The 135,408-nt window shown below is 57.7% G+C and overlaps 5 protein-coding genes and 1 long non-coding RNA gene across 7 annotated transcripts in view; 3 read left to right on the top strand and 3 right to left on the bottom strand.

The window, feature by feature from the left end:
- Positions 1-6,084: 6,084 nt before the first annotated feature.
- On the bottom strand, positions 6,085-7,091 carry LOC123373892. Its single transcript, XR_006580929.1, has 3 exons — positions 6,870-7,091; positions 6,713-6,782; positions 6,085-6,316 (listed from the first exon to the last, which is right to left on the bottom strand). It is a non-coding gene; the product is annotated as an uncharacterized LOC123373892 (long non-coding RNA).
- A 450-nt stretch (positions 7,092-7,541) lies between these two features.
- On the top strand, positions 7,542-14,171 carry LOC123373875 (folate receptor alpha-like). The gene is made up of 5 exons (XM_045023089.1): positions 7,542-7,690; positions 8,983-9,124; positions 9,952-10,140; positions 10,874-11,009; positions 12,992-14,171. Exons 1-5 carry the CDS (start codon positions 7,557-7,559, stop codon positions 13,264-13,266), a joined length of 876 nt encoding a protein of 291 aa, XP_044879024.1. The 5' UTR covers positions 7,542-7,556; the 3' UTR covers positions 13,267-14,171.
- Positions 14,172-21,672: 7,501 nt separating this feature from the next.
- Positions 21,673-32,588, bottom strand: LOC123373881 (folate receptor alpha-like). 2 transcript variants are annotated; one of them, XM_045023125.1, is made up of 5 exons: positions 32,379-32,400; positions 31,069-31,210; positions 27,553-27,741; positions 26,613-26,748; positions 21,673-23,796 (listed from the first exon to the last, which is right to left on the bottom strand). In XM_045023125.1, the coding sequence occupies exons 2-5, from the start codon at positions 31,204-31,206 to the stop codon at positions 23,522-23,524; spliced, it is 738 nt and encodes a 245-aa protein (XP_044879060.1). In that variant the 5' UTR covers positions 31,207-31,210; positions 32,379-32,400; the 3' UTR covers positions 21,673-23,521. The 2 variants fall into 2 exon arrangements, with proteins under 2 accessions (XP_044879060.1, XP_044879053.1); XM_045023118.1 differs by lacking the exon at positions 32,379-32,400 and adding an exon at positions 32,452-32,588 and having other exon boundaries at positions 21,680-23,796.
- Positions 32,589-35,486: 2,898 nt separating this feature from the next.
- LOC123373880 (folate receptor alpha-like) lies at positions 35,487-43,434 on the top strand. The gene is made up of 5 exons (XM_045023104.1): positions 35,487-35,576; positions 37,273-37,414; positions 39,707-39,895; positions 40,709-40,844; positions 43,021-43,434. Exons 2-5 carry the CDS (start codon positions 37,277-37,279, stop codon positions 43,296-43,298), a joined length of 741 nt encoding a protein of 246 aa, XP_044879039.1. The 5' UTR covers positions 35,487-35,576; positions 37,273-37,276; the 3' UTR covers positions 43,299-43,434.
- An 11,345-nt stretch (positions 43,435-54,779) lies between these two features.
- INPPL1 (inositol polyphosphate phosphatase like 1) lies at positions 54,780-125,471 on the top strand. Its single transcript, XM_045023077.1, has 29 exons — positions 54,780-55,726; positions 78,154-78,217; positions 86,739-86,889; positions 88,730-88,829; positions 90,440-90,580; positions 91,071-91,161; positions 92,182-92,271; positions 93,113-93,211; positions 95,565-95,715; positions 96,116-96,222; positions 97,571-97,673; positions 98,840-99,036; positions 101,566-101,683; positions 103,261-103,357; positions 104,575-104,713; positions 104,950-105,049; positions 105,312-105,400; positions 105,605-105,686; positions 106,763-106,852; positions 110,487-110,600; positions 110,957-111,045; positions 111,455-111,542; positions 115,158-115,313; positions 116,595-116,679; positions 117,407-117,556; positions 117,900-118,659; positions 119,089-119,222; positions 120,883-120,995; positions 121,030-125,471. Exons 1-28 carry the CDS (start codon positions 55,548-55,550, stop codon positions 120,974-120,976), a joined length of 3,858 nt encoding a protein of 1,285 aa, XP_044879012.1. The 5' UTR covers positions 54,780-55,547; the 3' UTR covers positions 120,977-120,995; positions 121,030-125,471.
- Positions 125,472-130,316: 4,845 nt separating this feature from the next.
- Positions 130,317-135,408, bottom strand: part of PHOX2A (paired like homeobox 2A) — a 14,208-nt gene continuing 9,116 nt past the window's right edge. The window contains exon 3 of the mRNA XM_045023065.1: positions 130,317-134,773. Within this exon, the coding sequence (XP_044879000.1) occupies positions 134,342-134,773 (432 nt within the window). The 3' untranslated portion in view covers positions 130,317-134,341. The remainder of the gene's footprint in view (positions 134,774-135,408) is intronic.

The raw sequence follows: 135,408 nt of genomic DNA, 5'->3' as shown, positions 1-135,408 counted from the left end.
CTGCTCTGAGCAGGGGGTGGGACTAGATACCCCCTGAGGTCCCGTCCAACCCTGAGATTCTGTGATGATATGATCTGGTGCTCAGCTGCATCAACAAGGGATTCCGTGGAGCCCTGTAGAAGCAGCAAAGAATCCTGTGGCACCTTATAGACTAACAGACATTTTGCAGCATGAGCTTTCGTGGGTGAATACCCACTTCTAGCCCTGGGTATTTTCAAGGTGTATTCGTCATCTCCCCAGAGGCGGCGATAGGGCAGCAATTGGCCAGTGAAAGAGTTACCCAAAGTATTAAAATGCCGTTAATTTCCTTTTGTTCATTAGCCAGCCCCAGCGTAATGTTACGGCTGTCATAAAAAAAAGCCAGAACACTCCGCCGCAGGCCCGCAGCCAAAGCCATTGTGCAATAAATCCCATCAACGTCCTGGGGAGTTCTGACACAGCAATCAGGGGACATTGTAAAAATTGGTCATGGCTGGAATCTGGTGTCTTGTTTGCAGAAGGCGTGGACTGTGTTGAGACCTGGTGTGCTCAGCTGCAAGTGAGCCAGGTGCACCCATGGAGGCATGGTCTCGTGAGCTTGGCAAGGAGCTGTATGCCCTCCCTCCCGGGCGGGTGGTGGAGATCAGTCAGTTAATAAAGTGCTTTTGACAATCCGGGCTAATTATGAATAAATGTCTTGGCTCCTTTGGACAGAAACAGGCCCATTGCTGTCCTTTCAGACTCGGGCAGCCCTTCTGGATTTGCAAGGTTAGGAAGGCACGATGCCTAAGGGGATGGTGTCTTGTCCAGAATGCTCTTTACTCCTCTGAGATGATTGTGGGGTTTGAACGTCCCCCAGTGGACATCTGGGATGAGGCAGGATGGTGCAGTGGTTAGGGCCCCTGTCTCTGGCCTGACACAGCCCTGCTAACTCCTGGGGGATCCCAGGGTATTAGAAAAAGAGCCTGAGACATGAGGCCTGGTGTAAGAGACCCGGTCTGAGGCCCGAGGTTTGAACTAAAGTAGTGGTAAAGCCCGGCTGCTATGAAGCAAAGGTAGTAAGAGTTAGGCTGTGCATAGAGGTCAGGCCCGGTTATAAAACATGCCTGCTTGCAAGTTCACAGAACCTGGCAAGAACAGGCTGGTAGTGCAAAAACACAAACATTCCTGAGAAGTGGCAGGCACAGACCACTTGTGATGCTCTGTACCTCAGGGGAACACCCAGCACCCCCACATTCAGCCTTATAATATGATTGTGTGGTATCCAATGCAGTTTGTCATGTCGGATGTCTTTGGAAGGCTCGTGATGCACTGAGCATGGTTGTTATAGTGATGTTATAGGTTGTAATTTCATGTATATAGTTATGAGGCTGAAAATGTGTTTTCATGGCTTATAACAAGCCCAGGCAAAACTCTCCAGGAGCAGAGGGGCAGTTCACACCTCATCAGGGCATGTATGGGACAAACCCAGCCCAGCCTCTTAGGAACAAAGGACACTGGCCTAGGCAGCACCAAAGGATCTGTTGGACTCTCGAGTGAGTCACCCCCCTTCCTTTGGTCAGTTTGGGACTGTGATGAGGTAATGCTCACCTGACTCTGAAGGGGAGGAGGAGCAAAGCCAAGAGGGAAGAAAGAACATGATAAAAGGGAGAGACGTTTGCCAGGCTCTTCCTCTCTCTTCCACCTCCATCTACAGACACCACCACCAAGTGACTGAAGTGCTGATCAAAGGGGAGAGCCTGGCTGAAGGGCAACCAGCGAGCCTGGGGTGAGAAGCATCTAAGTTTGTAAGGGCACTGAAAGTGTTAAGATCAGCTTAGAATGTGTTTTGCTTTTATTTCATTTGACCAAATCTGACTTGTTGTGCTCTGACTTGTAATCGCTTAAAATCTATCTTTTGTAGTTAGTAAATTTGTTTGTTTATTCTACCTGAAGCAGTGTGTTTGGTTTGAAGCGTGTCAGGGACTCCCCTTGGGATAACAAGCCTGGTATATCAATTTCTTTGTTAAATTGACAATAAGCTTGCAGTGTCCAGCAGGCATAACTGGACACTGCAAGACGGGGGTTCCTAGGGTTGTGTCTGGGACTGGAGATACTGGCTAGTGTCATTCGGTTGCACAATCCAAGCAGCGGCTCACTCATGTAGCTGGGAGCAGCTCACATGCCAGAGGCTGTGCGTGAACAGCCCGGGAGTGGGGTTCTCACAGCAGTGCAGGGTAAGGCTGGCTCCCAGAGTCGAGGATTGGAGCAACCTAGCAGATCACCCATCCTGATAACACCAGGGGAGCGTCATACCACTTACGCAAACACATTCCAGAAAAGAACACCCCAATACCAAGTATGGTACAAACACACTCCCCAAAGATAACAGGAACATGCTGACCCTCTTAAAGATAAGGTCAGGATGACAGGGAGATGGATAGAAATGTTTTTATTGAACCAACATGTACAAGGTGATGGGTGGTAACTAACCACATCAGAGAGGCAACACATAACTTGTTTGTACTGAGGTATAAAGAGGTCTCAGAGGGGGTGTCTTTGGCCTGGGGGGAACGGAAAATCCCACCATTCACTGGGCTGGTCCATTGTAACGGGCATACATGGCTCAGGGGTTCTGTAGAATCAATGGGATTCTAGGACCATGCGTCATCGATAATAAACCTGGCCGGGTGCCTTTGCTACTGAAACGGACCTGTGGTTTTACAGGGCCGTTTGGTCGAGGTGTGCCGCGTCGGCTGTCTGCGCAGAGCTGGGGCAGCACACTGAGACACACTGTGACTGACTACAGCCCGGGCATAGAGGTTTCCCACGACCCAGTCATTTCGTGACACAATTTCACAGTCACTCCCAGTTCAGAAGCGACACAGCCAGAGCCCCCAAATCATCACCAGCTGTGCCCCTGAGGGGTGGCTTACGCCTCTTCCATTCTTTTCTGGCACCCATGTGACTCCTCGCTGTGCCAGCTGTGGTAGTGCCTGACTTTTTTGACAGGGGAGGCACAAATCACAAAATACCGACCCCCCCGCACCCCAGTGTATAATGTAATAGCTACTTAGAAGGAAGAAGCAGCAGGCAGACCTGGAAGCAGGAGCTGCCACCGCTGCCCAAGTTGGCATGAGTGGCAGAGCATGAGGTGGCCCTGGGGTGTTGGCATCGACTCCTTGTGCCCATGCATGGGGCCCTTTGAGGAGCTGCAAGCCCCATCCCTGCCTGCTGCACACTCCATGCAGCCCAGGCTTAACTGCTGCAATCCTGCTGTGGCCTCACCAAGCTGTGGTTACCACAGCAATGCCTTGATAAAGTGACTCCTGGGTGTGGTGAACTGCAACTACATGAGGCACTGTCCGCTATACCGAGATTTGAGCCTCACGCAGCCCCGCATGCTTTGAATTTTGGGGGTTGGCGTTTGGCTACTGCAGAGAGTGAGCTGTGACATTTAACTCCACCCCCAATTTACCCTTAAATCTCTAGATATTTATCAAGTCAATAAAAACAAACATGCAAAATGGATGTTGTGGCTTTTGGGAACTCTTGGATGGACTGCACCTCACTTGCTGGGTCTGACGAGCCGCCCTTGCCAGACATCCAGGGTGCTGCCCTTGAGAAGATCAGCAATACTGCTAGCTGGAAGCCAGTGGCATAAAGCCCAGCGGCCAGGGAACATTAAGAAAAATAAAATGGAATAAAAAGCAACGATGGTCCCCTTATTGATTTGAACTGGGACCGTATAGAACATGGTTGCAACCAAGGCCCTGTAGTGGCACCAAATCTTGTATAAAGGGGGTCAAATGAGGTGTCTAAGACAAGGTTATGGTTTGCTGGTTATAATTATACTGTCTATATGTGTGTATCAACTTTGTAGTTGGAGTTATGAATATTGGCTCTATACTGTCTGTATTTCAAACTTATGCTGTGCTTCTGGGAAACATCCCAGACAAGTTGGTGTCAGCTCTGCCTAGCCTGCTTGATGGTCCATTAAGGACCATCAGCTACACAACTGACCCATGGAGAGAAGGCAGACACGCCTTGTAACTCAGCAAAGTATGCAGGGACTTGCCCATGTGACTCCAGACTCCATTTTGCTGTAATTTTCCACAGTGAGAACAAAGAGGTTCTTACACCTGGAAGAGACTATAAAAGGCTGATGCCTCATCTCCATCTTGTCTTCAATCCTGCTTCTTACCTCTGGAGGGACTTTGCTACGAACTGAAGCTCTGAACAAAGGACTGAATGACCCATCCCAGCAGGGGATGTTCCAGAGACTTGATTTGAACCTACAAGCCTGAACCAAGACTTTGCCATCACTGTATGTAATTGATTCCATTTAACCAAGTCTAGTTCTCATTTCTATCTTTTTCCTTTTATGAATAAACCTTTAGATTTTAGATCCTAAAGGATTGGCAACAGCGTGATTTGTGGGTAAGATCTGATTTGTATATTGACCTGGGTCTGGGGCTTGGTCCTTTGGGATCAGGAGAACCTTTTTTCTTTTACTGGGGTATTGGTTTTCATAACCATTTGTCCCCATGATGAGTGGCACTGGTGATGATACTGGGAAACTGGAGTGTCTAAGGGAATTGCTTGTGTGACTTGTGCTTAGCCAGTGGGGTGAGACCAAAGTCCTCTTTGTCTGGCTGGTTTGGTTTGCCTTAGAGGTGAAAAACCCCCAGCCTTGGGCTGTAACTGCCCTGAATTGGCACTCTCAGTTGGGTCCTGCCAGAACCAGCTTCGTTACAATGACACACCAAAAAGTGTAGCAGAGAGGTGGACTTTACTGGGAGGAGAAAAACAGGACGAGCTGTATTCCCTAGAGACCACACAACCCGCTTAGCCATGGGGCAGCTTGTCCTCTGATTATCCCTATATATGGACACGTGGCTTTTAGCAAGTCCCTTGTCTTTGTAATCAGCCGCAGTGATCCAGATCCCACAGAGATTACCCTGAAGTTCACACAAGTGAATTGCTCCTGTCACTTTATCAGGTACTTTTGCTTGTGTGGTAACATCTCTGGAGTGAAGATAACCAGAACCGCTTGTGCTTCGATGGTGTTTTTTTCACCCAGAGCTCAAAGGTGAGCAGGCCAGCTTGCCGGTCAGTCATTCCGGGGCTCTAACCACTAGCCCACTGTGCCTGACGTATTCCCCATTATACGGCTACAGCGCATCCAAGGGGTTCAAAGTGGTGTCCACAGAGTAGGGTGACCAAATGTCCCAATTTTATAGGGACAGTCCTGATTTGGGGGTCTTTTTCTTATATAGGCTCCTATTACCCCCCCAATCCCGATTTTTCACACTTGCTGGTCACCCTACCACAGAGTTGCTTGGAGCGTTGCAGCATGGCCTAGTGCACAGGGGATTGGCTTGGCCTGGTGGGTTCACATCCCAGCTCTGGCAGGTGACAGTGTGCGAGTCGTACTATGCTAAACACTCCTCACAGCAAGCCTCTCTGAGCTGCACTGGGGCATCCCAGGTCAATGCAAACACAGGCTAGGTAGAGTCCTCAGGTGAGTGGGTTAGTTACTGAAAGATTAGAAGGAAGAGGCCTGAGCAAGAAGTTCTATGACTCCTTTATCTCACGAGAGATACAGCTCAAAGGAAAAGTGCCCAGGAGGTTGGACTATAATCATTGGCCAAGGGTTGATCAGACATCTGACCTTTGAAATGAAGAGCTGGATCGTCTTCTTCCATGGCACTAAGCTGCTCTCCGGGCAAACACACTGAGCTCTTTGTTACTAACTCCGGAGGTAATGAGCACTGATTAAAACTAGTATCAGAGGGGTAGCCGTGTTTCACCCACGAAAGCTCATGCTGCAAAACGTCTGTTAGTCTATAAGGTGCCACAGGATTCTTTGCTGCTTGATTAAAACTAAGCCTTGTTAACCACAGCAGCCGAGTTGCTCAAAAGCGTTCAGACCTGGGGCCTTTGTATTAACTCCAGAGGTGTAGCTGCTCTGCTAACCAGTTGCTTGAAGCTACTGAGAAGAACTTTTCTGGTTTGGCCTTTCTGTAAGGTACGTTCCCCTGACGTTTTAATGTGTTTTTCTGTTGTGATCAAGGCTGGCTGGTGTCTTATGTCTAGAGTTTAGGTGTAAATGTAATTAGCTTTGACAATGCTTTATAAAGCTGCTCTAGGGAGGGGGCCCTTAATCTGTAGTTTATAGGCTAGTACCTGGAGATGGAGGAAATCACTTAATGCAGAAAAATGGGAGGCTGACAAATATTTTTATTGGTTTTTTTTTAAAAGGAGGGACGGCAATTTACGCGTTGCTCTCAGGTCTTGTATCTGCTGCCTTCAAAGGGCGTTAGAAACGAGCTCAGGGGATGCAGAAGCCAGTAACCTAAAATGAAAAGAAATAATTTTTACTCTTTCCCTTTAAATTCCCCCCCTGAACTGGCTTTTGTGAGTGTCACATGCTCTTCTGGCTTGTGATCCTCACATCATAACATTGTGCTAGTGTGTAACTGACCAGTCTGGTTTCCCTGTCCCAGCTGAGTGGAAGGTAACAGTAACCAGACAGTGCAAGGTGTAAGGTAGTGACTTAGTTTCCCTCCCCAGCCCAGTTAAAGGGTTACTAAAATAACTTCTTGATAGTTAGAGCTGGCTAAGAGAAAAGCCCCAGGAATGACTCAAGACAGGAAAACCTGCCTCACACAGAGAGACTCCAGGAGCTAGATCTGTTTGGTTTAATTAAGTGAATGCTAAGGTGTGACTTGATCGGTTCCTAAGTACTTACACGAGGAACAGAAATTTAATAGTAGAGGGCTCTTCGGTCTAGCAGAGGAAGGTCTACCACAATCCAATGGCTGGGGAAGAGGAAGAAGATAAATTCAGACTGGAAATAAAGTGTAAATTTACAACAGGGAGGGTAACTAACCATTGCAACAACTTACCAAAGGTCATGGTGGATTCTCCATCACTGGCAACTTCTAAACCCAGACTGGCTGTTTTTTCTGAACAATCTGTTCTCGTTCGAGCAGGAATTCATTCAGGGCAGGTCTCTGGCTTGTGCTACACAGCAGGTCAGACTAGGGGATCAGGAGCGGCTGATTTATAAATTCTACTTCTCCCCCTGTGTCAGCTTGAGGGATTCCAGCCTCTCCTGCATTCAGAGAGCACTGAGATGAGTTCAGCAGGGTCCCCATCGGTGAAAGGGGTGATGCCACAGGAAGAGGTGATAGGGCCTGGTGCTGGTGCCTGATTTCTCTCCCCACCCAAAGGTAGAGGGTGTGTTGAAGCTGTGTCCGGGTTATAGGCAGGACTGTGAATTTGTACATGGTAACAGTCTGCAGTACATGGAGTCTGTGCGAAGACCTGCCTGTGGGAGAGCTGACGGTCAGTGTCTGTGCTTAACCTTTTCCCCATTCCACAGCTTTGGGGGGAGACTCGCCCCTACCTCACAGAGCTGTACAGCTGACCATGCTAATGTTCAGAAAGAGATTTGACTGGCTCTGATACTAGCTAACAGCCGGCCAGGAATCCACTGGCCCACTGCTCAGCCACATGAATCTCTGGGCGAGGGTCAGATGATGCAACCAGAAGCAAGTGTCTGGTGCTGTAATGCAGAGGGAATGGAATGAATGCACCCACAGGTGGGTGTTGGGTGGAGAGGAGCTCACAGCGAGGGTGGAAACCAGCAACTCTTGAGGCGAGACTGTGGGCGCTCAGCTCAGAGCGTCAAGGAGACTTTCAAGACCAAGGAGAAGTCAAAAGGGTGGGTGCATCGCTTGTGTCTCACTGAGATGCCTGGGATATAAAAGCTGCCAGAAGGTGGCTTCGTGGTCTCCCTCTCTTGGGTCTTAATAGAGCACCAGGCTGTAGCACAGGGGTGGGGAACCTTTTTTCTATCAGAGGCCACTGACCCACAGAAAAAAAATCAATCACAGGCCACACACAGCCCCACGGGGAGGGGGGGAGGCGGAGGCTCAGGGCTTCCCCTAGGCTCTGGGGTGGGGCCAGAAATGAGGGGTTCAGGGTGTGGGAGGGGGCTCCAGGCTGTGGCACGTTGTTGGGGTGCAGGAGGGGGTGAGGGCTCTGACTGGGGGTTTGGACTCTGGGTGGGGCTGAGGATGAGGGGTTTGGAGTGCGGGAGTGGACTCAGGGCTGGGGGAGGGGGTTTGGGGTGCGGGCTCTGGGAGGAAGTTAGAGTGTAGGAGGGGGTTTGGAATCCGGGAGGGAATTAGGGTGTGGGAGGGGGATCAGGGCTGGGGCAGGAGGTTGGGGTGCAGGCTCTGGGAGGGAGTTAGGGTGTGGGAGGGGCTCTGACCTGTGGCAGGGGTTGGGGTGCTGGGTGTGGGGTCTGGGCGGGAGTTAGGGTGTGGGAGGGGCTCTGACCTATGGCAGGGGTTGGGGTGCTGGGTGTGGGGTCTGGGAGGGAGTTAGGGTGTGGGAGGGGCTCTGACCTGTGGCAGGGGTTGGGGTGCTGGGTGTGGGGTCTGGGCGGGAGTTAGGGTGTGGGAGGGGGCTCTGACCTGTGGCGGGGAGTTCGGGGTGCAGGTTCTGGCCAGGTGGTGCTTACCTCAGGCGGCTCCTGGTCGGTGGTGCAGCAGGACTAAGGCAGGCTCCTTGGATCAGTGCTGCTTCCAGAAGTGGCCGGCGTCTGTGGCCCTTAGGCAGAGGGGCCAGGGGCTCTGCACAATGCCGCTGCCCCCGCAGGTCCCATTGACCGCGGAGCCGGCACAGGGGGCGGGGGCACCGCGCAGAGCTACCCTGATCGCCCCAGCGCCATGGGGCCGCAGGGACATGCCGGTCGCTTCCGGGAGCTGCATGGAGCTGACTGGACTTTTAACGGCCTGGCAACCCCAGCTCCCCTCCTGCAGTGGGGCGGGCCGGCCACTCGTGGTGTGGAGAGTTGCCATAGCTTCCCCACCCCTGCTATAGCACCTTAACACTGATGCTGTTACATGGGGAGCTGTCGGCATAGCGTGCACTCAATGAGGGGAGCAAAGTCACATCGGGGCAGCTGCTCTAACGTGTCTTCTCTTCCACCCCTCGCTCTGGTTGCAGGGAGATGGCAGCGCGGTGGGCCATGCTGGGGCTCTTGGCTGCCTGCGTGGCCAGTGCTGCGAAGGAATCTGTGCTCAACATGTGCATGGACGCCAAGCACCACAAAACCAAGCCAGGCCCGGAGGAGGTGCTGCATGGCCAGGTAAGGCAGCACTGGCCTAGTGACACATGTCAGGCTGATGTCACACCACTCGGGGCGCTGGGTGACGAATAACGGAGTCACCTGGACCTGTCGTCCCTTCCAGTGCAGGCTTGTTCCTTTCCACTAGGGACTGGTGCCTCGGCAGAGGGTGCCTGGAGGAGCCAAAGGTGCTGGAGGGAAGGTTTTTGCGACACACCAAGACTGTTTTCATGGGGCCTGGCTCTGTGGCCCTTTCCCATAGGCCTAGCCTCGTGAGGCGACTCCTGGATGGGCTGCAGGATCTGTCACTTGCTGACACTGTCCTACTGGGGGTGCCCCCCCCCCCCCCCGCTCCTCCAAACCTTGTAGGGTGACCAGACAGGAGACAGCAAGTGTGAAAAATTGGGACAGGGGGTGGAGGGTAACAGGAGCCTATATAAGAAAAAGACCCAAAAATCGGGACTGTCTCTATAAAATCGGGACATCTGATCACCCTAAAACCTTGTAGCGTTGGACCCGGCAAAACCAGCCCACACAAAGCAGGCAACAGAGGGCCACTTTGTCCTTCTGATCCCGCAGAGTGAGCAGCATGAGCAGATCCACCTGTCATGCTCCCCATGGCCTGGGCGTGGCCCCTCCATTCACTAGTCTTGTGAAGTCCTTTGAGAGCCTCAAAGAGAAGGGCAAAATGCTATCGCCACCGCCAGGTCATGGGCCTGGCCTCGGCAGGAGCAGTCCCACGAGGCACCACTCGAGGCCGGTGACGCTGCTGCATCCACAGCATCCTGTCTGCCCCCCGGGCGAGCTGCTGAAATCCCCTGCGTACCCGTCTCTCGCTGTGTTCGCAGTGTGTCCTGTGGAAAGACAACGCCTGCTGCACGGCCAACACCAGCACGGAGGCTCACCAGGACCAGTCCTACCTGTACAACTTCAACTGGAACCACTGCGGGGTGATGCCAGAGAAGTGCAAGCAGCACTTCATCCAGGACACGTGTCTGTACGAGTGCTCGCCCAACCTGGGGCCCTGGATCGACCAGGTCAGGGGGCGTTGGGGCTGGGCACTGGGGGAGGGGAGAAGGCTGGCTTGGTGCATGTGCTCACGGCTCCCTCTAGTGGCGGGTAACAGCTGACTGCATAGAGTCTCGCGCTCCTTCAGCTCAAGCAGTAGCGGCGTGTGCTTACAGTGCTGAAGGTCCGGGTTCAACTCCCCCTGACAATTAGTGACCCTGTATCCAGCTGGGGCCCACTGCATGTGCGCAGGACAATCTCCTCCACAGGCTCCTGGGGGCAGGTGGCTGCAATGAAGAAAACCTCCCTTGTGTTTTATGTACCTCCCGGGTCGCACCAGCACGGTTGTGACCCAGCACTCCAACAGGCTGCCTCTGTCCCGGCACGACAGGGCTCGTACTGGGTGCATACGGGGGAGGCAGTCTTAGAGCTTGCATTGATTTGGCTTCTTCCAACCCCCTGGCTGGGAGCAGAGGAGCTCTCCTGGACACCGAGCTGGAGTGGGCTGCATGGGACGCCTGATGGGCTGTGGATGCTGCTGCTCAGGTGTGCGGGGAGGCTGCTGTGAGGCTGTCTTCCCCCGGGGACTGGGCCTGGTTCTGCTGGGACCAGCATTGGCTCTGTTCCAGTGCAATGCCATTCCGTGGAGCTAGATCACAGGGTGAAGAAGAGCATGGAGGTAACCCCTGCTCCCTGGGGCGGCTTGGGGGTGACTGTGGCCCAGAGCTGCCCCTTGATGCTCACAGCTCTGTGTCCCACCAGGCGGATACCAGCTGGCGCCGGGAGAGGATCCTCAACGTGCCGCTGTGCAAGGAGGACTGCGAGCTGTGGTGGGAGGACTGCCAGGACGCTGTCACCTGCAAAGAGAACTGGCACAAGGGCTGGAACTGGACCTCAGGTCAGTGAGCTGCTGAGAGAAAACCCACCGCACTCCGCGCACCTAGGGTTGCCAGGCATCCGGTTTTCATCCGAAAAGGGCCCTGGCAGCTCCAGTTAGCACCGCCGACCGGGCCGTTAAAAGTCCTCACTACCTGCCCCTGTTCCAGGCGGCTCCCGGAAGCAGCCGTCAGGTCCCTGTGGCCCCTAGGGACATGGGCTGTCCACACCCTGAGTGCCGGCTCCGCAGCTCCCATTGGCCAGGAACTGAGACCAATGGGAGCTGTGGGGGCGGCACCTGCAGACGCGAGGGCAGCGCGCGGAGCCTCCCTGGCTGCCCATGAGCCTAGGGGCTGCAGGGACCTGGTGGCCACTTCCTGGGAGTTGTGGTAAGCGCCACCTCCCATACCCAGCACCCGTTGCGTGGATAAAAAGCCGGCTAATGGGCAGGTCTCGCAATGGGGAATCATTGCTGAGTGGGTGTGTTCCCAGTGGGGTCTCGCAGGGACTGGTTCTTGGCCCTACGCTACTAAACATTTTTATTAATGTCCCGGAAGAAATGAAATTGTCCCGGATAAAGTTTGCAGATGACTGAAAAATTGGGGGAGTGGTAAATACTGAAGAGGACACGTCCCTGATACAGAGCGATTAAACTGGGCCCAAGCAATGGATGTGTGTTTTAATACAGCAAAATGTACACACCTAGGCCCAAGGAATGTAGGCCGAATTCCCTCAGTGGGGGACTCCATCCTGGGAAGCAGTGAGCAGGAAAAAGATTGGGAACGGTGCGGCAGGGAGGCAGACAGACAGACATGGATAATCAGCTGAAGAGGAGCTCCCAGTGCGATACTGTGGACAAAAGGACTAACGTGATCCTGGGATGCTTAAACAGGGGAATCTCGGGTAGGAGCGGAGAGGTGATTTCACCTCTGGGTTTGGCACTGATCGCCGCTGGAATCCTGGGTCCAGCTGTGGTGCCCACAATTCCAGAAGGAAGTTGATTGGAAAGAGGTCCAAGAAGAGCCATGAGATTGATGAACGGATTAGAAAACCTGCCTTGTAGGGATAGATTCAAGGAGCTCAATCTGTTTAGCTCAACAGAGAGAAGGTTAGGGGGTAACTTGATTCCAGTCTAGAAGTGTCTACGTGGGGAACAGATATTTAGTAACAGGCTTGTCTGCCTAGCAGAGAAAGGTCTAACAGTCCAATGGCTGGAAGTTGAAGCTAGACACATTCAGGCTGACAATAAGGTGACATTTTTAATGGTAAAAGTAATTAACCACTGGAACAATTTACCGAGGGACATGAATCATAGAATATCAGGGTTGGAAGGGACCTCAGGAGGTATCTAGTCCAACCCCCTGCTCAAAGCAGGACCAATCCCCAGACAGATTTCACCCCACTTCCCTAGATGGCCCCCTCAAGGATTGAATTTACAACCCTGGGTTTAACAGGCCAATGCGCAAACCACTGAACTATCCCTCCCGCCTTTCATGAGGGAGTCTCCATCACTGGCAATTTTTAAATCAAACTTGGCTGTTTGTTTGTTCTGAAAGCTCCGCTCTAGGGATTATTTGGGGGCAGGTCTCTGGCAGGAGGTCAGACTCATTGATCACAGTGGTTGGGTCTGGACTCGGAACCAGTGAAGGTTGTGTTAGCAGAACTCCCTAGGAGAAGGATCAAGGTGCACTGGTGCAGCTCTGGGAGGAAGCCAGCCCCAGCTCCAGCACTTCTAGGTGTCTCATTCTTACTAGCACTAAACCGTCCATCTTTCTTGCTCAGACAAAAGCAAGTCCCTCCAGCCGAGGGGGGTGAAAACCCAGGCAGCCCCTCTAGGATAAATCCAGGCAGTGAGTGATGTGGCTACAAGGACTGTTTCTCCCACTTGCCAGCTCAGCCAGTAGCCGGGGACCAGCGGATGCCTAGCAGCCAGAGATGGGGGAGGCTGGCTAGCAGGAGTCCAGCCACAGCTTGCTCACTGCTGCCCTCTCTCTCCCTCTCCAGGGACCAACCGGTGCCCCCGTGGCTTCATGTGCCAACCGTTCAAATACGTCTTCCCCCGGCCGGCGGACCTGTGCGAGAAGATCTGGTCCAACTCGTACAAATACACCACGGAGCACCGGGGCGGCGGGCGCTGCATCCAGATGTGGTTCGACCCTGCCAACGGGAACCCCAACGTGGCCGTGGCCAAGTACTATGCCCAGAACGGGAGAGACGCCTCTCCTGCGCCGCAGGCTGTCCTGCTGCTGCTGCTGGCTGCTCTCCTGTCCTTGCTCTGAGCATCTGGAAGCTGCTAGTCCTTGGGTCTTGAAATAGCAGGGCTTGGTGGCTGGCTGAAAGCACCCTAGCTATGGCCTCTGACTCTGGCAGCTCCACTGGCTTATACAGGAAATATTTCTTCTCTAGGCATGGGGTGTGTTCACCCTGTGGCCCTGCCTTGGGCTCTGGCCGGCAGATGATTCAAGATTCCATCCAGCTGCTTCTAACCTGGACAAGACTCAATAGAACCAGATTATCCCCATCCTCTCCTGCCCTTGAACGTCACTCACTCCATGGTTTTATTGTCTCAGTGTTCTCCTGCCACGCTCCTCTCTTCCAGCGGGCTCTGCGGGGAGATCCCTCCACGGACCATGTCCCTGGGGACTGAGCTCTGTAACATGCTGTGACTCATTGGCTGGGTGCACTTCTTCTGTTGGGTAGCAGAGCCAGGCAGGTCCCCTCTGATGATGGTGCCCGCAGTCATCTGCAGGGCTGGCTTTAGGCCGATTCGCCCGATTCCCGTGAATCAGGCCCCGCACCTACCAGGGCCCTGCAGCATCTGGAAGAGGGGCCCTGCAAGGTAAGGAAGGACCCTCCGCTGAAGTGCCGCCGGAAACAGCGGCAACCGATTGAGCTGCCGCTGAAGATAGTGGCAGCAATTCAGCAGCAGCTCAATCTTCGGCGGCAGCTCAATTCGGCGGCATTACAGTGGCATTTTGGCGGCAGCTCTTTCTAATCAGGGCCCCGCACGTCCTAAAGCCGGCTCTGGTCATCTGGGTGCTTGTGCCCCTCAGCCCTCCATTGCCAGGATTGGCCACTGTCTTTGCACTTGAATGTGCAGAGCGGGAGAAACCCCAAAGGGAAGACGGCAGCTATCTGGGGCTGGGCGGGGGAGAGGAGGATGCAGGGGAAAGGCGGTGGGACGCCTTGGGGGATGAAAATTGCGAAGAGAACAAGGCTTTTGGACCCTCTCATCCAGCCTTGCTCTGTCTCCTTCCCTGCCATCCTGCGCCCCCTGGAAATACAGGTGTCTCCTCCCCTGGCTTGCAGCCTGCCCTGGTGTCTCCGCTTCAGCCCATGAGACCCTCCTCTCTGTAGCTCTGGGGGGGAGGGGCCCCATATGCGCACCGAGGCATCCCCACCCCTACCCTTGCATCCCTTGCTGCTGGTTCTGCCGTGTGATTGGGTCTCTCCCTCCTGTGCCGCTGCTCCAATTCCTCTTCTGTCTGAGCTTCCCCATCCCGAGCCTAGCTCCCCGAGGGGTCTCGGTTCCCGGCCCCTGCCCTGGCAGAAGACTAACTGGAAGTGCTGCCCAGCATGGCCGCAGGCAGTGCCTGGCCGGAGCCAGAGTCTCTGCACCCCATGGTGACTGATTGGGCTCTGACCGGGGTAGCTGTGTTGCTATGACTAATGCTCCCATCGCTAACACCAAGAGTTCCTACAGCCCGTAGAACCGGAGCAATGCTTGGGAACGCCGTCCTGCCCCCTGCTGGCCACCACGGGCCAGCCAGACTCCCCAGGGACCACCATGGGGAGTTGCTGGAAATCTGAGCCCCTCTAGCTTGCGTCTGTGACTCTGGAGAAATAAACTCTCCTAGCCCTGCTCTCTGTGCTCGTCTCCTCCTTGACACACAGACACGTGCTGCTGCTTGCTTCCCAGGGCTGCAGACACAGCTGGGCCCAGCCAGAGGTACCAGCTGGCTTGGAGTTAGGCCCCTCCGTCTAAACTGAGCGAGAGTGAGCTGCTGGGCCAGTGTGGAGTTGGCAGGGTCCACATAAGGAGGTGTTAGTACCATTATACAAGGCACTGGTGAGACCTCATCTGGAATCCTGTGTGCAGTTCTGGTCTCCCGTGTTTAAGAAGGATGAATTCAAACTGGAACAGGTACAGAGACGGGCTACTAGGATGATCCGAGGAATGGAAAACCTGTCTTCCAAAAAAACTGCTGAACTTGAATTAATATGCAAACTCGACACAATTAACTGTGGCCTAAACAGAGACTGGGAATGGTTGGGTCATTACACTAATTGAATCTATTTCCCTATGTTAAGTTCTCCTCACACCTTCTATGGGCCATCTTAATTATCACTTCAAAAAGTTTTTTTCCTCCTGCTGACGATAGCTCATCTCAATTGATTAGACTCTTCCTGTTGGTATGCATACTTCCACCTTTTCATGTTCTCTGTATGTATAAATTTCTCCTGTCTGTGTGTTCCATTCTATGCATCCGAAGAAGTGAGCTGCAGCTCATGAAAGCTCATGCTAAAATAAATTTGTTAGTCTTTAAGGTGCCACAAATACTCCTTTTTGCGGATACAGACTAACACGGCTGCTACTCTGAAACCTGTCTTATGAAAGGAGACTCAAAGAGCTTGGCTTATTTAGCCTAATGAAAAGAAGGCTGAGGGGAGCTATGATTGCTCTCTATAAATATATCAGAGGGATAAATACCAGGGATGGAGAGGAATTATTTAAGCTCAGTACCAATGTGGACACAAGAACAAATGGATATAAACTGACCATCAGGAAGTTTAGACTTGAAATTAGATGAAGGTTTCTAACCATTAGAGGAGTAAAGTTCTGGAACAGCCTTCCAAGGGGACCAGTGGGGGCAAAAGACATATCTGGCTTTAAGACTAAGCTTGATACATTTATGGAGGGGATGGTATAATGGGATAGCCTAATGTTGGCAATTAATTTGGCAATTGATCTTTGATTATCAGCAGGTAAGTATGCCCAGTGGTCTGTCATGGGATGTTAGATGGGTTGGGATCTGAGTTACTACAGAGAATTCTTTCCTGGGTGTCTGGCTGGTGAGTCTTGCCCACATGCTCAGGGTTTAGCTGATCACCATATTTGGGGTCAGGAAGGAATTTTCCTCCAGGGCAGATTGGCAGAGGCCCTGGAGGTTTTTCGCCTTCCTCTGCAGCATGGGGCATGAGTCAGTTGCTGGAGGATTCTCTGCACCTTGAGGTCTTCAAACCACAATTTGAGACTTCAATAGCTCAGACATAGGTTAGGGGTTTGTTACAGGAGTGGGTGGGTGAGATTCTGTGGCCTGCATTGTGCAGGAGGTCAGACTAGATGATCATAATGGTCCCTTCTGACCTTAAATTCTATGAGTCTATGATTCTAACAGTGTCCAGGGGATCCTCTGGAAACCAGCCTCTCTCTGCTTTGGCTTTAGATGAGTGTCTGGTTAATGCCAACTCCTCCAGGATTCTCTCCAGTCTAGGGGAAGAAATAAACTCTGCCCTCTCCCCTGTGCACGCACAACTGTCCTGGAACATGCCTGCGCAATGCTAAACCCACAAACTAGCCAAGGGCAAGTAACATCCCCCGCCCCGTACCCCTGAGCCAATGTAAACACAAACCGAGCTGGGTAAAGGAAGCACCTGCCGCCTCTGGTGACACGTTCTAATCCCATGGAATAAAGTAGGTCATAGATTCAAATCCATAAGGGTCACGTGTGATCATCCAGACTCACCTCCTGTGCAGCCCAGGCCGGATACCTGCCCCCCGGTAATCCCTAGAGAAGATATTTTAGAAGAACAGCCAGTCTGGATTTTAAAATTGCCAGTGACGGAGAATGCACCACGCCCCTTGGGAAATGGATCCAATGGTTAAATACTCTCCCCGTTTAAAACCATGTAGCTTCTCTCCAATCAGGCCTTGTCTGCTGGGACGGGCACGGTCCACCACAGCTGTTGCACAGTAGCTCCTGGGTGCACACTCCATTCCAGAATCACCACTCCGCTCCCCAGGTGGAGTCATTATTCTGGAGTGAAGTCGCTCTATGTCAGTGCAGTGCCAACCAAGGGAGTCGTTCTGGAATAGCCATGTGAGCTTTCTCCTGTTACTCAGGAACTGTGCCTGGGGCAGTTCTGAGCTTGAGCTAAGCTTGGGCCGGGCTGCAGTCCTGTGCGTTGAGCTGGCTGGAGGACAACAATCCAGTTTTGCAACAACTGCCAAGCTTCTGCACGGAGACCGCCTGGCAACGAAACCAAAACCTGGAACCCGTCGGGGTGAAATGGCGTTTGTACCCAAATGGCTCTTGTCTGGTCAAGCAGCTGAGGGGGTTGAGTGGGACAGATGTGAACCCCAAAATCCTTCCTGGTGCAAACTCTGTCAGAACAGGACCACCAGCAAACTGCCTTGGGTTTGACAAAACTGCCCAGTATGACATCATTCCACATTGGCAAAGGTCCCAACCAGATCTCCCTGCATTCGGGGGTGTCTAGCTGTAGTGGGGGTTACCTGTGTTTAAAGAGGTGGGGGCCAGTCCCATGCGGACGACCTCACTTTTAGGAGCTACTGCTCTCTGGCCTCCGCTAATCTGGAAGGAGACGTTCAGGAAGACCAAGTTGCAGCTGAATGGGGAATGGCTGGGGACAAAGAACGCTGCTTCCTTCGGTTAGAATAACGAGAGCACTGGCTGATGGGACCGGGGAAGCAGAGAAAGAACTTAGCTGAAGCGTGATGGGATGGGGAAGTGCTGGCAACAAGGAATGCAAGGTCTATGTGAGCTCCCAGCCACCGTCTGGCAGCATGCACTGAAGCTAGTGTCTACAGCTGGTACAACGCTGGTTGTACGGGCTCCAGGCTGCTGTATTGGACTCCCTGTGCTTCCAAGCCAATGGGCTCCTGCTGGTGTCCAGACACTAACTCTAGTTCTGGCCTCTTGGGCACATTCCTGGGGTCCAGACTCCCTAGCTCTTTCCCCCTTCTTGGGATGTCAAACCCTGTGGGAGACGTGCTACAGCTCCCCAATAGCTTGTGCCCAGGCCCCCAGAGCGCTACCCATGTTGGCACCCTGGTGTGCAGTCAAACTTTTTGGGGACTGCATGAGAATTGCAGCAGGGAGCCGGGGGTTGTGGTATATAGAGGTACCAATGACATAGGGGAAGGTAGGAGAGAGGTCCTGGAGGCCAAATTTAGGCCACTAGGTCAGAGATTAAAGTCCAGGATCTCCATGGGAGCATTCTCTGAAATGCTTCCAGTTCCACGCACAGGGCCAGTTAGGCAGAGCTGCATGGTCTCGGTGTGTGGCTGAGGATAGTGGCGGGAGGAAGGTTTGTTAGGAAGCGGGAAACCTTTGGGGAAAGGGGGAACCTACACAGGAAGGATGGGCTCCACCCAAACCAAAATGGGACCAGATTGCTGGCATGAGAAATGAAAAAGGCTGTAGAGTTTTTAAAGAAAGAGCTGGGGAGAGCCAACAGTACGGAGGAGCATGGTGTGGACAGAGATGTCCCTTCTGGGAAGATCTATTGAAGGAGACTCAGTCTCTCTCTAGTAGAGAAGAGAGGCTAGAAGCTGGTAAAGTACACGTAGGAAGAGAAACAGTCACAGGGAAAAGAGTCCCAGTCAGTTACATCCCACATGGCCAGCCAGCTAAAGGGTGACCAGTTCTGTAAGTGCAGGTGTACAAACGCTAGCAGTGTCACTACGCGGATGGGAGAAGGCGAGTGCCTGGTTTTAAATGAGGATATAACAGGAGTCAGGCAGGCTGGAGAGGCTCACGACCGTGGCTGTCACAAACCAGGGCACCGACCCCCAAGTGGCTGTGAGTTCTGTACTTAGATTTCACCAACCGAACAGAACAGCCTTCACATGGAGTCCCAGATAGTCCCTCTGGGCGTTCCAGTCTGTCTTGCAGATCTCAATAGCACAGCTTGGCCAGTATAAGCCACGTCCGCACTAGGGGTACGTCTACGCTGCCGTCAGGAGGTGTGACTGCGTGTACACATACCCGAGCTAGCCTGGATCTAGCTTAGTACGTGCCCAGGCCACTCAAGCAGGTACCCAGGCCCTGGGCGGGCAGCTTCAGTGCCAGTGTTACTGCTGTGCTGGGAGCTGGCCAGATCAAAGCTGGCTGGGGGGGGAGTCACGTCTCTGAGTGCCGGGTAGCCCCACCCTAGCAGTGCAGCGGGCCAGCCCGCCCACACCAGCAATGCACGCCCACGCATGGCTTGAAGCGCAGGGTGCGCTGCCCCAGCCTCTCCCTGGCGCGGACCGAGGGCTGAGTGCAGGTCTCCTGCCCGGCCCTGCAGGGCACCACCCTGGCCTCCTGGAGACAGTGTCGCTCGGTGGCAAGGGGATGTGAGGCCACCTAAGGACCTTGGCTACCCCCTGCCCCTAGCGAGAGGGCGCTTGCCCAGGGTGGCTGGATGTCAGCTCCCGAACACCACCGGCCTGTCAGCCACTCAAGCGCGCTCCTCTGGGCTAGGCCAGCCCTGGCTTCGCCTTGCAGGTTAACACCGGGTGCACCCCAGGCCCCGAGTCCCTTTGGATCGTTCCCCTGTGATAGCCACTCCCTGGCGCCTCACAGAAATCCCACCTCTCCTGCCCCCCAAGGAGCAGTGCACCCCCCCGTTATCACCGCGCCTGTAAACCGCACAGCACCTGTCAGCAAACAAAGGAAGGTTTGTTTAAGAAAATAGAGAGATTCTACTGGAAACGAGCGAGCGCCCTGGAAACAAATGGTTCCCAGACACAACAAAATCCTGAAACACGAACCTGGGCCTACACTTACCGATAGTTCCCCTGCCTGGCTAATACAGTAGGTTTCTCTCTCACTGTTCAGTCTGTTGTGGAGCCGGCTGGCTTCACAGGAGCCAGGATCCCATTTTTCATGAGAACACCCCCACCCCTCAAGAGGTCTGCATCCTTAGTGAAAGGATCGGGACCATCCCCCGTGTTATAGTGGGACAGCCTTTGGGCTCTGTTCATAGGCAGGAAGATCCCCTGTCTGTTGTAATGTCCCATTTTCACCTCTAAGTGGTGCCAAAGCTTTGCAATGGTCTCTGAGGGTTTCCAGGATGGAGCCCTGGCATTACATCCCCGGCTACCCAGGGTGAGGTCACCCTGCTCGCTGCAGAAGCCAGTCAGCTCCGGTAGCTGGAGACAAGTCCTCACAAAAGTTGCACAGGGCAGGGAGAGGGGAGGTTGATTTGCACAATATGCCAAGGCCCCCTGGGGTGAGTGAAGGCAGCCAGGCTGGGGGCAGGATGCCAGGCCCAGAGGGGTAGGGTGAGGGCAGCGGAACATAGAGGAAGAGCCTGGCATGTGGCTTGTGCTGAGCAGAGGGGTCAGTGGGCAGGAGCCAACCTTGGCCTTGCTAGAGGCTCAGCTGATCCCATCTAACTCAGGGGAGAGAGTGTCAACCATAACAACATAATTGGTATATCTCTAATCTCCTAGAACTGGAAGGGACCTTGAAAGGTCATTGAGTCCAGCCCCCTGCCTTCACTAGCAGGGCCAACTTTTGCCCCATATCCCTAAGTGGCCTCCTCAAGGATTGAACTCACAACCCTGGGTTTTGCAGGCCAATGCTCAAACCACTGAGCTATCCCCCACCCCCAGGAGTAATTCCTGTCTGAGTGACAGCACAGCTCACAGGAAACCAGCCCATCGGGATTTAAAACAGCATCAGGGCTGCAGAATCCACCATGCACCTTGGAAAGTGATGTCACGGGTTAATTATTCTCACCGCTGAACACTGACACCTTTATTCCAGTTGGATTTTGTCCAGTAGTGGGAACACCCAGGGCTCTCCCTCCAGCCTGAACCTAGACAGAGCTCAGACCCAAAACAGCAGGGGGAGATTGGTGGGGGCAGGAGAGGACAACAGGGCTACACACTTGCCTGCCAGTGTCTGTTTTTTCATAGATCTGAGACGCTCTTGTGCTTGTCCACCCAGGGAGCTAGTTGGCAGGGCTGCTCCCGAACAGCTGTGGGGACAAGGCCTGAGAGCACAGGCCCTGTGCAGAGCCCATGGGCGGCTTGTTGGAACTGGCACAGGGGCAGAGTTGGACAAAGGGGCACTAAGGACAGAGTAGGGCCTAGGGAATGGGACCCCATAGGCCAGCTGCCCAAGCAGGGGCATTAGACAGGGAGCCTGCAGCCCGGGCCCACGCCTAAGCAGCCAGAATCCAAAGCAACACCTGGAGGCAGGGGGCTTAGAAGCACCTGGGCCTGCAGGGTTGGGTCCAGTACCAGAGCCTGGTGACTGGCCACAGGGGACCCCACCCAGCGCTTGAACAGCTGCAGACAGGAGCATTGCTGGGCCTGGCACCATTCCACACACCAGCTCCCGGGAGCCTCCCCAGAGCTTTGTGCTCCTCCCACTGAGCAGCTCCCCATCTCCCCGTTATGTCTCTTCCCTCCCCCGTGCCAGCGCTAGCCTAGGCCCACTAATTCCAGACCCAGGTTCCCTGTAGCCAGCCCCTGCGCATTGCCCAGTTCAGCTGAAAGCATGGAACACCACTGCCATGTCCACACTACTGCCCTATGCAATAAGTGCACCGCTCCTAAGCGCTGTAGTCATGCCAACCATAGCCCCTGGCATAGACAGCGCTAGTCAACATAGCCACTGCCCCTGGGCGAGGGGGATTAGTGAAGCCGAGGGGAGATGCTCTCCCAGCTGTGGGGTAGCAGCTTCCCGAAAGCCCCCCAGCTGCACTGTGCAGGGGGAGGAGTGCCACACGGCTACAGGGGAAGACAAGCCTGGAGATCATTCTTCAAGAGTGAGGAAAGCTGAAGGGCAGTAGCTCATACCAGGCTTGCGGCCAGTATGGGACTGGGCCCTGCATCTTCCCGCAGAGGGTCCCCCACTGTGGGCTATGCAGCCTGGGTGCAAGACTGGGCAGAACATCAGCCACCATGAGGTTTTGCCAAGCTCTGTCTAGACACAGCATCTGTTGGAAAGGGTGGGGGTGTGAAGGTCTCTAATCAGAAACTCTGCTGCCCCCCACAGCTCCTTAGCAAAGAACCAGCCCTTCTGACCATGCCGTTCAATGAACAGCAGAACATGCAGTGCCTCCCCTGGGCAAGGTCTGAGCTGGTCGATTGCACATCCTTAGTCACTGCATGGGACTCTGAACACAGCTCAGCTGGCAGTCAGGGACCAGACCTCTTCCTTACCAATGCCCAGGTTATGGGTGTAGCATTGCACCTGCCTGCTGTGGCAGGAGAGCGGTGGGTGGGGATGCAAGGGAGGGGAGCCAGGTGGAGTGAGTTCCTAGCACCAGGCAGGAGAGGATGGTGCAGCTGTCTCCATTGCCCAGACCCTGCTCTGGGGTCAAACAACTCAGAGCCCCACATGGGGGGCTAGCAGAGGCTGGAGCCAGGCCCACATGCAGCAATCACACTCTACCCCCAGCCACTGGACGAAGGTACCCACCTGCCAGGCAACCTGAGGAGCCTCTGGCTGGGCCCACCTCTAGCTCTGCAGCCCTGGGCACCGAGCAGAAGGACGTGTCCATCAAGGAGGAGACAAGCACAGAGCAGGGCTGGGACAGTTTATTTTGCCAGATTCTCTCACAAGCTGGGAGGTCTCAGTTCCCGACAGTTCCCACCCGCAGCTCAGGGGCACAAGGGCAGGACAGCGAGCCCAGGCTCTGCTCTGGTGCTAGGGGCTGGCCCTGGTCACTGGGTCTGCAGCCAGCGCTGGGAGCACCGTGTGCAGCCCCAGCTAGTCCTGGAGCAGGTTAGAGGCCAGGCAGAGCAGGAGTCCAGCTCCAGGCAAGAGCTAGAGCTGGGAGCATCCTGCCAAGCCAGGCAGCGCTTCCTATTGACCACATGGTGAGAGCCCCGCTGGGAAACCAGAGCCAGGCAGGACAGAGGGGGTGGGGGAGCTCTGACAGCAGGGGAGTTGAGGGGGGGGGTCTTCCTCCCATGCATCTGCTCCAACTAGGCAGCAGAACCCTGCAGCTAGGAGCATAAGGGTGGTGGTGGCTGCACATGGGCTCACCCTTAAAGGGCAGGGTGTAGTTTGGGGGTGGGGGGTGCACTGGAGCCCCATGTGAGTGTCCAGTCTGCTGAAGCAGAGACACCAGGGCAGGCTGCAAGCCAAGGCAGGGGACTCCTGAATTTCCAGGGTGCGCAGGGATCAGACAAGGATGCTAGGTAGCTGAGGGCACCATAATTAGAGGGGACCTGCCCTGGAACCTGACAGAATAAATACACCCAGCCAGGGAGTTGCTGCATGTTACAGAGCTCAGATCCCCAGGACATGGAGGGATCTCCCCCAGAGCCTGCTGGGAGAGAGGAGCCTGGCAGGAGAACAGACAATAAGATCAGAGGGACAATGACAGGGGAAGGGAGGGACTAATCTGGTTCTATCGTGTCTTGTCAGGGTTAGCAGTAGCCAGACAGAATCCTCAATCTGCTGGCCAGAGCCCAAAACAGGGCTGCAGGGCAAACACACCCTGTGCCCCGAGTGGAAATATTTCCTGTATAAGCCAGTGGAGCTGCCAGAGGCTTCTGGATGCTCAGAACAGGGCCAGGAGAGCAGCCGGCAGCAGCAGCAGGACAGCCCGTGGCGCAGGAGAGGCATCTCTCCCGTTCTGGGCGTAGTACTTGGCCACGGCCACGTTGGGGTTCCCTTTGGCAGGGTCGAACCACATCTGGATGCAGCGCCCACTGCCCCAGTGCTCTGTGGTGTATTTGTAGGAGTTGGACCAGATCTTCTCGCACAGGTCCGCCGGCCGGGGGAAGACGTATTTGAATGGTTGGCACGTGAAGCCACGGGGGCACCAGTTGGTCCCTGGAGAGGAGAGAGAGAGGGCAGCAGTGAGCAAGCTGTGGCTGGACTCCCACTAGCCAGCCTCCCCCATCTCTGGCTGCTAGGCATCCGCCAGTCCCCGGCTATGGGCTGAGCTGGCAACGGCCCAGCTGGCTTGTGGGAGAGAAAGTCCTTCCCTGTGAGGTGAAGTTCAAGGGCTTGTAGCCACGTCACTCACCTGCTGGCTTGATCCCTGGCTGGCGCCCTGATGGGCTGGCCAGACAGATGGAGGCTAGTAAGAATGAGGAACCTACCCCAGCCGGGCTCCCCTGGGCTAGTCCCCCCCCCCCCCCCCCGGTCCCCAATTCTGCCAATGGGCATTAATCCTTCCCAGCCCTCCAGCACCCCAGGCTCTGTAGCTTATTTATCCTCAGGAACCTCTGAGGTAGGGCAGTGCTCTTCTCCCCGGTACACAAGTGGGAAACAGACTGAATTGAGGTCACACAGTGACTATGGAAGAGCAGTGCTAGCCAATACAGGATCTTAACACTTTGCAAAACTGCCTTCAGTCTTGGCACTAGCTAATTGAGAACTTGTCAAAGGCAAAACTATATCCAGTCTAGGTCCCAGTACAGCTAGCATCATGGGCCACTGGGCTAGAACACAGTATGCAAGAGACATCGAGCCAAGGAAGAGTTACAACCTGGTGGGTTGGGTCTTAGCCACATGTGGGGAATTTAGTAACTTGTAAAGCCACACGGGAAGTGTAGGTAGTTTAAAAAATAAAAAAATCAGTGGCTCAACCTTTTGACAGCGATACAGTTGTCTAGAGAGAGTCTGATTTGCCTCATGTACCTTCAAGTTTCACTTCAGTTACTTGCTTACCAAGTCAGACAAATACACAAGTGTCACAGCACATGTAAAATTGCTGACTCATTTGTACCATACAATTATAAAATAAATCATTGGAATACGAGTAGACTACACTGAAATGCAAGTTCAATAGACCAATATAAACAAGGCATGGTCTGAAGTTTCAGTTTCTACCAGCTTCACTAGGGCTTTTTATGTAGCCTGTTGTAAAACTAGACAGGCTGATGTGCCCCTGGGGGTGCACAGAGGTGGTCTTGGGGTACATGTACCCCTGTTTGAGAATCACTGGTTTAACTCCACACACTCTGCCAAGGCGGACATGTTGCATAAAAACCAAGAAAAGTGACATTCCTGCCCACTCCTGCAAAGCCAGATTGTATTGCACCGGGGTCTTTAGAAGGAACCACTAGGGTGACCTAGTCTGACCCCCTGCCAAGGTGCAGGATTGGTTGTGACCAGGTATTTGGCTCGGTTTGCTTATTTGGCCTCCTGAACATTGAGAGCCGAGAGTGTTGTCAGACAGTGGCCACCCTCTACAGTCAATAGCAGGGAACTGAAGCAGATCTCAAGTAACAGGCTCTAAGCACTGGGCCACCCTTCCTCTGGGCAGGATCTGCCACCGCTCCAGCCTAGGCTCTGAGCCCCATTCACTCCTCTGCCCACTGAAGGTACATGGGCATTCACAGCACGGAGCTGAGTCCAGGGCTCCTGCCAGCTCCTTTGGCACATCACGGGGAGCCCCATTTTACCCTCTCCAGCTCTGCCCCTGGGACTGGGCTGCTGTGGCCGCCTCCAGGACCCAGACCCACTTTGGAGGCTGGGGATACTGGTGAGCAGCGATGGGCTGTGATGCAGTGGGACTGTTCTTAATGTTTCCTCTGAATACTGTGTGGGGGGCCTCAGTTTCTGACCAACCCTCTGTCTCTGTGGCAACTAATGGCCTGGGCCTCCCCCCCCCCCCCACGAGAGGATGGCTAAAGGTGAACAGAGATCAGGTGACCTCCTGGCCCAGGAAAGAGACAGAGGCCAGAGAGGAGGGGCTGGAGGGGGTTTCAGTTTGGGGCTGGCTGGGGACGGAAAGTGAGGGCAGACGGGGTTGTCTGCCTCGCTGGGCCCCAGAATGGACCCAGCTGAGGGATCCCGTTCTCCGTACCTACAAGCTCTGGTTTAGACCATGTTCCTGTCATCTAATAAACCTCTGTTTTACTGGTGGGCTGAGAGTCACGTCTGACTGCAAAGTGGGGGTGCAGGACCCGGTGGCTTCCCCAGGACCCCGCCTGGGCAGACTCGCTGTGGGAAGCGCACGGAGGGGCAGAGGATGCTGAATGCTCCAAGGTCAGACTCAGGAGGGGTGAAGCCGTGTGAGCTTCTTGCCCTGGAAACAGTCTGTGCCAAGGGAGAGGAGGCTCCCCCGAGTCCTAACTGGCTTTGTGGGGAGCAGCTCCAAAGCATTGCCCAGGGACTCTGACACAGGCATTGCCACAACTCTGTAGAGGGGCACCACACGCCCACTTGCCTTGGAGGGAGGAAGACCCCAGAGCCACACAGCCACCTGCTGGGCAGTTCTGCTCACCCAAGAGGCAGGTTTCCTGGCCTCTGCTCCAGCATGGGCACCATCGCCACAGCTGAAGATGCCCCAGGTTCACTGGACACTATGTTCAGGCCAGGGGACGACCCACTCCCCCAGCCTGACCCAAACCAGAGAACAGAGGAGACTACAGGCCCCAGCCCCTCACTCCCAGGGTGCTCCTCTCATGAGCCCCCACCCAGGGTCTGTAGCTAGTCAGAGGGCTGCTGCCATCAAGGGGCAGGGAGAGGTGGGAGCCCCTCCTCCAGCTCCTGGGCCGCCAAACCAGCCCTGAACCTGTACAGCGAGGTCTGGCCCCTCCCCATTTCTCCCCCGCCCCGCCCCCAGGCTGCAGCAGCCTGGCTCCACCCTGCAGCACAGAGTGGGGTGGTGGGTTTGATCTCAGCAGCTCCCTGACCTGAGGTCCAGTTCCAGCCCTTGTGCCAGTTCTCTTTGCAGGTGACAGCGTCCTTGCAGGCCTCCCACCACAGCTCGCAGTCCTCCTTGCACAGCGGCACATTGATGATCCTCTCCCGGCGCCAGCTGTTATCCGCCTGGTGGGACACAGGGCTGTGAGCATCAGGGGGCAGCTCTGCCCTCCCCCCCCCCAGGGGCAATGTTACCCCAGCAAGCAGGGGTAAGATATGCTCTCTCCCCTCCACCCCAATCCAGCACCACTGAATGGAGCCAATGCAAGTCCCAGCAGAACCAGGTCCAGTCCCCAGGGGAAGGGACAGCCTCACAGCAGCCTCCCCACACACCTGAGCAGCAGCATCCACAGCCCAACAGGCGTCCCATGCAGCTCACCCAGGCGATAGGCAGGCCAGCTCGGTGTCCAGGGAAGAGATCCTGGATTTATTGCAGAGCCCTGCTCAGGAGCAGCATCTTAGCTGTTTCCTCCACAGCTAACACCCTGCATGAACCCACCTCACCCCAGGACAGAGGTAGCATCAGTCCCACCGAGACACCAGGGAGCATTGCGCAGAGCTCAGCAATGGTCTAGGGCTCCAGAGAGCCTGGCACAGCGGGGTGGGGGATGGCAGGACCCCAGGGGCACTGCCTGGGGAGGGAGGATAAAGGAGCCGTTCTTCAGTGCAGCCTCCGGATGCTTTGTGGGGATTGTCCTGCCCACATGCAATGGGCCCTGGCTGGATACAGGGACACCAGCTGCCAGTGGAGAATTGAACCTGGGGCCTTTGGCACAGAAAGCACAAGCCCTGACTGCACAAGCTGAAGGAGCAACTCTGTGTGGTGCTTGAGAGTGAACTGTTAGGACCTGCCCCTAGAGGGAGCCGTGAGCCCATGCACCAAGCCAGCCTTCTCCCCCACCCCAGTGCCCAGCCCCAACGCCCCCTGACCTGGTCGATCCAGGGCCCCAGGTTGGGCGAGCACTCGTACAGACACGTGTCCTGGATGAAGTGCCGCTTGCACATCTCTGGCATCACCCCGCAGTGGTTCCAGTTGAAGTTGTACAGGTAGGACTGGTCCTGGTGAGCCCCCATGCTGGTCTCGGCCGTGCAGCAGGCGTTGTCTTTCCACAGGGCGCACTGCGAACACAGCGAGAGACGGGTACGCAGGGGATTTCAGCAGCTTGCCCGGGGGGCAGAGAGGATGCTGTGGATGCAGCAGCATCCCCAGCCTCTAGTGGTGCCTCGTGGGACTGCTCTGGTATCAGCACTGGTAGGGCCATGGCTAAGGACCAGGGATTGAAGGGCAGAGATGCTTTTTTGCCAAGTGCTGGGAGATCTTTAAACTACTAAATGCTGTGAAGTGGGGAAGCTACAGACTAGGGGCAGGAGGTGCAGCCACCGAGCTGATAAATAAGGTTTGATTAGGCCCTCCAGATGTAACCCCCCCCCCAACCCCAATTGTGATCTCCTCTGTGGGGTGCTGGGTAAGTGGGGAATGGGGAAGAAGGTGCAAAGAGACAACAGACTGAATTTGTCCAAATGAAAGCGCCTCCTAGTGACAAGGCACCACTTCAACATGAGCCTCCAGTTGAGAAACATGGGACTAGAAATCTGAACTCAAGTTAGTTCATTGGGAACACGTGTAACCAGTGAGTCAAGTGAGGGGATGGGCGATACTGGCCCAGCACTCCTTTTGGTCTAGGACAAAAAGGCAGCCCACACAATGACTTTGGGAGGAAGATCAGACTCACTGCTGGTTGGGGGGTGGAGGGGAGGGAGGAGGCAGGACATGGCTGTCTGCCCCACCTTCTTGGGCAGTCTGCTGGGTCACCTTCCTCATCCCGATCCCAGGAGATCTTACCAGCCTGGGCTAGACAGCAAGACCCACCTGACATCACCACCTTCACTGGCTCCAGCTCACTCCTGAGCACCAAAGGGGATGAGAGACTTGGGTTCCTGCCATCACCTGCTTCCACTTCCCACTACATCATCTCTCCCACCCCCACCCCCCACCGCCTCCTGTTTAATAAGAGTCTGGCTTTTCCCACCAAGCCTGTATCCTGCAGCACTGCTGGGAGCCTGGGACCAGAAGGCAGCACCTGGTTCCAATGCAGATTTGCCAGGTTTGGGAGCAGCTGATCAGACCATGTGCTGGGGCTGTTTCTCCAGCAGTGAGGGTGCAGAGAGGCTAGGCAGCACCAGACACAGAAGCTGCATAGCCCATCTTCTCTGCCCTTTTTTCTGCCCCTGTATGTGTTGGTCTGGTTTTGTCTTCTAGGAAGTGGGCTCAGACTTAAGAGTGCCAGATCATTTCTATTAACGCCTCTTTTCCCTCAAAAGACTTGCCACCATCTCCTAGCTGCCAGACAGCTGCGTGGAGGCGGGGGAAGAAGAGGTGGTAAAGGAAAAGTACAGGAAAGGACTCCATGTTTACCTCAGGCAGCTCCCAAAAGTGACCAGCACACTCTGGCAGCAGCGCCTAGGCGGGGGTCCCAGGGGTCTCTGCACAGTGCTACATGCAGGTACTGCCCTGCAGCTCCCATTGGCTGCAGTTCCCAGCCAATGGGAGCTGTGGAGTCAGCACTCAGGCAGGGGCAGCGTGTGGAGACCCCCTCCCAGGGGGCGCAGGGACAGAACGGCGGCTTCCAGGAGCGGCATGCAGCAAGGCTGGGCAGGAAGCCAGCCTTCACTCCACTGCCCTGCCGGGACATTTGCCCCCGCACTGTCGGCAGGCCAGCCTTCAACAAACTCTACAGCGAATGTGAACGGGAACAAGGAATGGTGTCAGAGTTACAGCCTGACTCAATATTGTGTTTCAAATGAGGGTTGCCACCCGTCCAGTTTGCACTCAGACCTTGGCTTGTTTAGCCTAAGCTAAAGAAGGTTGAGGGGGGATACGATTGCTCTTTATAAATATATCAGAGGGATTAATATTAGGGAGGGAGAGGAATTATTTAAGCTTAGTAACAATGTGGACACAAGAACAAATGGATATAAACTGGACACTAGAAAGTTTAGACTTGGAATTAGACAAAGGTTTCTAACCATTAGAGGAGTGAAGTTCTGGAACAGCCTTCCAAGGGGAGTAGTGGGGGCAAAAGACATATCTGGCTTTAAGACTAAACTTGATAAATTTATGGAGGGGATGGTATGATGGGATAGCCTAATTTTGGCAATTAATCTTTGATTATCAGCAGGTAAGTATGCCCAGTGGTCTGTGATGGGATGTTAGATGGGTTGGGATCTGAGTTATTACAGAGAATTCTTTCCTGGGTGCTGGCTGGTGAGTCTTGCCCACATGCTCAGGGTTTAACTGATCACCATATTTGGGGTCGGGAAGGAATTTTCCTCCAGGGCAGATTGGCAGAGGCCCTGGAGGTTTTTCGCCTTCCTCTGCAGCATGGGGCACGGGTCACTTGCTGGAGGATTCTCTGCAGCTTGAGGTCTTCAAACCGCAATTTGGGGACTTCAATAACTCAGACATAGGTTAGGGGTTTGTTACAGGAGTGGGTGGGTGAGATTCTGTGTCCTGCATTGTGCAGGAGGTCAGACTAGATGATCATAATGGTCCCTTCTGACCTTAAAGTCTATGAGTCCAGGTTTCAGCTTGTGTCAAATGGCACCTGGACAAGCCCTGATGTCTGTTTTCTTTGATTGGCAGAGATCGGGGAGAGCAGAGAAGGGGCAGGGCCTCAGTTACCAGATGTTAGAAGTGTGGCAACCCTCTTTCAAATGCTCCAGCTGTCTTCTCACCCCCCCCCCCACCCATCTTTAATAAAGAGAGATGGATATTTGTAATGGTGGCAGTCGCCATGGTCCTAAGCAGGCTTAGGTGTTTGTACTCAGAACCCCAACCCACATTTAAACAGTGACAGTGTCAGGTTAACACCTTTGATACTTGGGCCTGTATATGATGGAAATCACTTCAAGTCAGGGGGTGCTGCAGAACCAGCCCTGCACCCCCAGTCCCAGCACCTCTGTTAACACCTGATACTTGGGCCAGTTTATTCTAGTGAAATTAACCGGGACATATCCAAGTCCACCCACAGAATCAGTGGCAGAGCTAGGACAGCAGCACAGGAGTCCTGGCTCCCTGCCTCAGGCCAAGCCCTTCCCTAGGGCACCAGCAAGGGACAGGCCTCTTTTCGGACGGACGAAGTAGCCCAATTTGCATGGCTTGCTTCGCTGCTGCCAGACAGCTGGGTCTCCCTTGCCAGCCCAAGGACATTGGCACCACAACCCTGCCTGCCTCAGCCTCCTAGGGCTGCGAGAGAAACTGCAGTTCTTGGTGCATTGCAAACACCTCCAGCTCCCTGCACTGCAGTCCTCCACGGCCCCAGAGAACCTGGTGTAAGGAACAGGCCTGCACTGGAAGGGACGGCAGGCCCGGGTGACTCAGTTACTCCTCACCCAAAGCTCCAAGGGGTCAGGGATGGGACTGACATGTGTCAGACAAGAGCGTACCTGGCCATGCAGCGCCCCCTCCGGGCCTGGCTTGGTTTTGTGGTGCTTGGCGTCCATGCACATGTTGAGCACAGATTCCTTCGCAGCAGTGGCCACGGAGGCAGCCAACAGCCCCAGCACAGCCCACCGTGCTGCCATCTCCCTGCAGCCAGAGCCAGGGAGGTGTGGAAGAAAAGACAAGACATGTTAGTGCAACTGCCCAGATGCGGCCTGGCTGCCTTCATTAGGCTGAGGCATAGCACTGAGCACACAAAGAGGATCCCCAGGCAAGAGCATCTCTGCTGGTCTGCTACCAAGACTGGTGCTCTGCAAAGACCCATGAGAGAGAAAGACCAGCCACAAAAACCTCCTGATCTGCAGGAGCTTTTACCCACAAAAAACATCCCACCTAGGCAGCCTGGGGCAGGCACTTCCCCAAACCCTGACCCCAGGGTGACGGCTTTGCCTTGCAAGGGGCTCTGAGCAGAGCTCCCAATGTCTTGCCTCAAGGTGTTCTGGTTTCCACCCTAGCTATGAGCTCCCCTCCACCCTACAGCCACCCATGGGTGCATACATGCCACACCCTTTATATTACGCAATGATTCAGAGCCAGACACTGGTACCTCATCTGAGCTTTATGCAGAGAGTCAGCAATGACCACTAAGCTTGACCCTGGCTAGGGAACAACCCTAACCCCACCAGCAGGCTTCTGTGCCGGAAGCCTAGCATGAGGAGAGACCCATTAGGTTGTATTTTTTCCTCCTTTTGTTAGTTCTGTGGTCCTCCAACAGGGAGTTTGAGGAGACTAGGTCACAGCCCCACAGCTAGCCCTGTCTGGTTACCTCCAGTCAGCTGGGGCAGGGTGGTCAGACTGGCCAGTTATACACTAGGCACAACCTTGGGCTGCCTGGATCACAGGCTGCAAGAGCAGACTCACAGCCCACCAACACCTGGTCTCAGGAGACTGACAATCAGAGTCATTCCTGTTCATTTCAAGTCACTGGACTTGCCACCCCCTGATATGGGGCTTTTCCAGGCATTAGAAATTGGAAGCTAGTACAAGGCCCTGGGACTATTTGATTATCAAATATCCTTCTTCATCCCCTCTTGTTAAATCTCTTCTCCCCACCTTGGGCCAAGGGGTTTCCTCCACCTTCTAGGTATTAGCCTAGAAACACAGATACAAGGTTCCACTGCTGCAGTTTTTATAGACACAGATCCCCCCTGAAGCACTACCTGTGTGCCCAGCCCAGGAACAAGGCAGACATGGGTCACAGCCTAGTGTCAGAAAGCAAGTCACACCCCTCTAGAAGCAAACAGCAGTTACAAACCTAATCACATTGACACCTGGACACCAGCCAGCCCATATCACAACAGAAAAACAGAACCTACCCCTACCCCTACCTTGCTGTAAAAAGGGCCCTTCAGCACTGCTTCAAGCAAGTGCTCAGCACAGCAGCCAGGCTTCTGGAGTCAGCTTTAATAGTCAAGTCCTTTAACCACAGGTGTCAACCCCTCCACACAACCGGGTTAATGAGGCTTAATTGTAACCAGTGCTCGTTACCTGTAAATTAGCAGTTTTTCTAACAGTCAAAGAGCTCTGTGTGTTTGCTGCAGGGCAGCTTAGTCCCATGTTAAGAAGACAATCAAGGATTTCATCTCAAAGGTCAGATGTCTGACCAAGCCCTGGACAAGGATTAGAACAGGGATAGGCAACCTATGGCACGTGTGCCGAAGGCAGCACGCGAGCTGATTTTCAGTGGCACTCACACTGCCCAGGTCCTGGACACCGGTCCGGGGGGCTCTGCATTTTAATTTTATTTTAAATGAAGCTTCTTAAATATTTAAAAAAACCTTATTTACTTTACATACAACAGTAGTTTAGTTATATATTATAGGCGTATAGAAAGAGACCGTGTAAAAACGTTAAAATGTATTACTGGCACGTGAAACCTTACATTAGAGTGAATACATGAAGACTCGGCACACCACTTCTGAAAGGTTGCCGACCTCTGGATTAGAACATCAGTCCCAGCAGCTGGGCAGTCTTTGTCATAGACTGTTTTTCTTTGCTCTGTAAATTGTGCCAGATAAAGGAGCCATAGAATGCCAAGATTCAGCTGTTTAGTCAGCCGGGGCCTCTATTCTAGCTTGTGTCTGCCATGACCTGGTCAGCCCCAGAGGAGACCAGAGGGCCTTGCTCTGGAGAGGTGCGGGGCTTTGAAGTCCATGAGAGTTGCCGCTGCTCAGCACCGGTCACGTTCATTCCCCACATTTGTAGCCCCTGTGGCTGCAGGTAACTCCTGTTTTGCTGCCGCCTTTCCCGCAGGGGCAGCTCCAAAGAGCCTGTGGCTGATGTCTAGGCTAGGTGACAAGGAGGCACAAGCTCCCACTGAAAGAACAATGCTCGTGTAGGCCAGGCCCATCGGTCGTGTTTCAAGGGGGGTGGTCTTGGGAAGGATGGGAATCAAGATAGGTGGGCCTGGATCCTCAGAGGGACTTAGGCATTGCAACACCTAACCTGTAGGTGCCTGGAAAGTCCCTGCTATCCACACGCCCTGTGTTAGACGTCCAGGCCAGGGGTTCTCACAACACATTTTTAAGTGGCCTCAGAATGCGGCCACCAGCTCTTGCTGGGGCCACTCTGACAATTTGTCCTAAAATACTGAATTAACTGTAGGAAAAACTCACACCAGCTGCCTTTTCCTCCAGATTTGTGTCTCCACAGGGGGGCAGGGCCCGACCCCTCTTGGCGGCCCCCGGACAGGGGCTGCTGCTTCCCCCCCCCCCCAATCACAGCACAAAAAGCCCCTGATCAGTCATGAGCCACGGCGGATTAACGCATGGGTCAATGGGGCCCGTGCCCAGGGGCCCCGGCCAATGTGGGGGCCCACGCAGGAGTGGTGGCATTCTGACTCCATCCTCCGCTCCTCCTGTCGTCGTCCCCCACTCGCCTCTCGGCCCTGCTTCTCCTCTTCCCCTTCACGCCCCAGCCGCAGTCAGGCTGGAAGACACGGCTGTGGTGGGGGAGTGTATCCCCCTGTCCTCCCCCATGCAGAGATAGGGGCATCGCCCCCAAAATGCCACCGAAATGCAGTGGCATTTCAGCAGATGCTCGACCGCCGCCACGGTCCTTCGTCTGGTGCCCGCCTGATGAACAGGTTGGGGACCACTGCTCTAAGTGGTCTCGGTGCCGCTAGACGGGACAGCGCCCCACACCCAGGAGGTGTGTGGGTGACACCTGGACTGCAGGGAGAGGGCAAGACTTCTAAGCATGAGCAAGGCACCCCCGGGTGCTCAGCTTGGGTTAGCCCTAAGGGACGTACAGAGCTGGCTTATTACAGACACTTCTAGTTCTTTTTGGGACTTAAGGCTGTAACTCGCTGGTGTGTCTCTGTTACCTGCTTCAACCTGGTAACTAACTCGCTCATTTCCTTTTGCTAGTTAATACATCTCCGTTGTAAGATTGGCTAGAAGCGCTGTCTTTGGGGTTAGATCTAGGGTGCCACTGACCTGGGGTAAAGGACTGGGCCTTTGGGACGGGAGTAAGCTGAAGATTAGTGTGATTTGTGGTGTGAGGGACCATCTACCACCAAGGCAGGCTCGTCTGGGTGGCAAGCGGAGACGGATTAAAATGTATTGGAGCCCTGGGCACAAAGAACATTTGGGCCCCTCACATCCTGCCCCCCCGCCATGGGGCCCCGCCCCCTGCCCCTCTCCTTCCCCCAAGGCTCCACCCCCTGGCCTGGCCAGAAGCCGGGCTGCAGTAAGAGCTGCTGTGGGGAGCCCTGGACCCTCCACCTGCCCCAGGGGGTGCACCCTGTGGGGCAGGGATACAGGCCGGGGGCTGCTCTCAGGCACCCTGGCCCCCCTGCCCAGGACAGGCGGAGGGCCCGCGGGAAGGGGGAGAGACTTGGGCCAGCTCTGCATGGGGGGGGGGGCGTAGGGAGAGAGGGCTCGGGCCAGTTCCCTGGGGGGGAAAGGAGAGGGGGCTCGGGCCAGATCTGTGGGGGGGGGGAAGGAGAGGGGGCTCGGTCCAGCTGTACAAGGGGCTCGGGCGAGCAGCTCCCCATCTCTGCATGGGGGAGGATGGGGGGATACACTCCCCCACCACAGCCGTGTCTTCCAGCCTGACTGTGGCCGGGGCATCAAGGGGAAGACGAGGAGCAGGGCTGACAGGCGTGGGGGGGACGACAGGAGGAGCGGGGGATGGAGTCAGAATGCCACCACTCCTGCGTGGGCCCCCACGTTGGCCAGGGCTCCTGGGTACTGGCCCCATTAACCCATGCATTAATCCGCCGTGGCTCATGACTGATCAGGGGCAAACACACAGAGCTCTTTGGCTGTTACGAAAACTGCTAATGTACAGGTACCGAGCACTGATTACAATTAAGCCTCATTAACCCGGTTGTGTGGAGGGGTTGACACCTGTGGTTAAAGGACTTGACTATTAAAGCTGACTCCAGAAGCCTGGCTGCTGTGGTGAGCACTTGCTTGAAGCAGCAGTAAAGGGTCCTTTTTAGAGTAAGGTAGGGGCAGGTTGTGTTTTTCTGTTGTGATATGGGCTGGCTGGTGTCCAGGTGTCAATGTGATTAGGTTTGTAACTGCTGTTTGTTTCTAGAGGGGTGTGACCCATGTCTGCCTTGTACCTGGGCTGGGTGCACAGGTAGGGTTGTGGGGGGGATCTGCTTCTATAAAAACTGCAGCAGTGGAACCTTGTATCTGTGTTTCTAGGATAATACCTAGAAGGTGGAGGAACCCCCTTGCTCCAAGGTGGGGAGAAGAGATTTAACAAGAGGGAATGAGGGAGGAGGTTTGATAATCAAATAGAAATTGGAAGCTAGCACCAGGCCTCTTACTAAGGCCTGGAAAAGCCCCATGTCAGGGGTGGCAAGTCCAGTGACCTAAAATGAACAGGAATGACTGTGTCAGTCTCCTGAGACCAGGTGTTGGTGGGCTGTGAGTCTGCTCTTGTAGCCTGTGATCCAGGCAGCCCAAGGTTGTGGTGTTGTGTATCTGGCCACCCTGCCCCAGCTAACTGGAGGTAACCAGACAGCTGTGACCTAGCCTCCTCAGACTCCCTATTGGAAGAACCCAGAACTAACAAGGGGGACAGAGATAAGACCTCACAGGGAGTCTAATCTCATGCTGTGGTTCCAGCATGGAAGCCTGCTGGTGGGGTTAGTGGCGCTGGCTGGCCAGGGTCAAGCTCAGTGGTCATGGCTGACTCTCTGGCTAAGCCTCAGATGAGGGAACCAGTAGACACTGTCTGGTTCTGTACCCTTGGCTAATACCAAGGGTGTAGCATGAATGCACCCGTGGGTGGCTGTAGGGGAGCTTGTAGCTAGGGTAGAAACCAGCACACCCTGAGGCAAGACACTGGGAGCTCTGCTCAGAGCTCCTTGTAAGACAAAGCAGCCACCCTGGGGTGGGGGTTTGGGGAAGTAGCTGCCTAGGTGGGATGTTTAGAGGCTAAAAGCTGCTGTAGAGCAGGAGGCTTTGCGGTCGGTCTCTGGCGCTCTCTCATGCAGGGGTGGCAAGTTTGTATAAATTATGGTGGTGCCCACAATGCCCAGAGTCTGCCCCTGCCTGAGGCTCTGGGAGGGAGTTTGGGTGGGGGGAGGAGGTCTGGGGTGCAGGCCCTGGGCTGGGGATTGGGATGCAGGCTCAGGGGGGGTGCTTACCTGTGGCTCCTAGGCAGGGTGGGCCAAGGGGCCTCCATGTGGGGCTACCCCAGGCACTGCCCCTGCAGCTTCCGATTGGCTGCAGCTTGGGGTGGGAGCTGTGGGTGTAGACCCAGACCCCCGCCCAGAGGCCCACAGCCATGGAGCAGAGCAGCTTTCTGCCTGCTCATGCCCCACTGCACTGCCAGTGGTGGGTGGGGGGCTGTATTAAATTGCCCAGGGGACATGTGGGGGAAATGCCTGGGGGTGGAGGCAGGGCCAATGGAGAGACCCAGCCTCAGACGTCGCTGAACCTGCTGCCCCTGTGCCTAGGTGGGATGTTGGGCAGGCAAAAGCTGCCAGCAGAGCAGGAGGCTTTGTGGTCTCTCTCCTGGGTCTCTGCAGAGCACCAGGCTCAGCAGCAGGCCGGCACGGCTGCTCTTGCCTGGGGAGCCCCTCTTGTGCGCATAGCTCCGAGCGCACAGGCATGGCCATAAAGGCGGCCAGACCTGGGCAGCTGCACTAACATGTCTTCTCGTCTACCCCCTGGCCCTGGCTGCAGGGAGATGGCAGCGCAGTGGGCCGTGCTGGGGCTGTTGGCTGCCTGCGTGGCCACTGCTGCGAAGGAATCTGTGCTCAACATGTGCATGGACGCCAAGCACCACAAAACCAAGCCAGGCCCGGAGGGGGCGCTGCATGGCCAGGTACGCTCTTGTCTGACACATGTCAGTCCCATCCCCGACCCCTTGGAGCTTCGGGTGAGGAGTAACTGAGTCACCTGGGCCTGCCGTCCCTTCCAGTGCAGGCCTGTTCCTTACACAGGTTCTCTGGGGCCGTGGAGGACTGCAGTGCAGGGAGCTGGAGGTGTTTGCAACACACCAAGAACTGCAGTTTCTCTCTCAGCTCTAGGAGGCTGAAGCAGGTTGGGTCATGGCACCAACATCCTTGGGCTGGCAAGGGAGACCCAGCTCTCTGGCCAGGACTGGCTCTAAGCACCAGCAAACCAAGCACGTGCGTGGGGGTGGCACAATTTCAGGGGCAGCGTTGTTGGGGGTTTTTGGGGCAGCAAAAACTCTAGAGCCGGCCCTGTCTCTGGCAGCAGCGAAGCAAGCCATGCAAATCAGGCTACTTCGTCCTTCCAAAAAGAGGTCTGTCCCTTGCTGGTGCCCTAGGGAAGGGCTCGGACTGATGCAGAGAGCCGGGGAGCCAGGACTCCTGTGCTGCCATCCAGCTCTGCCACTGATTCTGTGGGTGGACTTGGATACGTCCCTGTTACTTCACAAGAATAAACTGGCCCAAGTATCTGGTGTTAACACAGGTGCTGGAACTAGGGGTGCAGGGCTGGTTCTGCAGCACCCCCTGGCTTGAAGTGGTTTCCATCATACATGGGGTTTACAGTTTGGTTCAATGGCTCTCGGCACCCCCACTACACAAACTGTTCCAGCCCCCCTGGGTGTTAACATGGCCCTGTCACTGAATAACCATTTAAAATGTGGTTTGGGGTTCTCAGGACAAAGACCTCAGCTTGCTTAGGACCATGGTGACAGCCACCATTACAAAGATCTTTAGCGGGTTCCCACCTTCCTAATGGCTGGTAACTGCACCCCTGAGGCCCTGCCCCTTCTCTGCTCTCCCCCTGCCAAGTTTAAAAAAAAACAAACCCACAGATGTCAGGGCTTGTCCGGGTGCCATTTAACACACAAGCCGAAGCCCAGATTGTCTAGGTGAAAACTGGACAGGTGGCAACAGTGTCTCTCCCCTGCTGTCTGGCGGATAGGAAATGGCAGTAACCATCCTCTGAGAGAAGAGGGGTTAATCGAAGTGATCTGACTTAACAGCTCCAGATCACACTTCCTAGAAGACAAAACCAGACCAATCCATGCAGGGGCAGAGAAGATCTGTATCTGGTGCTGACTCTGAAGCTGCCTATCCTCTGCAACCTCACTGCCGGAGAGACCGGCCCGGCATGTGGTCTGATCAGCTGTTCCAAAACCCAGCAAATCTGCATCCCCGCCAGGTGCTGCCTTTCTGCTCCCAGGCTCCCGGCAGTGCTGCAGGATATAGGCTTGGGGGGGAAGCCAGACTTTCCTTGAACAGGAGGCAAAGGGAGGGAGAGAGGAAAGCAGACTGAAGGTTGAGGAGGAAAGTGGAGGGGCAGGGTGACAGCAGGAACCAAAGTCAGGAGTGAGCTGGAGCCAGTGAAGGTGGTGACGTCAGGTGGGTCTTGCTGCCTAGCCCAGGCTGGTAAGAAGATCTTCTGGGATTGGGACAAGGAAGGTGACCCAGCAGATTGCAGGAGAAGGTGGGGGCGGCAGCTATGTCCTTCCTTTCCTCCCCCTCTCCCAGACAGCAGTCAGTCCAATCTTCCTCCCAAAGTCCTTGCATGCTTGGGCTTCTGTGGGGGGGGGGGGGTGTGGAGTGGGTTTTTTAAACCCCACCCACCCAAAAAAAGGGCTGTCGGGGCAGACCAGACCATCCTGTTCACTGGCTACACATGTTACCAACAATCCAATCTAGTTCAGCTTTCTAGTTCCACATCTCTCAACTGGAGGCTCATGTTGAAGTGGTGCCTTGTCACTAGGAGGCACTTTCATTTGGACAAATTCAGTCTGTCTCCTCTTTGCACCCTCTTCCCCATTCCCCACTTAACCAGCACCCCACAGAGGAGATCACAATTGGGGTTGGGGGGGGGGGTACATCTAGAGGGCCTAATCAAACCTCATTTATCAGCTCGGTGGCTGCCCCTCCTGCCCCCAGTCTGTAGCTTCCCCACTTCACAGCATTTAGTAGTTTAAAGATCTCCCAGCACTTGGCAAAAAAGTATCTCTGCCCTTCAATCCCTGGTCCTTAGCCATGGCCCCACCAGTGCTGATACCAGAGCAGTCCCACGAGGCACCACTAGAGTCCGGTGATGCTGCTGCATCCACAGCATCCTGTCTGCCCCCCGGGCGAGCTGCTGAAATCCCCTGCGTACCCGTCTCTCGCTGTGTTCGCAGTGCGCCCTGTGGAAAGACAACGCCTGCTGCACGGCCGAGACCAGCACGGGGGCTCACCAGGACCAGTCCTACCTGTACAACTTCAACTGGAACCACTGCGGGGTGATGCCAGAGATGTGCAAGCGGCACTTCATCCAGGACACGTGTCTGTACGAGTGCTCGCCCAACCTGGGGCCTTGGATCGACCAGGTCAGGGGGTGTTGGGGCTGGGCACTGGGGGTGGGGAGAAGGCTGGCTTGGTGCATGGGCTCACGGCTCCCTCTAGTGGCAGGTCCTAACAGTTCACTCTCAAGCACCACACAGAGTTGCTCCTTCAGCTTGCGCAGTCAGGGCTTGGGCTTTCTGTGCCAAAGGCCCCAGGTTCAATTCTCCACTGGCAGCTGGTGTCCCTGTATCCAGCCAGGGCCCATTGCATGTGGGCAGGACAATCCGCACAAAGCATCCTGAGGCTGCACTGAAGAATGACTCCTTTATCTTCCCTCCCCAGGCAGTGCCCCTGGGGTCCTGCCATCCCCCTGCTGTCAAGGGCTCCAGAGAGCCTGGCACCAATGCTGAGCTCTGCCGAATGCCCCCAGCTTGGCTGGTCTCTCGGTGGGACTGATGCTGCCTCTGTCCTGGGGGGAGGGGGGTTCATGCAGGGTATTTGCTGTGGAGGCAACAGCTAAGATTGCACATGCTGCTCCTGAGCAGGGCTCTGCAATAAATCCAGGATCTCTTCCCTGGACACCGAGCTGGCCTGCCCATCACCTGGGTGGGCTGCATGGGACGCCTGGTGGGCTGTGGATGCTGCTGTTCAGGTTTGCAGGGAGGCTGCTGTGAGACTGTCCCTTCCCCTGGGGACTGGGCCTGCTTCTGCTGGGACTCACATTGGCTCCATTCAGTGGTGCTGGATTGCGGGGTAGGGGAGCATATCTCTGACCCCTGCTCAGTGGGGAGGCTGATGTTCCCCGTGGGAGGAGCACAGAGCTGCCCCCTGATGCTCACAGCCCTGTGTCCCACCAGGCGGATACCAGCTGGCGCCGGGAGAGGATCATCAACGTGCCGCTGTGCAAGGAGGACTGCGAGCTGTGGTGGGAGGCCTGCAAGGACGCCGTCACCTGCAAAGAGAACTGGCACAAGGGCTGGAACTGGACCTCAGGTCAGGGAGCTGCTGAGAGCAAACCCTCCACCCCACTCTGTGCTGCAGGGTGGAGCCAGGCTGCTGCAGCCTGGGGGCGGGGGGGGAATGGGGAGGGGCCAGACCTCGCTGTACAGGTTCAGGGCTGGTTTGGTGGCCCAGGAGCTGGAGGAGGGGCTCCCACCTCTCCCTGCCCCTTGATGGCAGCAGCCCTCTGACTAGCTACAGACCCTGGGTGGGGGCTCATGAGAGGAGCACCCTGGGAGTGAGGGGCTGGGGCCTGTAGTCTCCTCTGTTCTCTGCACTGTCCCTGGTTTGGGTCAGGCTGGGGGAGTGGGTCGTCCCCTGGCCTGAACATAGTGTCCAGTGAACCTGGGGCATCTTCAGCTGTGGCGATGGTGCCCATGCTGGAGCAGAGGCCAGGAAACCTGCTCACCCAGGGGGCAGAACTGCCCAGCAGGTGGCTGTGTGGCTCTGGGGTCTTCCTCCCTCCAAGGCAAGTGGGCGTGTGGTGCCCCTCTGCTCACCAGTATCCCCTGCCTCCAAAGTGGGTCCAGGTCCTGGAGGCAGCCACAGCAGCACAGTCCCAGGGGCAGAGCTGGAGAGGGTAAAATGGGGCTCCCCGTGATGTGCAGAAGGAGCTGGCAGCAGCCCTGGACTCAGCTCCGTGCCGTGAATGCCCATGTACCTTCAGTGGGCAGAGGAATGAATGGGGCTCAGAGCCTAGGCTGGAGCAGTGGCAGATCCTGCCCAGAGGAAGAGTGGCCCAGTGCTTAGAGCCTGTGACCTGAGATCTGCTTCAGTTCCCTGCTATTGACTGTAGAGGGTGGCCACTGTCTGACAACACTCTCGGCTCTCAATGTTCTGGAGGCCAAATAAGCAAACCGAGCCAAATACCTGGTCACAACCAATCCTGCACCTTGGCAGGGGGTCAGACTAGGTCACCCTAGTGGTTCCTTCTAAAGACCCCAGTGCAATACAATCTGGCTTTGCAGGAGTAGGTAGGAATGTCACTTTTCTTGTTTTTATGCAACATGTCCACTTTGGCAGAAGGTGTGTGGAGTTAAACCAGTGGTTCTCAAACAGGGGTATATGCCCCCCTGGGGGCACGCAGAGGTCTTCTGGGAGTACATCAACTCCTCTAGTATTTGTCTAGTTTTACAACAAATGGCATAAAAAGCCCTAGTGAAGTTGGTATAAACTAAAACTTCAGACCATGACTTATTTATACTGGTCTATTGTACTTGCATTTCAGTGCATAGTCTACATTCCAATCGAGTTTTTATGGTTGTATGGTAAAAATGAGTCAGCAGTTTGTACATGTGCTGTGACACTTGTGTATTTGTCTGACTTGGTAAGCAAGTAACTGAAGTGAAACTTGAAGGTACATGAGGCAAATCAGACTCCCCAGACAACTGTATCCCTGTCAAAAGGTTGAGAGCCACTGATTTTTTATTTTTTTTTTGAACTACCTACACTTCCCGTGTGGCTTTACAAGTTACTAAACTCCCCACATGTGGCTAAGACCCAACCCACCAGGTTGTAACTCTTCCTTGGCTTGACATCTCTCTTGCATACTGTGTTCTAGCCCAGTGGCCCATGACACTAGCTGTACTGGGACCTAGACTGGATATAGTTTTGCCTTTGACAAGTTCTCAATTAGCTAGTGCCAAGGCTGAAGGCAGTTTTGCAAAGTGTTAAGATCCTGTATTGGCTAGCACTGCTCTTCCATAGATGCACTGTGTGACCTCAATTCAGTCTGTGCCTCAGTTTCCCACTTGTGTACCGGGGAGAAGAGCACTGCCCTACCTCAGTTTCCTGAGGATAAATAAGCTACAGACCCTGGGGTGCTGGAGGGCTGGGAAGGATTAATGCCCATTGGCAGAATTGGGGATGGGGCGGGGGGGGGGGGGACTAGCCCAGGGGAGCCCAGCTGGGGTAGGTTCCTCATTCTTACTAGCCTCCATCTGTCTGTCCAGCCCGTCAGGGATCAAACCAGCAGGTGACTGATGTGGCTACAAGCCCTTGAACTTCACCTCACAGGGAAGGACTGTCTCTCCCACAAGCCAGCTGGGCCGTTGCCAGCTCAGCCCATAGCCGGGGACTGGCGGATGCCTAGCAGCCAGAGATGGGGGAGGCTGGCTGGAGGGAGTCCAGCCACAGCTTGCTCACTGCTGCCCTCTCTCTCCCTCTCCAGGGACCAACCGGTGCCCCCGTGGCTTCACATGCCAACCATTCAAATACGTCTTCCCCCGGCCGGCGGACCTGTGCGAGAAGATCTGGTCCAACTCGTACAAATACACCACGGAGCACTGGGGCAGCGGGCGCTGCATCCAGATGTGGTTCGACCCTGCCAAAGGGAACCCCAACGTGGCTGTGGCCAAGTACTACGCCCAGAACGGGAGAGACGCCTCTCCTGTGCCGCGGGCTGTCCTGCTGCTGCTGCTGCCGGCTGCTCTCCTGGCCCTGTTCTGAGCATCCAGAAGCCTCTGGCAGCTCCACTGGCTTATACAGGGAATATTTCCGCTCGGGGCACAGGGTGTGTTTGCCCTGTTTTGGGCTCTGGCCAGCAGATTCAGGATTCTGTCTGGCTACTGCTAACCCTGACAAGACACGATAGAACCAGATTAGTCCCACAACTCCCCTCCCCTGTGACTGTCCCTCTGATCTTATTGTCTGTTCTCCTGCCACACTCTCTCCCAGCAGGCTCTGGGGGAGATCCCTCCATGTCCCTGGGGATCTGAGCTCTGTAACATGCAGTGACTCCCTGGCTGGGTGTATTTATTCTGTCAGGTTCCTGGGCAGGTCCCCTCTAATTATGGTGCCCTCAGCTACCTAGCTTCCTTGTCTGAACCCTGGAAATACAGGGGTCCCCTCCCCTGGCTCGCAGCCTGCCCTGGTGTCTCTACTTCAGCAGATTGGACACTCACAGGGGGCTCCAGTGCACCCCCCACCCCCAAACTACACCCTGCCCTTTAAGGGTGAGCCCATGTGCAGCCACCACCACCCTTAAGCTCCTAGCTGCAGGGTTCTGCTGCCTAGTTGGAGCAGATGCATGGGGAGGGAGGACCCCCCTCAACTCCCCTGCTGTCAGAGCTCCCCCACCCCCTCTGTCCTGCCTGGCTCTGGTTTCCCAGGGGGGCTCTCACCATGTGGTCAATGGGAAGCGCTGCCTGGCTTGGCAGGATGCTCCCAGCTCTAGCTCTTGCCTGGAGCTGGACTCCTGCTCTGCCTGGTGGTGACTGCCTGGCCTCTAACCTGCTCCAGGACTAGCTGTGGCTGCACACGGTGCTCCCAGCGCTGGCTGCTGACCCAGTGACCAGGGCCAGCCCCTAGCACCAGAGCAGAGCCTGGGCTTGCTGTCCTGCCCTTGTGCCCCTGAGCTGCGGGTGGGAACTGTCGGGAACTGAGACCTCCCAGCTTGTGAGAATCTGGCAAAATAAACTGTCCCAGCCCTGCTCTGTGCTTGTCTCCTCCTTGATAGACACGTCCTTCTGCTCAGGGCTGCAAAGCTAGAAGTGGGCCCAGCCTGGGGCTCTCAGGTTGTCTGTGACCCAAACTGAGGTGGGAGCTGGGCCTGGACCCTCTGCTCAAACAGTGGCTGGGGGGTAGAGTAGGATCCCTGCACATGGGCCTGGCTCCAGTCTCTGCAAGCCCCCCTGTGGGGCTCTGAATGCTTTGACTGCAGGGGGCGCTGCAGAGCAGGGTCTGGCCACTGCAGGCAGCTGCAGCAGCCTCTCCTGCCTGGTGCTAGGAACTCGCTCATCTGGCCGATGTCGTGCACCCAGGCTGTGGCGCCGGCAGGGGCACCCTCTGTGGGGCCCAGTCCGATGCTCACTGCAATACTAGTATGAACTACTGCCTCCAGGTGTTGCTCTGGGTTCTGGCTGCTCAGGTGTGGGCCTGGGCTGCAGGCTCCCTGTCTCATGCCCCTTCTTGGGCAGCTGGCCTCTGGGGTCCTATTCCCTAGGCCCTACTCTGTCCTTAGTGCCCCTTCTTCCAACTCTGCCCCGTGCCAGTTCCAACAAGCCGCCCGTGGGCTCTGCACAGGGCCTATGCTCTCAGGCTTTGTCCCCACAGCTGTTCGGGAGCAGCCCTGCCCACTGGCTCCCTGGGTGGACAAGGCCCGAGAAAGCCCAAGAGAGTCTCGATCTCTGAGAAGACACTAGAATGCAAGCGTGTAGCCCTGTCATGTACTCCTGCCCCCACTGATCTTCCCCCACTGGTTTGAGTTTCAGCTCAGCCTGCAGTCAGGCTGGATGGAGACTCCTGGGTGTTCCTGCTGCTTGACAAAGTCGGACTGGAATTAAGGGGTCAGTGTTTAAGGGTGAGAGTAATTAACCCTCAGAAACAATTTCTTAAGTGCAGGGTGGATTCTCCATTCCTGGTGCTGTTTTAAATCCTGCTGGGCTGGTTTCCTGTGAGCTCTGTTCTTGCTCAGACCGGAATTACTCTGGGATGTGCTCTGGCCAGCATTAGCCGGGAGTCAGATGAGCTGGTCACAGTGGGCTTCTATTGATCCACTAGCAAGGCTGAGGTTGGCTCCTTCCTGCTGACCCTCTGCTCAGCATAAGCAACATGCCAGGCTCTCCCTATATGTTCCTCTGGGCCTGGCATCCTGCCCCCAGCCCAGCTGCTATCACTCACCCCAGGGGCCTTTGATTTGAACAATACACTAGCTCCCCACCCTGTGCAACTTGCACAGGGACCCGTCTCTAGCTACTGGAGCTGACTGGCTTCCCCAGTGAGCAGGGCCAGGTGGGGATGGGTGTGGGGCGGGCATCCCTTGCTCCAGCTCTCTTCATTCCAAAGCTCCTTTCCTGCCTCCTCCCCATCTCTGGCCCAGCCCTGCGTGAGCTGGGTAAAGGGACCAGGTCCCACCCCACCGCTGAGGCCCCTGACTCGTCACCAGCCCGCTGACCCTGAGCAGACCCTTGGGTGCTGCCCAGGCTCTCATCTGAGGCCAAGAGATGGCACTTTGTCCACGTGCATCCATCAGCCATGAACCCAGAGCATCCCGCAGGCAGTAGCCATGGTGAGTCATGCAAGAGGCTCGTGGGCTGGGCCAGTCATCCCAGAGGAATGGGGCCCTCAGTGACTGGGGGGGTGGGGTGGTGAGCATGCCCTGCATTCTGGGCTGTGCCCTTCTCAGGCTCCTTAGGCCATGCAGCAGGAGGAGCTTGGATCAGTCCCGAGAGGATGTGCTCAGTGAGAAGACCCGAGAAACAGCCTGCACCATCCATGCAATGGGACCTGCAGGCTGAGACACCAAAAATCCACTCCTGTTCTTAAAGGTAAATTTTATTAAGAACAAAAAGGAAGAAAAAACATCTGGAACTTAGGCTTTTGCCAGATTTTTAAAGAGCAATTCCAAAAATTAAGTACCGAGAATAGCTTTCTTGGGGTGCAGTTTAAAGGTTACAAGCAAACAAAAGCACCTGGGGGTTAGCACAGAGGAGGTTCACAAGCCAAAATAAACCTGATTGCATCTATTTAAATGTTCCCTGTCCCAGTGAGTCCTTCTAGGTGTGGAAGATGAATTTTCATACCTGGTTCAAGCCTTACACAGCATTGCTGCTCCCTGTCACCGTCTCTGGAGAACCACAGACAAAGGGAAAGTTTCTTTCCCAATTTTAAAAAGTTCTACCTTCCCATTGGCTCTTTTGGTCAGGAGCCCACTCCTTTTCTTCATCTGGGGGACTTTTTAACCCTTTACAGGTAAAGCAAGCAGAGAACAGTTACCATGAGGGATTTTACAGCTGCTGGCTGGCTGGGTGTCCAGGGAGCTACTCCCCCCCCCCCATCATTTATCACACATGCCTTGTTGGGTATCAGGAGAAAGATTACAATCTGCTGAAAGTCATCTCTCTATCCATATATGTGTATCCCTAATGCATATGAAGTTATGAGAATTGTGTCATATGTTTGTTACAAAAACATGCTGTAAGTTGGGGGAATCAGCTGGATATTAGCTTCCCCAGAGGCAACAAGAAGCCTGGTATATATTAATTTCTTTGTTAAATTGACAGACTCATATAAGCTTTCAGCATCCAGCAGGCATAAAGACACTGCAAGACAGAGGTTCCCAGGGTTGTGTCTGGGACTGGAGATATTGGCTAGTGTCATACAGTTGCACAATCCAAGAAGCAGTTTACATGCCAGAGGCTGTGCGTGAACAGCCCAGGATTGGGGTTCTCACAGCAGAGCAGGGTAAGGCTGGTTCCCAGAGTCGAGGATTGGAGTGACCTAGCAGATCACCGGTCCAGAGAACACCAGGGGAACGTCACAATCGCTGCACCGTGCGGTGGTGTCTCATTGTTCCCTTGCGCTCCCTGCCGATCTCTCTGGGGCACTTCTTGTCTTATCCTTAGACTGTCACCTCTTTGGCCAGAGACCCCCAGCGCCTGGCAGAGTGGGGGCCTGGTCCGTGGCTGGGGTTTGGAGCTGCTGCAGGAATACAACTAGCATTAAAATAGCTGTGAAGGGGTGGAGCGATATTGTGCCTCTCAGACAAGGGAGAAGCTCATACATTTTAGTCTGTTTGTTGACAAACTGGAGCCAGTCTTATTCTTATAGACTGATAGGTTTATGGTCACCAGGAACCACTGTGATTAGCCACTCTGATCTCCTGCATCACGCAGGCCAGAGAACCTCACCTAGTGATTTCTGCCTCATCCCCGTAACTTGTGGTTGAGATGCTCTGTTTTATCCGGGCCATTCACGCCCTGCCCATCAGCACGGCCTCTGGGAGCCCTACAGCACCTATCAAGCTCCAATACCAGGCTCTCTTGCTTGCCCTGCCCGGGGGTGCTGCATTGTTTTTCTACAGCTCCGTGTCAAGAACCAGCCTCTCCTGTGGTGTTGAGTCAAACAGCCCCCGGCAGTCTAAGGCCTGGTCTCCACTCTACAGTTAGGGCGACAGCGGTAGGTTGCTTGGGGGTGTGAAAAAACCACCCCCCTGGCCGATGGAGCTCTGCCGACCTCACGCGAGGGCTAGGCACAGCTGGGGGAATGGAGGAACGCGCAGTCGAGGGCGGGAGTGTTCCTACAGTGCTGGGAAAACCCGTCCGTGGGGGTGGGCTGCGGCTCCGCTACAGGGCTCTCCTGGCACAGATACGGCGATCTAGCTACGCCCCGTACTGCAGCCACACCCTACGTCTGCCACACGACCACAGCTCCCTTCCTCACCCCGATCTGTGATCTCGCCAAACGACGACGGCGGGCTGTTACACGAAGCCGGCTGCCATAAAAGCTCATGTCCTGGCGCTAGTGACACTCCTGGGGCAGCACCGTCAGCTCAGAGAGGAGCAACACACGGAAACGGGGCTGGAGAGTGTGATCGAGGGGACCTCAGAAGCGCTAACCAGTGACCCGCGGGCACCGAGGAAGGCTGAAGAGCACTGGCCTGACGTTGTGGATCTCGCCCTCTTCGTCAGCTGCTCCACGTCAGGTAGCAGGACAAGATCAGAAATAAGGTGATTCGAAACAAGCTCTGCAACCTCCTCCCTTGGCGCTGGGGGGGTTTCGGCAGCTCTCTTGCTATGGACAGGCTGGAAGACAGGCGGATGCTTTACAGGTAAGATCATGATGATATGAAAATGAAGAATAAGGGGCTCACAGAACACTCCCGCAAGGTATAGAATGTCCCTGGGATTCTGAAATCAAAGTCTTCACGGAAACATTTCTCTTTCTTCTGAGCTTGCTGGTGTGTAGGGTCACTCTGGACAGGTACCCACTAGTTTATTATTGTAGGGTCTTGTGGAAGTTTGGGGGCTTCGCTCAGTGGTTTGTTATGGTAGGGTTGATCGGGGCCTGTGCCCTCTAGTTTGTTTTTGTACGGCCGGGCAGGGGCTGCATAGAATCATAGAATTGTAGGACCCGAGGGGATCTCAAGAGATCGTCCGGTCCAGTCCTCGGTACTCATGGCAGGGGGCTGGTTTGTTATCATAGAGTCACGCTAGGGCTGGGCACGCTGGTTGTTACTGTTGCCGGCACAAAGGCCCGAGGCGACAGCAACAGTGGTTCGTTGCCCAGAGTGCCTCGCTCCAATAGACACACCAGGGTGGAGAAGCAAAAAAAAAGGTTTATTTGAGATCTCAAAGCGATGCTTGGAGACACAGACACGTCTCAGATCAAGCACACTCCATACAAGCAGCTTTCTTTCTTTATACATGATTTTAGCTAAGCATCTCTATTACCCCCCACTGCCCAGCTCCCCCTTCCCCCGCCCCCCTTCTCCCTCCCTTTTAGTTCCCATACAGCAAATACATTATAACGTAGCAATTACTCTAAACAGGTTAAATCATACTTGGCAGAAAATACATCATCTCGTTAGTAACTTTTTCCCGACCGGTTATTTTGTTTCACTCCCTTCAGCCAGGTGCAAGCAGGCTGTATAATTGCCTCCTGGTACTGATAACTAGTTGCCACACATTCCATTCTTTCCATCTAGCCTGTGGGGTTAATTAAAGTCTAAACATGGAAGCGGTTCGGACAAGCAGAGGCCTGATACAGGGAGCCTTCATTGGCACTGTCATTTTCCACCCTTCTGTTAACACTGGGCCATGCCTGGTGCCACCAACATTACTGTATAGTCAGTCTGGTCCTGTGCACGCTAGTTTGTTTTTGTAGGGTTGCTCTTGATATGCACTGGGCCGCACATACTGGTGTGTTCTTGTGGGGTCACTCTGGGCGAAGTATTGTGGGCTTTCCTGGAATGAGCACTGGGCTGTGATGACACAGCGGTTCCTTGTTCTTTGTAAACAACTCCCACCTCAGACCGACAAACTCAGTGCACCACACACCCGTCTTGCAGGGTATATATCCAGGAAGAGTAACATGCAAGGTATCTAGAGAAAGCTCCTGACTCATCAAGGCTCACGATCAATGTGAGATGTATGGCCGGGTAATAGCGAAGGAAGAATGTGTTGATACCGACCGTGTGCTTTATGGACGTGGAGAAGTTCATCACCAGGCGATAGTGTGTCTCTGTGATGGCCCATTCCAGCTGCAGGGAGTCATGCTCCTGCCCCGGTTAGCCGGGGATGTAATGCCAGGGCTCCGTTGTCCAGCCTGGCTCCATCCCGAGATTATCAATGGAAACTCTCAAAGAAAACTGCAAACCTTCGGCACCACTTGGAGGTGAAAATGGAACATTACAAGAGACAGGGGATCTTCCTGCCTATGAACAGAGCCCAAAGGCTGTTCCACTATAACACGGGGGGTGGTCCCGATCCTTTCACTAAGGATGCAGACCTCTTGGGGGGTGGGGGTGTTCTCATGAAAAATGGGATCCTGGCTGCTGTGAAGCCAGCCGGCTCCACAACAGAGTGAACAGTGAGGGAGAAACCTACTGTATTAGCCAGGCAGGGGAACTATCGGTAAGTGTAGGCCCAGGTTCGTGTTTCAGGATTTTGTTGTGTCTGGGAACCATTTGTTTCCAGGGCGCTCGCTCGTTTCCAGTAGAATCTCTCTATTTTCTTAAACAAACCTTCCTTTGTTTGCTGACAGGTGCTGTGCGGTTTACGTGGGTGATAACGGGGGGGTGCACTGCTCCTTGGGGGGCAGGAGAGGTGGGATTTCTGTGAGGCGCCAGGGAGTGGCTATCACAGGGGAACGATCCAAAGGGACTCGGGGCCTGGGGTGCACCCGGTGTTAACCTGCAAGGCGAAGCCAGGGCTGGCCTAGCCCAGAGGAGCGCGCTTGAGTGGCTGACAGGCCGGTGGTGTTCGGGAGCTGATACCCAGCCACCCTGGGCAAGCGGCTTCTCGCTAGGGGCAGGGGGTAGTCAGGTGACACTCAGTCCTGGGTGCCCCAAGAACCGTCCCGGCTCTATGCACTGGTTTGTTATTGTAGGGTCGCTCTGGGGAGGCCCCCACCCGTTTGTTATTGGAGCTTCCATTCCTCCCTCTGCCTCCTGGGAGCGCCTCTCTCCGGCAAGCTCTCGCACACGTTCCCAAGCCACGGCTCACGCCCGCCAGGCCCCTGCCCCGCTTGGCCCCAGGGAGGCGGAAAGCTCAGAGGAAGTCGCAGTGACCCTACTTCCTTTTCCCGCGAGGAGATCTGCAGTGCTGCAGCTGCCTTAGGCTGGAGCTGGCGTCTAAAATCCTCTGTGCAGCTCCCCCATCCGAGCGGGGATTCGCTCGAGTGCTCCCTGCAGCTGCGGCTTGTGAAATTCTGCCTTCCTCTTTCTCCCCGGCCTTCATTTACATGCTGCAAGGCTGGGTGCAGGCTGCTGTCCCTGGGGACGAGGCTCGAGGACATGAAGAGATACAAGCCAGCGCCCTTAGGTGGCCTCACATCCCTTCGCCACCGAGCGACACTGTCTCCAGTAGGCCAGGGTGGTGCCCTGCAGGGCCGGGCAGGAGACCTGCACTCAGCCCTCGGTCCGCACCAGGGAGAGGCTGGGGCAGTGCACCCTGCGCTTCAAGCCATGCGTGGGCGTGCATTGCTGGTGTGGGCGGGCTGGCCTGCTGCCCTGCTAGGGTAGGGCTACCCGGCACTCAGAGACATGACTGCAGCACGTGGAGACTCCCTCCCACCCCCAGCCAGCGTTGATCTGGCCAGCTCCCAGCACAGCAGTAACACTGGCACTGAAGCTGCCCGCCCAGGGCCTGGGTACCTGCTTGAGTGGCCTGGGCACGTACTAAGCTAGATCCACGCTAGCTCGGGTACGTGTACACGCAGTCACACCTCCTGACGGCAACGTAGACGTACCCCTAGTGCGGACGCGGCTTATACTGGCCAAGCGAATGGGGATAAAGCTTCGTCAGCCCTCCCCAACCCCCCCCCTACAAAACAATCTATACAAGCAAAAGTGCAGCTTTGCCAGTATAAGTGTGTCTACACTAGGGATCAGGTCAGGGACCAAACCCCTGCCCCACACAGCTACGTGTACAGTGTAGACCTGGCCTCATTCACTGCTACTGTAATCGGGTGTAATTGCATTAACTCCACTGGGGTTCCAGCCCCTTCTCCCCATTCCTGGAAGAGGGGCCGCATGGAGGGGCGGGGACTCATCAATCAGCTGTGACACTCTCCTGCTGATTGGGAGGCAGCATGGGTGGGGGAGGCCCCTCCAGGGCTCTTCAGTTGGGGAGGGGAGGTCATCGGAGATCCAAGAGGTACAGAACCCCTGGGGAGCTGATTCCCACTTCCATGCACCCTGCTGAGCTGGGGTGGCTTCCCTTCTCCCTCCCTGGGGTGAAGTTCTTTGCAGCAGGGGACGGGAAGGTTTTATGCCTCACGTGCAAGTCCACGTTCTTACTGTGGGACAAAATGCAGCCCCCGCCCCTGGTTTGTATTGCAACAGGATTAAAGGGGCGGGTCTGTTTGTCGCTATAGAGCAGTGATAGGTAAGTGGTTTGCTCGCACTCTGGCCGATCTCCACAAGGTGCTGGGTTTGAATCCTGCCTCCAAGGCGATTCCCTAGCAGGAAGTGGCATGCCAGTGGGTGGCACCCTCCCTCCCAGCCAGTCCCAAAGCAATACCCCAATGCGATGCTTGAGGACGCCGTGCTGCTAGCAAAGTCTGGCCATTTAGGTGAGAGGCCAGTCCAAGGGCCTTGCCCACTTGTGGATTTTGTTATTAGCACCCGCCCTTCTGAAAGGCTGAGGACGGTCGTTCCCGGGAACGCTTTCCGTACTGAGCCTGAGCTCCCCTGCTGCTTCGCACAAAAGATACCACAATTAATGTGCTCTCTCCACTAAATTCCAACTCGGGCAATTACATTGTCACCCTAAATTCTTCTTGTAGTTTCAACTGGTGTTCGTCTTCACTTCCTGTCTTAAATGGTTGTGTGATGATCCTGTATTTTTTTAAACAAAGGGCAGGATCCCATGCACACTTCCCCACCCCTGAATCCCCCAGGAATCCTGGATTCCTCCAGGAATTAAACAACAATCTTGGAATATGTCCAACCAAAATTGGCAACCCGACCCCCAGGCTGCTCTGTCTTCTCTCTCTCCTAAGCTCCTGTGAGCCGTGACTGGCTTTATGTGTGCTGACCAGTCAAACTGATCAAACTTTTTCACTCTAACCATTTTTTTTCAAGAAAAATAATTGTTTTCTCCACGTGGAAACTTTGCCATGAAATGTTTGATTTTGAGAACTTTTTTGTGTAGGGTTTGTTTTTTGTTGGGAAAAAAACACCTTTTTTGTTTGTTCATTTTGGGTAAAACTGAAAGATTTCAGCCACCGGAGCAAAAATTTTCAGTAAACCCACAAATGTTTGCCCAGCTAGCCAATTTTTTTTTTAAATTCGTTTTCCGTTTTTTGGCTTTTCAGTAAAATCCTGAGGAATTTGGAAAGAAGAATTTCAGGGAACACAATTTCTAAAATTTCATCGACATTTTTCATGGGAGGAAATAAACCATTTCCTGCCAAGTTCTCTGCTACAGTGGCGAGCACGTTGTCAGCATTAAACAAATATGAAGTAAGATTATTTATTTAGCAGCATCTTGTGCCTCTAACCAAGATCAGGGCCCCATTGTGCTAGCAGTGTATTGTACAAACATGTAGTGCAAGACGGTTCCTATGATGAAGAGTTTGCAGTCTAACTAAACAAGCCAGAACTATTATCTTCCTTTTATAGAGGAGAAATCAAAGCACAGAGCTTAAGTGATTTGCCCAAAGTCCTGCAAGCAGTGGCTGGTGGGTGATAAGCAGGGATCCTAGAAATCTGTTTGCTACGGAAAAACCCAGAGTTTGAGTTTTTACAGAGAATTTTTAGTTTTTCCATTTTGTGAAAAGATAAACACATATTGAGTAGAATCCCATTTATCTGAGCCTCCAGTATCCGGCTCTCTGTATTAACAGAACCACTAGCTGCAATGGTCCAAGCCCCAGCCCTGGCGCTGTCAGCCCCGGGCAGCTGGTGGTTCCGTTAATACGGAGAGCTGGATAATGGAGGCTCAGATAAATGGGGTTCTACTAAGTTCAGCATTTTGTTTTAATCATGGAAAAACGTGGATTTTTATGGTCTTTTTTAATCACGGAAAACTAGGATCCCTGGTGATAAGCTGCAGCTGCAATCCACCCCAGAGGTGGCAGCTGCATATAGAACCTTTTAAATGGGATCCCTCCTGATGGAAGGTGCTACAAGAGAGACAAGGCAGGGGAAGTAATATCTGTTATTGGTGAGAGAGACCAGCTTTGGGGCTTACAGAGAGCTCCTAGATCTGTGCTAAAACATAAAGTATCATGGGGTAGCCGTGTTAATCTGTATCCACAAAAACAACACGGAGTCCGGTGGCACCTTAAAGACTAACAGATTTATTTGGACATAAGCTTTCGTGGGTAAAAACCCCACTTCTTCCGATGCATGGATTGAAAACTGCAGATACAGACATAACTATACTGGCACATGAAGAGAAGGGAGTTACCTTACAAGTGGAGAACTAGTGTTGACAAGCCCAATTCGGTCAGGGTGGATGTGGTCCACTCCCAATAATTGATGAGGAGGTGTCAATACCAAGAGAGGGAAAATTGGTTTTTTAGTGAGCCAGCCTCTCCCAGTCCCTATTCAAGCCAAAATTAATGGTGTTAAGTTTGCAATTAAATGGTGGCTCTGCGGTTTCTCTTGGAGTCTGTTTATATATTTATGCCTGTATCAGTCACTTTTCACTCCGTGCAGTTGAAGAAGTGGGGTTTTTACCCATGAAAGCTTATGCCCAAATAGAGCTATAAAGCTGGTGATTATCCCTTAAGCCATTTGTATAACCCCCCCCCCCCAGTAAAAGAACCGAAGACCCAGGCACTGTCCCTTTAAGAGCAGCCACCAGTTGTCATGCAAGGCTGCATGAGGAAGTTTATTCATTACTTATTATGCCACTAGCTACATTTTTCCGCCTGGGTGGTTCTGTTTGCCCGCTCCGTCCGCAGGCATGCTCCGAAGGGCAGAGCGGGACTGCATTTCGCAGGAAGAGAGCGCGCTGCTCTGAGCCAGCCCTGCCTGCAGGAGCTGCCCAGGGAAGGTGAGCCGCGCCTGCGGAGCCGGGACTTGCCATGGCCCAGCCTGCAAAGGGGGAAGCGACAGACACTTAGCAGCGAGGGGGCGTGAACGGCCGCCGCAGCCAGGGAAACTTTGCAGCGCGGAGGAGCAGCAGCAAAACCCCGGCGCGAGCCCGCTGCGGCTCCCTCCCTTCTCCTTTTTTGGGAAGGAAGAAAAAACCGCGCGGCTGTTTGCTCAGGAGCAACTCCCCCCCCCCCCCCCCCGTGGCTTCTGCCCGCAGCCCTGAATGTCCCATTGTCCCGGGCGCTCGGCCCCCCCTCGGTGATGTTGGAAAACCCTCGCCCTTTGCTCCGCACAGTCGCTGGCGCGCGGGTGCAGGGGGCTTCCTGGAGGCAGAGGGAGCCCGTGCGCAGCCCCCGCTCCGGCTCCTCGCAACTTCTGCTCCTTTTGTTCTGCAGGAGGAAACTTTCTCCCCCGCGTGGGGCGGCGGCGGCGGGGCGAGACCCCTCGGCCCGGGCTCCCCCAGCGGCGTCCCGGGGGCCCCGGACAACGCCCGCGATGCGCCCGGCCCCGCGGCGCGCCTGGAAGGAAGCGGCGGCTCCCTGCCCGGGGGCATGTTAGCCCCGAGCCCGGCCGGGCTGCGGGCGCTGCGCGAGCTCCGACTCGGGGGCGCCGGGGCGAGCTGAACTTTTGCTCCGTTGGGTTTGGTGTGTTGCCTCCTTTGGCCAGCGGAGCGCGGGGCCCCCCGGGCTGAGCCGGCCCCGGGGAGGGGCATGGCGTGCGGCGGGGGCAGCGGCGCCAGCCCGGGGCCCGCCAGCCCGGCACCGCTCTGGTACCACCGGGACCTGAGCCGAGCGGCGGCGGAGGAGCTGCTGGCCAGAGCCGGCCGAGACGGCAGCTTCTTGGTGCGGGACAGCGAGAGCGTCTCGGGCGCCTACGCCCTCTGCGTGCTGTGAGTCCTCCGCCCGGGCGCCACGGGGATGGGCGCGGGGGGGAGACCCCCCCTGGCCTGTGCCGGAGACAAGCGGGGCAGGGGACGGGGCGAGGCGGCCTGTCCCGGCTGCGGGTGCCCCTGCCCCGGGCTGTACGTGCAGCGTAAGGACCGGCGCCGGGCCCTGACTTCCCTCTCCGGCCCGGCTGAGCCGAGGGCGCTGCGGTTCCCCCGATCATAGAGGAGGGGAGGCAGGATGCAGAGCTGGAGTAAGCCCCCTACCCCCAGGGAGGTTCCTGTCCCTTCTGGCGCACAAATAAATGCTCCCCCGGTCTCCTGGCTTGGGGGTGAGGAGGGGGGCGGGCGGTTAGATCTTCTACGGTCACCAGATCCTGCAGTGTGCTCTGCCAATGCCCCGTTGCTCCGCCCCCGCCATGGATCAGAGCCCCTGTGTGCTAGGCGCTGTACACAGCAGACAGCCCCAGAGAGCTGAGAAAGTTAGAGGCTATAAGTGTATGTATGTGTGTCTACCTACATCCCTACATAGAGCTGCTTGTGTAATGGACACCAGCGTCCAAGCATGGCTGTTGGACCCCAGACCTACAGATCAGGCGGTCCAGTTGCACATCCCTCTTGGGCAGTGGGAGTCGGTATAATTGTGACTGTAATGCCTAGAGCCAGCCCCAGCCAAGACGAGGGCCCCAAGGTGCTGCCCGAGACAGGCCCTGCCTCGAAGGATTTACTAGGGACAACGGGGGGCAGAAAGACGGGGCGGGGGGAAGCTGACGCACAGAGCAGCAGTGTGGTTCGCCCCAGGTCAGGCTGGGAGGCTGTTGCACACTTGGGATTTGAATCCAGCTCTCCCGAGTCCCTGAAGGTTTTGCTTGGCGGGTTCTCTGGCTCCAGTGACGGGAGTGACAGAAAACCCGAAAATAAGGTGAAATAAACCCAGGGCTGGGCATTGGGGGCCTTACGTTCTACTCTTGACTCTGCTACCGATTTGCTGTGGCGGTTGGGCACGTCCCTTAACCTCTGTGTGTCTCAGGCCAGGTCTACACTTAATAATTAGATAACCTCGCTATGGTGCTGTGCAGTGGAGTTAGAGCAACCAAAGCCCCAGTGTAGACGCAGCTAGGATGAGGGAAGAATTCTTCCACTGAGCTACTTACCACCTCCCGGCGGGATGGAGTGGCGACATGGATGGAAAAACCTTTCTGTTGATGTAGGAAGCTTCTGTGCTCCCGTGTCAGAACTGGACCACTGCAGGGTAAAGTGAGGGGGTGATCCTGCCTCCCAGCGGGGCAGGGCTGGGTTTTTGGGTAAAGTGCTAGCCACAGGTCTCCTTTCTTGACTGGCGTTGCAGGTAGGACGCAAGGTATCTGCAGCGGAAAGAGATGAGAAGGCAGGTTCCTTCTTTGCTTGTGCTGTGAATCCGACAGCACTTGGGGCTGGTCCCCGGCAGAGTCAGCCGTTCCCTGTCCTCCAACCTGTCCCACAGCAGGATGGGGGAGAAAAATCTGATCCCGGAATTGAAACCCCCCAGACATGGGCAGGGAGCTCGGGACTTAACCAGAAGAGGCAGCTTAGGTGGGCCAGGAGTTGAGATGACCTTTGATTTTGAAATTGACTCGATTCTGTGGGGATGGTGTCCCGGGCCAGGAAAGTGACCCCATGGGGTGGCTGGGCGAGGGTGCCGATTTGCCTTACTGCTGCATTCTCCACTTGGAAAGGCTCCCCATGGTGCTGGAGGGCCATTCAGGAGCCTGCTGCAGCCTCCATACCCCATAAGGCATCAGTGCCCCCCCTCCTTTCCCTCCTGCCCCTGGCAGGCCCGAATCGCAGACTCTCCTAGCTTGTGCCTTAAAACCACCAGGCCTATTTGCCCCCTAGAGGTGCCGAGTCCCTGTGTCTCCCATTCACTTTTATAATAGGTGCTTAGCACCTCCCCGGTGCCTTACAAGCCAGGGCAGGTCCAGTGCTTCCTGTGGTAGGGCTCTGCTCCAGAGGGACTGGTATGTTTCCTGTGGCAAACCGGGTTAGCTCCTGCTTTTGGGGAGCATGATGGGGAGGCATTTTCCCGTCGTTAACCCCCCCAGCCAGCCCCCTTTCCAGTTGCTGGACACTCGACTTAACTCACAGCAGCCGGGGCTCGAGGCTCGACTGGAGCCTGTATAAGGTCAGCGCCAATGCCAGGCACCTTCCAATGTTGAAGGAGGTGGGTTCCGGACTGCGACGTTCAGATCGGAGCTTCGGACGAGTTTACATGGCTGGTGTAGGTCCAGCCCTTTACTCTCTAACAAATCTCTGGCCAACTGGGACCCTCCCTTGCACAGAATTTCATAATCAGCTGTCTGCAATTTAAATCCACCTGCTTCCAAAGCCCAGAGTCCTGCCACTTTTGCTAACGGAGAATCCCCATAAATTAGCAGTATTGGGCCTATGACACACAGTGGAGGAGTTTGAATTCCATCCAATAGAGGGCAGTGCTCCGTGTCCACACTTGGCAGCTCATTACAGTAGCAACAGGGGCAAGCCACAAAACTCAGAGTGGCATCTGGACTTCCTCAGACTTGTTTGGATCCTGGCCGATCGCTGCCTCATGCTGCAGTGGCATGAAAATTCCTCGTCCTTTCACCGAGCAGGTCTCAACGCTGGGCTCAGTGCAACGTCTGCTGGGGGCGGTTTGTCCTGTTTCACTCTAGAAAGGTCCCGTTGTTGTGCCCTGACATTCCTTTCCCTGCAAATCTGCAAATTCGATGAAGTGATGTCCCGGCTCCTTGTATCGGTGCCTGGGAAAGGATGCGTGGTTGCCCCACCGACATGAACCGTGCCACGGGGCTAGAACTTGGTGCTTCCCAACGTACTAGATCAGTCAGCTACAGGAGGGCAGCATCCGGCAGCCGAGAGGCCTGAGCTGCTCTGTGACCTTGAGGAATTCGCTTCCTGTCTCTGCACCCAGTGGGTGGTAGGTGTTGTTAAGAACCTGCCTGCACTGGGTGTTTGAAGCAGGCCAGTCTTGGGCAGCGGGCACTGGTAACCCATCGTTAGGGCAGGGTGAGGAAACCAGAAGTACCAGCGCTCGTTAACCATTGCTGCAATCCAGTCGGCCCACGCCGGAGGCTGTCAGTCCGTCCCTTTGTGGTGTGTGTCCTTAGTGGGCGGGGGGTGGGAGGGCCGACCAGACCGGCTGGAGTGCGGTGTTGATCCGAGAGACGCGAGGGGGTCTCGTTTTGTGGCGGCTCCTTGCAGGCTGCGCTGTCCCATGGAGACCCTGGGGGCTGGTGCCAGGTGATCAATCGTGTGTCCGCGCAGGTTATAGGAGCTGCACAGGACGCTGGCGCATCTCGCTGCCCCCTGGCACCAAATGAAAGGGCAACTAAAATGATTAGGGGTTTGGATTAGGTCCCATATGAGGAGAGAGTAAAGAGGCTAGGACTCTTCAGCTTGGAAAAGAGGAGACTAAGGGGGGATATGATAGAGGTATATAAAATCATGAGTGATGTGGAGAAAGTGGATAAGGAAAAGTTATTTACTTATTCCCATAATACAAGAACTAGTATGAAATTAATGGTCAGCAGGTTTAAAACAAATAAAAGGAAGTTTTTCTTCACACAGCGCATAGTCAACTTGTGGAACTCCATGCCTGAGGAGGCTGTGAAGGCTAGGACTATAACAGGGTTTCAGAGAGAACTGGATAAATTCATGGAGGTTAAGTCCATTAATGGCTATTAGCCAGGATGGGTAAGGAATGGTGTCCCTGGCCTCTGTTCGTCAGAGGGTGGAGATGGATGGCAGGAGAGAGATCACTTGATCATTGCCTGTTAGGTTCACTCCCTCTGGGGCACCTGGCATTGGCCACTGTCGGTAGACAGATACTAGGCTAGATGGACCTTTGGTCTGACCCGGTACGGCCGTTCTTATGGTGGTTTTTCAGAGGCCTCCTCCAAGCAGTGACCAGCCCGTCCAAACTTGCTGGCACACAGAATGGCCACTGGCCGAGGCAGAGGCAATGAGACATCCGATAGGGAAGATGCCCAGTGAGGCTGTTGCCAGGTTCCCTACGGATGCCCACGTCTGGGCTGAATGGCAGGCAGTGAGCTGGCGCTGTGGGAGGTGCGTGTCTGCGGTTGGGTGTGGGGCATGGGGCACAGCAGCACCGCTGTTCTCTGGCCTGGTGGCCTGCCCGGGGACGGCATCCCTCGGCATCAGCCCCTTGTGCCAGTGACCCGGCGTGGGGGCAGGCCAGCCCTGCAGTGTCCGTATTCCCATGGCCGAGGTGCTCTGACTCCTGCCCTGCCGAGGGTGGGGGAGGGGAATTAACCTCCTCCTGCCCAGTTCGTTCATTGGGATTAAGGGCCAGAGCTGAACTCCGATGAGGAGAAGCTGGCGATTCAGGGCTTTCCTGGCTTACATCTGTGCCCTCCTCCCCGCACTTGCAGCGACTGCCTCTGCCAATCCCTTCTCTGATACGGCTCTGCCAAGGGGACAGTCATCTTGCAGCTTCCCAGCAGGGCCGTAGGCAACATGCTAACTGTGTCATAGACCCTCTACTGCTACTGGCTAATGGGGATTCTCCTTTAGCTCAAGTGGCAGGGCCTGGGCTTCTTGGAGCGGACGGATGCGGGGGGTGGGGTCTGTCTGTGCTGTGGCCAGCTGGTGACCACTGGGAAGCCTCAGGTAGCTGGGGGTATTCTGCCAACATATTGCAGTGTGTGGCTGTGGGACTGGGGCCCTCTTGAAGTCTAGGGATCTCTGGGCGCTCTGCCAGTCAGCCTGATTCCTAACTCAACAGGTGGCCCGTGATGTCTGGACTCCGGGAGAGGGGTGCAGCCAGAGGTTAGGGAATGAAACGTTGTTCTGTACGGCAGCTTCTGCGAAACCCGCCTGGGAGCCGTCTGGGCTCAGGTTGGCACCGCTGAGCAATGAATTCTGCCCTCCCTCCGTGAGCCAAGCAGCAAGTGTCTCTGCTTTGTGCTTTTATTACAAAATCCATCTGCCCCAAGCCAAGCCAGTCATCTGCCTGCGACCGCCCTCGTCGCAAAGGTCTGGTGAACCGATTCCTGTCTCTGATTGGAAGGGAATGATCCTCCCGTCCGGCCCCTCGGCGCCCGAGCAGGGCTGTGCTGGTTCTGCTGGTGACCCGGGCAGGGCCGAGGCCCGCCCACGCGGTAGCGCCAGAGGAAATGACCTGGCGATTTTCTGTCGCCTCGTGGGCCAGTTCCGCGATTCTCTCAATCCTGTCTAGTCAGCGCTGCTGGGGGTGTGGGGGTGTTTCTGAGGCGCTGTGCAGAGCCGGGCGCTGGCGAGGACCCTCCACCTTGTGGGACGCGTGGGGATTTAGGGTGGGGATGCCGCGCGGCGCGGCCGGAACGCTGCCCTGACTCCCTGCGCCGTGGGAAATCCCCGTTAGCACCGCGTCCGTGGCGGGCACTCGAGTGACTCTGCGTCTGCCCTGTGGCGAGCGGAGAAATCGCCTGCCCGCGTGCCAGTCAGTGGAATTATTCCAGCCTGGGTAGCAGCACCTCCGGGAAATCCCAGCTGAGAGCAGGGCCCCAAGAGTTCTGGGGGGGAAGGGGTCTTGGAACAGGAAGGATTTGAGAACTGCCACACTGGAGGGAACTCAGGCGAGCTCGTGCCTTGCTGGGAGCTCGATTCAGCATTTAGCAGCCGATCTGTGTGAATCCCACGCCTCCTGCCCCGTGCTCTAGCCACTAGCCCGTGCTGCCGCTCAGCCCACAGTGCCGGGGCTGGGTGCTCTGGGCACCCTGACTGTTTGCCCGCCTCCCGCTGTGAGCTCCCCCCTGGCCTTGGAGCCCCCGAAGGGCTGGCCCTGGAAAAGCGATTTCCCTCTCTGCAAACACGCTTCAGCTCCAGCTGCTGCCCTGGGAACGGTGCCGACTCTGCCCGCTCCCTCCCCTCATGCATGGTGCCTTTGTGCTGTGGTGAGAACGCTCTGTTCCTTCGCGCCGCACGGAGAAGGGCCGGCTGTAATTACGCAGGGCTCTCCCCCACCCCCCACGGGCCTTCCGCCCCCTCTCCGGGCTCATTACCACCGGGCTGCTGCCTCAGTGGTGGCTTTGTGTCTCCATGGGGCCTAAGGAGAGCCCCGGAGATTGCGCTGGAGGGGATCTTCTCCCCTGCTGGGGCAGGGGGCGCGCGAGTTTCCATTGCTCTGTCACTGCTTGGCCGAGACCCATCCCCACCCAGCCACACGATGTGGCGGGGGCGCTTGTCCGCTGGGCTGAGATGCCTCAAACTCGCTTCAGCTAGGCCCCCGAACGGTCAGGGCCTGGTGTTGTCGGTAAATGACTGCAGCCCTGGGCTGGATTCAAACCGGCGGCTGGATCCCTTCACTAGCGGCCTCTGCCTTGCCCGCTCCCACGTCTCCATCCAGGCAAATGGCCGGCAGAGACCTGGGCAAGCTGCCCTGCTCTGACCCAGCTGCTGGCCGGGCTCTCCCGGGCCTGGGTCTGCTGCCCGCCCCTGGATCCCGGCAGCTCTGGGTGGGCTTTTCCCCGAGGGAGAGGGCACGGAGGCCGCCTGCCGCTGTGTGCGCGAGAGACACGGAGGGGAAAATAAACCACTGCTGGGACCTAAAAATAACCCTGGCGCAGAAGTCGGCCAGGGAGTGTTCCTGGGTTACAGGAAGGCAAGCGGGTTCCTTAACCCTTCGCAGGGCTCCACCTTTACAAATGCACCAGTGGCCCCTGGGGAGATCTTTAAATGTGGCCGCCTCCCCCCGGCACGCCTCGCCCCCTGTCCCGGGAGGAGCCGGCACCCCTGTGGGTCAGTGTGACAGTCCGGCCTGATGGCTCTGGTTCGGGAGGTTCCCTTTCGGAAAGGCTGACTAATGATTAATGGATGCGAGCGGGCGCCTCGGGGGAGGGTGCACGGGAGGGTTTCAGGAACTGATTAATCTACGAACAGCTCGTTAACCCTTTATCCATGGGGCCGTAATAGAAAGCGTGACGGAGAAATCAGCGGTGAGCTCTGAAGGCTCCGAGGTTTGCCTGATCCGAGCCGGTCGAGGCTGCAGCGCTGGCTTGGCCTTGAAGGAGGGACGGCCTAGGGGGTTCTGGTGCCAGGTCGGGAGGCCGCCGGGCAGCTCTCGGCTCTGCCCCGGACTCCGTGTGACCATGGGCAAGTCACTTCGTGTCCCAGTGCGTCTGTGTCCCAGCTGCCCAGGGGGCGTAATACTGTAGCTGCAGCATGGTGCCCCCGGGCACCCCATGCACAGAGCAGGGCGCCCAGACACTCCCTGCCCCAAAGAGCTGGGAGGCCCAGCACTGCGGAGTGAGGAGCGATGAGCACTCAGCTGTTAGGGCAAAAGTCTGATCAGAGCCTTCGATCTACCTACCTCTGTGGGGGGAGGGGTGCTCTAGTTGCTGATTCGTGACCTCTTCCCCGGCACTGGAAAAGCCTGCGGGAGCCCCACCTGCCCCCTCCCCTCCCACTCCCTTCTCCCCAGGCAAAGCCTCTGCCCGGCCTTCCCCCCCATGCCCATTATTGTCCGGCTCTGACTCATCCTCCACATCGATCTGGCTGACAGAGCCGGTATTGACCCGCCGGCCTGCTGCCCCCGGGGCAGGCGCCAGGGAGCGATACCGCAGTGCCTGCTGGCACTTGCCGAAATCCCAAGAAGAGGGAAGCTGCTAACCTCTGGGGGGTCAGTGGGGTCAGATGAGCCTTCGCTGTGGGCTGGGGATCCCGCCAGCCTGGCTCGGCTCTGCTGGGCCGAGCGCTGGGGTGGGGGCGCAGCCAGACCCTGAAAACAGCAGGAGAGGAGAGACTTTTTTTTCTGCCACCTGGCCCCAGGGCAGACAAAGGAGAGGATCACAGCTGAATCCAGGGGCCGGCACCCCGGCACCCCGGGCCTTTGAGGGGCGCTCCTGCCTCCCTCCGGGAGCTGATCCCCTTGCAGTGCAGCAGTCGGCGAGGGCATTAGCACAGTTAGAGGGGAGGTGGGGGACTCTGGTGGGGGAGGGGATCTTTGCCCCGGTGCCCACCCACCCTCGACGGGGGGGGGAGACATTCCTCTCACAGTTCTGCCGTATCGATTTCCAGAACAAAGCCCCCAGTGCCGACCGCGCCGGGCTGCCGGAGTGGAGATGGCCCGAGCCCCGCAGCTGGGAGGCTTGGAGCCAGGTCGCTGAGCCGCGGCATTCCTCTGTCGTCAGCCGGTGCCCAGGCCCTGGAGTGGCAAGGCTCCTCTCCCCTTCCCCCCTCCCCCCTGCCTGCTTGAATCATTGTCAGCGCCAGCCACATGGAGCCCAGTATGGAGGCTCAGGGAAACTGCACAGATTATCCAGCCTGTCTGGCTCTGATGAGCTCCTAATGTCAAGGAGGGCCTGGCCAGTGCTGACTGCCCCAAGCCCATTACCCCAGGATCCAGTCATTCCCAACCCCCTGCGTCCCCAGCCTCGTACTCCCCTCCCCGCTCAACTGCAGGGACGGGAATGGCCATGCGGCGTCCAAGCAGAGCTGATGTCCTGACAGCAGCCAGGACCAGCTGCTTTAGAGGAAGACACCCCTCCAGAGACAGGCAGTTTTAGGGGAGAGATCCTTCCTGACCCATCAGGCAGTGGCTGACTTAAGCCCTGAAGCCTGAGGATTTATATCCCTTATGCATTTTAATTCTGTCTACTGTAACTGCAGAGATTCTTCTTCTCTCAATAACTGTCTTTACTTCGGCAGAGTTCTTGTGGCAATGAGTTCCAGGGGTTAACAACGCAGCACGTTTTCTTCGACCAGTCTTACATCCTAGTGCCTTGCTCCAGGCGGCAGCTCTGTCATTTCTCTCAGTGCTGCAGCCCTGGTGTGACTGAGTTGGTTCACTCCCTTCCCCTCTGACTAAGGGTAATTTGTATTACGGTACCACCAGCTGAGCCCAGGGCTCCACTGTGTAGCCCCGCAGCTCCCAGCGGGTTCTTATTTCTCGTTACTTCCCTCCAAGCGTCTAAAATAGCTCAGGCGCATCAGCACGCACGGTCCGTCATCTGGGCCCTGCCGCCGCCCGGCTGCAGCCAGTCTCCAGCCCTGGGAGCTCAGTGTGTAATAAATAGCCGGCGACTCAGCACAGCGGGTCTTTGTGTTGCTCAGCTGCCCGCTGGAGCTGAGTCGCTGGCAGTCAGGGGGGGATTAGTCACTAAGATATCAGTAACTCAGCCCTCCGGGAGCCCCCAGCGACATGTGACTTCGATGGGCCCCACAGGCCCTTGAGTCAGGGGAGAAGCTGGAGCCTGTAGCATGCAGTGTGGCTCCCCCAGCATCTGGCCAGGGCACCCAGCCCAGGCAGGTATTTCGGTGTGGGCATGAGGTGGGGGGAAAAGAGGGGTACGCCTCTGGGCTGCACCAGACGGGTGAGCTTGCTGCCAGTGTCGGCTCTCAAAGCTGGAGCCGGGGTGTGTGGTTAGAATAGGGGCATCCGGGTACCATTCTTCGCTCTTCTACTGACTTTCTTGGCACTGTGCCTCAGTTTCCCCTTCTGCAAATGGAGAATTGCCACCCCTCCGCCGGCTGCCACTAGGGCTGGGAGGGTTCATGCGGGTAGAGGGGTGAGCCCTGTGCATGGAAGGGCTAGGGAATAGTTTTCACCATCCTCCTGGGAACAGCTGATAGCGGAGGTCCCTCGACAGCGTGGAGCTAGGAAAGGGGTCGGGGGCACCTGCTCGCACTCTGCGCTCGCCCCCTCATTCCCACCGCCCCCTGCCCTGGAATCTCTGGGGCCCCTTTGGGGGGCGCGCTCTGCTGTGCTTGCTCTCCTGATCCTGTGAGGTGCTCGTGCCCCCTGCGGGCTCTCTGGGCGGGCGTGAGTGCCGGCACAGGGCAGGGAGTTCTGGCGTGGCAAGCAGATGGGATGCCCGTGGGAGTTGGAGCTGGTGGAAGGAAGTTTGCACAGGCTGAGCTGGCGTCTAGCCAGGCGTCTTGTTTTCACAGCTCAGGGTACGTCTTTGCAATGGATCAGGGCCCTGGGCTGTTCAGTCCAGCAGCGTGTCCTGGTGGGGAGGGTCCTCGGACGGAGATCTGGGACACCGGGGTTTATCCACGGCTCTGCCTCTGACTTGCTGGGTGACCTTGGACACTTCCCCTCTCCGTGCTCCTCTCCCCTCCTTCTGTTTAGCCTTCAGGCTCTCCAGGGCGGAGTGTTGCTCTCGCTCTATGGGAGCCCTAGTTTCTGATTCATGGAAGGATGTGAGATGCAGCCACCTCTGGGGTGAAGCATAACAGTTGTTTCCCAGCACACAGCGTCACTGCTCAGCAGTTCAGGACAGGAAGGTGAAGAAGATTATAGTGGAAAACTGCAGGGGAAATTGACCACGCCGACTAGGATATTGTGGTCGGTCCAGGGGACCGAATAAACTCAGGGGATTGGGCCCTTTTCTCCAAGAACGGCGCCCCCTAGGCTACACTAGCAGAATCCTGGGCCGCCCTCCGAGCTCCCTCTGCCTTCGCATTCCAAACACAACCGCACGAGTCAGAAATTCATCCGTAGAGGCTGAACGGAAGGAGTCATCCGCCCTGCTTCCTGCATCCCCCTTGGAAATCTCTCCAAGCCCTGGCCTGACCCCGCTGAGCTGGGGGGAGCTCATGAGAAGGCAGCTCAGGGCCGCCCGCAGACGGCTGGTATTGTGTTAACTGGACGCGAAGGGAAGCTGGGGCAGGGGCTGGGAAGGAGAGAGGCAGGACGTAGAAAGCAGAAGGGCTGCCAGATTTCATGCAGATCTTTACTGGAAGGGGGCGTCCCCTGGTCCCCGGCAGGTTCTTACCAGCAAACAGATCATTAAATTCAAAACTGACTTTCAAATCGGCCTTGATTTACATACTTCGGGGATCAAAGTGAAAGGCACCAGCCCTGAAACTTCCCCTTTCATAACAGCAACGCTCTGCATCTGGGGATCTCAAAGCACTTTACTGAGGAAGGCCAGAATCGTCGTCCCCACGGGGAAACTGAGGCACAAAGCAGAAGAGTGACTCACCCCTGGCATTGACCGAGCCAGGACTAGAACCTGGGGCTCCTAGAGCCCTCTACAGTGATCTGGCCACTAGGCCTTACTGATTCCTAGACCTTGGCTGTGCAACGGCAGTGAGAGCACCACCCATTGCCCTGTCAGTGTGCCTCAGCCTGGAGCTGGCGAGGCCACCGGTATGCGCGTGAGGGGAGCTCAGGTGCCCTGGGGTCATTCCCAAATGCAGGGGGGTCGCCTGAGGGATCTCAGAGCAGAAGATGGTCTCGTATCTTGCGCTCTTCAGCCCCCTGCGCATGCTTTGGATTTAGCAGGTGGGGAGTGAGTTTGAAGGCTATTTCTAAGATATTCATCATAGAACAAACCATTCTGTGTGCTACAGTAGTGCCTAGAGGCCGTGAGTGAGATCAGGAACCCCGAATGGGCCGGGCGCTGCGGGGACCCCGACCGAGACCGGGGGCCCCCCGTATGGGCCGGGCGCTGCGGGGACTGAGACCGGGGGCCCCCCGTATGGGCCGGGCGCTGCGGGGACCCCGACCGAGATCATCGCCACTGGGGGTTAGGTTGGCATGACTACAGTGCTCTGGCGTATGATTTTTCACACCCTGTGCTTTGTAGTGACGTCAACCTAAATTTTAAGGGCGGAGCCGGCCTAAGTAGCGGCAGGTGAGAGCCAAAGTGTCGTCATGGACGGGCGAGTGGCTAGAGACGGGGACGACAAATAGGCTGAAATGGTCTATTTCCATCGTGGCAGCAGGTGCCCCGTGCAGGGCTCAAGGCTCTGTAGTGGGCCCCGGGTAGTTTAATGTATTTATTAATGATCTGGACAGGAGAGGGGCACACGGTAGCTGGCCCTGAGGGGTCGGAGACCCAGCTTTCCTGGGACAGGCTCTGCTGAGGAGAACCAGCCCACCCCCAGCCTCCTCGGAGTCCTCGGGTGTGTGGCTCGGAGGCCGGTCGCCAAGGAACTGTCAGGTTTCGAACCTGGGAATCTTCAGCCGCTGCACCACCAGGGTGCCCCAAACCACGGCCCCTGCCCAGCACAGCAGCCTGCCCTGGGCCGTGGGGCCAGGCAGCGCGCTCGTAGGTTGCTGGCACGTCAGAAAGGCCCCAGGAGGAAGAGGGAGCTGTCATCTGCCGGATCCTGCCTCTCCAACCCCTGAGCCAGCCCCTCGCATTGGATCCTCCAGCTATGGACCCCTGCAAGAACCCTGACCATTGCCTGGGATTGCCTCCGATACCAATCGACCGCCTGGCCGCCCGTACACATGTGGCTACAGCCCTGGGCTGCCCCCTAGCCCGCCCTGGCCACTGGATGCCTAGGCCTAATGAAGGGTAACGAGGGCTCAGTCAGGAAGGTCCTGAGAAGAGGGGCTACTCAGGGGAACTGGGTAGGGGTGCTCCAGAGGAACTACCCCCCACTGCAGAGAGCTGCGCAGCGCGCAGGGCCTGAATCCATGGGGCACCCTTCCCCAGATGATGGCAAGAGGCCAGACTCTAGAAGAGGGTCCTGGGCCAAGAGAGTTTTACTGGTAAGGAGGCTGGACGGAGGAGATGGATTGGCTGCAGGGGAACAGACAGACCAACGTTAACTCGTCCGCTCCTGGCTAGGATGCTGGGGGGAAGGTTTGCGTGCGGGCCATGGTTGACCTTTGGTTAAGTAAACCAGACCTCTGGAGGGGCACTGTTCACGGCAGAAAAGCTTCACTGAACTCACCGCAAGCCCACTGGGGGAAACTGAGGCAGGCACCTACCCCCCCCCCCATGGCTCCGCACTGGGCCCCCTGGATGTGTGTGGGGGGATCTAAGGGTGAAATCCCACCTTTAACAGGGTGAGCAGTGAAGGGGCAAAATGTGCAGATGACACAAAATTATGTAGGTTAGTTAGGGCTAGAGAGGATGGTGAGGAATTTGAGAGACCGAACCAAGCTAGGGGAACGATGGCAAATGAAGTTCACTTTTGATAAAGGCAAAGTAATGCACCTTGGAGGGGAAAAATTAAACTGGTCACACACCTTCCAGAGTTCTGAATTAACTGCATCAACGCTGGGAAAGGACCTGAGTGTCGCTGCAGCCCTCTGCTCCGGATGCAGCTGTGAGAAAACAGTAGGTGTTACAATATGCTGACAAAAGGAAGCACTTTCTCGCCCCGTGTGTATGCATACTGTGGAACTCCCTGCCACAGGAAGTCATCAAGAGCAAAATCTTAGCAAGGTTGAAAAGGGGCGTGGACAGTCACATGGAGAACAAGAATAACCGGAGTTATAATTAATGCCAACAGACGGTTTGGCAGCGATATTAAACCGCAGGCTTCACGTCTCGAGCTGGTCTGTACCGATCAGGAACCAGGATGAGACGTAGGCCTGGTCTGCGCTGCAGATTTAGGTCTGGGTAAGGCAGCGTGCGTCGAGCTCGTTATGTCAGGGCGTGCGATTCAGCCTTGCTCCCGCTGACGTGAGTGCCCGGCTACGCCAACGCCATCACTCCACCTCCGCGGGGGGCGTAGGGCTTCTGTGGGTGGGTGTAGTAGGGGCCGTGCAGTAGACGCTGCGGGTTACTTAGATTGGCCGTCAGGGTCAAGTTGCCGTGAAATTGACAAGAAAGCCGGGCTGGCATCCCGTGGGGGGCTGCAGCTGGAGCCCGGCTGCCCTGGGGTCCCTGCTCCCAGCCTGGCTGCTGCCCGGGCTCCCTGCAGGGAGTCAGGCCGCACTGAGGCTTCCTACTGGGAGGCCAGGAGCTGCCCGGACTCAGGGCACAGAGCTTCCTGCTGGGAGCCTGGGGGGCAGCCAGGCTCCCAGCGGCAGGAAGTGTGGAGCCGAGAGCCCAGGGGTGCAGCCGGGCTCCTGGCAGCGGGGAGCTGAGAGCCCGGGAGGGCAGCTGGGCTCCAAGGAGCAGGGAGCCCAGGGGGGCAGCCAGGCTCCAAGGAGCGGGGAGCTGAGAGCCCAGGGGTGCAGCCGGGCTCCTGGCAGCGGGGAGCCGAGATCCTGGGGGGGCGGGCAGCCAGGCTCCAGGGAGCAGGGAGCCCAGGGGGGCAGCCGGGCTCCCGGCAGTGGGGAGCTGAGAGCCCAGGGGGGCAGCCAGGCTCCTGGCAGCGGGGAGCCGAGATCCTGGGGGGTGGGCAGCCAGGCTCCAGGGAGCAGGGAGCCCAGGGGGGCAGCCAGGCTCCCAGGAGCCCAGGGGGGCAGCCAGGCTCCCGGGAGCGGGGAGCCCAGGGGGGCAGCACTGCCCCTCTGAAATCAGCGGCAATGCTCCTGGTGAAGAAGGGGGCTCTGTGGACATGAGCCTATCCTAGGGTGACTGAAGTTTCCAGGGTAGACGTGCCCTTAATGTACAGGCAGATTCCCCCACCCCTGTCTGCTGCGAGGTTCTCACACCTTCCCCGGAAGCGGCTGGTGCTGGCCACTGCCAGAGCCAGGAGCCTGGGCTGGACGCCCCCGGGCTGAGCCCGCGTGGGAACTCTCTCCGGGATTATTCTTCCCATTTCACAGAAGAGGAGCTGAGTCACAGAGAGATTAAGGGCTAGCGTCTCACCTCTGGCTGAGCTCAGCTCTTTGCAGGGGCGTGGGGAGATGTCAGGGAGCTTCCTACAGCTCCTGGCCCCGGGGACCCGTCTGCACTAGTCCGGTGTTAATTCGAGTGGTCTCGGGGCTGCACGAACTTGGGCGACTGGGCCAAGTCCACTCATCGCTCGGTGCCCCCTTGTGGCCAGGCGTGGCGTAGCAGCTCTCACCCCTGCCGACGGTCTCTCCGGAGCGGTGCTGGTTTCTCTTCCGGTGACTCGGCACTCCAGCCGGGTCGCCATCGGAACCCACCCCGGCCGGGGTCACAGCTGGCTGAACTCAGCATCCAAAAATGTCTTTTATTTACACAAACAAAATCCTTCCGCCTTCTCTGGGGCCCTTCCTCAGCTCAGCCTGCAGCCCCCCTTCCTGGGGGCAGGGAGGAGAACCCAGTCACACCCTCCGGCCCAGGGCACCGTACTGCACAGCTAGGGCTGCTCCTCTACCAGAGGGTTTCCCTGGGCCACTTCCTAGTCCCACCCTCTGGATCTCCCAACCTTCTCCCTGCTTTAGTCGAGGTCTTTCCTAGGGCTCCCTGTCCTCACTCCCTGAGTTTCCCGCCTGGCTTTCCCCAGCAGGGCTTGATCTCCACTTACCCCTGGTTCTCCCTCCCATTCCTGCACCCACCTTCTGTCCTTCCTGGGGAGCTGCCTGCTTCCCCTCAGCTGGGGCGCGCTGTGAAGTCAGGCTCTGCAGTCCATGGGGCAGACCGGCGTCGGGAACCCTATGCCAGTGATGCGTCCACAGAGCAGTGCTCCCCCCTCACCCACTTCTCTCCCCCTGCTTTCCCAGACATATCCAGTAGGGGATGGAACTGCACAGTCAAGGATCCAAATGCCCTTAACTCTGCCCCTGTGGTGGTGCTCTGAGAAAATCAGACCCTCCTACCACTTGATCCATCCAAAGTGCCTTCCCCGTAATACCATGCTGCTCGGTCTGCTCTCGTGCCCTTGTGAGGTGACATGAGGTGCGCGTTCCCCAGCGGGATAAAATAATCCCTTCCTGTGTGGCGGGTGTGTCCATCAGTTATACAATTAGTGGGAGCCTCTGTCTCCTTCGGCGGTTTCGTGAAACATTCTCCCGTGCACACTGCTCCCCATCAGGGGCCCTCTCCCCATTCTAGGGGAAGATCCAGGCATGGTTTGAAGCTTGTGGCTCTGTCTCTTGGTGGAGCTGATGCTTTGCACAACCAAATTCTAGCTCTGTCGACCTCCCCTGTTGGCGGTGGTGTTGTACAGACAAAACTACACAGGATCTTTTCAGGGGGCAAGACAAAGATGCCACATTTATTATGAAAACAATTTGATTTATGACCAATAACTAATATTTTAATCCTTATACACACATTATACCTAATACCTATACACACACACACACACACACCAGATGTTCTGCAGCTGCTGCATAGTTACCAGTCCTGAGCATTGCTTGAGTTCGTGGCTTGAGTTCGTAGCTTGTGGCAGCTAACTGGCCAGGAAAGCTGGGCACAAGGACGAGCTGGGTCTCTGTTGGGCCTGCACCGATGTCCTTCCATGTTGGCAGCAGAATGTTACCCTCCAAAGTCTCCCATCTCACCCATCCTTTTTTAGGCTTTAGTTTGAATTCAGAGTCTATAGGTCTTGGTGTCAGGCTGCCTCTGGGTTTGGTGATTGATCACCCGTCAATTGCAGGCGTGACTTTCAATTTGGGACCTGACTTTGATCTTCCTTCTATTGCACCTTTTCTTTTTAGGGTGGACACTTCTTACTTTGTTAGGGCTCTTGTCTGCATCTTCAGCCGGTGGGGTTTGAACTTTATTTCATCAGGACAGGCTGGGGCTGGAGGTTGATTCCATCATCCATACATACCTCAGGCACACGTCTAAACTAAACTAATAAGATTACAGCAGGGTTTGCAAACGTGAAGGTTGGAGGAAGCTTTTACAAAATGGAGTGAGTGTTTTAAAATGGGGTTTGAATTACAATATGGCAGTGAACAGAAGTTACAGTGTAGGCAAGTGTAGTGAATGGTGAACAGAAGTTATATTAATAAAGTGAACAATTAAAAACAATTTCATTTATCAGTTCTACAGTGGGACTGCTTGGTTAATGTTAAGAGACAGGTGTGTGTGTGTCAAGTATCAGAGGGGTAGCTGTGTTAGTCTGGATCTGTAAAAGCAGCAAAGAATCCTGTGGCACCTTATAGACTAACAGACGTTTTGCAGCATGAGCTTTCGTGGGTGAATACCCACTTCGTCAGATGCAAGTAGTGGAAATTTCCAGGGGCAGGTGTGTGTGTGTGTGTATATATATATATAATGTGTGTATGGGCTCATGTGCCTGAATCACTGCCCTCTAGTGGATGGAATAAGAATTGCTCAACTGTGTGTCATAGCCCCAGGACTGCGAACAGCTGATGAAGATCCTCTTTTAGCTCAGTATCAGGGGCTGGTTTCTTCTGGAACAGCCTGCTCAGCAACCCGTCCCCGCTGTTGCTGAGGGTGGCTGGATCTGGTGTTCTGGGTCGGGCCCATCTCGAATGGGAAGTAAGCAAACTGGGCTGTTAAGTGCATTGACTCGTCCCCGCAGGGGTAAGTCCTGAGTGTCCCGTTGCGTTAGAGCAAAGCAGAATAACTTGCCTTGAGGCTGGGATCCGCTGTCCGCAAACCCTGCCTTACCCACTGAAATTTCCCTGCCCTTTTGTCTTTTTTTTTTTTCATATGCATTTAAATACAGTTGGTATTTTTAGATTTCCTTCCTCAAGGGTGAAAGAGGCGTGCGTGCGGTCACAGTGAGAGGGTGTGCGGTCTAACGTCCTGTGGGCAAGTCACTTTGATGCCTCTCGGCCCTGCTCCTCTCCTCCCACGCTTTCAGGTCGAGTCACTTTAGGGACCTCCAGCCAGCCGCTAGCTGTAGGGCGCGGGATCCTGATGGATTCTGTACATGGGGCCATATGCAGCCCCCTTAGATGGCTTCTCCTTGACAGTGGGGCATCATTGCCTTCTGGGCTTATGACAGAGGTGGCAAGGGGTTCCCTCTCTGAAGCCCGGAGAAATCCCATTAGTAGGGGGCGGTGGGGCTGGCAGCGTATGTGGGTGAGCGCTTAGCCCTCCCGCCGTGGTCCCTGTAGGTGTGGGTGGGCGTCTTGCCATCAGCGGCACGCGAGCACAGGCCGTGCCATTGAATCTGACGTGCCTCATGCTGGGACCTGAGCGTCTGCCACATGTTTCTACCCCCACCTGCCTCCCTCCGTCCACCTAGCAACCCCCCCACACCTGCAAAGCAGAGGGGCCTCTCTGGGGCTAGTAGCCAGGGCTGGCTGGAATCGGCTGGCACAGGAAGCCTGGTGCATTCTGGGGTCAAACCCGTTCTTCCGTGGGTCACCGGGGCGGCTGCAGCCCGTCTCTCAACACCTCTTCGTCGCCCCACCAGCTTGGCTCACGGCCCCTGGCTCCTGCGAGCTTCCACTGAAAAATAAATAAGTTCCTGGCTTCCCGAGCCCAGCTGGGCCCAGAGAACCATCCTCATCAATCCGCTTACCGGCGCCAGGAGTTTGCAAATGTCGTGAAGGGTTAAATTCTCCGGGGGGTGGGGTTAAAACCAGCGAGGGCGTTACCTGGCTCACAGACTCAAAACACAACCCCAGCCTGGGAGAACGAACAGTCAACGCTCAAGCAGATCGGGTGTGAAAGGGGCCAGGAGAGGGGCTGTGACTCTGTTTCCCCAGTCTGTTACCATGGGGTTTTCTGCCCACGCAGAGCCCCGGGGGGAGCTGTAGCTTCTGCCAAGCAGCAAGTGGGAACCTGTTTTTTCCCCATCCACAGGACAGGGCCTGTAGTGACGGGCCGTGGAGCCGTTTAGCCGATCCTGTTCTACACAGGTTCTTACAGCTCCTGGCCCCCGTCTCGCAAAGCTCTGTCCACGCGAGGGCTGGTTGGAGGCCAGCGGAACCGCTGACTCAGTGGCACACGCAGGGCTGCCCCCTCCCTCCCCCATCCTTGGGGGACCCGCCGTCGCCCTGGTGATGTCCGTCGGGCCCCGGGAAGCTGCACTGGGTGGAGGAGAGTAACGGCACCGCCCTGCCTTTGATGTGGTCTGGGCCGTGCTCCCGGGGAGGGGGCTGGAACGGCGCACGCTGCTGGGTCGCTGTGGGGCCTGGTGATCTGCACTTAACTGCTGGGAAGCCAGTCTCCCCTCAGTGTGCGGCGGCGGATGCACAGGGAGCCGGGTGGGGGTGTATGGGAAGCCAGGCTGGAGAAGGGGGATGTTTCCAGCCAGTGGGAGGCGGGACAGAGTTGGGAATCTTATCCTAACTGGCTCCACCTCGCCATGCTGGGAGCCCTGCCCCGCCCTCTGGCCCACACCCTCCCCCCGACCTTGCCCTCCCGCGGGTTGCTGACCCAGGGGCCAGCGGGGAGAGGCTGGTTCACACTGAAGGTTAAACACTGGGTGTGGTCGGTGCCAAGTTGCGACTGAGGCTGGGGGCAGGAGGGAGGTGGTCCTGGGCACCTGTGGCACACATCACCCGCTGAAGCAAGAGATTCGGGGAGGGGAGCCCCCTGGCAGCACATCACCGCGCCCACTAGGGGCTCTGGCTTTGGGAGTGGGTGTGACGTCCTCCTCTAGGGCTGGTCTGTTGAGAGAACAAAGGACCAGCCAATAATGTATCCTTAGCTCATGTGGCAGAGGCCTGTGACTTATTCCCAGCTCCTTAGCCGGAGTTCCCAGTTCCTTATTACATGAGAACATACGACCGGCCCTAATGGGTCGGCCAATGGTCCGTGGAGCCCAGTGTCCGCTCTTCTGACAGAGACTAGTGCCAGGTGCTGCAGAGGGAATGAACAGAACGGGGCAATTACCAAGTGATCCAGCCCCTGTCGTCCAGTCCCAGCTTGACTGGGGGACCCCAGAGCGTGAGGTTGCATCCCTGACCACCTTGGCTAATAGCCATCGACTGACCAATCCTCCATCAACTTACCTACTTCTTTTTTCAACCCAGTTAGACTTTTGCTCTTCACAATATCCCCTGGCAATGAGTTCCACAGGTTGACTATGTGTTGTGTGAAGTCTCTTGGCCCAGGGCTGTGGAGCAGGAAGAGCGGTGTTCTGTAAAGGGGCCAGGGTGGCACGGGTGTGGTTAAGGAGAGTGGGTAGCACAAGCAAAGAGAACTTTCCCCGCGGGCAGGGGAATCCTCGGAGAACAGGTTGCTTCCTGCTTGCAGCAGTGTCATGAATGTGCATGTCTGACCGGCCTCCCGAGGGCTGGGTGATGACACTTGCTCCCCCCGCCAATGTTCGTCACCCCAGACTTAGCAGTCCGTCTAGAGCCAGAGGGTAATGCACTGGCCCAGTCAGTGCTTCACACGAGTTGTTAGCAGTATAGGGCATATGACACACAGCAGAACTGTTCTGATTCTATCCTGTTGGTGAGACACACACGTCAGGTCATAATGCCCCTGGTCACCCCATCTCAAAAAGGGTATAGCTGGAAAAGGTTCAGAGAAGGGCAACAAAGATGGTGAAGGGCTCAGAACAGCTTCCGTACGAGGAGAGACTAAAAAGATTAGGGCTGTTCACCGTAGAGAAGGTATGCTAGGCGGGATCTGCTAGAGGTCTATAAAATCATGACTGGTGCTGAGAAAGTGAAGAGGGAAGAGTTATTTATCCTCCCCACAATACAAAAGCCAGGGGTCACCCAATGAAATTAACAGGCAGCAGGTTTAGTACAAACAAGAGGAAATACTCCTTCACACAATGCACAGTTAACCTGTGGAACTCATTGCCAGGGGATGCTGTGAAGGCCAAAACTATAATGGGGTTCAAAAAATCATCAGAGAAGTTGATGGAGGGCAGGTCCATCCATAGCTATTGGCCAGGATGGTCAGGGTGTCCCTAAACCGCTGACTGCCAGGAGCCGGGAGTGGACGACAGGGGTGGATCAAGCCATGATTGCCCTGTTCTGGACACTCTGCCTGACCCTGTGGGATGGGGCCACTGTCAGAGACAGGATCCTGGGCCAGATGGTCTGACACAGTCTATACGCAGCCCCCGTCCTCTCGCCTTGCAGGAGGAAAGCTGCTTAGCTAGCGTGAATCCAGCCTCCTGAGCGTTCTTCCTCTGATAGACGGACAAGAGGGGCAGGTCTTTCCAGCCTCCCCCATTCCTGCCCCATCCGCCTGCGGGCTCAGATTCCGGGGGGGGGGAACCCCCCCGCGGTTCAGAGCTCCGCCTGCACCAGGCTGAGCTGTGAGCGGCTGCCTCTGGCTGGCTGGCTGCGGCATCTGCCCAGCTCTGCCCCTTACCTGCTGGCTGCTGTTTCAGCAGCTTCCCTGGTGCGTCGCTCCCGGTGAAATAAACACGGCCGCCCAGTGCCAGACCCAGTGCATTTCCCCTGCTGTTTTGGCAACACGAAGGGAAGCCTGGGAGGGGTGGGAGGAGCTGAGCAGTGAAGCCAAAGTACTTACCTTTAAAAGGCACCCTTGTTTCCAGTGCCTTGGCAGCCCTGCTGGCCTGCCTCTAGCCCCTTGCAGTGCGGGATCTCACAGCACTTCATAGGCATTAGTTTCCTTTATTCGTTTGTGGGCGGCAGTGCGGCCTAGTGAGTACAGGGCTGGGCATCAGGAGACCCCGGTTCTTCCCCTAGCTCTGCCGCTGACCTGCTGTGACGCCAAACAAGTCCTGTCCCCTCTCCGTGACTCAGTTTCCCCTCCTGTCCTTTGTCTTATCTCTGTAGACCGGGAGCTGTGTGTGTGTATGTACAGTGCCTAGCACAATGGGCTTTGATGTCAGATGGTGCTTTTAGGTGTTACTGCGTACAAACAGTCGCACACTGTGGCCATTCAAAACGTCCTGGCAGCAGTAAGGATAGAACCCGGATCTTCCTGCACCAAAAGGGCAGTTGCCTGGTACCCAAGCCAAGAGAGGCTCTCCTTTAGTTGCTGGCATTATAGGGCTGATGACACACGGCTGAGCAATTGCAACAGCTAGCAGAGCGCAGTGCTGCACATACACATTCGCCAGTTTGCTCCAATGTTGCTTTTTAAGGTTGCTCTGCGGTTTCAGTTGTAACCTCCTTGTCCTGCTCGTTGCTCACTGAAAAACACCGCCGGCGGCACTTCAGTGATAGCTGCATTCAGGGCATTGAGCTGCTTTTTGAATTATACAAGGGTGAAAAAATTCCCCTGGTGTCTTTCCCTCTGCAGCCACTCGGGGTTTGTGTTGGCCGTAGGGGACCAGAGCTCAGCGAGGGGGCAGGGCGCTCGGGGGCTGCAGCTGGCTTCCTGTTGAGTAGCTTGGCAGGAATAGTGCTGCTTGGTTCAGTCCATGTGGCAGACCCATTTGCACCGGAAAGATGGTCCTATAGCTACAGTGTGGGGGTGGGAGCAGGACTCCTGGCCTCTATCCGGTTCATGGACCTGGGCGAGTCCCGTCTGGGCCTCGTTTTCCCACAGTTAATTCGTTAACGTTCCTAAGCGGCTTTGAGATCCGTGGGTGGAAAGGCGGCGCACCGCTGTCCCTGAGCGCTACGGGAGGTATTGCAGTAGCTTCCAGGGGCTGTAACCGAGGTTGGGGCCCCCGTGCGCCGGGCACTGTACGGACACACAGCGAGAGACTGCCCCCATCCTGGGTAGCTTCGAGTCCCTGTAAACAAGGGCTGGACAGAAGAGGTCTGATCCCCATGTCCAAGATGGGGAAGAGAGAGATTAAGGTGCAAAGGTATTTAGGCGCCTTGCTCCTATGGGAGTTAGGCACCTAAATACCTTTGAGGATCAGGGGCTAAGGGGCTGGCCAGGGTCGCACAGGGAGTCAGCGACAGAGCAGGGAATTGGGCCCCGATCACCTGAGTCCCAGCCTAGTGCATTAACCGCAAGCCCATCCTTCCACTCTGCGCCTCGCGGGGCTCTGTGACTCTCTCTCTAACCCCTCTTCCTTCTGGCTTGCCGCAGGTTCCAGAAGCACGTCCACACCTACCGGATCCTGCCAGATGAGGATGACTTCCTAGCGGTGCAGGTAGGGACCGCTCGCTGCTGTGTGCCGAGACTAGTGCAGCTCCTGCCAGGGGCCCAGCCCTGTCCTTGCCGCTGGGCCCAGATCTCGAGTCCAAGCAGCGGGGCAGGGTCCTGGGGACAGGGCATTGCCCCCGCTCTCCCTGTCCTCGCAGGCCTATGACATAAGCTGTGCGGTGTCGGTGATCACTAGTTGCTGCTACGAAGGATAAAAGCCCTACTAGTGGTGCAGGCTGAGAGTCTCCTTTAGCTCAAGCCATAGAGGCCTCTGCTTCTGAAGCTCAAGGGTCGAGTTCAGTGCCTGCCATGCCGTGCGGTGGCTGTTGGGGGCTGGCTCCCACCGTCCCTGCCTGAGGGGACAGAGGAGGGGCTGAGATGTGTAGTGGCTCTGAGAAGGCTGGGCCTTCGCCAGTGGAAGTCCTGGGGCCACCAGTTCGGTGGTGTCTGGTAGCTGAGACCTCGCACAACGGAGGTGTGGGCATTGCAGGTCCCATGAGGCTGCTCTGAAGAGTGGGTTTTGCCCTGCTCCCCAGAGGTGGCTGCATTTCTGGGTAGCTCTTGCGCAGCGCAATGGGCGACGGGCTCTCTCCGGGCCATGGGTGTGGTTAGCAGTTCTGCTCACCAGGCTCAGAGCCAGGCCTCCCCCGTTAACGGCCTGCTGGGGCCTCGGCCTCTCGCCCACTGCAGCGTGTGCAGCGCTCACGGTGCCAGCTGGGCTTCCTCGGACACCACAGCTGTGATCACAACAGCGTGTGGCTGTGCAGAGACCGACACTCCCCACACATGGCCACAAGGGAGTGCCCTGCCAGCTCCAGCCCCCCCATACCTACCGGGCACTGCCATGCCACCCCAGCCACCCATACCCACTGGGCACTGCCCTACCACCCCCACCCATACCCACCAGGCACTGCCATGCCAGCCCCACCCATACCCACTGGGCACTGCCATGCCACCCCAGCCACCCATACCCACTGGGCACTGCCCTACCACCCCCACCCATACCCACCGGGCACTGCCATGCCACCCCAGCCACCCATACCCACCGGGCACTGCCCTGCCACCCCCACCCATACCCACCGGGCACTGCCATGCCAGCCCCACCCATACCCACCGGGCACTGCCCTGCCACCCCAGCCACCCATACCCACTGGGCACTGCCCTACCACCCCCACCCATACCCACCGGGCAATGCCATGCCAGCCCCACCCATACCCACTGGGCACTGCCATGCCACCCCAGCCACCCATACCCACCGGGCACTGCCCTGCCAGCCCCACCCATACCCACCGGGCACTGCCATGCCAGCCCCCCCATACCCACCGGACACTGCCATGCCAGCCCCAGCCCCCCCATACCCACCGGGCACGGCCCTGCCAGCCCCAGACCCCCCATACCCACCGGGCACTGCCCTGCCAGCCCCAGCCCCACCCATACCTACTGGGCACTGCTCTACCAGACACAGCCCCCCCATACCCACCGGGCACTACCCTGCCATCCCAGCCCCACCCATACCCACTGGGCACTGCTCTGCCAGACACAGCCCCCCCATACCCACCGGGCACTGCCCTGCCAGCCCAGCCCCCCCATACCCACTGGGCACTACTGTGCCAGCCTCAGCCCCCCATACCCACTGGGCACTACCCTGCCACCCCAGCCCCCCCATACCCACCGGGCACTGCCCTGCCCACCGGGCACTGCCCTGCCAGCCCAGCCCCCCCATACCCACTGGGCACTACTGTGCCAGCCTCAGCCCCCCATACCCACTGGGCACTACCCTGCCACCCCAGCCCCCCCATACCCACCGGGCATTACCCTGCCATCCCAGCCCCACCCATACCCACTGGGCACTGCTCTGCCAGACACAGCCCCCCCATACCCACCGGGCACTGCCCTGCCAGCCCAGCCCCCCATACCCACTGGGCACTACCCTGCCAGCCTCAGCCCCCCCATACCCACCGGGCACTGCAATGCCAGCCCCCCCATACCCACCGGGCACTGCAGTGCCAGCCCCAGCCCCCTTGTTACTGCCATGCTAGTCACAGCCCCTCCCCCCAGTGATAGTGATCACAGTGCAGTTAAATTTAACATCAGTGTCAGAGGGAGATATGAAAGAAGCCCTGTGCAGCAGCGTTTCACCCCAGAAAGGGGAACTACACCGAGACGAGGAAGCTAGTTAGCTGGGAATTCAAAGGAACAGTCACAAGAGTGAAATGCCTGCAAGCTGCATGGAAACTGTGTAAAAACACAACAGTGGAGGCTCAAACTAACTGTATCCCCCAACTATAGAAAAAGCCCCAATAGCCAAAAAAGTGGCACCCTGGCTAAACAACAGAGTAAAAGAGGCAGTTTGAGGCGGAAAGACATTGGAAGTCAAATCCTTTTGGAGAGAATAGAAAGGAGCATAAACTCTGGCTAGTCAAGTGTAAGAGGCAGGCCAGGCAGAATTTGAAGAGCAACTAGCTAAAAACACAAAAAGTGACAGCAAAAAAAAATTTTTTTTTTAAAATACATCAGAAGCAGGAAGCTGCCACTGGACGATGGAGGTGCTAAAGGAGCAGACAAGGAAGACAAGGCAGTTGTGGAGAACTAAATTAATTCTTTGCATCCGTTTTCACTGCAGAGGATGTGAGGGAGATTCCCACACCTGAACCATTCTTTTTAGGTGACAGATCTGAGCGGCTGTCCCCGATTGAGGTGTCAATAGAGGAGGTTTTGGAACAAATTCATCAGTTAAACAGTAATAGGTCACCAGGACCAGATGGTATCACCCAAGAGTTCTGAAACAACCCCGACAGTTAGGAAGTTTTTTCTAATGTCCAACTTAAACCTCCCTTGCTGCAATTTCAGCCCATTGCTTCTTGTCCTATCCTCAGAGGTTAAGGAGAACAAATTTTGTCCTTCCTTTTTGTAACAAAGTTTTATGTACTTGAAAACTGTTATCATGTCCCCTCTCAGTCTTCTCTTCTCCAGACTAAACAAACCCAATTTTTTCAGTCTTGCCTCATAGGTCATGTTTTCTAGACCTTGAATCATTTTTGTTGCTCTTCTCTGGACTTTCTCCAGTTTGTCCACATCTTTCCTGAAATGTGGCGCCCAGAACTGGATACAATACTCCAGTTGAGGCCTAATCAGTGTGGAGTAGAGTGGACCTCAATCGGGGACAGCCGGTCAGATCTGTCACCTAAAAAGAATGGTTCAGGTGTGGGAATCTCCCTCACATCCTCTGCAGTGAAAACGGATGCAAAGAATTAATTTAGTACCAGGCAAATTGGTTGAAACTATAGTAAAGAATAGAATTACCTGAATCATAGATGAACATGATTTGTTGAGGAAGAGTCAACGTGGTTTTTGTAAAGGGAAATCATGCCTCACCAATCTACTAGAATTCTTCAAGGGGGTCAACAAGCATGTGGACAAGGGGGATCAAGTTGATATAGTATATTGGACTTTCAGAAAGTCTTGGACAAGGTCCCTCACCAAAGAGTCTTAAGCAAAGATAAGGGATAAGAGGGAAGGTTCTCTCATGGATCAGTAACTGGTTAAAAGTCAGGAAACAAAGGGTAGGAATAAATTATCAGGTTTCAGAATGGAGAGAGGTAACTAGTGGTGTCCCCCAGGGGTCTGTTCTGGGCCCAGTCCTATTCAACATATTCATAAATGATCTGGAAAAGTGGGTGAATAGTGAGGTGGCAAAATTTGCAGATGCTACAAACCCGCTCATGATAGTTAAACTGAAAGCTGACAGAGAGGTGTAACAAAGGAATCTCACAAAACTGGGCAACCAAGTGGCAGATGAAATTCAGTGTTGATAAATGCAAAATAATGCACATTGGAAAATATACAACTATACACGCAAACTGTTGGAGTCTAAACTAGCTGTTACCACTCAAGAGAGAGATCATGGAGTCCTTGTGGATAGTTCTCTGAAAACATCCACTCAGTGTGCAGCGGCAGTCAAAAAAGCGAACAGGATGTTAGGAACCGTTAAGAAAGGGATAGATAAGACAGAAAATATCATGTTGCCTGTATATAAATCCATGGTACGCCCGCACCTTGAATACTGCGTGCAGATGTGGTCGCCTCATCTCAAAAAAGTTATATTGGAATTGGAAAAGGTTCAGAAAAGGGCAACAATAATGATGAGGGGTCTGGAACGGCTGCTATATGAGGAGAGATTAATAAGACTGGGACCGTTTCGCTTGGAAAAGAGACAACTAAGGTGGGATATGAGAGATCATGACTGATGTGGAGAAAGTGAATGAGGAAGTGTTACTTACTCCTACTCATAACACAAGAACCAGAGGTCGCCCTGTGAAATGAATCAGCAGCAGGTTTAAAACAAAGAAAAGGAAGTGTTTCTTCACACAACGCACAGCCAACCTGTGGAACTCGTTGCTAGGGGAGATCCTGAAGTCAAATGTACAACTAGGTTCAAAAAAGAACTAGCTAAGTCCCTGGAGGACAGGTCCATCAATGGCTATTAGCCAAGATGGGCAGGGATGCCACCCCATGCCCTGCGTGTCCTTAAGTTTCTAGCTGCTAGAAGCTGGGACCTGAGAACAGGGAATCACTTGATAATTGCCCCGTTCTCTTCAGTCCCTCAGTAGCACCTGGCGCTGTCAGAAGACAGGATCCTGAGCTAGATGGACCATTGGTCTGACCCAGTCTGGCCGTTCTCTGTGCACATCAGGACACCCCCCACGCAGGACGCTACTCGTCACACAGACGATTAGACAGTACACAACAGGGCACATCCATACACAATATACACATCACACAGTACCCACCAGGACACCCCACCATCATAATACAAATCTACTTTGTGTAGCATCTTCCCAAGACATTTCCCCATGGCAGAGAAGATAGTGTGGAAAATCCAGTCGCAGCTGGGGCCGAGGGTGACTGGGAAGCCCCGGTGAAGACCAAGGTGTATTAGATAGAGGTCATGGAAGCCCCCAGCTGAGCTCAGGGCCCCATCCGTCCGGGCACTGGCCACACACAGTGGGGGACAGTCCTTGCCCCCCAGAGCTCACCGTCTAAGGGCTGGTCTCCATGAGGAATTTTACCGGCAAAGTTACGCTGCTCGGGGACACGTGTCCTGGAGTTACAGAGCCTTGTTCTGGCTTTCGATGCTGACCTGGGAGAAGGCTCTGTTATCCCGGCAGTAGGACTATCTGCGTGGGGGCTTACGGCTGTGTAACGATGCTGGTGGAGTTCCCTGGGTAGATGAGCCCTAGGCAGGCTCCTGGGGAAACCGAGGCACAGAGCGGGACAGTGAAGGAGCGGCCTACGAGGCGGCTGCGGGGGCTGCAGAGGATGAGGCTCTCGGACAGCACAGGTGCGACTGAGGCCAAGCGGAGTGGGAAGGGGAGAACGGAGAGACGCCGCCCGCTGTGTGCCTGGCACACCCTTGGACCAGCCTGCCTGCCTTGGTGAAAGAGCCCTGCCCATGGGACCCCCTCCAGATGTGCACAGCTGGGCCGCAGAGCTAGCTGGAGCGTGGGGTTCATGATCGCCGGGGCTCTTAGTTCCCCTTTCTCTCCCTTTCCTCAGCACGTGTAGCTCTCAGTACGGCTTCCCCTTTCTTCTGCTTTGATGGACTGGGGGGGCTGTGTCTGCCCTGGGGTCCCCCCTCCCACACGCCTGGAGCTTGGCCCCAGAGGGATCCCTGCCTTTGTGGGGGGGGGACTCCTGCAGTGCAGGGGGTTCCGCGTCAGGGCGCCTGTCGCCCGGGGCCAGTGGAAATGCAGGCCACGTGGCCTGGGCTTTCCAGGGCTGTGGAGCGGGGCCGGCCGGCGCAGAGGCTGCTGATCTTGGCAGGAAGTCAAGCCGGTCCATGTGCCGATGTATTTATAGCCCAACAGTAACCCCTTTGTGCTGTCCGGCAGACAGGAAAAAGCAGCCCCCGGGGAGGGACGGCCACAGACAGGAGAGTGTTGTGTGCTCCAGCTCCCATGCCAGCCTTGCCCGCTGCATTGCCGAGTCAGCATACCCGCCTTCCCCTCCCCCCCGCCCGTTCGCCCGCCCGCCCCAGAGTGACAGCCCCAGCCTCGCCCGCCGTGCACGGAGCCGGGCTGAGATCAGGCCGCACCCTGGGGCACTGGGCCAGCACCGCTCCTGGGTACCTGGCAGGACCTCGGAGCAGGTACCGGACAGGCAGCACTGGACACGCTTTGCCCAGAATGCTCTGCTGCCCTGGCTCAGCGGGGCAGATCTCTAGCGGGGGACGGGAACTTGCCAGCCAGGGGCCCAATTGGTGCTGTCTGCACGGTGGCATCGATTCACCTTCGCATGGGCTACCAAGCGGGCACGGGAGAGGAACGCTCGTCATGTGGAGCAGTGACACCTGGTCTCAGCCCACTGCGCTTACTGCAGGATGTGGCATGAATTCAGGCTGGGTTTGCAGAATTCTCCGTGTGGAAAATGTGCCTCCTCCTTCCAACCCCCCTGCACCAGAAGCGCTCTAAGCAGGTTGCTGATTTGCTTTGGAACGACTTCTCCTTTCCAAGTCTCCATGGATGTCATTATTTCGAATGTCGCCGACAAAGGGAAGCGGCTGGGGTTGGTTGGTCCAGGACATTTTGGTTGCTGAGAAACCGGCCTTTGTTCCGCTTTTCACGTCACCAAAAACTTTCATTTTTGTTCTGACCCGAAACTAATTTTTTTTTTCCAATTTTTCAAACTCGCCACCGCCGTGACCCAGCTGTTGGTGATGCGGCTGGAGCAGTGACACCGCTCCCTGCAGGGCAGTCTGGCTCTGTTTACCTGCTGGACGCCCTTCCTCAGCGGATGAAAGCCGGACATGCACCAGCTAGGTTCTCCTACCTTCCCAAGACCCCACGGTGTCGCTCAGCCTTTAACTAGGGTGCTCACAAGGTGCTCAGGACTATCAGCTTTGGGGAAACTGAGGCATGGCGCAGCAGAGTGACTTGGTTGGGGTGCCACGGGGAGCAGTGTCAGAGCCGGGGTTACACTCCAGGAGTTCTTGGCTCCCACTTCTCCGCCCTCCGTCTCTGAATCCCTTTGAACTTCCCCATCTCGGCTGCACACCAGGCACTGGCTACAAGCTGTCCCCTTCGGCGGGAGTCAGCCCACCCCTGCCCCTGCCGTGGGGAAGACAGGCCCTGGGGCTTAGTCACAGCACAAAAAGTGGCTTCTGCGGCCGCCCGCAGCTCCCGGGTGGCCGGTTCGTCTTGCAAACAGGCCGTTCTGGGGCAGCTAAAAGGGAGCGCCGCCTAGTGGTTAGAGCACGGGGTGCCCAGGCCCCGGATTTGCAGTGAGATTGGCAAGCCGAAGCCGGGATCCGTTTGCTAGTAGCAAAGGGCTTTGAGGGCGCGAGGGCGCAGCCACGTTTGAGCATGACGGTCTTTGTCCCGTGGGCTCTGTTCACTGTCCTCTCCAGGGGCAGGGGCTCGGGACTTTCTCCAGCTGCTCTCGAGATGGGATTTCTGGCTGGGAGCACGGGACAGCTGGAGGAACAGCTGCACTGGGCAGGACGGCACCAAGGCCGGCCCTCGGCCCCTGGCCGGGACATGGGGAACTTGGAGAAACTCCTGTTAAAATACCTCCCAGCCAGGCCAAGGCTGGGAAAGGACGGGCGGCGGGTTAATGCTGTCGTGTCCCCGTGGGGCAGAGGGGAGGGAGCCGAATGGAGAGAGGGGACAGGAGGAAGCGCCCTCCCACAATCCCCACCAAACCCCTCCCACAGGAGAACTCCCCTGCCCCTACCTGGTCCCTTCTCCCCAGAGATCTGCTCCGTGGTTCACACCGAGTCTGCATTGCATACAGCAGGGCCTGGCCCCATCCCGGGACGCCGAGGCTGGGCTGGGACACGGGAGATGGGTGCCCCCCACCGGCTGTGTGTATAGCAGGGTCAGGGCTGCTGCCTCGCCCCCAGCGCTGCTGGATACACCCCCAGAGGGCGGGGGGGGTCTCCCCCGTTTCCTTGCACGGCTCTTGCCTGGGTGGGGCCGACACTCGCTCCATCTGGCCCAGCCTCTCGTCTCCAGCACGGGAAGGGAGAAAACCAACCCGCCCCGCATGCTTCCCCCAGGCCTGCCACCTCGGCGTCTCCTAGGCACGGGCAGGCTTCGCCCGCCTCGTGGGGGCAGGTGTGCCCGGGTGACAGAGACAAAGGTTCCGTCTCTGTCTGGGCAGCACCCAGCATGACGGGGCCCTGATCTCGGGAGGGGTGTGGGCAGCGCCCGGCACCATGGGGCCCTGATCTTAGTCAAGGTTTCTCGGTGCTGCTGCAATTGAAGAAAAAGACGGGCTGCAGGGACTGAGCGTGGGGAAGGATGAAAAGCCCTGACTGGGGTTCGGGCCAGGAGAAGGACGGGGGTGAAGCCCAGGAGGAGGAGGAGGAGGGCAGGAGAGTCAGAGGCTGCCGCTAGGATCTCTGGGCTGAAAGGAAGACGCCTGTCGGGTTGCACTGGGGTAACCAGGGGAGCGATGTTAACCTGGCGTGTCTGTGTGTGGCCCCTGCTCACGCTGACGGGTTCCCTCCCGCCCCCTTGTGCCCCCAGACGTCGCAGGGAGTCCAGGTGAGACGCTTCAAGACCCTGAACGAGCTGATCGCGCTCTACCTGCAGTCCAACCAGGGCCTGGTCTGCACCCTGCTCTTCACCGTCGAGCGGGAGAAGGAGAAGGAGAATGCCGAGGACAGGGACTACTCAGGTATGTCCTGGCAGCTTGGCCCCCGGCCTCGCTGGTGGTGCTGGCCTGCCCCAGGAGCCAGGGGCAGGGGAGACCTGGCGTGATAAGAGGCGGGATACCAGGTTAGATGGGCCCATTGCCGTGAGCTAGGGTCTCTGGAGGCGGGATACCAGGTTAGATGGGCCCATTGATGTAAGCCAGGGTCTCTGGAGGCGGGATACCAGGGTATATGGGCCCATTGCTGTGAGCCAGGGTCTCTGGAAGTGGGATACCAGGGTAGATGGGCCCATTGCTGTGAGCCAGGGTCTCTGGAGGCGGGATACCAGGGTAGATGGGCCCACTGATGTAAGCCAGGGTCTCTGGAGGCGGGATACCAGGGTAGATGGGCCCATTGCCGTGAGCCAGGGTCTCTGGAGGCGGGATACCAGGGTAGATGGGCCCATTGATGTAAGGCAGGGTCTCTGGAGGCGGGATACCAGGGTAGATGGGCCCATTGCCGTGAGCCAGGGTCTCTGGAGGTGGGATACCAGGGTAGATGGGCCCATTGCCGTGAGCCAAGGTCTCTGGAGGCGGGATACCAGGGTAGCTGGGCCCATTAATGTAAGCCAGGGTCTCTGGGGACTGGGGCAGGGTGATATTGAGTGGTCCTGCTGCCTCCCTTCACGGTGACAGCCCATCTCACCCCTTCACACCATGCCGAGATTAGAGCCAGGTCTCCCTGCTGCTGCTCCTGCCACGCCGCATGGGGCCTGTGGCCCTGGGCTCCCCAGCAGGTCTGGGACCCCGGCAGTTGACCAGCTCGGGACGTGGTTGTGTGGAGCGGCTCACGGCCGTGAGTGCCGACCAAGGGCAGAACCCCCGAACCGGCCGTGTGGTCTGTAATTCGCTCTCACTGAGCCAGCACCATGTGAACGGGATCCCGGTCACAGCCAGCGCCCTGGGCCGCTCCCGGCTGTCCCGCCCCCAGGCACGCCGGCCTCAGGGAGAGCTGGGTCCCCCACACCAACGATGGCAAAATACTCGGGTGGCTCCCGTCCCAAGCGACGAGCTGCAGTCGGTCCCTCGGAGCTCCCACCAAACACAATCCTGTGGCAAACCAGCTGCGGATTTACTCGCTGGGAAGGAGAAAGGAGTTAGGTCCAGGGTAAAGCAGGCGACGCTGGCTCCAGAAGGCGGCCGAGCGGTAGCATTGTGTCAGCTCTGAATGGCTGGCCCGGGGCTCTGGGCTTGTAGCCTCCCTCCAGCCCTGCGAGAGTCCAGGCCCGTCAGCTGCTTTGTATTTCCCGCTCCCAGAACTGGAGCTGGTGGGAGGAGCCGGTTTGCACGAGCCTCGTGAGAGGGCACTGACCCAAGTCTGTGTATTGGGATGTCCCGTGACCCAAGTCTGTGTATTGGGATGTCCCGCAGCGGGCCGGGGAGTTGTGACAGCCCTTCTCCGGGGCAGGAGCCGAGCCCCCCTGCCTGCCTAATTTCAGAGCAATCGGGGATCAAGCAAAGCCGGAGCTCTTCCCCCGCAGCAGGGGATACAGAAATGAGCAGGGAGATTCATGCCGCAGCAACTCACAAGCCTTTCCTGAGCCCTGGACACGGGGTTACAGGTTCAAAGCCCTGCTGCCCCGTACTCACGTGCCAGGGGAACAGACGGGTGCCGAGCAATGAATGGGTCCGTGCTCAGCGGAGGCCCAAAGCCTTGGCAAGAGCTGGCCCCAGGTTTGCCAGGGTCACCGTGGGTATCAAATCACGACCCGCCCAGAAAGGTGATTGGGCTCCCGGCCCCTCCAGGGGACCCCAGTTACTTCAGGCGACGTACGAGGCCTCAACCCCGGCTCTGCCTGTGACTGGCTCTGCTCCTCCCTTCCAGATGGGGAGGATGAAAAGCCCCCGTTACCCCCGCGCTCCGGCTCCACCAGCTTCTCCCCCGCCAGCCTCGGGCCAGCCACGCAGGACGGGGCCATCGAGAGGTAAAGAACCTCCATCTCCAGAACCACCAGGCGGGGCCCAGAGATCCCGCCACACGGAGCTGCTGGTGCCCCTCGCTCCTGACCCACAGCCCCCATCTCTGCTCCCCTGCCCCTCGCTCCTGACCCACAGCCCCCGTCTCTGCCCCCCTGCCCCTCGCTCCTGACCCACAGCCCCCATCTCTGCCCCTCGCTCCTGACCCACAGCCCCCATCTCTGCTCCCCTGCCCCTCGCTCCTGACCCACAGCCCCCGTCTCTGCCCCTCGCTCCTGACCCACAGCCCCCATCTCTGCCCCCCTGCCCCTCGCTCCTGACCCACAGCCCCCATCTCTGCTCTCACTCCTGACCCACAGCCCCCATCTCTGCCCCCCTGCCCCTCGCTCCTGACCCACAGCCCCCATCTCTGCTCTCACTCCTGACCCACAGCCCCCATCTCTGCCCCCCTGCCCCTCGCTCCTGACTCACAGCCCCCATCTCTGCCCCCGTGCCCCTCGCTCCTGACCCGCAGCCCCCATCTCTGCTCTCACTCCTGACCCACAGCCCCCATCTCTGCCCCCCTGCCCCTCGCTCCTGACCCACAGCCCCCATCTCTGCTCTCACTCCTGACCCACAGCCCTCATCTCTGCCCCCCTGCCCCTCGCTCCTGACCCACAGCCCCCATCTCTGCCCCCCTGCCCCTCACTCCTGACCCACAGCCCCCATCTCTGCCCCCCTGCCCCACGCTCCTGACCCACAGCCCCCATCTCGGCCCCCTGTCCCTCGCTCCTGACCCACAGCCCCCATCTCTGCCCCCCTGTCCCTCGCTCCTGACCCACAGCCCCCATCTCTGCCCCCGTGCCCCTCGCTCCTGACCCGCAGCCCCCATCTCTGCCCCCCGCCCCTCACTCCTGCCCCACAGCCCCCATCTCTGCTCTCACTCCTGACCCACAGCCCCCATCTCTGCCCCCCGCCCCTCGCTCCTGACCCACAGCCCCCATCTCTGCTCTCACTCCTGACCCACAGTCCCTTTCCCCCTGCTCTGTTCCTTGATCTCCCCGGAGCAGGGAGCCAGTGAGAGCAATGATTTGGTGGTTTTGTCCTCCACCAACCAGCCTGAGACCCCTCCAGCCCACTCCTCGAGTCGCGTCCTGAGCCAGGCTGGGTTTCCTCGCTCGGTTTTCGGACAGCTGGGCTAGTCCGACCCCCTAGCTGGGGAGGTGACTCCGGGTGGAGCAGGCTGGAACGGCAAGAATCTGTCCCCTCTGACGCTCCCCAGATGCACCCCACTGCCTCCCCCCTTTGCACACCCACTCCCGCTTTGCTGCACTCGCACGCTTGGGCTGTCTTCCCCCCCGTGCACACACTTGCTAATGCACGTACACCTTTGCACACTTGGGCTCGCATGTGCACAATCACCCTCAATCACACCCGTGCGCCTTTGCCCCCCGTCCGTTCCCACTCTGTCCCGGGTGCCCCCACCCCGGAGCGATGCTCCCCTCCAGACGGGAGGGTCCCATGGAAGTGCTGTCTCCTGGGACCCGCTGTCACCGGAACTCAGCCCTCCCGCTGTGCCCTCCGCGGGCGTTTCCCGTGCTCGGCCCCCCGGTTGCTAACCTTTCTGCACCCCCTGCAGTGCCACCAACGGCCTCAGCACGGTCTCCCACGAGTACCTGAAGGGCAGCTACACCCTGGACCTGGAGGCTGTCAAAGCCGGGGCCAGCAGCCTGCCCCATCTCAACAAGACCCTGGTCACCTCCTGCAAAAGGCTACACAGGTAAGAGCCTGGCCTGGAGCCTGGCGCTCCCCGGTGGCTCAGGCTGCATCTTGGCTGCTGATCCGGGGCTCTCTGCCACGGGGTGCTGTGGCTGGGAGCTGCCACTAGGAGGCAGGCAGGGCGCTGTGGGCATCTCCTTGCCCAATGGGCTGGCCCCATGGCGCCTGTTCCCTGCTGCATCTGCAGGCCCCTGGCCAGCATGGGGCAGCAGCGTCCCTCTAGGTTCCTGCTGTAGTGGTGGGGTGTGGGGCAGGCCCTTGGGGGGATGGGGGAACAGTGAGGAGGGGGTACAGGTCCAGTCCCACTGCCAGTCCCGTCAGCACTCGGCTGCAGGAGTTTCATTCTCCCCCTTAACCCTGCTCAGAATTTATCCCGTGGGGGGTGAAGCTGTGGCGCCGCTTCCCGGCCGCCTGTCAAACCCACGCCGGCCCTGGTGCGGCTGGCTCTGCCCTGCCCCAGGCTGACGTCCGTCCGCACCTCTGCCTTGCAGCGAGGTGGACAAGGTCCTGTCCGGGCTGGAGATCCTCTCCAAGGTGTTTGACCAGCAGAGTTCGCCCGTGGTCTCCCGGATCCTCCAGCAGGTAAGGTCGGGGGTGGGGAGTAGTGGCTGCGGGGTGCCGCAGGGGGCCAGTATCCCACCCCACTGGGACTTAGAGCCCCTCCCCCGCCTTATGTCTGCCCTGTGTCTTCTCGACGCCTGCTGCCCCTCCCCTGGGGCCTTGCTGTGGGGGACCCGCCAGGTGAGGGCCCATTTCCCCCCCCACACCGATCTGGGGGCTGGACGTCACCCAGGCTGGGTGTCTTTCTCCCCCATAGCAGCCGAGATAACCCGTGAGCCGGGGACCCACACGTGATAGCAGGCTGAGCTGGGTGGGGCGGGGCTGTGGGGCCATCAGAGCAGCGTCCCCCCTCCGGCGTGCCCTGGGGCGCACAGCCCGCCCGCCATCCCTGACACTCTGGGCCCTTCGCCCCTTACGAGACCAGCTGGGGGACTGGCCACCTGGCGGCCCCTGCAGGAGGGTGCCCTGTGGTCCTGCATACGTTGGCCAGGCTCCATCTTCTCCTCCCAGCATGCTCTGTTCCGGCAGCTGGAGACCTGGCTCGGAGGAGGCAGCGTGTGTCCCCGGGGAGCGGCGGCGGGGGTGGACAACCCAGAGCATCTTGCCCCTTTGCCGCCGGCCTGGCCGGCACCAGCTCGCTCAGAGGCTTCACCGAGTTTATTCCTGTTCCCCACTAGCCCCAAACACGTCAGTTCCCAGAGCCCGAGGGAAGGGAGCCAGGCTTGGGGCTGGGCACCTCTGTTCTGTCCTCGCTCTGCTGCTGATCAGCAACGTGGCCTGCGGCTCTGTGCCTCAGTTTCCCCCTCTCCAAAAAGGGGACCCGGACCCTGATCCCTCATTTGGGACCCACTCCCATGAAGGGGGATGCAGCAGCATTAAGTCAGGAGAACAAACCGAGCCCTCTTTGTGGGGATGGGGGAGCCCCTCCGGCCTACGCACCCCCCATCCCGCACCCCGGCTGCGCGCGGGGGGCCTGGCTGAGGCCGCCAGGCTGCTGCGCTGTCTGAGCGTTCTCTGCTTTGATCCCGCTCGCGGCTGCAGACCGCTGGCCAGACGGGAGAGCAGGAGCTGGAGAGCCTGGTGCTGAAGCTGTCTGTCCTGAAGGACTTCCTGTCCGGCATTGAGAAGAAGGTGGGTGAACTGGCCCGGTCCCTGGACACCCACAGCCCGTATCAGAACGGGGGCTGGGGATGCAAACCCGTCCGGTCTGCGTGGGTCTGTATGGGCCCAGTGGGGCGGGCCTGGGCTCCGGGGACGCGTCACCCTGCCCGGTGCTGAACCTAGCTGTGTCCTGCTGCTGGATTCGGCTGCGGAGGCCAGGGACGGAGCCGTGCAGCTGGACGGAGCTGGGATCCCGTGGTCCGAGTGCAGGGCTGGGACCCGGGGGCTCTCGGAGCCGGCTCTTGGCTCTGACACTGATTCCCTCGGGGGACATGGGCAAGTCACACAGCCATCTACCTCCACAGCTGCCTGCCCGCTGTGCGGAGCACCTGTCACTCCCATCGACTTCCCAGGGGACTGAGCACCCTGCCAATGGTGCTGGGGGGGTGTCTGTGGGTCTGACCCCCACCTCCAGAGCCCTGCCCAGGCCCTCCCAGCTGTGTAGTGACTGCTCCGGGATTCGCAGCCCCCGCCAGAGCCAGCCAGCCTTTGCGTGGCAGCGCGGTCTCCGCTTACTCGTTGAATGCTCTGCCTGGGCCCAGCCCTAGCTCGCACCTCGGGTGGCAGATCTCCTGCCTCCCACGTGTTTTCCTCCCGTCACGGTGACGGGGGGCGCGGGGGAGCCGCTGAACTCCAGGGGAACCAGCTGCAGCCCACGGCGCAGCCACAGACGGCTGAGGAGTCAGCTCCGGGTGGGGAGGGGCAGGGCTAAAGCCGGGAGACCCCGCCCAGGCCAAAGGCTTTATGGGGAGCGAGGGACCCGGCAGGTGCTGCGTGTGACCAGGCCGTGTCGATTCTCTCCCCCCGCCAGGCTCTGAAAGCTCTCCAGGACATGAGCTCCACGGCCCAGCCTGCCCTGGCCCAGCCCTCCTTCCGCAAAGCCAAGAGCATCCCCGTGCAAGCGTTCGAGGTAAAGCCTTCGCCCCGTGGCCTGGGCTCCCGACCGGGAACAGCGCTCGGCAGGGGCCACTTTGCCCCCGAGACAGGCTGAAGAGAGCGTGGGGTTAGGGTGAGCCGAGGGCTCCTGGCACATTACAGCAGGGGCTGGGTTTCTAGCAGGGATCACGGCTAAGGTCTGGGGTTCAGGGCTCTGCTGTGAAATGGAGGCGGGATTCGGGGGCGAATTGGGGCCAGAGTTTGGGATTTGGGGGCGAATCAGGGCCAGGGTTTGGGATTTGGGGGCGAATCGGGGCCAGGGTTTGGGATTTGGGGGCAAATCGGGGCCAGAGTTTGGGATTTGGGGGCGAATCGGGGCCAGGGTTTGGGATTCGGGGGTGAATCGGGGCCAGGATTTGGGAATCGGGGGCAGGGTTTGGGATTTGGGGGTGAATTGGGGCCAGGGTTTGGGAATCAGGGGCAGGGTTTGGGATTCGGGGGTGAATTGGAGCCAGAGTTTGGGATTCGGGGGTGAATCAGGGCCAGGGTTTGGGAATCGGGGCAAATCGGGGCTAGAGTTTGGGATTCGGGGGCAAATCGGGGCCACGGTTTGGGATTTGGGGCCAGGATTTGGGATTCGGGGGTGAATTGGGGCCAGGGTTTGGGATTCGGGGCGAATCAGGGCCAGGGTTTGGGAATCGGGGGCAAATCGGGGCCAGGGTTTGGGAATTGGGGCCAGGGTTTGGGATTCGGGGGTGAATTGGGGCCAGGGTTTGGGGATCGGGGCCAGGGTTTGGGATTCTGAGGTGAATCGGGGCCAGGGTTTGGGATTCGGGGGTGAATCGGGGCCAGGGTTTGGGATTCGGGGGTGAATCGGGGCCAGGGTTTGGGATTCTGAGGTGAATCGGGGCCAGGTTTGTGATTACCTAAGGGGGAATCAGGGCCGAGGTTTGGGATTAGTCCAAGGGGAATTGGAGCCAGGTTTTGGGATTACTTGAGGGGGAATCAGACCTAGGTTTGGGAGTATTTTGGGGGGAATCAGGGCTGGGTTTGGGATTGTTTGAGGGCTAGCCAGAGCCAAGGATTGGGATTATTCTGAGGTGAATCAGGGCTGGGTTTGGGATTGTTTGAGGGCTAGCCAGAGCCAAGGTTTGGGATTATTCTGAGGTGAATCAGGGCTGGGTTTGGGATTGTTCGGGGGGAATTGGAGCCAGGGTGTGGGTTTGATAGCACCAAAATCTCATAAGAAGGGTTTTGACCGTATCTAGAGCAGACGCTCCTCCTCTCCCAACCCGGAACCAAAGCCGTGGGGTGGATTTGCATCTGGGGGTTTCAGTCTGCGCGCATCCTCTCCCACAACTAGCCAGAGGGGTTCAGAGGCGAAGCCCTGGGCTCTGGCCCTCGAGAAGCAAAGCAGAGCCAGTGTCTGTTCCGGAATCGCTCCGAAGCGCGTGCCGGCTCCTGGATGATCCGGAACGACACGTTTACGGAGCTTCTCTTGGTCCGTAGCTCTGAGGAGCAAACCAAGCAGCTGTTCGACCAAGGGAAATGGTGGTCAATCGTGTAGGCAGCTGCTTGACCCCACTCGGGTTCGTTATGAAATATACTCAGGATACCAAATAACCAGCGTCAGTCAGGTTTATTGCTCTGCCTCCGGAATAACATAGTGCAGGGAAAGGTTCTGTACGATCAGGGGTGGTCCCAGGCCCCAGCACGCCAAGCGTGTGCTTGGGGCGGCATGCCGCGGGGGGCGCATCGCCGGGAGGGCGGCAGGCAGAGCGCCCCCTGCGGCATGACGCCGTGCTTGGGGCGGCGAAATGGCTAGAGCCGCCCCTGTGTCTGATCCCCGTCTCACATTCACCTCACGCGGAAGGCGCTCTCTGGGGGCCCGGCCAGTGCTGGGGTCCTGAGGCTCCACCTTTCATCTGACTTCCAGGAGAAGGCCTTGTCTTCCCTGCAGCCGGTTCGCCTCCACACCTCTCCCACTCCCCAACCTGGGCTTCTGAGCTCCCTTTAACCCGCTCCGCCAGCCAGAACGCGCTTTGGCCTGTAACCCCTCCAGGCCCCGTGCAGGGTACGGACACCCCCTCACACCACCCAGAAGCTGCTGCCCTTCAAATGGGCAGAGTTTGTGCTTTGGAGAACCGGGAGCTGCTGGAAATACCCCGGGGGGGGGAGTTAGAAAGTGACACACCCCAGCGTGGCTCCCTGCCAGTCACCTTGGGTGGGCTCTCTTGCCAGGGATGCCAGGTAGAAGACTAGTCACGGGGCCAAATTCCTCCCTGGCGTAGCTCCATTGAGCTCAGTGGCGTTAGCCCCAGGGCTGGGCGTGGCCACCCGAGCAGCTTCGAGCGTCCCATCCACGTGGGGCCGTCTCTCTGCCCCAGGTGAAGCTGGACGTCACCTTGGGGGACCTCACCAAGATCGGCAAGTCGCAGAAGTTCACGCTGAGCGTGGACGTGGAGGGCGGGAAGCTGGTGGTGCTGAAGAAGCAGAAGGACTCCCAGGAGGACTGGAACACATTCACCCACGACAAGAGTAAGAGCTAAGGGCCCCCGCTGGGTGCTGCGCCCGGCCCGTATGCCCCGTGCCCTCGGGGACCAGCCGCAGCTCTCCTGGCGCTGCTGTTACCCTGCGCCCCCCTGTTTCTGTGGGGTGTCCAGAGTGTTGGGGCTGCCCTGTAGCATGCGGAGATACGAAAGGATTAGATCTGGCCCCCAAACTGCGTCACTCAGGAACTGATTGCTCACCCGCGATGCCTCCTCGTAGCATGATACCGTGTGTGCCAATCACACCGCACCCATCCCTGCAGTCTTGGGATCCCTGGGGTCTTCCCTCTCCTGCTGCCTCTGCAGAGCTCGGGCTTTCTCCTGAGGTGGTGGGAGAGGAACGGGGCTCTGGGGTCATGTCTGCTCTGATTTTCCGTGCCGCTCTCCAGTCCGACAGCTGATCAAGTCCCAGCGGGTGCAGAATAAGCTGGGGATCGTCTTCGAGAAGGAGAAGGATAAAACTCAGCGGAAAGATTTCGTCTTCGTCAGCGCCAGGGTGAGTCATGGGTCTGTTATTTCTGTGTCTGGTGTGGTCCTCCCCACGCAGCTCCGAGGCCGCAGGGTGGAAGGGAATGTGGCTAAATCAAAACATTCGAGCGCGGTTCCATTCCGCAAAGAAATGACATTAAAAAACCCAAAGCCCTGTCTTAGGAGATCTTCCCAGGACAGCTGACTGCACTGACGACAGGGCGTCATCACTCCTGCAAAGCCAACCCGGCGCTGGGAGCGGGACAGGGCGTCTCTTCTTCCTTATGCATCATCGACACGGCCGTCTGCAGAATGTCAATTGCAGAGCCCCCAGGGGCGTCACAGCCTGGCCACCCTGAGGATTAAAAAGGGGTTGCACTCCAGTGCATGATTTCCTACAAAATCAATACTGCTAGTGATGATGCAGGAGAAGTAAAGGACCCAGCTTAACTCAATTTCCAAGATGGGTCTGTGGGTTGAACGGAGGCCCAGCAAATTCATAGGGGTACTGAGGTGCTGCCTTTAAAACCAAGGCCACAACCACACATGACCATTAATCGTGCCCCGGCACCAGATTCCCCCCTGGAACTGGTTATGGAATTCTTCGCTTCCTGTCCTAAACAGCTGCATAGTGTTGCTGTGCCCTGTTAAAACACAAACCACGTTCCACCCCAGAGGTGGCTGCATTTCAGTGATGGGTGAACTATTGTATAGACTTTACCTGTTCAAGCCCTTGTTGGCTGATGAGTGGGTGGCCAGGATGAGGGATAGTACCTGGGTCTCCTGTCCACGGCCCATCTCCTCCTGCTGCCGAATCTGCTGTCACGGAGTGGAGGGGAGTCAGGGCCCAGCACCCCCCACTTCCTGCAATTCACCGTGACTCTCAGCCAGCCAGTAAAACAGAAGGTTTATTAAACGACAGGACCACAGTCCAAAACAGAGCTTGTAGGTACAGACAACAGAGCCCCCTCAGTCAGGTCCATCTTGCGGGGCAAGGAGCCCAGACCGGTGGAGCTTCCCCCATTTTCCCCAGCCAGCTCCAAACTGAACCCCCCTCCAGCCCCTCCTCTGGCCTTTGTCTCTTTTCTGGGCCAGGAGGCCACCTGATCTCTTTGCTCTCCAACACCTTCAGTTGGCACTTGCAGGGGAGGGGCCCAGACCATCAGTTGCCAGGAGACAGGGTGTCGGCCATTCTCTGGGCAGACAGCATCACACTGGCCCTCTAGGGCTCTGCAACAACCACACCCCCTTATCCCCCCACCTAGATACTTAAGAAAGGCATCGGGGAAACTGAGGCACCCACACGGTATTCAGAGAAAACATTAAGAACATTCCCACTTCCTCACACCTGCCTCCTTTGCCTGCCTTTCCTCCAGAAGCGGGAGGCGTTCTGCCAGCTGCTGCAGCTGATGAAAAACAAACATTCCAAGCAGGACGAGCCCGACATGATCTCCGTCTTCATCGGCACGTGGAACATGGGTCAGTGCCACGGGGTGCCTGGGGCAGGGCTTGTCGGGAGCTGCCCCTCCGGTGGCATGGGGAACACGGGCAAGGGTGATGTGGAGCGCTCAGACAGTGCCCTGCGGGAGTTCCCCTCAGCCCGGGAAGCAGGGGCCAGGGTCACAGTGGCTGGCCTCATGGGGGCATGGCCCATAGTCACAGAACGTATCCAGACCCACTAAACACCTCCCACCGGGATGCCTTGAAGTCTCAGATCCCACCTCCGAGCCACATACCCTACCCAGCTCTCCTCCTGCCGTCAGGACATAAGGAATCACAGGAAGCCTTTGTTTAAACAAAACAGCTGCCAGCTCCAAGCACTAACAAACAGGCTTCCACCCAGCTCGCATTCCACTTCTGTCTGCCTTGTTCACCAGGGACCACACCTGTCTGGAACTTCACGCAATTCCCCCGGTGTTGGGCAAACTATGGCCCGTGGGCCACATCCAGCCCGTGGGACCCTCCTGCCCGGCCCCTGAGCGCCTGGCCCGGGAGGCTAGTCCCTCTCCCCCGCAGCCTCAGCTGGCTTGCTCGCTCGCCGCCGGCGCAATGCTCTGGGCAGCCGGGCAGCGCAGCTGCAGAGCCCGGCCTGACCCGATCTCTGAGCTGCGCAGTGGCGTGGCCTGGCTCCAGCCGGGGGGGCACGGCTGTAGTGCCGCCAGCCACTGGTGCTCCAGGCAGCGCGGTAAGGGGGCACGGAGCAGCGGGGGTTGGATAGCGGGCAGGGGAATTTGGGGCGGGGTGGGCAGGGGTCAGGGCAGTTGGGGGGAAACAGGGGGGTTGAATGGGGGCAGGGGCTCCAGGGGCAGTTGGGACAGGGAGAAGGGATGGTTGGATGGGGCAGGAGTGCTGGGGTGGGGGGGCAGATAGGAGGTGGGGGCCGGACCATGACCCCCTCCCCTAAGCATACAATTTACGAAACCCGATGCAGCCCTCAGGCCAAAAAGTGCCCCCCCCCCCGCAATACACAGTGACATCTAGTGGCTGAATAACCTGCTGCAAGCGAACGTATTCTAACTATAGCTACCCCAAGTTCCAGCAGCCTGGGCAAGGCAGGATGGTTGCTGTTCGCAGCCCCCTGAGAAGGCGTCCCTGTCTGATCCCCGCCTAGTCCCCGGTCTCTGTGAACACGCCCTCTCCCACAGGAAGCGTGCCTCCCCCCAAGAGCATCACGTCCTGGTTTACGTCGAAGGGCCTGGGGAAGACACTGGATGAGATGACGGTCACCATCCCCCATGACATCTACGTCTTTGGCACCCAGGAGAACTCGATGGGGGACAAGGAGTGGGTCGACGTCCTCCGGGGCGTGCTGAAGGAGTTCACGGAGATCGAGTACCGCCCGGTAAGAGCCCGAGCCCCGGGGCAGGGCCTGAGGAGATGGCCTGGGACTCGGGGCTGCACGCTCGCCTTGAGACGACAGCTTCCCAGCATGCCATGCTCCGGCTGCGCGCCGCTCGGCTCAAGAAGGAGGCTCGCGTGCTGGGAAGCTGTCGTCTCCAGGGCTGTCCCACCGTATTAAAACCCAGGATGTCTGCAACCTCCTCTGGTTGAGAGCCCGCCGTTAGACTCCCAGGCCTCCAAATCCAGGTGGATCCCAGGCTGTGGATGGCCGTGGGACAGCGGAAGGGCTTGGGGAGACGGTTGCTGGGGTGACCGTTCTCCCAAATCCTCAGCATTGCTGGATTTGCCATTTTCACCCCGGCTAGTGGATGGGGACGGCTTAGGGACCGGGTGTGAAAGCCTGTGGCCACGGGCGGCGGGTAGAAGAGGCCGGGGGAGGCTAAGCCCCCCCAGACACGATGTGGTGCACCTCCCTTTGGAGCGCCGCCTGCTGCTGAAAGGGCACCTGGCCAGTAGCCCCCACCCCACGTTCTGCCCTGAGGTCCCGCTCCCTCTATTACCACATGGCCCCCCCCCCGCTCCTTTCCTATCTCCACTCCGCCACTTCCCCCGCGTGCCCCTCCCCGCTCGTGCCTCTCTGCCCCTGAGAGGCAGAGAGGCACCGGGGGGGGGGAGGGGGCTTCAGGAGGGGGTGGGGAGAGGCGCAGGTGGGGGGGGAGGGGGTTTCCGGAGGGGGTGGGGAGAGGCGCAGGTGGGGGGCCCCTCGGGGGAGGGGGCAGAGAGGCGCAGAGGGGGGGCCCCTCGGGGGAGGAGGCAGAGAGGCGCAGGTGGGGGGCCCCTCAGGGGAGGAGGCAGAGAGGCACGGTGGGGGCCCCTCGGGGGAGGGGGCAGAGAGGCGCAGGTGGGGGGGCCCCTCGGGGGAGGGGGCAGAGAGGCGCAGGTGGGGGGCCCCTCGGGGGAGGGGGCAGAGAGGCGCAGGTGGGGGGGCCCCTCGGGGGAGGAGGCAGAGAGGCACGGTGGGGGCCCCCGTGGGGGGGGGGGCAGAGAGGGGCAGGTGGGGGGCCCCTCGGGGGAGGGGGCAGAGAGGCGCAGGTGGGGGGGCCCCTCGGGGGAGGGGGCAGAGAGGCGCAGGTGGGGGGCCCCTCGGGGGAGGGGGCTGAGTGGGAGTGGGGGTGGAGCGTGAGTGTGGCCTCGGGGGGACGGGCCTCGGGGCAGGGCCACGCTCCAGGCGCTGGTGGCCCCCCACACTTCTAGGGAGCTTCCAGCACTCGGGCCCAGCATCCCCAGTCATTGGGGAGTCACACGGTGCCCATGCTGTGGCCACGGGTCTCTCAGCCCTTTAACCTCCTGAGGTAGAGGCGTCTGCTCCCAGACGCTTTGCTTTTGGAGTGAGGGGTCTCAGCTGCGGTGTCTTTGGCCAACATTTCCCATTCGCGTCCTAGCAAATTCAGAGTGTTGTGCACTGGCGTCCGTACCCCCCACCCCACCCCCACCCCCCAGAGGTGGCTGCATTATTCATGTGTGAGAATTCAGTGGGAGCTGGGGGTGTTTGGAGTGTCTGAAAAGGGCTCTCAGCTTTCTTGCTTTGGGATCCTTCAGCACCAGCAGAGCTGCGTGAAGTGTAAGGCGTTATATTTAACGGGGCTTTTATCCCTTTCCTCCAGTCGTGGTCAGTTCAGGGACAGGCCCGGGTTGAGTGACTGCTCCGTGAAAATGTCCTGACCAATGAGGGGCCCCGAGCCCCGGCAGCAGCGCCCGCCGGGCACTGTAACCCCAGCCCTGGCCTGGTGCAGAAGGGTGCGAGGCTGGAGACCCAACCCATCCTGCACTGACCTGGCCAGGGGCAGCTCCTGTGTCGCACCAGCTGGGCCAGGCCTGTCTCCCTCCAAGTCAGAGGTTTCCCCTACTCCTCTGTCACGATGGAGGGGTGGCTAGGCCAAACCTGAGCGTGCCTGGTCACCACGCTCGGAGCAGGGAGCCGGGCCCAGCCCTGAGGCACCGGAGTCCCAAACACACAGTAAAGTCACAGGTAAACGGGAAAATCACGCTGTCCAGGACTCTCCTCTTCTGGCCAGGACAAGCCAGCAGCCGTTAATATAACGCTAGACCCAGCGACTCCTTAAGGCAGAAACGACTTAGGAGGAAGAGAAGCCTCCTGTTAACATCTGGGTTGGGCCTTGGTGGTTCAGAAATGTCCTTGTTGGAACAGGGAGAGGGCGGGGAGCAGCAGCTATCCCAGGTGTCTGCCCTGGAGACAGATTGGACTACAATTCCCAGCAGCCACCCTGGCTGCTTTCAACCTCACCAAACTTTATTTAAACCTCGGATTACAAACACTGAGCAACAGGGAGGCTCTGCAGGCACTCCTGGGCGACTCAGTGGGTTTGTTCTCATTGCTGCATGCCTGGTTCTCGCTGTAGGTGGGGTTTCAGGGTCGGTGACTTTAAGGCAGCTGCTGCCTCCGAGCCAGGCTCCGGCACCCCCGCCAGGAGAGCGGAGGTGTAACATTGTCTTGTTGTCCCCCTGCCAGATCGCGATGCAGGCCTTGTGGAATATTAAGATTGCCGTCCTGGTGAAACCGGAGCACGAGAACCGGATCAGCCACGTCAGCACCTCGAGCGTGAAGACCGGGATCGCCAACACGCTGGGTAGGGGCCGATCTAGGCTCTGCGGGGGCTAGACTGGGTACCTGGGACAGACAGACTCGGCCCTCTGCATTCACCTTTAGCACGGCTGGCTGTGCGTGAGTGAGGGTGCACTCTGGTATCACTCTGCCCCACAGGGCCCTTCTGTGCAAGTGGTAGATTCCTCTGGTCTTGGAGTAGCAGGTCACGGTTCTAGTCCCTGTCGCTCTCTGCCTGTGAGTGATTTACACAGCAGTTGTGTCAGTGCACATGGATTCTTTGCACTGTGTCTGTATGTTCTGGCCCCACAGGCTCCAGTGGGGCTGGCATCCAACATGAGCATTTTCTGACTGTGGGGGCGGGGGTTAGCTCTGGGGTTTGAGACTGGGACAGTGGAAGAGGGGACTGGATGGCTCAGAGGATTGGGATACAGCGCAGGGCCTTTCAGATGCAGTTGGCCATCCTGATCCGGCCTGGGTCACTAGTCGTGACTGTCTGTGCCTCTTCACTGGCCTTTGCGAAGCGCCTTGGTGGGTCTCGCGCCAGTTCCAGAGCGGTCAGGGGTCAATGGCCAAATGGGCCCTGCAGACCAAATTTCTCTTCCTCCCCTACAGCACAGCGTTGGGGCAAGTTACCGCCAAGGTGGGTTGATTGAAAGCATCAGTTGTAATGCTGAGCTAAATCAACAAGCAGGAAACCATGATTTAAAGCAGGAGTCTCAAACTCCCGGCTCGCAGGCCATCTGCGGCCCAAGAACCTCCCCAGTGTGGCCCACGGGGCTCCAGCAGTTTTGGGGCCGGGTCTCTCCCTTGGCCCTGCCTGCCGCCCTCGTGCACGTTGCCCAGGCGATTTACAATGGCCCGGGGCCCCGCCAACCACCAGCAGCGCAGCGGAGCTGAGCGGCGTCTGCCTGCTCGCTCCACGTGTCTGCCGGCCCCTCCCTGTGGCCCCGGGGCAGGGCTGTGCCTCCATGCGCTGCCCCCGCCCCGAGCGCCCCTGCGGCCAATGGGAAGCTGCGGGGGTGATGCCTGGGGGCAGCAGCGCGTGGAGGCCCCCCGGCCTGCTTGCCGTGGAGTCCCAGGTAAGCACCGGACACCCCCCCTTGAGGAGCCTGCACCCCCACCCCCTCCCCACATACTCCCTCCCACCCCCAAACTCCCTCCCTGACCCTGCATCCCCTCCCCACACCCCCCAGACCCCAAACTCCCTTCCAGAGCCTGCACCCCTCACCCCTCCACCCTCCCAGAGCCTGCAACCTTACCCCCTCCTCCTGTACCCCCACCCCCTGCCCCAGCCCAGAGACTGCACCCAGCACCCAAACGCCATCCCAGAGCCTGCACCCCAGACCCTCTCCACCACCCAAACTCCCTCCCAGAGCCTGCTCCCCAATCCCCTACCCCAGACCTCTGGTGCAGCTCTTAGCCAACTGGGACTCTCTCCTCCCGCCACCTACTGGCTTTGTGTTTTTTCTGCTCACTCCACTCTGCTGGCGCCGGCTTTGGCCTCTGTGCGACTGGCCATCAGTGCCCGGAGGAGGCCTGGGAACTGAGCCCCGGCCTGGCCTGAGTGGGGCTCGCCCCTTCTCCCTCTTCGTTTTACAGGCAATAAAGGGGCCGTGGGAGTCTCCTTCATGTTCAATGGCACCTCTTTCGGCTTCGTGAATTGCCACCTGACCTCAGGCAACGAGAAGACGGCCAGGTGAGTGCGGGGCACGGGGCGGGGCAGCCCCTGGCAGAGCGGGAGCCCAGCACCTAGCCCTGAGGGTGGGGGGACTGGCCCCCTGGTCCCCCCAGGCACAGGTCTTGCCAGCTGGGCTGAGAGGGGAGCTGCTGGTAGCTCCTGCCGCTGGCTGTGGGCAGCACACGAACATGGCCGATGGCTCTGGACAGGTGATGCTTTGATCTCCATGGAGAGGCAGGAGAGCCGGGCACAGGGGGAGTCGCCTTGCGCCGCCAGGGAGAGCCGAGCCTGCTCGCTTACAGACGTGGCTTGCTCACTCCTGGACACCCTCGCTCTGGGTACACTCGTACCTACTCCCGGCCACGCTCCTGCTCGCTCTGGTGCACTAGTGTTTGCACGCAGCCACTTGCACTCCCATGCTCCGTTGGGGGCACACTTGCCATGCACGCATGCGCCGGTTTGAACAGGTTCGTCCCCTCGCATGCTCACCCTGGGGCACCCTTGCTCACCCTGGCCTTCGCATGCTCCTTCTTGCTTTCTTAGACACAGTTGGGCTCAGCCCTGCACGCTTGCGTACACTCAGACACGTTTGTGCTCACCCGTCCCGGCGTGTTTCCATGCACCGTCCCACACCCTGCTCCTTGGGGCCGCATCGCCCTGGGGCCGGCGATCAGCACGCGGCGATTGTCGCTGTTAGCGTTCCGGTCCCGCTGGATGGGCTCTGGAAGCACCAACATTCCCAAGCTAAGCAGCAAGCGCGGCTGGTGGGTCGACCGCCAAATGAGGAAAACCACCATCTCCTGCCCCCTGGTCTCTCTGTCAGGCCTGGTGCTCTTAGCCTGGGGAGGGAGTTCATTCTCCACGCGCCTTCTCTTTGGTAGAAGCCCTGAGAATATTAAACCACCACCCCCCATCTGTCATCTGTACCGTCCCAATGGATCCCAGAGGGCGGTTACACACGTAACAAGCCCCACGCAGCAGGTCAGCGCGTCTGCCTCTGGGGAGGAGCGCGGCGGCGGTTGAACTGGACAGTGACGGCACTCCAAGCAGGGCACCCAGGCAAACCCGCTGCTCTTGTGGGAAGCACCTGGGGATCTTTAGTAACTAGGAGCGGTCGAGGCCTTGGGTTTATGTTCCCACGGGCTGGGCCCCCGGAGACTCTGATCTGTGTCCCCTCCCCTGCCCCCTCTCTGCTGGGCCCGTCTCTGCCTGCCCACCGCTCCCCTCTCCGACAGGCGGAACCAGAACTACCTGGACATCCTGCGCTTGCTGTCCCTGGGCGACAAGCAGCTCAGCTCCTTCGACATCTCGCTCCGCTTCACCCATCTCTTCTGGTTTGGGGACCTCAACTACCGCCTGGACATGGACATCCAGGTGAGGGGGCGCGGGCCTGTGGGGAGGGGGGTGCGGGCCTGTGGGGAGGGGGGCGCGGGCCTGGCGGGAGTGGGGCGCAGGCCTGACGGGAGAGGGATGCAGCATGGGGAGGACAGACAAGTGAGGGGCACAGGCCCATGGGCAGGCCTGAGGGGAGGGGAGTGCAGGCCCCCGGGGGGGGCTGTGTGGCCTGTCCTCCCCGCTCTGACCTGCCCGCTCGGCCCTGCCTCCTCCAGGAGATCCTCAACTACATCAACCGCAAGGAGTTCGAGCCGCTGCTCAAGGTGGATCAGCTCAACCTGGAGAAGGAGAAGCACAAGGTCTTCCTGCGATTCGGTGAGGGCGGCTCTGCTGCGGGCGGGGCGGGGCGTCTGCTTCACCCACTGGCTCCGCCCCTTCCCTGCTGGCATGGGGGGAACTGTGGGGGCTCTCCCCTTCCCTGCTGGGGTGTTGCTGGGGGGGGGTGTCTCCCCTATGGGGATCAGCACTGCTGGGCCTGGGGTCCGGTGTGTGGACTGTCGCCCCATGGCTGCTGGGGATGCTGAGGGTGGCCGAGCCCAGGCTGTTTCGCCTCACACCCCGGGCTGTGTCTCTGCAGGCGAGGAGGAGATCAGCTTCCCCCCGACCTACCGCTACGAGCGGGGCTCCCGCGACACCTACGTGTGGCACAAGCAGAAGCCCACCGGGGTAGGTGCTGGGGGTTGGGTGGGGAAGGGAAGGCGGGGAGGGGCCTTTGGGGGGCTGGGGAGGACTAGCCGGTTTCCGTGGCTGTCTCTCTGGACCCTGTGGGCCAGTGAGGGCCAGTGCCAGGGGCCCTGCCAGGCTGGTGGGCGGGGGGGAGGGCACTGCCCGGCAGTACCTCACCCCAGCATCCTGTGTCCCCCCGCCCAGGTCCGCACCAACGTCCCCTCCTGGTGTGACCGCATCCTGTGGAAGTCGTACCCCGAGACCCACATCAACTGCAACTCCTACGGTGAGTGCGGGGCGTCAGCGGCACCCACTGCCGGCTGGAGTCACCTGCTCGCCCTCGGGTGGCCGGCCAGGGTGGCCCACCACCGGGCTGCCCGTGGGAGAGGCCCGGGCCTGTGGAGCGGCAGGCCCCGCGTTCTCACCTCGCTGCTGCCAGCGTGCGGAGGAGCCCGTGGTCTGCACGGAGGTGACCAGGGACCCAGTGCCAGGCGCTCCCCTGGCTGTGCCTGCAGCGCTGGCCGTTCCTTGGGGCTGGGACACCCTCTCTCCACTCGACCCCAGAATCTCCTTCCCCTCACACCCCCTCGAGCCGCACAACACCCCTGGGGGGGGGGGGTGAGAGGGACAGAGGGACAGCCCAGGCTCCCTGCCAGGGCCCTGCTTGCCGAGACCTCGCGGGCGCTGCCTCCCACAGTGCAGCGGGGCAAGGCCCTGCGGGGCTGGGGCTCGCCCTGGGGGCTCGAGAGGAAAGGTAGACAGGGTGGGGACCGGGCTGGGAACGAGCTCTGCAGCCTCTCCCTGCTAGGTCCCAGGTTCAAATCCAGCCCAAACCGGTCTAGTCGCAGAGGCCTGTGAGTTGCGGGTCTGAGTCCGGTTCTCACGGGGGAGGTGGGCTCTGTCCCCGGGACAGGGGTCTCGTCACCCTTAGCCAAGCGCCCCCCCTCCTTGTGAGCAGCCTCAGTGGGGCAGGGGGCAAGGACTGAGGAGGCTGTGGGGAGCCTGGGGTGGGCACGTTGGCAGGGCAGCGAGGGGAGCTGGGGTGGTGGGTGGGCACAGAGGCCTGGTCCCCTGGGTTATCAGAATTCCCCACTGAATTCTGGCATGAGGGAAACGGCGTTCTCTCCCCGGCGACGTTTCTGAGGTGCGGACGGACGCCCAGCGAAGGGCCGGGCAAGGGGGCTCCAGCAGTGCCCAGCTCCTTCTCGGCTGCCCCACCGGTGAGCCCAGCCCTGGGGCACTCCACCCCTAGAGAGGGACATGCCTTCCCCTCGGGCCTGATCCGCTGCGGGTCGGAGCCCCTGCCCCTGCTGAGCCCCGAGCGCCCTGGCTAGCTCACCAGTGGCGCCTGCTTGTTGGCAGGCTGCACCGACGACATCACGACCAGCGACCACTCCCCTGTCTTCGGCGCCTTCGAGGTCGGAGTGACATCCCAGTTCGTCTCCAAGAAAGGTACCGGGGGGGAGGCGGGCATGTGCCTGCCCTGTGCTGGGCTGGGAGGCCACCGGCTAGCAATGGCCAAGCGGCTCTCCACCTGTCCCTGGCCCTGACTTGTCACTGAGCCTCTGCGGGGACACGCATGTCGCAGAGTTGGAGCGTTTAAATCCGGAAGGGACCGCTAGAGCCTCCAGTGTGACCGTCTGTCTACCGCAGGCCACCAGCCCACCCAGCCCCCGCATGCTAACCCCGCAGCCGAGAGACAGCGCTCGGGGCCACCTCAGAGCCCACCCGGTCCTATGTCCCATCTCCAGCCGTGGCCATCCCTCACGCCTCAGAGGAAGGAGATAAAAAAACCCTCCCAGAATACACTGGGGGAGGGGGAAATCCCTTCCTGACCCCTGCTGGTGGGCAGTTGAAACCCTGAAGCATGAGCTTTGGGAAGGTGTAAGCCATAGACCGGAAGCGAGCCCCAGGGCTGCCGAGTCCTCCCCCCCCAAGCAATCCTGTCATGCAGTTCCCACTCGTCCATTTGTCCAGCTCTCTCTTAAAACCAACTCACTTGTTTGCCCCCACAGCTCCTATTGATGGTTAGAAATTTCCTGCCTGAATTTGTTCATGGCTAGTTTCCATTTGTTCTTGTGCCAGCACTGTCCTGTAGCTTCCAGAGCTCGTCTCCCTCCCTGGTGCTCACCCCATGGTGTATTCACCGAGCAATCCGATTCCCTCTCCCCTTCTTGCTGCCAGACTAAACCAGCCAAGTTCTTCCAGTCGGCTCCCCTAAAACAGGCCCTCCACTCCCTGGTCATCCTCACAGCTCTTCTCTGCACCTGTCCCAGTTTGAATTCCTCTCTCCTGAACACGGGTGAGCAGAACTGCCCCGGGATTCCTGATACGGTCTCACCAGGGCCTTGTGCAATGGCATTAATACGTCTCTCTCTCTCTGCTAACGCATCCTAGGAGCCCGTTTGCCTTTTTCACAGCCGCATCACTCCAGTGGCTCCCAGTCCTGACCCGCCCACTCAGGTCTCTTCTCCTCTGTCGCATCCAGCTTGGAGCAGAAATTCTTACTCGACCCAAAGCGCATGACCTTGAACTCTGGGCTACTGAATTTCATCCCATTTCCGTCGCTCCAGCCTTCAAGGTCATCAGATCCCTGTGTTCCAATTCACCTCTGTACTGACGCTGGCTTTTAACTTTGGGTCGTCAGCACGTTTCATCAGCCCGCTCCTGCTTTTAGTGTCCAGGTCCTTAATAACCACAGTGAATGAGATTGGTCCCCAGACTGATCCTTGGGGAACTCCGCTAGGAACCTCCCTCCTGAATAGTATTCACCTTTCAGCGCAACCTGCTGCCTTCTCCCTTTAGCCAGTTCCTTACCCACCTGACGAGTCTTGCACTGATCCCTAACCATTTCCTAGTGACACCGTGGCAGATGCCTCACTGAAGACCGAGTCTATTAGATCTGCTGCACCTCCCTTGTCTAAAGCATCCATTCTTTGCTCAAAGAAGGAAATCAGGTTGGGCTGGCACGATCATAGAATCATAGAATATCAGGGCTGGAAGGGACCTCAGGAGGTATCTAGTCCAACCCCCTGCTCAAAGCAGGACCAATTCCCAACTAAATCATCCCAGCCAGGGCTTTGCCAAGCCTCACCTTAAAAACCTCTAAGGAAGGAGATTCCACCACCTCCCTAGGTAACCCATTCCAGTGCTTCATCACCATCCTAGTGAAAAAGTTTTTCCTAATATCCAGCCTAAACCTCCCCCACTGCAACTTGAGACCATTACTCCTTGTTCTGTCATCTGCTACCACTGAGAACAGTCTAGATCCATCCTCTTTGGAACCCCCTTTCAGGTAGTTGAAAGCAGCTATCAAATCCCCCCTCATTCTTCTCTTCTGCAGGCTAAACAATCCCAGTTCCCTCAGCCTCTCCTCTCCAGCGCATCATCAAAGATTTACAACCTATCCTTAAAGATGATCCCTCACTCTCACAGATCTTGGGACACAGGCCAGTCCTCGCTTATAGACAGCCTCCCAACCTGAAGCAAATACTCACCAGCAACCGCACACCATACAACATAAACACTAACCCAGGAACCTATCCTTGCAACAAAGCCCGATGCCAGCTCTGTCCACATATCCATTCAAGTGACACCATCATAGGACCTAATCACATCAGACATGCCATCAGGGGCTCATACACCTGCACATCTACCAACGTGATATATGCCATCATGTGCCAGCAATGCCCCTCTGCCATGTACATTGGCCAAACCGGACAGTCTCTACGCAAAAGAATAAATGGACACAAATCTGACATCAGGAATCATAACATTCAAAAACCAGTGGGAGAACACTTCAACCTCTAACCACTCAGTGACAGACTTGAAGGTGGCAATTTTGCAACAAAAAAACTTCAAAAACAGACTCCAAAGAGAAACTGCTGAACTTGAATTAATATGCAAACTAGATACTATTAACTGTGGCCTAAACAAAGACTGGGAATGGTTGGGTCATTACACCAATTGAATCTATTTCCCTATGTTAAGTTCTCCTCACACCTTCTATGGGTCATCTTAATTATCACTTCAAAAAGTTTTTTTTCCTCCTGCTAACGATAGCTCATCTCAATTGATTAGACTCTGCCTGTTGTTATGCATACTTCCACCTTTTCACGTTCTCTGTATGTATAAATATCTCCTGTCTGTGTGTTCCATTCTATGCATCCGAAGAAGTGAGCTGCAGCTCACGAAAGCTCATGCTAAAATAAATTTGTTAGTCTTTAAGGTGCCACAAGTACTCCTGTTCTTTTTGCAGATACAGACTAACACGGCTGCTACTCTGAAACCTAAGCTCATTAAGTTTTTCTTCCACCTCGGCTGTGGTAATTACCATTTCTAGACACTCATTTCCATCCTGCCTTTGTCCACACGCTCTGATCCTCGCTAGTGAAAACCGTGGCAAAGTATTCCTGGTATTTTGGGGCCATACCTAGATGATCTTTAATCTCCTTCCCACCACACTGCAGAGCGGCCCAGCCTTCCACCTGGGTGTTGGGAGTCCTCCCAACCTCACTACCCCCAGGCCTCACCACCTCAGGATTGCTGGACCCCAGCATGATCCTGTCTCGCTGCCCCAGGAGAAGGCAATGCCACCCTAGGTCCATGCCTCCTTTCAGCCCTGCTCTCCTGTCCTCCCTTCGGCTGTGCCCTGTGGCAGTTCTGGGGCACCCTTTGCTCCATCACCCAACCCAGAAGAGAGATGAACTTGCTTGCGGCCCGGCAGACCTGGTAGCTCTCCACGCTTGATACCAGCTGTGATAAAAACCGAGCCGGGGTTCTTCCTAGTCCCTCATATGAACCTGTGGGCCCTGTCTTCTTGGGACAGCAATGGCCCTCTCCACAGTCTGGCCTCGTGGTTGGAACGCGGGACCGGGACTCAGCAGACCGTGGTTCTGTCCCCAGCTCTGCCACTGGCTTGCTGGGTGACCTTGGGCAAGTCACTTTCCGGCCCCATGCCTCAGTTTCCCCCCTCTGTAAAATGGGAATAACAACCCTGCCCTCCTTTGTACTTGGAGATCTAGGGATGAGAAGTGCTAGGTAAGAGCTAGCGTGGTGTTCTACTATTATTATGCTCTGCTCCCAGGGCTCTCCAAGGCCTCAGACCAGGCCTACATTGAATTTGAGAGCATCGAAGCTATCGTGAAGACGGCCAGCCGGACCAAGTTCTTTATCGAGTTCTACTCCACCTGCCTGGAAGGTGCGTACCTGACACCCCCAACCCGCTCGCCTGCCTTCACACATACCGTGTAGCCCACTGGCTAGTGTAGACAGGAGCCTCTCCACCATCTGCTGTGTGAGAGCCCATGGCCTGCCAGCGGCTGCAGCCGGCAGAGGATGGAAAAGTCCTAATTCTCCCTGTGCTAGTGGAGATTCTGTTTAGCTCAAGCAGCAGAGGCCTGCGGAGCGGGGAGGGGGGTGTGTGTGTCTGTCCCCACAGTTCCATTCTGGCTAGATGGGGGCAGGGTGGGGAGGCGTACCGTGGGACTGCTCCGCTGTGTCTGAACGCCGGGGGAGTGTGTGCCTAACCCGAGCCTGCCACTTCCTCGCCCCCAGAGTTCAAGAAGAGCTGCGAGAACGACATGCAGAGCAGTGACAACATCAACTTCCTGAAGGTTCAGTGGTCCTCGAGGCAGCTGCCCACGGTGAGAACTCACCCCCTCCCCCACTCAATCACCTTGACACCCCCTCTGCGCAGAGGAGACACCACCTTGTTATTGGTAGTAATAATCCCTAAATATTTACAAAGCGAGTCAGTATCATGGGGAAACTGAGGCACAGAGCAGGGGCGTGACTTCCCCAGGGTCACCCAGTAGGCCAGTGACGGGGCCGGGAATAGGACACAGGTCTCCCAAGCCAGTGCTCTATGCGTTAGACCACACTGCCTCCCTGTCCGGGTGGGAGAACGCGGGCGGTGGGTTCGATCGGCAGGGGGAGCGGGATCCCTGTATTACTGCACCTTGCTCCGCCGTGTCCTGTAGCTGCCACATGCAGCGTGTTGGCCTCCTTGCTCTGAGTAAATGTCCATTCTCCATGGATTCCCCCCGGCTGCAGCTGAAACCGATTCTGTCCGAGATCGAGTATCTCCAGGACCAGCACCTGCTGCTCACAGTCAAGTCCGTCGATGGCTACGAATCCTACGGTAAGGAGCAGGAGGGGGAGTGCGGCCTGGGAGTAATGTCGCCCTCCAGGGCCTGGGTCACAGAGACGCTAAGGGAGGGATCTACTCTAGCGCCTGGCATTCTCCTTTGGCTCAAAGGGAGGAGTCCCGGGTTAGGGTTCTAGTCCTGGCTGCCCTAGGGTGAGGTCTGTTCCCAGCTCTGTCACCGACTCCTGTGGGCTGTGATCAGAAACATAAGAACGGCCAGACTGGGTCAGACCAAAGGTGCATCTAGCCCAGTGTCCTGTCTGCCGACAGTGGCCAGTGCCAGGTGCCCCAGAGGGAATGAACAGAGCAGGTCATCACCAAGTGATCCATCCCCTGTCGTCCTGTCCCAGCTTCTGGCAAACAGAGGCCAGGGACACCATCCCTGCCCATCTTGGCCAATAGCCATTGGTGGACCTATCCTCCATGAATGTATCTAGTTCTTTTTTGAACCCTGTTATAGTCTTGGCCTTCACAACATCCTCTGGCAAAGAGTTCCACAGGTTGACTGTGTGAAGAAATACTTCCTTTTGTTTGTTTTTAACCTGCTACCGATTAATTTCATCAGGTGACCCCTAGTTCTTGTGTTATGAGAAGGAGTAAATAACACTTCCTTATCTACCTTCTCCATGCCCGTCATGATTTTATAGACTTCAATCATATCCCTCCCCTTAGTCGTCTCTTTTCCAAGTTGAAAGGTCCCAGTCTTATTAATCTCTCCTCATACGGAAGCTGTTCCGTACCCCTAGTCATTTTTGTTGCCCTTTTCTGAACCTTTTCCAATTCCAATATATCTTTTTTGAGATGGGGCGACCACATCTGCACACACTATTCAAGGTGTGGGCGTACCATGGATTTATATACAGGCAACATGATTTTTTCTGTCTTATTATCTATCCCTTTCTTAATGATGCCCAACGTTCTGTTCACTTTTTTGACTACCACTGCACATTGAGCGGATGTTTTCAGAGAACTATCCACAATGACTCCAAGATCTTTCTTGAGTGGTAACAGCTAATTTAGACCCCATCATTATGTATGTATAGTTGGAATTATGTTTTCCAATGGGCATTACTTTGCATTTATCAACATTGAATTTCATCTGCCGTTTTATTGCCCAGTCACCCAGTTTTGAGAGATCCTTTTGTAGCTCTTCTTTGGACTTAACTATCTTGAGTAGTTTTGTATCATCTGCAAATGTTGCCACCTCACTGTTTACCCCTTTTTCCAGATCATTTAGGAATATGTTGAATAGGACTGGGCCCAGAACAGACCCCTGGGGGACACCACTAGTTACCTCTCTCCACTCTGAAAACTGAATATTTATTCCTACCCTTTGTTTCCTATCTTTTAACCAGTTAGTGATCCATGACCTTCTCTCTTATCCCATGACTCCCTTCTTTGCTTAAGGCCATTTCCTGAAGAACCTTGTCAAAAGCTTTCTGAAAGTCCAAGTACACTGTATCCTCTTGTCCCCATGTTTGTTGACCCCCTCAAAGAATTCTAGTAGACCGGTGAGGCATGATTTCCCATTACAAAAGCTGTGTTGACTCTTCCCCAACAAATCATGTTCCTCTACATATCTTATCATTCTGTTCTTTACTATAATTTCAACCAATTTGCCTTGTACTGAAGTTAGACTTACCAGCCTCTGATTGCCAGGGTCACCTCTGGAGCCTCTTTAAAAAATCAGCATCACATTAGCTAATGTAGTAGCAATTCAACTTGAGACATGAGCCCTTGTACCAGAGGCCTGGTATGAGTCAGGCCCTGCTCACAGAATCTGGCAAGAACAGGGCTGCTGGGGGAGTGGCGCAATATGGGAAAGAAAGCAACTGTATTAGTGCTACTCCCCCACCAGCACGAGCTACTCGATCGTTCCGATATCTCCTGTACCCTGGTATCGCTGTGTCCCATTCATTATCCTCATTCCACCAAGTTTCTGTGAGCCCTGTTACATCCAAATTGGATTGGAAAAGGTTCAGAAAAGGGCAACAAAAATGACGAGGGGTATGGAACGGCTTCCGTATGAGGAGAGATTAATAAGACTGGGACTTTTCAGCTTGGAAAAGAGGCGGCTAAGGGGAGATATGATTGCGGTCTATAAAATCATGACTGGTGTAGAGAAAGTAGATAAGAAAGTGTTGTTTACTACTTCTCATAACGCAAGAACTAGGGGTCACCACTTGAAATTAGTAGGCAACAGGTTTAAAACAAACAAAAGGAAGTATTTTTTTTCACACAATGCACAGTCAACCTGTGGAACTCCTTGCCAGAGGATGTTGTGAAGGCCAAGACCATAACAGGGGCCATAACAGACCTTTGGTCTGACCCAGTAGGGCCATTCTTACTTTCTCACCAACATTCTCATTTAATATCACCCACTCGAGTTCACCCATCTTAGTACTGAGACTTCTTGCATTTGTGGACAAGCTCTGATAGCATTTCTCAATGTTTGGCTGTCTGCCTTCATGTGATGTAACTGACTGGGACTCCTTTTCGTTTGACTGTTTCTCTTCAGTTCCTACCTGTGCTTTATCAACTTCGATACTCTCCTCCTTATGAGGATATAGAAAATCCCCGTTAACAGATCCTCCCCTAAGGGATGTCTCTGTCCTGAACCGGGTGCTCAGCACCTGTTGGCTTTCCCTCCGCACTTAGCTTAAAAACTCCTCTACACCCTTTTTAAGTTTACACACCCAGCAATCTGGTTCCATTTCGGTTTAGCGGAGCCCATCCTTTCTGTACAGGCTCCTCCTTTCCCAAAAGGCTCCTCCAGTTCCTAATAAACCTAAAACCCTCCTCCCTGCGCCCGCGTCTTTCAGAATGAAGTGTAAAATGGCTTTCCCCCAGGTTACGTCCTCCTCTTTCTGAAACAACGAGTCGTCCCTGCTACAGCCCGAGAACGTGCTGCAAAGTTTGCGTGTTGCCTTTTCCGTCAGATGGCTGCACGGTTAAAGTCCCGCCATTGTCACTAGGGCTTGCATTCTGGATAGCTCTGTTATGTGTAGTAGAAACACCTCCTGCTTTGGTGGTTGACTATGATGTCACCCCTATTTCTCCCCCCCTTTTATTTTTACCTGGAGACTTTCTGGTCTGTCTCCCACCTCCTTCTGGGCCTCAGAACAAGTGTAGATATTCTTGGTATATAATGCAACGGCTCCTGCCTAGGCCCCTCTCCGCACTGCGGTAGCCGAGCCCCCCACGGCCCCTTGGCATTAGGGAAGCATCGTTCTGTTCCTTTCCCAGCTGAGCTCTAAAGTGCCTTGCCCAGGGTCAGCCAGGGAGCGTGTTCCCGAGCTAGGACTCGAACCCAGGTCTCTAGCATCCCAGTCCAGAGCCCCAGCTGCTCACCCCACCTGCCTCTCGCTCCAGGGGCTCGGCTCCCGAGTGCAGTCGCGGAGCGGCTCTCGCAGGCGGGAGTCCCACCCCTGTCTCTGCAGCGTCTTCTCTCTCCCTCCGCCACTCTCCTTTGGGGTCACATTGCTGGGGAGGGAGGGGAGGGGGAGGGCAGGGTGGTGCCATGGGAACCTCCCCCCTCCCCGGTTAACCTTGACTGGTGCCTGCCTTCTGGCTGTGTCGCCGACGCCTCTTCTCCCGCCCGTCCTCCAGGCGAGTGCGTGATCGCCCTGAAGTCCATGATCGGCAGCACCACCCAGCAGTTCCTCACCTACCTGTCCCACCGCGGGGAGGAGACGGGCAACATCCGGGGCTCCATGAAGGTCCGGGTCCCAGCCGAGCGGATGAGCACCCGGGAGAGGCTCTACGGTGAGTGGGGGGGGGGCTTTCCGCCTTTCAGGGGCCGCCTGCCAGGCACCCAGGGCTCCAAGGGGTTACACGGCCCGACTGCCGCAGCTGATTGCATGGTCCGATGGAGCCATTAGCCAGCAGCCGGGGGGAATTTGCCTAGAAGAAGCTGGGATGTTGTTCCCCAGTTAAGCAGAGACGCAGGCTGGAGCCGGGCCGCTGCTATTGCGTGGCTCAGGGTTTGAATCCAGGCCAGGCCGGCAGCCGTGGGGAAGGTGGTACCATCAGGGGCAGGGGTGGGCAAACTTTGAGGGCCACATCGAGTTTCCAAAATTGTATGGAGGGCGGGTTAGGGGAGCGTCCGCGAACAGTCAGGCGTGGCCTGGCCCCCCACCCCCATCCAACCCCCCCGTTCCCTGTCCCCTGATGGCCCCCCAGGATCCCTGCCCCATCCAACCCCCCTTCCTGGACCTCTGCCCCTGACTGCCCCCCGCTGCCCCATCCAACCCCCCCTCCTGACTGCCCCCCAGGACCTCTGCCCCATCCATCCCTCCCTGTCCCCTGACCGCCCCCAGACCTTGACTGCCCCCCGCTGCCCCATCAAACCCCCCCCCTGACTGCCCCCCAGGATCCCTTCCCCCATTCAACCCCCTGTTTCCCACCCTCTGACCGCCCCTATCCCTATCCACACCCCCGCCCCCTGACCACCACCCCGAACTCCGCTGCCCTCTATCCAATCCTCCCGGCCCCCTTACCGCACTGCCTGGAGCACTGGTGGCTGGCGACGCTGCCCAGAGCACCAGGACAGGCAGCCGTGCCGCCCAGCTGGAGCCAGCCACACCACCGCGCAGCACAGAGACCGGGTCAGGCCCGGCAAGAGCTCGCAGCCCCACCGCCCAGAGCATTGCACCGGCGGTGGGGCGAGCTGAGGCTGCGGGGGAGGGGTTGGGGGGCTAGCCTTCTGGGCCAGGAGCTCAGGGGCTGGGCAGGAGGGTCCCATGTGCGGTAGTTTGCCCACCTCTGATCTAGTGAATAGCTGGGGTTGGCTCCATCTCGCCACCGCTGGGGGTGCCCGAGAGACAAGGACTCTGGGGGGTGAGTTTCCCAGTCACCCCCAGAGCTGGGGAGCCAGGGAGATGGTGCCAGGTGGGTGGAAGGAGCCCTCCAAGGGCCTGGGGGTGGGACCCTCATGGCCTGGGACTGCATCGAGCCAGCCAGGCCCGGGTGCCCAAAGGCGAGGCACCGAGGGAGCTAAACGGGGCCTGCTCCGCCGCTGAGCGTGTGCGTCTCTCCCGCCCGCAGAGTGGATCAGCATCGACAAGGACGAAACAGGAGCTGCCAAGGGGAAGCTGCCGCTGGGGTCTCGGGCCAGCCAGGAGCAGGCCAAGTAAGGGTGGGCTGGGGTGGGTTCGGGCTGTGGCAATGCCGCTCCGGGAAGAAGCCAGGTGGGGTGTGGGGGAGGCAGGGGGTGCTCTCCTCCCGGGGCAGGGATACCCCGGGGGGGTGTCTGTCCGTCAGCCCTGTCACTCACGGGGACGGTCAGTGACGCTCTGCACTGGCCTGGTCTCAGGGGAGATCAGCGAGCAGTGCGGGGTCCACCCTGCCGGGGTGGGGGTGGCTCTTGGGGCAGGGCCCTGGCTGAAGAAGCTTCCCAGGAGCAGACAGGGTTGTCTGGGGCTGGAAGGTTTGGGGTGAAGGGCAGCGGGTGTCAGTGCAACCCGCTGGCGCAGTGCGGTGCCGGCTGTGTACAGCTGGGGAGATCCTGCGGGGGTCTGATCCCCGGGGATGTCTGAAGCGCTGGCAAATAGACCGTAGGGTCCAGGCCGGCCTGGGCCCAGGGGGACAGGCTGCCTGGCACCTTTCTACCCCTGGAGTTGGGCCTGCGCCTCACTGGGCTTGGTGCTAGGCAGCCCAGGCCTGGACGACAGCATCCAGGTGGGTTGGGCCTCTCCTCCCTGAAGGTGTCTCCCCGGGGCCCCCGGTTCCCCCCTCAGGCTCAGCCCAGCCTCACGGCGGATGAAGCAGCACCACAGCGCGGGGCTCGGTCTTGGAGCGCTGGGAGGGTATGGACGGGCCCTGCCTCCACTGACCAATAGTCTCCCCCTCTCTGCTAGATCCGCCGGCCGGAAGCCCCTGCCGGGGGAGGCGGCAGCCTGCCCCCTCGGGAAGCTGTCTGACGAGCCGGAGAAGCCCAGCACCCTGCCTGCCGGCCGTCTGCCAGCCCCGCTCCGCGGCACCTCCAGGGAGGAGACCTCTCAGACCAGGTCAGTGACGGACAAGCTGGGCCCACGGCCCCCTTGGTACCACCGTGAGCTAGAACAACGCAGGCAGGACGTCCCCCCGAGGGAGAACGGTCAGGGAGCCCCAGTGTTGGGGGCCTAAGTGTCTCGGTGGTGACGTCCCAGGGGGCTGCCGGGGACCGTCCCATCGGGGAGAGACGCCGGGGGTAGAGGAGTCCTCCAGAGCCGGGGGGCAGCTTAGAGGGGGGCCTGAGCCCTGTGCGTACCCCATAGCGAGAGACAGTCCTTGCCCCAAAGAGCCTGCGGGCTGCATGGACCAGCCTCTCCTCCTGCCCCTTGGTCTCACTCTCCCGTCCTGTGCCCTCAGGTCCAAGCAGGACTCGGCCTCGGAGCCCGACAGCGGCCCCACGAAGAACAGCTTCAATAACCCAGCCTACTACGTGCTGGAGGGGGTCCCGCATCAGCTGCTGGCCGCAGATCCCCCCACCCCCTCCAAGGGGCCGGCCCCCAAGAACAAAGTGCAGATCACGGTGCCCGTGCAGCCGGAGCGGCGCCGCCAGCCGCTCCCGGGCCGGGGCGAGGAGAGCTCCTCCGACGAGGACACGGGCACCCTCAACCTGCCGCCCCCCGACTTCCCGCCCCCACCCCTGCCCAAGGCCGTGGAGTTTGAGGTGGCCGAAAACCCTCTCTACGCCAGCGCCAAGGACCTGGCTGGGGCAGCTGGCCGGGAGGCGCCCGGCACTGCCAAGCCGTGGGCTGCCGTGGCCTTCAGCGACCCCTTGGAGTCCAAGCTGGCCCCACCCAAGCTACACCCCAGGCCTCCCCTCCCCCCTGGACCTGGCTTCCTGGTGGAGCCCCCCAGCGCCCCCCAGGCTCAGGGAGGCCCCCTGGACGATCGCTCCTGCTCGGTGCTGCAGATGGCCAAGACCCTGAGCGAGGTGGATTATCCGGGCAGCAAAGGGAGCAGCGGCCTGGGGCGGGAGCAGCAGGGCCGGCCGGCCCCACATCTGCCCAGCAAAGGGCGGCTGGATCTGCCCCCCAGGTGCATGCACCCCGACTACAGCCGGCCCATCACCTTCCCACCCCGCTCCATCCGGGAGAGCATCGAGGAGGACTTGGCTGAAGAGGTACATGCAGGAGCTTGTCACAGGCCCTCTGAGATCAGGGGTCCCAGCGCCCTCCCTCTGGGGTCCCTCCGTGATGTCCCTCTGCCCCATGCACACGGGGGCGGGCTCGGCCAAGCTGCTCTCACTGACTCACTGCACGGCCACGGGCAGCTCACTGGCCTGCTCTGGGCCTCGGTTTTCCCATCTGGAGTATGGGCCTGCGGATACTGCCCAACCCCCCAGGGGCATGAATTCATCAGTCCACTGTGCCTGGGGTCCTGGGACGGAAGGTGCTGGAGCCAGGCCCTGGGTTAGTCGGGTTTTCCCGTGCATGGAGCAGGCGCTAAGCCGTTGCACTAGCCCCCTTGCTCGGCACAGGAGGGTCCCGGGTGGGGGGTGCAGCTCGAGCCCCAGGGTGCCTGATGCACTGTGCCCATCTGCTCTGTGTAGGCGCTGGGCCAGGAAGGGAGGAGCAGCTCCAGCCTGAGCGAGTGCAGCGTGGGCGACTGGCTCCTGGCCCTCGGGCTGCAGAGGTACGAGGAGGGGCTGATTCACAACGGCTGGGACGACCTGGAGTTCCTCAGGTGAGGGGGCCCGGCCTGACCCTCACCACCCTGCTCAGCGGGACGCTGGCTTGGCAGGAGCGGTGAGCCCAAGCTGGGGGCAGGGCAGTGAAGATGGGCACATCCTAGGGGGCGGGGATGGAGACAGCTGGGGCCCTACCAAACTCAGGGTCCATTTCAGTCCATTTCACAGCCAGAGGGTTGTAAAATGAGTCAATTTCACATTTCCAGAGGTTTACATCCGAAATGTCAGGGTGTTGTAACCGTGGGGGTCCTGACCCAAAAGGAGGTCGTGGGCGGGGGGGTCGCAAAGCTGTTGTAGGGAGGTCGCAGGATTGCCACCCTCATTCTGCGCAGCCACAGAGCTTCCTGCATCTGGGGAAGTACCCGGAGGTGGGTCTGATCTCCCCTCGAGAGCGGCCGTGTCCCGTCCCAGGACTAGCAGCTGGAGCCCGGTGCACGGGGAGCCCTGCCCCCTCCCTCCCCTCCAATAGCTCGATTTCATGGGGGAGGTCTGAGTGCGCGGTCCGTGATGTGTTTGTCATAGTTGTGAATTTGGTCGGGCCCTCGAGATAGTCCATGGGAGCAGGGAACATAAGGAGCAGGAAGGGGCGAGACACCCGGTGGGGAGAGCGATCAGCCTCTGTGACGGGACAGCCAGCGGTGACACAGGGCACGGGGCAGGGATGGGACAGCCTCACTGGTGAGATCGCCCCAGCCTGCCACAGAGAGAGATGCCAGTGCTGGGGCGGGGGGATTGAACAAGCTACATCTGCCCGGTTGGCAGGGGCAGTAAGGGGCAGCATGATGAATGGGGAGAGGGGCGGGGAGCGTACAAGGAGGAGAACGGATGAGTAGAGACGTCTCCTGGTTGCCCAGAATCTTAGCAAATGCCAGCTGCTGGGGGCACGGCCGTTCCACGGACCTGGCATGCCAACATCCTTCTGGCTCTCCGGGGCCCTCGCTCTCCATCCCAGCATGCTGACGGGTTTGGGAGCACAGGGTGGAAGTTTGGCCTTTGTGCCACTAAGGGGCGCCACTGACCTGCAGAACCGGGGAGCTTCTCCCAGAGCGGGATCAGCTGAGAGGGGCAGCAGTCTATATGGTCCTCTATAGGGGCTTGGTCCGCTAGTGCAGGCGTGTAGTGCAAGGTGCCTCTTGCCCAGCCACCTGGTTCCCTGCCACATGGCACAGCTTTGGTGCATGGCTCCGGTCGCCTGACACCCACTCCTGTCCTGCTGTAGAGGGGTGACGGTGCCATGTCTGCCCACAGCGGAGGTCTCGGCAGGGAAGGGTGCCGGGTAGGCGCCACCAGCCTTCCTGGCAGGGAATGGTCACTGACCCCCAGGCAGGGGTCCCGGTTGGCAAACCCTGCTTTCTCCAGGCATCTCAGAAGCATGCTCTGGGGGGATCTCACCGATGCCTGGGTCTCCTTGGTGACGTGAGAAGTCAGAGAAGTGTTTCCTAGTGGTTAGAGCAGGGGACCGTGAGCCAGGACGCCTGGGTTCTATTTGGGGCTCTGCCACTGACTCGTGTGGGTAAATAATATCCCCCGCCTGTGGCTGTCGGGGTGGGGGTGCTGCGAGGGTTAACTGGTGTCTGTGCTTCTCCAATCAGAGGGGGGCTATTGAGTCACACAGAGGGGCTGGCTGCTGACTCCTGTCCTCTCCCCCCCTTCCAGTGACATCACGGACGAGGACCTGGAGGAGGCTGGGGTGCTGGATCCCAACCACAAGCGCCTCCTGCTGGAGAACCTGCTGAAGCTCAGGAAGTAGCAGGAATCTGCGCCTCCCACGCCAGGGCCCGGGCGTGCCGCTCCGCGCTCGCTCCTGTTCGCATCCCGCGTCCCCCTCCTGCCCCCTCCTACGTCGGGATCTCGGGGGCTTTCACTGTGCCTGCACCCCCCTCCCCCTGGCGGGGAGGGAGGGCACTCGAGGCAGCCCCGGGGGTGGGGGGCGAGGGCAGCGCGTGGGACACTGGCTTAGTGCTGCGTCTGCAGGGGGGCACCCCAGAGATGGGGCTGTGGGTGCGGAGTGGGGAGGAGCTGCCCCACGGTGACCCAGATCCTACCTGTCCTCGCCTTCCTGGAGGAATCGGGCCTGAGCCAACCCAGAGCAAGGGGGCGATGGGTGGGAGGGGGGCAGAGAGCCGCACGTGGGCTGAGCAGTCCCACAGCTGGGGGTTGGAAGTGGCCTAGGCCTGGGAGCAGGGCGCTCTGCTGCCTAAGTTATTGCGTATTTATTGAACTAGAGGAAGAAAGTTTGTCTTGTTTCATTGCCAGGCAGCCTGGGCTTGCTCGGGTTTAGGCCTCTCCTCCTCCTTTGCAGGGAGTTTCCCCTTCAGCCAAGCCAGGCCCTTTCCTGCCCCCCCTGCATCCCGCGGGCTCGCAGCTCTGTGGGCAGCGGCGGGCAGGGCCTCTCCCTCTTCCCAGGGCACAGGTGCCGCTGGGTTACAGCGCTCCGGTCGCCAGGGAGCAACCAGGCTGAGCAAGGGGCTGGAGCGCTCTATTGAGGGGGGCGCGCGAGCTGCCCAAGTGGGGACATGAGCCTGCAGCCGCCCGGAGGGTGGGGCATCGGGGACAGGCGCTGACTAGGAGTTAGAGGCTGGAATTAACCTGGGAGGCTTGGCCCAGAGCTGAGGAGGAATTCCCTGCCAGTGCCCTGGATCTTTCCCCATGGGGGTCATGACAAAACCACCGCCCCCTGTCTCCCGCCAGGCGTCTCGGCATCCTGGGATACGTCCCAGCCCTGTGGTTAGCCAGGGAGGGCTGTCTGCTTCCGGAACGGTCTCTCCGCCCAGCGCCTCTGCGCCAGCGAAGAATTGGAGCAGGCAGGGGCGTCTAGGCTCAGCGGGGGAGTAAAAACCCTCTCAGCCCTTCTCCTTGACTGTGGGAGCTGATGGCGGGGGCAGTGGTCCCTCCACTCACTCCTGAGTCCTCCGTCCTCCTCTGGCCCCCATTATCTCCTCTCCTCCCTGGCTGTAGCGTAGTTACGCCTTAGGAGCCCGCTAAAGCACTCCTAGTGCAGACAGGGCCGACGAGCCACGCCCAGGGTCACAGGGGAAATCTGTGGCGGAGCAGGAATTAAACCCAGGTTGCCCCTGGCCCAGGCTACTGCACCACCCTCTGGCCAATCTTCCCTGGCATCCTTCCTGCCCATCAGGCATCCAGCCAGGCTCCATGCACTGCCTCCTGCTGCCCTATCTTCTAGCTGCTCCTCACCGGGCATGGGGACCCCAGGGTCCTGCCTTCATCTGTGCCCACCGTCCATGAGAGCAGGGGGCAGCGTTTGTACCCGGCACTTTATTCCCCCCCTCGGGTCAGAGACATCTAGGGACACAGCCCGTGGGCCTTAGCGCTGCAGTGAGCGAGGGGGGCCTTTCCCAGGGAAGCCTGGGAGAACCCGCCTGTCCTTTCTGGGCCCACAAGGGGAATTGTCGGAGGACTGCCAGCTCTGGAGAGTGGCGCTCGCCTGCATCCACACTGCAGAGGGGTCGGGGAGCTCGCTCGAGCTGTAGCGTGTACCCCCGGCGAGCCAGCCTATGTGTGGGGGCAGGACTCAAGCTAGGGGCAACACCCGAGTTACAACGTGAGTTCCCGCTGCAGCGAAGACAAGCCCCGAGTTCGCGTTCTCGTTGCCTGCCTGCACCGCGTTAGTTAGTTAGTTAGACGCTGGGGCAGCAAGCTGAGGTGCCTGCGAGGGCCACAGCCCTGCCCCACGTGCTGCTGGCTGGAGAGCAAGTCCTTCCACTGGCATCAAGTCTTTACCCACCAGTCTGAGCTGCCAGCAGAGAGCGGGAGGATGTGGCAGCTGAGACAGGCTACAGCAAAGTTGCACCCGCTTGACTGAAAGTGTTATTTCAAACCGGCTTAGTTGAACCAGAGCAAAACATAGTGTCAGCGCCCTTAATCCAAATTAAACTCGGTTTATATCCATGTAGGTTAGCTTTGAGTCCTCGCTGAATTAAGCTACATGGATAGAAACTGGGCTGCAATCGGCTTAAGAGCACACGCACTGGGGTTTGCTCCATTTTAACGGAATTGGTTCGAAATCACAAACTGGGTGCGGCTCTGGCCGGTGTCTGTAGCGTCCTCGCCTGCTGCTGAGCGAATCCAAAGCGAGTCTGGGATCCCCAGCTGCCTCCCTTCAAGCCAGGCAGGGCCAGGGACTGGGGCTCCGGACACCTGGGTTCTTTTCCCACTTCAGAAGCCAAGATGCCCAAGGCCCCGTCCGACAGCTCCTCTGTGTGCTGGGGGAGAGGGAAACTGAGGCTATTTCACTAATGCCTCGAGATTGTAACTGCAAAGGACATCATAGCTCCCCCAGTACCATAAGCGGCTCCTTTGCCAAACCCAGCTGTGCCAGTTTCCTTCACGGAGTGGCGCTCCGGCACCCAGAGCGTTTATAGGCACCTGTTAAATCAGAGAGCCGGGGTGGGTCATTCCACTGCCGTGTGTAGACAGCTGAGATCGCCCCATCGCCGCCCACACGGGCTCTAGCTGCTGGGGCGTAACCCCATTTCTCCGCAGCCTCCTCCCAGCTATTCTCCGCCTGCCGCTTTGTGACTGACTCGGGGTCTTGGGCAGCCCCTTGTGCACTGAAGAGGTTGGTCTGCAAGGCCCTGGGCTGGATGGAGACGGGGCAGGCCCTACCCTGAGCCCTTCGCCAGCGAGGGCCTGAAGAGGAACATAGTTCTCCACCCCCACCACGGCCGGGCACGTCAGCCTGGTTGCTGGGAGCGCATGGGCAGCTGCTTGGCCGACGGGTTCCAAGCGGGAACGCAGGCAGTGGGGCACTTTGCCAGGCTTGGGCGACTCGACCCCCCCAGCATGGGCCACGTGAGGCCAGACCCCATGCCCCGCCAGCCCCACCCTCGCCCACTGGCACTAACCCCGTCTCCATTAGCTCGTAGCAATGGCAGACTGCTAACCTGGACCAGCCGCCCGACAGGGACCCAAAGGCATTGAGCAAGCGTGTGGTGTTAACAGCCGTCTCCTCTAACTCTGGAGCCAGCTGCGCATGGGGTCGATCCCGCAGTCTACGGCCTGGGGGGCCGATACAAAGCTCTCCCGCTTTGTGGCGAGTTTGAGTCCGGCCGGAGGCAGCGGCGGTGGCCAGGAGCTGTTGCTGGATGAGGTTGCGGCCAGCTCTCCAGGCAGGGTGAGCGCCTTTCAGCCCCTTGCCGGCGATCTCGGGGGGAAAGCCGTGGGCTGCCTCCTTGACTTTCTCTAGGCTCCTTTCCCTGTTAGCCATCAGGAAGATCCCAGGGGATGCGCTGAGTGGCACAGGGAGAGATCAAGCCTTAAGGACGGGCGAAAGGCCAGGGCACGGCTAGGACTCGTGACTGGGTTTGTTCACAGTTCAGTTTTAAGCACAGTTCTCATTTCAAGACACCAGCTGCCACGGGGAACAGCCCCTTAGGCTGGTGCTGAGGGCAGGCCCCCGCTCACCGATTTCCCTTTCCGACTGAAGGGATCATCACTGTGATTTGGTTCCAATGAGGACCCGCCTGTCGGTGTCAGTGAAACATGGCTGGCTGCTGTCCCTGTGTTAGCACAGCTATCTCTGGGCTAGGATGGCCTGGAACCTTGTTCAGAGGCTGCTCTGAGCTACTGGTTTGTGGACATGGGAGTAGGAGTCAGGAGCCCTGGCTTCTGTTCCCAGCTCTGATGCTGACTTGCTTGCCTGGCCCTTTGGCCTGCTCATTTCACCACTCTGTGCCTCGGTTTCCCCATCTGTAAAATGGAGGCAGCAATGCTCATCTGGTTTTCCGGAGCCATACAGAGGTGAGCATGCATGCCCCAGGAGACATATCCAACCCTTGGAGGACTCCGCTAAGTCATTGGAGCCTTTGCCCATCCCAAGGAGAATCTCCAGTGGTGATGAAGGGGCTCTCACAGAGAAATGAAGGACGTGTTTGGTTTCCAATGTGGTTTAGCTATCAGGCACGGGGAGGAGCCGGTGCCCGTGAGGCCTGGCAGGTTCTCTGCACCCCACCTTGTCTCTGTTAGTTAGCGAGGCGTTTGGTGTGACTTTAATCCTACTAAACTACCGTCGTGTTGTGTTTTTTGTTGTGGTTGAAATCACAAGCTATTTTTTTAATGTTTAATTTAATTGTTATTTGAAACTCTCTTATGCTTAATATTATTTCTCGGGGGAGGCAGGAGATGAGAATTTTAATGTTAGGATCTGAAGACTTTGCGAGATGTTCACTTTTTATGTCCAGGAGTATCACATTCTGAAGTAATAAAAGGGCTTGTTTGCTTAGAAACTGCTACCTGTGTTTTCTCCCTCCCTCGGTCTCAGGCTGGGTCACTGCTGGGATGGGAGCCCATGCAAGACCCACCCAGCTGCAGCAGAAGTCATGCTGGTGAGTCAGTAGGTGGTGCTCTTCCCTTTGACTCTGTACTGACCTAATTCCCGTCCATGGCGCTGCGGAGGAGGGGAGTGCCGGCATGCAGGTGGTGGGTAAAACCAAAGGCCTCACTATTTCTGCTCATTAAAGCTCCCACAACACGATAGTTCTCAGGTCCTGCTCGAATTCCATCTCAGTAACATTGATCCCGCCTCCCTTAGCTCCCCCTGCAGCCTCAAGCGGATACGCTATTCGCCTTCATTTCCTGCCCCAAACTGGCAAGCCATGTTGCTGTGCGCTGCCGTGTTCCTCCCCAGAGATGGCTGCATTGCAATTTGGGGTCTATCGGCTCCAAGACAGTGACTCAGCAAGTCGTCTTTTGAACTCTGCCCTCTCCAACTTCTTCAGAATGAGACGTCAACACTTGCTGCTACTATGTCCACCAGCTGGTCAGGGAATCTGGGCCATTGGGTCAGGTTGTGCTTGGAGCTTTTAATTCTCCATATCCTGGAATCCAGGGATCCTCCAGAATGGCCGTATTCCAACCTCACAGTTTTAAATTCACATCTCCACACACAGGCATGGCCAAGGGGGGATAGATAGGAGAAGGGGATGACACTCGCCATTTGGTCCAATTTTAGTCACCATGGCCAGGCCTGATGTAGACAGGTTGAGCCAGGATTTGCATTAGTTCTTACCTGGTTTCAAGCAGAGGCCACCAGGTCAAAGCAAATAGTTTCTTAGACCAGTGGTTTTCAAACTGGGTCGCGACCCAGTACAGAACGTAAGGCCCTGGGCCGCGGAGGCTCTGGTCAGCACCACTGACTGAGACGTTAAGTCCCATCGGTAGTGCTGCCTGGCTACGATGGACTAGTCCCCTACTTGTTCCACACCACGCTGTGCCCTGGAAGCAGCCAGCAGCAGGTCCCGCTCCTAGGTGTGGGGGCCACAGGGCTCTGCACGCTGCCCCCACCCCAAGCACCGGCTCTGCACTCCCATTGGTCAGTTCCTGGCCAATGGGAGCTGGGGGGTGGGGCCTGCTGGCAAGAGTTATGTGGAGCCACTTGCGCGCCTCCACCTAGGAGCTGGACCTGCTGCTGGCCGCTTCTGGGACACAGTGTGGTCTGCAGTGCCAGGACAGACAGGAAGCCTGCCTCTGCATCCCCGCTGCATCCCTGACCAGGAGCTGCCTGAGGTAAGCCCGTGCCCCAACCCCAGCCCTGAGCTCCCCCCCAAACCTGGACCCCCTTTCTGCAGCCCAAACCCTCATCCCTGGCCCCACCCCAGAGCCTGCACCTCCATCCCAGAGCCCTGACCCCCATCCTGCACCCCAACCCCCTGCCCCAGCCCTGAGCCCCCCTCAAAACCTGGAGCCCCCTCCCAACTCTGAGCCCCACCCATCCTGAACCCTCATTCCAGGCCCCATCCCGCAGCCCTCACCCCCACCCTCAAACCCTCTGCTCCAGCCCTGAGCCACACCCCAAGCCTCTCATCCCCAGCTCTGTTGGGTCATGGGCATCAAAAATTGTCTTCAACTGGATTGCCAGAAAAAAAGTTTGAAAACCACTACACAGTGATTAAACACCCGTGGCCAGCCCATGTCAGCTGACCCTGGCCAGCCATGGGTGTTTAATTGCCATGTAGACGTACCCTTAGGGTGAAGGTTGACCTTGGGCGTTTGCACTGGTGCAGTTGCATCCTTGGCTGGGCACCCCTGGTCAGAAATCCCCAGTGTGGACAGGGCCTAGGAAGGGGAAAGCTGCTCGAGGCTGGGGAATCTCCCCGGAGCGATGGAAGCTCCATGCTTTGAGGCAGCAAAGGCTGGATTTGACCAGGTGCTGGTAACTGCAGTCAGAAGCCACCATGCGCTGGGGCTGGGGGCTAGCTGACCAAATGGATCTGTCCCATCTCTGCCGGCTGACGCAAAGCCTGCCCCTGCAGCCCTTATTCACGAGAGATCCTTCCGCAAGGAGCCCCGCCGATCACACGTGGAAGGCAGGATTGGACCTTTACCTCCACCTAACCCCAGACAGAAGCGGTCTGTTAATGGACGGTTCATCAGGCATTTGGGACCGTCCAGCACAGAAGGTGCCGTGGAAACACCAGCCTTTCTTCTCCACAATCTCCTTCCTTGACAGCTCTGCCTGGGTTATTTCCTCACCATACTCAGAGGCCCAGTCACCATTCAATGCCCTAATCTTGCACTCATGTACACAGGCCTGACGTGAAGAGCACCTTCGGGGTCAGAGCAATTTCCCCCCAGGCCAGGGTATTGGCAGGGCCTTGGCATGAGTCACCTGCCTGTGGACTGCAGAGATGAGGTCCCTGGGGCATCCCCCTCTATTTCTTGCCTGAACATGGGCCATGCAAATGGGGGAACTTCAGCCCTTCTGGCTTCAGTTTGGAGGTGCTGAAGGTCTCCAGCGTGGAGGGTTCCACGTCCCTTAGAGATGTGACGTCTATGGGCCAGGGAGCCCACCATGGAGAGGGGCCTTCTCAGAATACGCCTAGAGGGCCTTGACTTTACCTGAATTGAACAGGGCCCAAGTCTCAGAGCACGATGGCTGGAAAGCACCCAGCCGAAGCCAGTGAAGAAAGTCCTGGGGGGGTCACAGGAGCACAGGGATGTATGGGGAGTGCTGGGTAGGGAGAGGCCGGTGGGAGGCTCACGTTCCCCAAGGCAGAAGGGATGGTTGTACTACAGTGATAGGCCACAATGCTGAGTCTCCCCAGCCTGCTCCCCCATAGTCTTTCCCCACAGCCTGTTGGAGACAAGGACATCCCGATCCCCAACCCCCTTGAGGAGCTGGAAACAGCACCTCAGGGTCCCCCGGCCAGGCTGCTCAGTGACAAGCCCTGACAGGAGCAGCCCCTCTTAGCCACTCTCCAGAGCAGTCAGGGCACAGACGGACCCAGCTTGGCGACGGCTCTGCCCAAACCAGGCTCTGCTGCCTCTTCCTTTAACCCGGATGGGGCTGCTCTGCTGCAAGGAGCCGCTCAAGCAAACACTTCTGGGGGCCGGCACTGAGCAGGGTTTCCACCCAGTCCAGGGGGGGTAGGCCACTGCCTCAGTTTCCCCCTCACTGCCTGGGCAGTTGAACCCTCTGACTAAACCAAGCCAACCTCCACCCTGTCCAGTTGGAGGAGAGTCCACATCTCCCCTCTCAACAGGATCAAGCCAACACTCTGGGGGAGGGGGCGTCTCTCACCCACTCTCTGTCAGCAGTTTCCACCCTGGGTCCCAAGACAGAAAAGCAAGTACCTGGCCCAGTTCTCCAAGCCACACCTCCCACTCAGGCCCCACTTGTTCCCAGGATTCACCCTCGCCAGGTCCCCCCAATAGTTCCAGATTAGAAACAAACTTGGGTCCAGGCTTTTCCTCTCGATCCTCCCATTCCTCATGCAGCTCCTCCACCAACCACACAGGCAGGACTAACCCTCGTTGCCGGGGGGGGAATCAGGAGGCTGAGAACAGCTCCCAACAGCTCCTCTCCTCTCCAGTCCATCTCTGACCAGGGCAAAAGGAGCTTTTTTATATACCACCCCTTTTCCCAGCATGCATTGCTGCCTAATACAACTCCCATCAGTCCTGGGAACTACCATCCCCAGAATGCCTTGCTTCTGCGCTGAGCTGGGAACAGGGCCTGAAACAGCCAAGCCACCCTGTGCTACAGACCCAAGGGCATTTTCTCAGGAGGTGAGTAGAGGCTAAAATTCCCCCTGGGGTTCCAGTCACACCCAGTAGCCTTCACCACTTCCCGTCCGAAACCGCTGTGCTGTGGCGCTGCGTGGTGGGTAAACAGCTGCCCCGTTCCTCCCCAGAGGTGGCTGCATTTCATAGGGACCACTGTGGTCATCTAACATGACCTCCTGTATAAAACAGGCCAGAGAACTTCCCCCCCAATAATCCCGAGAGCACGTCGTTGAGCAAAACAGCCAATGTTGTGCGGTACCAAGTCAAACACCCAACAGACGTCTAAATAAATGATGGCAACACTATTACCTTTATCAACCAAACTTGGACGAAAAAAACATACCCAATTCGTCTGAGGGGCTGATGTGCTGATTTGCATTGCTGACATTACCCTCCTTTCATTCTGTATTAATCGAGTCCTGTTCCAGCCGCTCCGTTATCTGTTTCAGCGCTGAGTGACGTGAACAGTGCTAAGAAGGTGCAAAAGAAACTGATCTTTCAAGCTCCCCTCTGCCCATGCTTGGGTGATCTCTCGCTGGCCGCGCCCCAGATTGGGAATTCACGTCTCCCTTCGAGAGGAAGCCACTTTCTTTATCATGGTTGCGTGAAGGCTGAGTGTGGACAGAGACAGCTCCCTCACAACACAATGCGCTCCAGGCATTTAGCCACCCTCCCTCTCCTGGAAGGGGGTCAGGACACTTATCCCCATTGTACTATTGGGGAAACCGAGGCGCAGAGCGGGCCCGGGACTTGCCCAACTCCACAGAGGGAGACGGTGTCAGAGCTGGGATTGGAACTCGGGACAGCCCGCTTCACACGCCTAGGCCCCGACGAGCCCTGTGCCAGAGCCGGGAATTGATGCTAGGCATGGTCTGAATCCCAAACTAAAACAACGGCGTAACCTGCAGGGAAGGGGGCGTGCAGATACCTTCGGGCAGGGCACCAACTGGCCTTGCTAGACCTGGGATTGTGAGCTGGGGCATGTCACATCCTCCATCTCTCCAGTCCAAGCTGGGGTTCCCCCACCACATTACTGTCCCCGCTTCCCGAAGAGCAGAGTCGGCCAATGGCTTCTTCAATAAATTAAGTTTTATTTGGATTAGTATAATTGGCAAATGGGTTCAATAAATTACAGAACAGGTTTAAAAAAAAACAACAGTCGTACAGCGTCCAATGAGGGGGGACCTCGGCGCCCAAGGGGGCTACGGAGCCGCTCCTGATGGGGAGAGCTCAGTCAGCAAGATGCCCCGGGCCTGGTAAACAGCCCACCTGTAGGGTCCCCCGTGTCCCCCTCCTCTGTGAATACAGGGCATGCACCTGGCCCCTGTGGCATTAGGGACGTGCCTTCTCCCCTGGCCCCTGCTGCGTCCTGTTTGCCTGGCCTCACCGCTGGAGCAGAACTTCCAAACCCAGCAGAGTGCATGAGGACAAGGGAAGAACCCGTGAGAGGCACAAAAGCATGAGTGAGCAGTGTTTGCGTAGCTAGTGCTCAATGGAAGGGGGTTGGCCGGTGACCCTTCACCACCCCTATTAGCTGGCTCATTGAATTCATGAGCTTGACCCTATCAGCTGCGCTTTGGGATGTTCTGCTTTCAGCTCTGGTCCCTGAGGACAGAAAGTGATCAGTTCCTCACGGCAGAGGAAGCGCCAGAAGTCAGCAGAGCCGACCCCGCAACTTTTACTAAGATCTGCAGGGGACCGTAATGACTTTGCTTCTTCCACATTAACGACCCTTTTACTTTCCCCGTGCACAGGCATCTCCCCGGAGATGAGGTTCATCGTGGGTAGGTTCCTCTCTGAGGTACATTCTCCAGGGATGGAATCCCATCTCTCCTTCACCCCTAGCACCGGCTGAACACATAATAACATCATGTAACTGGAGAGTGGCTAAATACCTCTTCTTGTTTTGCCTCTCCCACACCCGAGTGAGGGATGTTCCCCGCTGACGAACCCACAAGCAGAGCTACTGCCCCGGTGCTAGGAACGCCTGCGACGGGCTTTGGTGCCAGCGGCCACAGGCCATGCATGATGCTCAGGAGTTTGTCAGGCAATGGAAGGTAGATTTGTGGGTGTGTCCATGGGGACAGGCTTCGGCTGTAACTACAAATGGCACTGATCTGGCACCCCCCATCTCTGTGAAGAACACACACACAAACACCCAGCTCACGCAGCTATGCTAATTTCAGCAGGGCCACACCAGACCAATCCTCTGCTAACACCTGCCTGAAGCCAGAGGCTTTGTGACAAGACCTCGGCAGCCTCCGGCATCTCCTCTGACCCGTTTCCTCCCTCCGCAGGGGTCTGCTCTGTGACAACAGGCACCGACTACAGCATGGGCTGGGCTGCCCAGCACGAGCACCCAACTCCTATAATATTCCAGTGGGGGTTGGGCACTTTCTGAGTTAGGCATCTTTGGAACTCGCTGCTGCGGTGACTGGGCGTGCTGTGGCTGTGAGTTCTGGGCCTGCAATAGACATTCAGGGATTGGACCCTTCTGAGTTCTGGTTAGACCCCCAGCCCTGCCCCACCCTCAGCAGCTCTTAGGCCTTCCCAAGCTCCTAGATGTTCAATACTTGTTAATATTGCCCATGGTCTGTTTCCGGAACAGTTTGCAGCTGGCAAGACCGTCCCCAAGGAAAGAGGGGCATGAGTCACGGCTCTCTCCACAGGCATCTTTGAAAACTAGAGGCCTGAGCCTGGCATCACAGAAGCAGTCTGGGCGTTAACGTCAGTGTCTGAGGTGTCTGCAATTTGCAGCCATTGCTCCTTAGATCGTCCCAGGTCAACAGGGCTGGGCCCGGTCAGCGACCTTCAAGAGACACCCTGGTGGTGCAGGCGCATGGGCTGGGGGAGTCCTTCTGGTAGAGTCAGGGCCAAACTCTACCTCAGCCTGGTGGCTGGGTGAGATGCTGTGCTGCAGGGAAGTCAGTCAACGCCCTGACACGGTGTCCGAGGCAAGGGGCTCCCCGTGACCCTGCCTGCTAGTGAGCAGTGCTGGCCGCTGGAGGGGTCGTCTTCCAGGGAAGAGGCAAAACCATGCATGGACCGTGGCCCTTATCTCTGCCAGAAAGTCACCAATCCTGGGGTCCTCGCCCACCAGAAGCGTGACGTCATCCCACCTCCCTCCAGTGCCCTCCGTGGCGCCATTTGGACACAGCGTTCGTCTCCACTTCCTGGAGCAGTGACAACGGGAACAGCGTTGGAGGGGCGGGCGCGGGGTCCCTCTGTGCGCAGTCTGTGAAACGCTTTGCATCCGGTGGGATGAGGGGTCCTAAACAGACGTATTGGCCTGGTTTCCTTTCTGCACCTGAGGAGCACGGTCCAGCTGTCCCTGCTGGTTCCCCGGGGTCCTTGCAGCAGTGGAGTTTGGGATAGTGGATCCGGGCGCTGCCAGCAACTGTCTGCAGAAGCCACGGGCAGTCCTCCCCATGCCTCTGTTGTTCTGATCCTCGCTCACCCAACGAGGTACATGCCAAGACAGGGTCGGCTGGCCTGCCCAGCCCCGCCATAAAGTGCTTTCTTCCCTCCTTCCACCGCTGGGCAATGTCTCGACTGAAATTCAACATTGAGCAATAAAAGAAACTATCAACGTTGGCCACACCCAAAAGAAAGTGCCTCTCCTTTGCCTGGCGGCCTCAAACCTGCCCTCTACTGGATGGAGAAGGCATCGCAAGGGTCCAGCTAATGATTGTTCGCTTGGCTTGACGGAGAAACCAGTCCAGTGCCATGGGGCGCCGGCTGCCCGCTGCGGTAGTTTCAATCACAGTGTTACGTCGTAGGAGTCAGTGGGGAAGAGCATCGCCACGGACAGTCTTTCAAAATGGCCACCCCTCCGGTCTGGGGCTAAGCGGGAGGGTGCTAGAGCCTTCCTCTAGTGGGCCCCAAGGAGCCAGGCCTGGTGGTTCCCGAAAACAGTTGGATGGGTTCAGAAGGGGCTACATGTGGTGCCCATCCACATCTCCCCGTGGTGAGGCGGAGCTGGTGCTGAACTTACGCCAGGTTTCCAGCCGCAGCGGCGACCCAGGAGTGGACAGAAGAGCCCTGCTATCTCTCAGGATAGGGGTCACGGTGAATGGCCGTTGTGGGGGAGAGAAGCTGGCTATTTCTGACCAGGGACTGTCCAATCACAGTTTCCACTACACCCACCTGCATCCCCAGGACTACTCAGGGCTGTTATACCCCTTCCTTGGTTCCTTACGGGGTCATGAGAAGCTAAAGAAACACGCTCTCTGCTCTGTCCCTGACTGCATCTTACCCAAGAGATGGCTAGCGTAGGCCTCTGGCCAACAGGGCCACGAAACACCCTCCCACGCCTGCCCTGCCCGTGGCTAACGGCTCAATGGCACACTCAGCAGAAGGATTAGCTGTCCTCCACACCCCCTCTTCCCTGGGCTGCTGGCCGTTGGGGTACTCCCCCTCCCTAGATATAGCTACGTATGTACAACATTTAAAATGAGGCAAAGCCCGGCCTGGTCCGGAGACCACTGCACACCCAGGGGACCCTGGCATCCCAGGAGCTCAAAAAGGAGACCACTCTTCCACTGCGATCTAAGCACGCCAGGAGAACAGTGGTGGCAGCGGAAGGTGATGTTTCTCAGCCAGAGCCCTGTGCACGTTGGCGGAGAGGTGGGGAAGAGCTTCCCCAGTGACTGATCCACCACACAGCTGTTCTACAGGAGGTGAGTGCCTGGCCGGCCGCACTGGTCCCCACCCCAAGGGAAGCTGCTTGGTAGTCGCTAAGCCGGCCTCACGGCTGGGCGAGGTCGACCTCCCTAGGGATGTGTGGGGTGAGGGGCAGTTCAGTCCGGGGGGTGCATCATTTGTCCTCTTGAGTACTGCTAGAAACACAGACGAGATGGTGGGTTGCAGGCATGGCTCCGCCGGGTGTCCGTTTCAGTACTTCCCTCCAGCCTGGGAGAATCTGGCCCTTCCCGGAGGCCTGGGGGAGTCTACCTGGCTCTGCAGACAGAGAGAGGAACCTTGGAGACTACTAGCTAGAGAAGGGGGCGGAGGGGGAGAGCTATTTGATGTCGCACACAATGGCACACGAAGGAGTTGGCAATGTTTGTTTGGCGCGGTCCATTCCCGGTCATTAGAATAGGTTTGTCTTGAGGGCGTTGGGCTTCCTGTGGAAGGAGGAGAGGACGCCGGAGAACGGTCCTGGCATGGCCTCGGCCGGCTGCCACGCCTTCAGGAGCTCCGCCGTGTTGGTGGCACCGTTGCTGGTGCTGACCCCTGGCCAGATGGGAGCCTTTAAGGACTGGGCGGCGTGGCTGGGTCCGAGGCCCTGCCCCGTGCCGGGGCTGGGGCTCAGGCTGCTCCCGGGGCTGTGGAGGCTGCCCGTGGTGGGCAGTGAAGCGGTGCTGTCCGGGGTGGGGCTGCAGTTGGACTCCTTGGACTCGTCGTCCTCCGAGGAGGAGCGCGGGTCAGATTTCTTGTTGGCCGAGGAGCCGCCATTCACCCCTTTGGCGTTTGCCGCCCGTTCTTGCTTGCGGAACTTGGCGCGTCGGTTCTGGAACCAAACCTGGATGGGGTGAGGGGTGGGACGGTGACCGGAAACGGGACGGGGGACAGAAAAACCATGTCAAGCGAGGAAAGAGGGATCTACCCACAACCTAGTCAGCTGTCTCTTGAGTGATGGGCTCACAGTGAGGCTTAATAATGATTTCACTTGCACCTCCATGGCACCTTCCCTCTGAGGCTCTCCAGCCAACCACCTATACAAATCCCCGTTCTTGAGCAGATTTCCCAAAGGCAGCAGGGCCTGGAGCCTCAAAGGTATTTAAGCACCTAACTCCCATTGACATCACTTGGCGTTAGGTGCCCAAATACTGCAGTATATTGAAAACCGTATTAAAATGAAAAGCTGGTACTTTAAATGCGCAGGGTGTTTTCCTGATCCTGCTTGCAGGCTAGGGGGCTCTGCAGGGAAGCATGCAAGCTGGCTTAGCTAGCAGCAATTCATCTAGAATAAGGTGGAGTGAGTTGTGCCTCTGCCTCAGTGAGCAGCCTGCTTTCTCTCTCTCTTTCTCTTTGGTTCTTGTGTCTTATCCTTCTGAATGCTAATTAATAAAGCAGTGTTATGGTGTAACCTCCCAGCCAAGGATTTAGGTTTTTCTCTAACTTCTCTGTGTGCGTGCCATGAACATAGCAAATGCC

This window comes from Mauremys mutica, chromosome 1 (assembly GCF_020497125.1).
Source record: "Mauremys mutica isolate MM-2020 ecotype Southern chromosome 1, ASM2049712v1, whole genome shotgun sequence".
NCBI lineage: Eukaryota > Metazoa > Chordata > Testudines > Geoemydidae > Mauremys > Mauremys mutica.
The sequence above is the reverse complement of the archived record's forward strand: the minus strand, read 5'-3'. Positions and strand labels throughout refer to the sequence as shown.

Excerpts from the sequence above, each read along its gene's own strand:
- LOC123373875 (XM_045023089.1), top strand. The coding sequence starts at position 7,557 with ATGCACCCACAGGTGGGTGTTGGGTGGAGAGGAGCTCACAGCGAGGGT. Across the intron at positions 9,125-9,951 it reads AGGAGGTGCTGCATGGCCAG|TGTGTCCTGTGGAAAGACAA; the intron begins GTAAGGCAGCAC and ends CTGTGTTCGCAG. Across the intron at positions 11,010-12,991 it reads GGGCTGGAACTGGACCTCAG|GGACCAACCGGTGCCCCCGT; the intron begins GTCAGTGAGCTG and ends CTCCCTCTCCAG.
- LOC123373880 (XM_045023104.1), top strand. The coding sequence starts at position 37,277 with ATGGCAGCGCAGTGGGCCGTGCTGGGGCTGTTGGCTGCCTGCGTGGCC. Across the intron at positions 37,415-39,706 it reads AGGGGGCGCTGCATGGCCAG|TGCGCCCTGTGGAAAGACAA; the intron begins GTACGCTCTTGT and ends CTGTGTTCGCAG. Across the intron at positions 40,845-43,020 it reads GGGCTGGAACTGGACCTCAG|GGACCAACCGGTGCCCCCGT; the intron begins GTCAGGGAGCTG and ends CTCCCTCTCCAG.
- LOC123373881 (XM_045023118.1), bottom strand. The coding sequence starts at position 31,206 with ATGGCAGCACGGTGGGCTGTGCTGGGGCTGTTGGCTGCCTCCGTGGCC. Across the intron at positions 27,742-31,068 it reads AGGGGGCGCTGCATGGCCAG|TGCGCCCTGTGGAAAGACAA; the intron begins GTACGCTCTTGT and ends CTGTGTTCGCAG. Across the intron at positions 23,797-26,612 it reads GGGCTGGAACTGGACCTCAG|GGACCAACTGGTGCCCCCGT; the intron begins GTCAGGGAGCTG and ends TCTCCTCTCCAG.
- INPPL1 (XM_045023077.1), top strand. The coding sequence starts at position 55,548 with ATGGCGTGCGGCGGGGGCAGCGGCGCCAGCCCGGGGCCCGCCAGCCCG. Across the intron at positions 97,674-98,839 it reads CATCGGCACGTGGAACATGG|GAAGCGTGCCTCCCCCCAAG; the intron begins GTCAGTGCCACG and ends CCTCTCCCACAG. Across the intron at positions 104,714-104,949 it reads GCCTGGACATGGACATCCAG|GAGATCCTCAACTACATCAA; the intron begins GTGAGGGGGCGC and ends TGCCTCCTCCAG.